We start from the raw sequence: 124,196 nt of genomic DNA, 5'->3' as shown, positions 1-124,196 counted from the left end.
CCTTCTATTTTCCACCTATACCATTTAAATCTTGGACGTCCATGATTATTTGAATGTCACTTCCCCATTAGATGTGAGCTACGTGGATGGTATTGTAATTTTTTTGGCCGTGTGGTAGGGTATAGGCATTTAGCACACAGCCTGGTGTGTGGTCAGCTCTCAATTAATGCTTACTGACTTGATTGTTGTACCTGTATGAATCTATTAATTTTCACCTCCATGTATTTACTTGCCCTCTTTGCTGGGCTGGCCATCAATCCTGCCTTGTAAGGAGAGGGAGCAATCTTTATCCATTTTAAGACCAAGCCTCAGACCCTCCAAAAAGCCTTCCTAACCCTACTGCACACCAAACAGTATGTTAGTTTTTGTTTTGTTTCTGTACAATTAGCACTCTGCCATGCTTTTTTCATTCCCTGGTAGGGACATGGTGATGGAGATCATGACACAGCACAGATACCATCCATTAGGTATTTGCTACAGTATCTTTAACTGGAGTCTTACTGCTTTTCAGCCATCCTTTATGTGCTTACCAACTCCCTTCTGTTCAATGAATGTCCCATTCTTGAACTGACAAGCCCCACCTCCTCATCTTCAACTCCCTCTACTACAGCTCCTTCACCCAGTTGTTCGCACTCAATTGAGTCTCCTGAGGGAAAGATGTCTTTCCCTTGAGCCAAGGCTGGCCCCTCTGCTTTAGCACTCAGTCTCCTTTCCCTCTCAGCACCTTTTGCTTTCCAGCCAGTTACACATTCTCCATCTTCTGGTTTCAATATCTCCCTCTCACAAACTCTGCTTCTCTGCATATGATGCTTAGGTCTCATCTACTCTAAAAAGCAAAAAAAAATTTAACTCGTTAGTAATCCCCACAAGGTACCATACTGTGTGTCATCTCTTTTCTCCTTTTGTACACAATTTAACCCTTAGCCTCTACTTCCTTCTCCTTCTGGATTCCTCATGCAGCCTGGCTTCCATCTTCACCTCTGAACTGAAAGTGGACTCTCAAAGAACCCCAACGATCTCATCTAAAACATACCAGCTTTTTCTCAATCCACGTGTTCCATGATCTCTCCAGTATTTGACCCTTCTGGCCCTTTGGTTTGTGGTGGTACTATTGTTGCTACCTTATACCTTCCTGCCTCATTTTCTCACTCCTACAATATAAACATACGCCAAAGGCTGAACTTGCCTCCCTTGCCTTCTCATCCAGCAATCTCACCCACGTCCCCTGCCTTAGCTATTATCTGAGAAGACAACTCACAAGCCAACATTCCTGGGCCTGACCTCTCCAAGTTGAAGACCGCCATTTCCATCTTCATGCCCCACGAGACCCTCAAGCTCAGCATGTCTAATATCCCATTCTTCCTCTTCACTTTGCTACCGTTTAATCAACTGAACCAAGCCCGTCACCTCAGACATCTGACGCTTCATTTTCCTCCCAACCAGTCCAGTCCCGTTCTCACCATACTCACTGCCCCCAACCTGTGATCTAGGCTAACAGGTTCCTACTGTTTTCATGCCTTTCCCCTTTTCCACCTCCCATCTACATACCAACGCTAGAACGGTGTTTCTTCCACACAGGCATCTTCAGCTATTCTATCGCACTCCAAAACCTACCAAAGTCCACAGTCCTTATATTTTGGTTTTCAAGGCCCTCCTCAATCTAGTTCCAACCTACCTTTCCAGCGTTCTCACCACTCCTCAAACATATTCCACATGCTATCTGCCACCTCACAAACATATCCCGTGTATTTCTACCTTCAAGCCTTTGATGAACCTGTTCTTTAGGCCTGGGATGTCCTCCCATCAACCATTCCTCATCTTTATTTACTGATATTCTGTCCATCTTTTAAAGCTTAATGCCACATACTCCATGTAGCCTCCTCTAATCCCTCACTTGGGAAGTTCCTAAGCTGAGTTCACACATCACTCATGTGCTTACATTAAAAGTGCATGTAACAGAGGCTTATCTTGCCTACTCTAAGGGCAGAAACCCTCTCTTATGTGCGCTTATATCTCTCAGATGCTTCATAGAGCACACTGCAGATGTCTGTGAAATGAATGAACTTGTGCTTTCTGTTTCCTTCACATATTTGTTTTATACCTTCAATCAGAGTCATAATGGGGCTGAGTACACTGTACCCACCTCCATCGTGGAGTAAGCATTCAATAAATAATTGAATGAATAAAACCAGCCCCTCGTGAGAGGCAGATGGTTCAGAATTCATTGCCACGTTCATTCTACCCCAACTCCCAAATTCCTTCCCTGTCCTTCTTCTGTGGACCCCCAGCCCCAGACTTAATACAAGGGAGTAAGATTGGTGGGAAGACACAACTTCATTTGCACCATGGTTTCTTTTTTTTTCTCCTTTTTTTGGGTTCATTTTAATAAAAACATCATATAAAAGGCATTGAAGCCTCTTTTCCCCTCCTGGGGGTGATCCGTCAGGTCTGTCTGGGTTGAGGGATGCTCCAGTGAGTCACAGCTCATCATGAGAAATGTGCAGGGCGTGGTCACACAAGTCTGCGGGCATAAACACAAAATCAGCCACAACAAAATCCTGCAGACAAATACTACCATCATGCTGACATACTCCAATGAATATATATATGTATATCCATGTATACATACACATGTATAAAAACAGAAATAAAATCAGAATAGTTACTAGCATCATGCTGGCATATGCATCCCCAAACATTCTCTGGAGTATGTGTTTACATATTAAACCTTCTCAAAATAACATCCCATTTCTACTCTTCATCTCTTTACCCCACATGGGGACATGCCACTGAGCCTTGGGGGAAGCAAATAAGAGCTAGTAGTTGGGGAGAGTGGGAAGTAAAGGGCAGAGAGGCAATTATGAAGCCCAGGTCTCCAAGGGAGGAAGGAAAAAACACAGGCCATAGTCAAGAGTATGTAGAGGTGAAGACAGGGAAAGCTTACCTGTACGTTTGCTACAGAGCCGGTCTTTGACATTGTCAGTCTCTCGGGAAAAGAACTCAATGAGTTCATCCTCATATTCTTCTACAATGCTCTCACACTGTAAGCCCAAAGCACAAGTCAAAGTGAGGGGTGCTAACACGAAGGCCTTTGCCCCAACCTCCACAAGGGTAACTAAGGCAATACCCTAACTCTGCCTCAGCAACCCCAGAACACTTGAAATCTCACTCTGCCATTGGCTTCTTAGCCCTCACCGCAAATTTGAGGCTGGCTCTGATGTCTCCATCAATTCGAATGCCTTCCATGTCCGGCTCATTAGCTCTCTTGTCCCGGCTCACTACCCGTACATAATTCTTTCGATGAGTGGTGGGGTCAGCCTGTTCCCCATATTCCTTCATTTGCTCACAAACCCGTTCCAGCAGTTCTGTCAAGTGGGCTTCTGAGCGGGCATAGGGCACCTAGGAGGGCAACACACAAAAATCCTCACCCTGGCTTAATCCTCCCCATCCCTTTGAATCCACAGAGGTCATTTCACCAAATTTACATCCTTCCTTTCCTTCTGAATGTAATTTGAAACTAATGTGCTCCAGAAAGCCTTCCCTGGTTAACTAACAAGTCTGTTACCTATATTCCATAAGCGCTGATGAACCAAGTTTATGCAATATTCATTTCTGTTTACTGCTCTAACAAATAGAGATAATTCGGCAAATACTTATTCATCTCCTAGAGTATTTATAATATACTTTACTGCTCACAGTGGATACTGTCTGTCTGCTGGCAGCAAAGACACAGGGTGGTCAAGGTCCCCAACCTGGCCATTAGGGATCAACACTTACTCATCTTCTTCCTTATTAGGTATAGCCCAATCTTTCCTATTACTCTCTGAGCTAATGACTCATTACTCCTAACGAGATCAAAGCCCCTTCTGCCAGGCTAGGTATCCAGGCCCTGCCCAGAGCCAACAGGGCTATTTAATTTCAGAGAAAGTATGAATTACCTCCACAAATGACTGGCTGCCGTCAGGGTTGATGCGAAAGGAACCCATCTGGATGGTCTTCTTGGGGTCTACTTGGGCAATTTCCCACTCTAGTTCATCCACAAGAGCCCTGCAGGCTGGAGGAATGGGAGCAGCAGAGGAGCATAAAGGATTGCTTTAGAGATCATTTTAATCGGGGCTTTTTAACCTGGGCTTCACAGACTCCCAAAGGTCTGTGGATAGACTTCAGGAGGTCCCTGAACTTGGATGGAAAACATATTTTGATAACTGTATTTTGATATGATTGGTTTCCTGTGTAATTCTATGTATTAAAACTATGATTAACTATAGGAACACAACTATAAAATGTTTTTCATACAAATAAAGTCAGATCTAAACAACTGGAAAAATATTAATTGCTCATGGGTAGGCCAAGCCAATATAAAATCAGTGCCATACCAATAAAACTACCAAAAAATTATTTCACAGAGCTGAAAAAAGTAATAAAAAAGGGGCAGCTAGGTGGCAGAGTGAGTAAAGCACCCGCCCTGCAGTCAAGAGGACCTGAGTTCAAATCTGGCCTCAGACACTTGACACATTTACTAGCTGTGGGACCTTGGGCAAGTCACTTAACCCCAATTGTCCTGCCTTCCCCCCTCCAAAACAAACAAAAAAAAACAAACGAAAAAACTACTTCTAAAAAAGTAATAAAAAAAATTCATCTGGAAGAACAAAAGCCCAAGGATATCAAGGGAATCAAAGAAAAATGTGAAAGATGGTGGTCTAGCCATACCAGACCTCCAACTGTATTATAAAGCGGTAATTATCAAAACAATCTGGTACTGGCTAAGATGTAGAGTGGTGGATCAGTGGAACAGATTAGGTATAAATTACATTATAGTAACTGACCATAGTAATCTAGTAAATGATAAACCCAAAGATCCAACCTTTTGGGACAAAAACTCATTATCTGACAAAAACTGCGGGGAAAACTGGAAAGTAGTATGGCAGAAACTAGGTGTCTCACACTGTCTACCAAGATAAGGTCAAAATGGGTACGTAATATACACATAAAGGGTGATACCATGAACAAATTAAGAGAGCGTGGAATAGTTAGGTTTATGGATAAGGGAAGAATTTAGGACCAAAGAAGACATAAAGAACATTACAAAATGTAAAAGATAATTTTGATCACATAAATTTGATCACAAAATTATAAGAAAAACAAAAAAATTGGGAAAAAATATTTGCAACAAGTATCTCTGATAAAGGGCTCATTTCTCAAATATATGGAGAATTGAGTCAAATTTATAAAAATACAATTCATTCCCCAATTGATAAATGGTCAAAGGATATGAACAGGTGGTTTTCAGACAAAGAAATCAAAACTATAGTGATATGAAAAAATATGACTATGGATCACTATTATTACTATTGATCTGAGAAACACAAATTAAAACAACTCTGAGGTATTTCCTCATACCTATCAGAGTGGCTGATAAGACAAAGAAAGGAAAATGTTGGATGTTGGAGGGGAGATGGGAAAACCGGGACACTAAAGCACTGTTGGTAGAGTTGTGAACTGATCCAACCCTTTTGGAAAGCCATTTGGAACTATGCCCAAAAGGCTATAAAACTGTATAACCTTTGATCCAGCAATACCACTGCTAGGTCTATATCGAAAAGACATCCCCCCAAAAGGGAAAAGGACCTATTTGTACAAAAATATTTATAGCAGCTCTTTTTATTTTGTGGCTAAGAATTGGAAATCAAAGGGAGGCCCATCAATTGGGGAACATGCTGTGGTATGTAATTGTAATGGAATATCATTGTGCAGTAAGAAATGAGAAGCAGGATGATTTCAGAAAAACCTGGAAGGGCTTGTACGAACTGATGCACAGGGAAGTGAACAGAACCAGAAGAACTTTGTACACAGTAACACTGTAACCCTGTACGAAGAAGAATTGTGAATGACTTAGCCATTCCCAGCAATACAATGATCCAAGAAAACCCCAAAGGGCTAATGATGAAGCATACTTTGAAGAATACAGACTGAAGCATGCTATTTTTCACTTTCTTTCTCTCACCTTTCTTTTCGATCAATATGAAAACGTTTTACATAATTGCACGTGCATAACCTATATCTGCTTACCATCTCAGGGAGGTGGGAGAGGAGGGAGAGACTGAGTCTGGAACTCAAAACTTTAAATAAATATATTAAAAAATTTAAAGAAAAGAAAATATGATTCTGAGTAGGGGTCCACAGGCTTCCCCAGACGGCCAGAGGGGTCCGGGAGGTTAGCTGGACTGCGCGGGGGCGGAAGCCCCGGGCCCCCTGACTCGGGTCACCCCCTCCCCCACCCCTTCCTCCGGCCGGCCTGGGCCTTTACCTCCACAGTGCAGGTCCTGGCTCTTCCGCGCCCACGCGCTGCCCAGCAGGACGGCCAGGAGCAGGACCAGGCCCCCGCCGCCAGCCATGGTCCGCGCGGCGCCGGGGCAGCTCCGCCTGCCTGCGAGGGAGAGGAGCGGCCGGGGATGAACAGCGACCCAGGCCCCCGCCGCCTGTGCCTGCCTCCCGCCCCCCGGCCCGGCCCGCGCCGTTCCCACCTCAGCCCCCGGGGCCCCGCAGCTCGAGAGCAGCAGCCGGTCGGGCGGCCCCACGTCAGCCCAGCACCCCCTACACAGGAGCCGAGAGCGGCAGATCTGGCTGTTCCGGGGCTCTTCGGCGCCGCGCACCGCCGGGGCCGCCGGACTCCGTGCCCGTAGCCTCGCGGCCCGTCCGCCCGCCCGGCGGGGCCCAGCCTCCCGGCGCAAACAGACGCCGCAGCCCCGCGGCTCGCAGCACAGGCTCGTCGGGTCCCGCGGCGGCAGCAGCAGCAGCTAGGACGCCGGCGCCGGGTGGCAGGACCTGCGTGGCAAGGAGAGGAGGCGTGGCCCGAAGGGGCGAGCCGGAGGGGCGAGGCCGAGGCCGAAGGAGCGGGACGAGCAGGTGAAGGGAGGGTCCTAGGTGCAGCGGAGCGGAGAACTACAATTCCCGAGAAGCTTTGCGCCAAACGGGAGCTCTCGCCATCTGGCACTCGGCTTCCTGCGAACCCTCCTACCCTCCCCTGAGAAAAGGTGACGGCGGAACCCAGGCCCGGGGGAGGCCAGTTGCTGGCTCCGCCCAGCTCTGCCCCGGGCGCCCTCACCGCCGCTCCAAAATTTTAAATGACACTTAAGCATCCAGTGCAAGGAGGTGCGAGAAGGCAAGAATAAGGAATTCGATGCCCTTTTCCCACAAAGATGGGGCCGTGACACTCCACCACTGGATTTTTTGCTTTTATTTTATAAAACATTCCATTGCAGACAAAGCTTAGGAAAAGGGTATCAGCAGAAGCAACCCTGCTGAGCTTTGTAGCCAAATGGTCACAGGCCTGGGACACGGAGGCCCTTTGGCAATGCCCTTGTGTGTTTTGCTCTGGCCCCAAAGCGGTACCTTCTGGATCCTCCATCACTTAAGTACAGAGCTACTGACCCATTTGTCATCGCCCCGCACTATCGTCCCTAGCCAGCTAGGGAGTGTTCTGTGTTAACTAACGGTACTGCTGCTTCCTTTCTGGGCCAGTTTCCAGGTTTTGTTTTCCATGCTGCCACAAGGGTAGAAGGGAGCTCAGCTCCTGCATATTTTGTAACATCCTAGCTGCACCGGGAAAATTCCAACAGTTCTAATAATAGCACCATCAGCAGAGTCCCTATAGGTCTGAGTTGGGGCCTGGGGCCTAGGCCCTGTCCCCAGGGCAGTGCTGGAGAGGGGGAGGCAGAGGACCAGCAACTGGAGAAGCCACCTCTCCCTGATGCTGCTTCTGTGGTGTAGCCACTGAGCACTCAAGAAGGGGGGACTGGAAGGATGTGGCTGGAAAAGAGCAGTCAGAGCGCCAGCACAGTGGAGAAGACGGCTGAATCTGTTAGACACAAAAATGAGAACATGAGCCTTCGAGTGAATGAAGAGGTAGCACTTGGAATACTTCATGCAGACAAAATAAGTTAGAAAGAATAAATGACATAGTTTGGGCCAGGGCAGCATGGGAAAAACAGGGCTTGCAGGGGAATAAGGTAGTAGTGAATCCATTCACAATCGTGCACAATATACACACCCCAAAACAAAGCCAGCTTTTCCCCGATCTCAAATCTTACTCTTGGGGCTTGCCTGGCCATCAGGCTCAGGAACCTTCCAATCCATTTTTCGGCCCTTCTCGTAAAGCCCCTTGAGCACTTTGTGGAAGGACTCTGGTTCGCTGCCATTTTTGCTTAACTCCAGATACTTTCGGTAAAGTTGAAGAGCTGTTCGGGCATCCTCAATGCTATCATGGGTCTCCCCTTGGATCTTGAGATCTGAGGAAAGTAAAGTGGTTTGAGGTCGAAGTAGAAGGGAGAAAGATTACCACTATCAGCCCCACCTTTTCCCTGTCATTTCCTTAGGGAAGGAGCAAATCACTCCCCTACAACAGACATGGAGTGGTTCTTGGGCCTCTTAATCATTATTACATGAAGAAGAAAAAGCCCTAATTTGGAGAATCTGGAGGACCTGGGTTTAAATCCCAACATTACTATTTATTACCTGTGACTTTGGGCCAATCATTTAACTTTTCTATACTTCGTTCCTTATCTGTAATGTAAGAACTTGATTTTTCTAAAGTGCTTTTCAGCTTTCAATCCTCTGCGCCTATTATATGCCACAATTATACTTTACCACCACTAAACAAATTAACATTGGTAACTAAAGTTGTCCTCCTTCCTTTCTCTCTCCCACCTCCATTCATTTTCCTCCAACAATTTCACCCTGAGGAACTGAGAAACATGGCACCTCACCCAAGAAATACCAAGCAAGGAAGCGCAAGGAGATCATTCGTTTTCGGGGCATGTGGAAGAGGTAGACAGTATCGATGACCTGGTCTTTGGGCACCTAGCAAAGATAAAAGTGATAAGTTAAGGGCTGAGACGCTCAATTCTCATCTTTAGTACCACAAGGAGGGCCCAAACTCCAGAAACATACCCCGTTCTCTCCCTGCCTCTACCCCCTTCTCCCACAAATACTTGGGGAAAGTATATTCCGAACCATGAGATTGATGACCCGGAAGTCCTTCTGCAGTCCATGACCCACAAACTTGACACCAATGTCTATAAGGAAGCGAAGTTTCAGATAGGTAGACTTGAGAGTGGTAAGGTGCTTCGAGGAAATCTTAGCATCCAGGTCTCCAGGCTTTATCCCTGAGTACTGGGTCAAGTAATCCACCACCTAGGAGGGCAAAGAACAGAAAAAGTCATCCCAGGAGAGGGAGCCCATCAGCAGCATAGGTTTTCCTCTGTCCAAGCTCTCAAGTCTCCTGGTACCTGCTCCTGTGTAGAGATGTAGTCATCAATGAAGGGGACACCTTCATTTGGCCCTTGGCCCCGGACACAGGTGATTCTAGCCACTGACATCTGGCTTGGTTTGATGGTGGACTTGGTGCCATCACTACGCAGCTCTGCCTCCTCCTATGGGAGTAGGGTACAGAAGGTTCTTATAGACTTGTCTCTCCCTCCTGGGTTCCTTAGGGTTCTTGCTCCAAGTCCCCACAGATGTTTTGGACCCAGTTACCTCATTAAGGGTGACAAATTCAGCATCCAGGCCCACCAGGTCCCCGGCCTGTGGCATCTCACTCAGCATCAGTGGGATGAAGGTAGCATGGGTCTTGCGCTGCTTCCGGGCCAGTGAGGCCTCGGCCAGCAGCACGCTTGCTTCAATAGGGTTCTTGACTGGAGGGCAGAGGGGCAGACAGCCAGGGCAAGGATGGGGAGTGGTGAGGGGAAGGAGGCTCAGGGTGACTGGGGACTCTGAGTCTGCATCGTGGCCCCTCAGTAATCAAAGCACATAAGTAGAGGGAATGAAGCCTGGTGGACAGGCTGATGGAGAGGTCAAGCCAGGGAGTTATCAGGAAATACACAAAGTAGAGGCTGAAGAAGGGGCTGAGGGATGAAATAAGAATTTCAAAGTCAGGGTCCTAGTTCAGTTAGCTCAGGGCCAAAAAGAGAGAAGAAGAGAGGGTATGAGGGTGTTCACAGCTTGTGGACAGACAGGAAGTCAAATACTGAGACTATTCAAAGGAAGTGGAGATGGTGGGAAAGCAATGGGGCCAGGCAAAAGGAGCAGAACAGCTGCATGATTGGTGAAAAGGGAAAATCACTTGGCTAACTGTGGGATGAGGACATCTGGTAACAATTTGGGCCCAAATTTTTGGATCTACTTCCAAAGTAAAATCTCTGCCCTGGCATTTTTAACTTTAGTTACGTTGATAAGCAAGAATTTCTACATTGTCTTCTAACATTAAACACTAATCCAAAAACTATTAAGAAATTTCCTTGATCCTTAGCTGCCAGAGGGCCCAGTTCAAACTACCCATATCCTTTGCCCACCCTGTACCACTCACTGCTCAGGTTGTATTTGGTGTTGAGATTCCTCTTGACATAATACAAGATGGCGGGCACCTTCCAGCTCATGTCAAATTGCACAGCCTCACACTGTAGAATGGAAGAATCATTGACTGTCTCTGGCCCAACCCTCTGCCTTTTTCTCAATGCAAGTCATGAATTTTTAGCTTTGCTAAATCTTTGTTGTACAACTAGGAACCCATCCCTCCCTCCTGGGTGTGGCTGGGGTTTTTCTAAGTGCCTTGAGATGAAAAGACTAACCTTATCCACAGGTTCAATAAGGAAGTCATTGAAGAGGTACCACTGCTGATGAGTAACACCCTTTAAAGGAAAAAGGGACAGCACATGTCTGACCACAGTGGGTCCACCCTGGGATGAGGAAAGCCACTACAGCCACCATTTTAAGAACCTCCTTTCAATGCCATAGAACTCACCTCTTTTCGCTGGTGGTAGGTCTCCCCAACTTTGATGTGACCCACCAGGCTGCCCCCTGTTCTTGAATCCAGAATGTGGACCACAGTAGCCATAAGGTCATACACATAGACGTTATCCTCCTCTTCCCTGAGTGGGTTCTGCTGTGAGGGGAATACCTAAGTTGTTAAATCAGGTATAAAAATAGGGATGGAAGGAGAGTTAAGGACAGAGGGCATGGTAAGGAGCCCTCTGTCTCTGGGACGTTGAAGTGGCTCCTTTGAGAATCCCTCCTCCTCCCACCCAGTTCTGCCAGCATCAGTACCTCATCCCCATCAGTCCAGTTGCTGACATCCAATCCCTTGTTCTTCGTCAGCTTCATTTGAATGGAGTATGGAAGCCAGACATTCTTCAGCTCCTCAATGGAAGTGCACAAAGGCCGCCCTTTTGGACTTCCTAGTTCTTTCCTGCCAGACAAGCATCATGGAATGGAGTTAGAATTTTGCCTGAGATAATAGGAGTTATCAATATTTCAGCACTCCAGCCACCAGTATGTGGTAGGTCAGTACGTACCAATCAGCCAGAGCACTCTCTTTGCTTTTAGGGATCTCCCCACCTGCCTTCTTTACTGCCATCTTGAAGGCAAACTAGACAGAAAAGAGATCAGGTTCCTCAAAAAGGTCCAGGGATGGGTCCCAGTGTTAGGAAGAAAGCAGAAAGTACCCTGGCATCCCTGACTCCTAGCCCAGCTCCAGACCTCACCTCTGCCTGCAACTTCCAGAAATCAGCCTCTTTAGAGCTGTTGACCTCACAGTTGATAACTAGAACATCTGGGAGACGGCGAATGTTGCGGGTCTGGACCTAGGGAGGGAAAGTGGGACATGAAGCAATCTAAAAGGTATAAAGTTTGGGCTGGGATACAAAAATCAAGATCTGTACCCTTGGACTAGGACTTTTCCCTGCCCTGAAACCTGAGGACAATACCTATAGGTGCTATCCTGCTTGGTCCTAGAGTGGATGGAATCACCAATGTTGGCGAGGGGGAGGATGTAATCCAACCCTGGACAAGACAAAAGGTAGTCTAAAATCCATGTGCTACTCACTGTGGGCTGGTACTTTTCACAGTTCTCACACCAAGCCTGTGTGTTCTGTTCCAGGCAGATGCTTCTCTTCAACACCTGAGCAAAGTCATAGTTCTTCATATTCATACTCTTATCTGAAGAAAGATGAGGCCAGTCACTCTGGTTGCTTCTCCAACTCTACACACCTTTGGCAATGATTACCAACTGTCTCTCCTAGTGCATCCCCTCCCCTGCCCACCAGCTCTGTGAAGTCAGGAAGCAGCTTCCCCAAGCCACTTGTCTAGGGCTATACCATTACTGTGGCTCTCAGGATAGGAGAGTGTGAAGAGCAGGGTAGATGACACACGCACTGTTTCTTTGCCACATCGGCATAGGCTACAGTTCTCCATCTCACAACTGAAGAGCTGCCCAATGACTGAGTCTCCTGATGAACAAAAGCTGTTAGGGGCAAAGAGGAAGCACAAAGCTATCAGAGAAAGGCACTCCTATACATCAAGGGGCTGAGAGGAGCATACACCTAAGGGACCCCCATGTTCCTGTCCTGTACCTGCCTCCTGCACCCCTGTAAGCCTGAGGACCTTCCTGTTCCTGCATGTCTTGGTGCAGCTGTGTCAGAATAAAACGATTCCACCTCTGGATGAGCCTGGCCAGATTGCCCTTGCCTGAAACCTCATCTGAATCAGCCAGGATTAGTCCTAGGGCTGAGGCTTCAGGGATGGTGCGGAATGCCCTCAGGAAGTTACTGCCCTGTAAGAAAAGAAGAGAATAAGAGGTAATGGAGATGGTTTCTCAATCCTAAGAATTTGGCACAGAGAAGCTGTATGTCTCCACTAGGTGGGTGGCCTCTAACCTGGCAGGGATCACCACGAGACAGGTCTAACATGTGGAACAAGAAGCCCAGCTCACAGCCCAGGCAGAACTCCTTCTGGCACAGGTGGTTCTGGATTAGACAGCGAACAGGCTCAAGGAAGTACAAGACCTAGAAGGAAGGGAAGAAGAGCTCCAGAGTGAGGAAAGGCCAATGGTACAGAATCATAGAAGTAGGAGACTCAGACACATCCTAAGACAGGGGCTCTTAACCTTTTTGTGTGTCCTGGACCTCTATGCCAGTCTGGTGAAGTCTCTGGACTCCTTTTCAGAAACATAATTGAAGGAAATGCTACATTTCAGTTAGAGGTTAATGAAAATAAAGATATAATTTTTTCCCATCTAAGTTAGATACTTCTTGAAATCTATCCATGGGCCCCAGGTTAAGAACTCTTGTCTTAGGAAAAGGGGCGGTAGAAGTTAGGGGGAAATGAGCCTAGTTGACAGAGCTTCAGAATGCGTAGTAGGCATATTCAGTCAGTGGGTCCTCAGCCCTTACCTGGATCATGCAGTTACAATAGGCATTGGGAATGTGGGGTTCCAGCCCAGCAAACAATGTCTTATTGTAGTGCTTAAAGTCAAAATCCTCTAACCCTAGCTTTGAGTATTTGATGGTCACCTGGAATGAAGAAAATAACCCAGGTGAGAGGTGGGGATAAGTAGGCAGTTCCCCAATCCCTAAATAACCTTTACATTCCTTGGAATGTCTTCCTTACATTCAGGGTGGAAGATTGGGGGTGGGATGGGGGGAATCCTACCACTCCGGCCCAGTTAACTAATATCTACTTCAGCCTCTCCAATCCTTTCCTATTATAAGACTTCTCTCTGCAAGGGATACCAGCACATGTATCCCTCCCTTTCCCTGACCCTCAGTACCTTTCTGTATTTTTTGGAGACCATATAGAGATGTGGTTCCTCTTCCCGCCCTATAGGTGACTCAGGAACCTGGTTGAAGTTGTCAAACTCACTATCCAGCTCCTTGAGGCGGTAAGGGATCTAAAGGAAAGGAAAAGCATGCAGGAAGGAAATATCTGACATCATCTTTCTTACCCCATATGACCACTTAACCAAATCTTGTCAGTCATCCCTAACATTTCTTAACCCAGATGCTTCCTTTCTATTTCTATAATCCAGGTTCAGGCCTTTTATCAACTCACAATTATATTATTCAGTAATTTCCCAACAGGTCCCTTAATGCCACTTCATCCTGTATCCTGACATCTAAATTAGATCCATCTCCCTAAAACACTGCTTTTATAGTCACTTCCTTATTCTATAGCTGCCTACTACTTAGAGGATAAAGTCTAAAATCTTTACCTTGGCATTCAAGGTCTTCCCATTCATTTCTATAATCTTTGTACACATACATAGTAAGCATTCAAAAAAACATGCTGGTTTACTAAAAACAGCAGTTACAAGGGTGTCAGAGAAGTAGAACAGAAGAGGAATGAGGTAGCACAAAATAAAGAGATAAAGAAAGCTGGAGGTGAGGCCTCCCCCTTTTATCTCCTCTCATACACACCTGGTTACGAAGCCTGGTTCGGGGGTTGGGTGCATAGCCAATGAAGCCCACCTTCTTCATGGTGCGCAGAATCTCTGCATCCACTGGTGGTGCCCGCCTACAATGCAGCATGGCTCTGGGGCTTAAGGGGTCAAGGGGTCCACGACTGCCCAATTCCCAAGTCCCAGAGAAAGAGGAAAACTGAGGTCAAAGTAAAGGGGAACACTAGCTAATCGATGGGACAGTGACAGAACAAGAAAGAGAAAATACCAGCGTCTTGGTCCCTCCTTCCACCTGGCCCAGAGGTAAGCAATTACCTGGGAGCAGGAGCAGAGTTGGCAGCTGGCCAGTCAGACAGAAGAGTGTCAGTGGTGAGTGGAACTGGGATGAGAGAGAGAGGCAATAGGTCCTGGTTCCAGTCCAGGGGTGGCAGTGAGTCAACAAGGCAAGGTAGGGCAAATTCAGTTTCACGGGAATAGGGGTTGAAAGATGCCTCAGGAGAATCAGCCCAGAGGTGTACACAGCCCTCTGAGTCCCCAAAGGCTAGGGCTTGCTTGCTAGCTGACACATCAAACGTCATCAGCAAAGGCCCCACAGGATTAACATGGAAGATGTCTGCTGGGTTGGCCAGGCCTGTGGGCTCACAAAACTGACACTGCCCTGGAAAGAGAAAATGAAGACTTTGAGCCCACGTGAAAAATACTGAAGTACTACCCACACCTAGCCATGGGCAAAATTAAGAAGGGCTACATCCTCATTCCAGTAACAGGCAGAAATTTCCCCACCTATAGAGAGCTATCCATTAGCAAGTAGCAGCCTGATCTGTAATCTCTAAACAACACCATCTTTTCTCTTTTCTTGTGTTCTTGGGGAAAGGGGAGAAAGTAAGGGATTATGGCTTCAATTTAGATCCTACAACCCTGTAAAGAGGTTCCTTCTCTTGTCCCAGGGTCAGGTTTAGCTCTGCTCTACCCCACCCCCTCCCCTCTCCACTGTTGCCATCCAGTTCATCTCTCTATAGAAATTCCCCTTCTCCTGTCACTGTGCACCTGTCTGGGAGATGATGGCAAGGCGGGAGGTATAAGTGGGGATGAAGCGCAGGAAGGCAGGGTCAACGTGCACTTGTAGTGGTGTAATGGCTCGCATCATTCGCAAATCATAGACCTTGAGGAATCGGTCACAGGCCAAACCACTCAAGCGGCTAGAGAAGCCACAGGCTGCCAGCAGGTTGCCATGCACATCAAAGTCTGACAAACTCCCTGAGAAGGCATCAAATTCATGCTCCACCTTGAAAGTACGAAGATCCCGAAGAGATACCTATAAGAGGAATAATGCAATCACCCAGGTCATAAAGAACCAGAATGAATGAGGCAGACCTCAAGATCTGGGGAACCAGCTAGGGAAGAGAATAAAAGAAGCTGAGAAAGAGAGGGAGTCAAAGAGACAATATGACTGCTCAATTGCCTCTATGGCACCTGGCATACTGAAAGTAAAAAAGCAGCCAAAATCTGGGAGAAAATGATCTAGTAAGACAGTAGTAGATGGGGGCGGGGGTTGGGCCCAATTAATCACCTGGTTAGATAAAAGCCAGGATTGGAGGGGCTGGGGGAAAATAAACATATGAAAGCACTGTTGCTGAAGTTGTGAACTGGTCTAGTCATTCTGGAAACCAATTTGGAACTACGTTCCCAAAGTTACTAAACTGCGCTTTATACCTTTGCTATACCCCAAGGAGACTGAGAAAAGGACCCACATGTACAAAAATACTTATAGCAGCAACTTTTGTGATAGCAAAGAACTAGAAATTAAAGGGGTGCCCATCATATGGGGAATGGCTGAACAAACTGTAGTATATGGATATAATGGAATATTATTGTGCCATAGGCAATTATGAAAGAGATGGTGTCAGAGAAACCAGGAGAAAACATATGAATTGATACAGAGTGAAGTAAACAGAGCAAGGAGAACAATTTATACAATCATAACACTGTAAAGATAAACACCTTTGAAAGACTTAAGAACTCTGAAACAAACAAAGTTAAGAGCCAGGCCAGAGGGTGGCCCGGGCACCAAAATGAGAGAGAACAGGCACCTTGCCAGATGTGTGACCACAGAAGAAAAAGCGACTCGACTGCCTCATGATGGTGATGCCTGGTACCTCCACAGCATACTGGGGAAGGAAGCAGAAGGGAATGTCTAGGAATAGAATGACCCCTCCCATCATCCACTCTCTCTCCCAGAAGTGGGGCAGAACCCCCACCTTAGGCAAGGTCCCAGCCCAGGAATTTTTTTCCCTGTCAGGCCTCTGAGCTTGGGAAGAGAAGATCCCAGGCTTCCCCCACAGCTCCTTCTTGCCCAGGCCTGCACCTTCTGTGTTTCCTGGACAGTGTTGAGGTCAATCTCCAGCACATGGTTTTGTAGTCCACCTACAAGCAGGGTGCTGCTCTCAGTCAGGAGGAGGCTGTGCATGTCCTCACTCTCATCCAGGCTGTGGAGGCAGGGAAAGGGTGAGGACCCAGACACCTTGGATTTCTAGCCCACAGTCCCCAACCTTGGGCCTGAGCCATCTCACAGTGAAGGTTGACTAGGGAAAAAGCTTCAGGTTTTCCTTATCAGTTCAGGGCTAGGGAGCCACTTACAGGTAATCAAAGATAATGAGTCCCCCACGGGCCATGTACTTTAAGTTGTTCTTAGTAAGAAAAAGAACACCATTCTCCAGGCTCTGGATCTGCCGAATGTCATCACTGCCATTGACTTGGAAGGATGAATAGCGCTCCAGGGCTGGGCCAAAGAATGAGGTGGCATGGCCCTAGAAGAAGGAAAAAGGCAAAGAGAGAGACATACACTGAGTCAAAATACAAGAACATGACAGCCAGCTCCCCCTTCTTCCCTTCTTTATAAAGCAGACTGTAGCAGAAAAAGGGCTTGGACAGAAGAGCAATCTAGCAAACAATTAACAATTATTTATTAAAAGCTTACCCATACACTGGGAAGACAAAGACAAAATAAAAGTTTCTGTCCTCAAGGACCTATATGCTATTAGGGGAGGCAATGCATATACAAATAGAATGTAAATTTCTGACGGGGAGAGGACTAACAGCTAGGAGCAAGGCTTCATATCAAAGGTGGTGCCTGAGCAGAATTATTCTAAGAGGTAGAGGGGTAGGAGTGCAGAGTAAAGAGATGGAGTGATATGTGGAGAGTAGAACAAGAAGGCTAGTTTAGCTGATCCATTCTGTGTATGTGCGGGCGGAGGAGGTTATATAACAAGGCTGGGAGGCTGGGCTGGGGCCAGGGTGTGAAGGGCTTTAAAAGTAAAACAGAGGGGCTTAGATTTTAGTCTTAAGGGAACAGAAACTACTGGAGTTTATTGGGTAGGAGAGTGACACCATCAGACCTGCACTTTAGGAAAATCATTTTGGCAGTTGCTCAGAAGATGGACTAGAAACAGACTTGAAGTGGAAAGACCAATTAGAAGGCTTTTACAGTAAATTCAGGTGAAAGGTGATGGAGGCCTAAACTTGGATGGTGGTAGTCATTTAAATAGAGAGGAAAGGGATAGGAAAGATAGTATGGAGACAGAAATATGGATGTGAGAGAGAATGAGGAGGTAAGGATGAAAATGTGTGAACCAGGGTGATTAGAAGGACAGTGCTACCCCTCAAGAGACATAGGGAAGCTCGGAAGGGAGATGAGTTTTAAGGAAAGATCACAAGTTCTGTTTTGGACATATTGAATTTGAGATGCTTAAAGGACTTCCAGTTAGAAACAGCTGTTGGAGATGCACAAATGGAGCTCAGGAGACAGACTGGATTAGATACATAGATCTGGGAGTCTTCTGAACAGAGATGATAATTAAACCTATGGGAGCTGAGGTCACTAAGTGAGGGTGTAGAAAGAAAAGAGAAGACGGTCTAGTCTAGACAGTGAACCAGAAAAGGAGACTAAGGAGATGTCAGATAGGTAGGAGGAAAACTAAGGAGAGCTGTAGCATGAAAACCCAGAAGTAGGTAGTCAGCCATGCCAAATGGTGCTCTGAACAAGAGGGACGAGGACTGAGGAGAGGTGAAAAGATCAGACAATTATGAGATCACTGGTAACAAGAAGGGGGGTGGAGGAGAGAGAGGGAGATAAAGAGAGGATGGGGGGAGGGAAGAGAGAGAGGGGGAGGGAAAGAGGAAGAGGGAGAGAATATGGTTTCAGTTAAATGATTAGTTCTGAAGTCAGAGGATAACCATTGCAAAAGATTGAGGAGTCTGGCTGGGAAGGAGGGGAGAGATCTAGGTCTCTAGCTGTAGGGTCTTGTGTTTGTTTTTTCAAGATGGGAGAGACAGGGATGTTAACAGTGATGATCCAGGAGGTGTGTGGAGGTAGGGGTGGGGAATTACAAGGGCAATCTATTTGAGAAAAAAGGAAAGGCTAGGATCAAGGGTAGATGTAGAGGTGTTGGCCTTGAGAAGAACCACTTCTTAATCAGAGACTGGAGTAAAGGAAGAGCATGGGGGATGTCCAAGGGTTTTGAGATGTGGAGAAGAAATCAGGGAGTTCACAAGTTCTCTCTGTCTCTGTCTCTATCCCTCCTTCTCTGTAAAAGTATGACGTGAGGTCCTCTGCTAAGGGTGAAGCTTGAAAAGAGAAGAGGAGATTTAGACAATCTCTGTGGGGAGTGGGCTGGAGAATTAGGAAGAAGCAAAAGGATAGTTTGTCGAGTTAAGGGCCTAGCTCAGATTACATCAATCTGTAATGGACCTAGTCAGTTCAGGATCATGATTTCTTCAATTCTGTTCAACAGAAGTTGAAGAGGAGCAAAGGAGGTGGATGGTGGTAGTCATCCAAGGTTGAGCTTTGGCAAGGAGTGAGCACTGATGAAGGTAGGGGTCAAGGAACTGTCAAGGAGGGGAAAGTTTAGAGTTAAACTGGTTAACTGTAGGGTCATTACTGGGAAGGGAGGAAAGTGAAGCCAAATCAAGGTGACAGCTTGGAAGAGTACTAAGGAATGAAGAAATCAGAGGCACCTGTAAGGAGACAGAGGAGGCTTAAGAAAGTAAAGCATAGGACTAAAGATGGAATAACAGGAAGTCAGAAAAAGGAATTATAGAGTTTTTGATCATTGAGGTAGACCACTTTTGAGTGGTGCTAGATTTGGTGTTAGATTTTCCTCATGTATATGTAACATATACATATGGGGTGGAGGGAAGAACTAGGTCATGGCAGGCGGTAGACAGCCAGAGTTATAAAAATACAAACAACCTGTTACTTAATAATCCATTATTAGCAATATGACTTAAGAAAATTTTTTGTTTGTTTGTTTTTGGAGGAGGGAGGGCAGGGCAATCAGGGTTAAGTGACTAGCCCAAGGTCACACAGCTAGTAAGTGTGTCAAGTGTCAGAAGCTGCATTTGAACTCAGGTCCTCTTGACTCCAGGGTCGGTGCTCTACTCACTGTGCCACCTAGCTGCCCCCCCACCCCAAATTGTTTTACAAAATCTTTTTGCTCAAAGATATTTATGGCAATATCATTTTTTATTGGTAAAAAAAAAACAAAACCAAAAAAACTGAAACTAAAGTCCAAAGATTAGGGAATGGAGGAACAAACTGTAAAGTTAATCACATTAAGAACAAGTATGAAAACCATAAAGAAATATGGAAAGACATCTGAAAATACTGTTAAGCAAAGAAAGCAGAAATATTTTAGCATATACATAGACTGTGACAATGTAACAGGAAAATATACAATGAGGTGAATGAAGATTGATAGACGATGAAACACAAAATAGGGAGTAACTGACAAGTTGTTACAAATAACTATATACTGAAGGTTTTTAAAAAATAAGTTTAAATAAAAACTTAACTGGTTTTGTTATGATTTGAAGCAAACAGCAAATTACTTATTTAAAAAAAAAAAAAAGCTCTGAACTAGAAAACCAGAAGACCTCAGTTTCAGTTCCAACTCTACCTTAGGCAAAATCTCAACTTCTCTGAGCCTCAGTTTCTTCATCTTTAAAATAAGATGATTGGACCAGATCAGGGTTGGGGAATCTGTGGCCTCCAGGTTATCAAATGTGGCCCTATTACCGAATCCAAACATCAGAGAACAAATCCCCCTTAATAAAAGGATTTGTTCTGTAAAACTTGGACCCAGTCAAAAGGCCAAACCCAAGGACCTAGAAGGCCACACGTGGCCTCGAGACCGAAGGTTCCCCATCCCTTGACTAGATGATCTCTAAGGATTCTTCTTCTAAATTCTGAGTCTATTGGCAACTAAGGTATGAAGTCATGTACCAATCAGTCTACCAGTATTTCTTATCTTTAGCTAATTATGTGAGTTGGTTAGAAAAGTGACAAGGAGACCTAAGTCATGGGTTTTATCCAATATTGACTAGTTAGTTTTTGTTCCATCCCCCTGAAACTCCCATCTTGGAAATTTTTCATCAGTCATAGGGGGATTGGGTAAGAGTGGATAGATCAGCATAAATATATTTTTGAAAAAACAAACTCCAAAGCTCCATTGGCAGCTCAGTAGTTTTATTTTCATATACAAGAAACGACACATTATTCTTTACTGAGCTTTAAGAATAATACAGAAATATAGTGGGCACTGAAGACACATAAAAATTCTGTTGAAATCAACAAATATTTACTAAGCACCTACTATATGGAAGGTATTGTGCTAGAAACTTTGGGCGTTTCAGAAGGTTAGAGCCATTACCCTAGCACAAGATATCTGACCTCAGAGGTTCGAATCTAAAATATGTAGAGATATGTACAAAAAGCAGCTTAGGTGGCACAGTCCATAGAGCATCAGGCCTGGATTCAAATCTGGCCTGGGACAATTACTGACCCTGGGCAGGTCACTTAACCCTGTTTGCCTCAGTTTCCTCATCTGCAAAATGAGCTGGGGAAGGAAATGGCAAACCCCTCCAGTATCTTTACCAAGAAAACCCCAAATAGGATCACAAAGAGTCAGACATGACTGAATGAAAATATGTACAAAAATCCTATAATTATACAAGTACATATGTGAGAGGGGAAATAAATAAGATTTAAATGGCTGTAAAACTAAACTGGTGGAGTGGTTGGGGAGTCTGACCAGAACCTGAGGTAGATCTTGGCAGAAAGAAAAAGACCCACTGGGAAAGGATACCAACTCACTTCCAAACTCTGACCTCAACTGGCCCCTTACCGGCTCAACAGAACTAGAATCTTTGTCATACTCCACCAACGCAGCCCCTACCACCAATTAATTCTAGCTCTCTGCAAGGTCCTGGAACCTCAGATCAGAGAGTCTACTCCAGTCCCCACAAAGCAGAATGTATCTTACCCCATGACTCCCCACCCACAGCATCTCCTCGTGGAGGTCGAAGTGGGAGACGGACACCGGCACGCCCACCTCGGCTGCCACACTGTGCAGCTCCGAGTAGACGCCTTCCATGATGTGCACAGATTCTGGGACGGACAGTGCCTCCAGGGCCACTCCCTCGGGGTCCAGCTCCACATTCTGCAGCAGACTAGGGTTCAGGTGGGCATCCAGGGCAGGGTCCAGGGTGGGATGCAGGGCTGGGGCATACTCCGTCAGTCCAGGATCCAGGCCCTCAAAGTTCATGACGACAGTCGAAGCAGGCAAGGTCCCCCCACCCTCCCGCCCCAACCCCTTCTACTGGCTGGTCCCGAACCTTTAGTAGGGCAGCCCCTGAGGGGACATCCTGGTCTGCTGGGGGAGAGGAAGAGTTGTACGTGGCGGGGAGGAAAGGGGGAGGCAGGCCCAGCTACGGATGCCTACCCAGAGCCCCCTGTGCCTTTCCTGGGTACCTGAGTCAGGTAACCCGGGAATCAGGCCACCTCCATTACCAAGGGGGTCTTCCACCCTCTCTCTACAGACCCTCACCTCCTACCGTCCCATTTCTTCCCTGTACCTCTTCCCCACACACTGTCTTGCCTTACCGCCCACACCATCCCACCCCCTTACCTGCCTGGCTTAGCCCTGATGCACCTGGGGTAGGGGGAGGACGTGGGAAAGGTGGGGGTGGGGGTGGGGAGGGGGAGGAAAAGCTACCCAGAATCCTCTGGGAGAAAGGGGGCCAAGGGACATAAAATTTTCCCAGAGTCTGGGGCCTACTTGTTACCCAGAACCCTCTGGGTGGAAAAACAGGAAGGGGCGGAGATAGGAAAGGCCATACCCATAATTCTCTGGGAAGGGAGTGGGCGGGGGCAAACGATTAGCTTCCGAGAAACCACTGGGGAATAGGAAGGGGCGGTTACCCAGAATGCCCCGGGGGTGGGGGGAGGGGAGAGGAGGAGGGGGTGGAGCATCAGGATCCCAGGAGCTGCGTGGGTTCCCGAGATTCTTGACGCGCTGACTGTCGTCCCCAAGTCTCGAGTGACGGACGCTTTCGGTCGAGGGGACGAGCTAAGATTAGGCCAGGGAAAAAGCCAGTTCAAGGAAAATGCCTCCGCGGGAAACCCCAAATCTTCCCGGCGTTTCTTGGCCCGCCTAACTAGAAAATTTTCGGACTCGGCCAGGGCCAATCAACGAGTGGCCTTTGGGGTTTCCAGCCAATCAGGCTAGGCCGGAAGCGCCGGGCTCAGTGAGGGCGGCAGTTGGCGCTTTAGTGTCGTCCCTGCGGAGCCGGACAGGGGAGGAGGGGCGAGGAGGGTTACGGGACGCCGCTAGGGACCTGTCGGGTGGTCCTCGGCCCTTTAGTCAAGGGCAGAAAATAAGTTTGAGTCTTATGTCCAGAGGGTTGGGAATTAGGAAAGGGCGTCCCGGGAAGAGCCCCGAATTTGGTATCAGAAATTCTAAACCGACTTTTTTGAGCAAGTCACTTCATCTCTTGCGATCTCAGTCATCTGCAAAATAAAGAGGTTGGACTAGACCAGGAGGTTCTTAACCCGGGGTGCTGCAAACTTTAAATTTTTAAAATAACCATTTGAATATAATTGGTTTCTGCTGTAATCTTGTGTTTTATTCATTTAAAACCATGCTTTTGAGAAGTTTCATAGTTGACATTCTCATCTCTCTGTCCTGACGTGCTTCCTGTCCTCAGTTCTCACTGTTGACCTCCTTTTCTTCCTTTAAATCCCGACTAAAACCCCACCTTCCTCAGGAAGCTTGCCCCAACCCTTCTTACTTCTAGTGCCTTCTCTCTGTTAATTATTTCCTACTTATCCTGTATATACCTTATCAGGTATATTTGTTTGCATGTTGTCTTCCCGCATTAGATTGTAAGCGCCTGGAGGGCAGGATTTATCGTTTGCCTCTTTATCCCCTGAGCCTCGAGTGTCTGGCACTTTGTAGGTGTGTAATGAATGGTTATTGAATAGATAGTCAAAAGCGATTGACAAAAAAGTTAAGAACCTCTGAACTCTGGACTAGATTTTGCCCCTGGTTCCTTTCAGCTCCACATTTAATGATCCTGTGATTAATGAGTCCTCAGCTGCACTGGATCCCACACATCCTGCAGTCCTGCACAGCATACAGCCCCCAGGCCATACGTTGTGCAGGGCTGTTTCACATCCTCCACATTTTTCTAAGGCCACCTGCCATAAGTGGTACAGGCAGGATGTTGTGCAGGCCTGAATCCTGTCATTCCTATTCCCCCATTCTCAAGTTGGGACAGTGGAAGGATAGATGGACTGCCATAAAACTCTGACCTACTGTTCTTTGATCTCCTGGCCCTAAAACTTCATTAGCACTTCCTGTGGTGTCCAGATACATGAAAGAAAAAAAGGAAGTGGGAGCTAAACCGCTGCCCAACCCAAGTGACTGCATCCTCCACATCTCCCTCCCAAGGGACCTCTTTCCTGGAACTTCTGTCTGGCTGATTGCTCCTTCCCCAAAGGCCCTGGAAACATTCCCAGGGGACAGGGTTATGCAGCTGGGAAAATTCCCTCAGCGTCAGGAGCTGAGTAGCATCTCCTAGGAGATAGGGATGGAATAGGGCTTCTCCCCTTCAGAAAGACATTAGCTGAGATGTTCCCTTGTTACCCCCACTAAAATAATCCAGTAGATTGAAGGGCAACACCACAGAGAACATCACTTACGAAAAGGCTCCAGACAAAGCCCCAAAGATGCACCCCTCTGTTATGATTATTACAATAACTTAAGTATAAAAGTTATTACTACTGTTAATTTTTAACCTTTTATTTAGTATTTTATTTTTTCCCCAGTTACATGTAAAAACAATTTTTAACGTTCATTTTTAGAACTTTGAGTTCCAAATTCTCTCCTTTCCTCCCTCCCCACCTCCCCCCATTGAGAAGGCAAGCAATTCCATAAAAGTTATACATGTGCTGTCATGCAAAATATTCATAATAGTAATAATTGTGAAAGAAAACATAGACGAGAAGAAAAAACTCAAGAAAAAGTTTTAAAAAAAGTATGCTTCAGTTCGTATTCAGACACCAACAGTTCTTTCTCTGGAGTGGATAGCATTTTTCATCATAAGCCCTTCAGAGTTGTCTTGGCTGAGAATAGCTAAGTCATTTATGGCTGATTGTCTTACAATATTGCTGGTACTTTGTACACAGCACATTTCACTTTGCATAAGTTCACACAAGTCTTTTCAGGTTTTTCTGAGAGCACCCTGCTCATCATTTCTTATAGTAAAATAGTATTCCATCATAATCACATGCCACAACTTGTTCAGCCATTATCCAATTGATGGGCATCCCTTCAACTTTTGATTCTTTACCTCCAGAAAAGAGCTGCTATAAATATTTTTGTACATATAGGTCCTTTTCCTTTTTGTTTTTATCTCTCTTGAGATACAGACCTAGTAGTGATATTGCTACGTCAAAGGGTCATTGTTTTATATCCCTCAGGGCATAGTTCCAAATTGCTCTACAAAATGGTTGAATCAATTCACAACTCCACCAACAAGTCTTCTTTTTCCATATCCCCTCTAACTTTTGTCATCTACCTTTTCTTTCCTATTAGCCAATCTAATAGGTATGAAGTAGTATCTCAGAATTGTTTTAATTTACATTTCTCCAATCCATAGTGAGAGTATTTTTTCATATGGATATAGATAGCTTTGATTACTTCATCTGAAAACTGATCATATCATTTGATCATTTATTAATTGGGGAATGGCTCTTAAGTTTGTAAATTTGACTTAGTTCTCTATATGTTTGAGAAATGAGATCTTTATCAGAAAAACTTGCTTCAAAGTTTTTTTTTCACAGTTACTATTGCTATTTCCCTCCATCCTATCCTCCCATTTATTTATTCTCTCTCTCCTTTCACCCTGTCCCTCCTCAGAAGTATTTTGCTTCTGACTAGTCCCTCCCTCAATCTGTCCCCCCTTCTATCAACCTTCCCCCCCTCCCCTTTCTCTCATCCTCTTCCTCTCCTACTTTCCTGTAGGGGAAGTAAGATAAATTTCTATACCCAACTGAGTGTGTATGTTATTCCCTCTTTGAGCCAATTCTGATGAGAGTAAGGTTCACTCACTCCTCCTCATCTCCCCCCCTTTCCCCTACATTGTAAATATTACTACTGTTATTAAAGAGCACACAGAGACAGTGATGAAAAGACACCTCTACATACACATGGATCCACACTGAAATTATCCTCTTCCCAGCTATGGTGACCTGAAGATAGACTGCATCATGAAGTGGATTTAAAATTTAAACTCCATAGAAGGGTTTGGATTGGAAAGGTCCCAAACAGAGAAAACACCTTGATTTAGAGAGTCAGTCAATAGTCAATATAACATTGTGTCTATTATCTTCCAGGCTCTGTGCTAAGCCCCAGGGATACAAGAAGAGGCAAAAGACAGTTCCTGCCTTCAAGGAGCACAATCTAATGGGTGTTCCCCAAACTCAGAAATGCCACTGCCCCTCAGCCTCTGCCCAGGGGCTGCATGCAGCTACCACCCTCCCAGTGATACTCTTGAGTATTTCTGAACCAGGTTAAAATATAACTGGGAAATATTTAAATAAAAATACAATAAATTATAGATAAACATTACATTTTAAAAGTTAAGTTTGTAGCCAGGGAGATCCTCATGCCAGATTAGTGCCCCACCCTTTCTATTTCAATTTAACACCGCTGCTCTAGAAGATTCTAGACAAAGACCATAGACCGCCCCCCACACACAATTTTGAGACTGTGTCTAATGAAGTTTCAAATTAAGAAAGACAAAAGCTCTCAGAATTAAAGGGATAACTTCTTTCCTCCCACCCTTAACCAGAGTAGGTTCTGGAATGAGGGAGACTATTGTAATAGAACCCTAGACTAAAATACTATCAGGCTCCCCAGGCACCCTTTTAAAGGGTTCAGACAGAGGTCTGGACTCCAGAGGTCCTAGATGATCAAGTCTTAGCTCTCACATGCTTTAGTCTTAATCTCTAGATGAAGGAAGGGTCAGCTGGATCAGTAGCCCTGGGACTGAGGTGGAAAGGCCAGATGAGGGGTGTCCTGGTGATTTGCATAGTGGTCAAGGCCTAGCTGACGTCAGGGGACCATGGCAGCTCCAGGGCGGGTGAAGCCCTGGGAGAAGCTCTTGCCCTAGAATAGTCCCACAGCTGCCCCAGCAATCCTGCTTCCTATCCTGCTCCCACAGTACCAGGAAGTGAAACAAGGTTGCTGAGCCTTGTGCTTGCAATTCATCCTGGTGCCTGTCATACCAAGGCAAACCCCATCCCACCCCACTCCCATGGCTAGACTCCTTCCTAACCTTCAAAGTCCCACTTCCAGGGGCTTGTAGACCATACCTCCTAGAGCTGGAAGTGTGGAGGAAAAGCAAGGACATTTTATAGCAGTGGAAAAAAGCTTCTCTAAAAGGAAGAGAAAGGCCTTTTTCTCATCTCTCTCTAAAACCGATCTACCCTCTGCAGTTGAGAATGTGTCCCACCCAACACAAGGCTGGATCACAGAGTCAACTTGCTCAAATTAGTTCTAACTCTATCCTATAATTTTTTCTTTGTTCTCAGGGGAGGGGAGGGAAGGGAAAGGAAGAGAAGGGGAAACCCCAAATCCCCATCCTAAGATGATAAGAGTCAGCCTCTTGGGGAGGCCCTGAGGGCCAGCAGATCATCTCCCAAAGCCATGGTGGTCAAACATTGCTTCATTTCATGACGTCCAGAGATGTCCTGGGCCCTTCAGACTCTTGGCATTGCCTGGGTGTAGCTGGAGGGGTCGGGGAAGCCCCAGCTTCCCACCATGCTCTACCCTCCACCCCCACACCCAATCTTGTACTCTCTGTTGCTTTATGTTACATCATGGTAGGTGATGAAATCAATAGTCAGGCAGGTTTTCCACATGGATGTAACTGGCTACAGGGCCCTAGTGCACAGGGTATGGATCTCCATAGATACCAGTGGGGGTGGGTGGGTTTCAGGGTGATGCCTCTATACTGCTCCTTTTGCTGTCAAATGCCCAGATGTACCTGGGCTTGCCTGGAACTAATGCCAAGAATTCAAGGCCCTGACCTGGCAATCCATCTGCTGATGGGACATGTGGTGAGTGGCATCACCTGGCAGGAGACAGGCTCCTCCTCACACTAAAGAGAGGAAGAGGGAAGGGATTAAATATTTACATAGGGCCTACTGTGCCAGGCACTGTGCTAATCACTTTTTACAAATATCTCATTTCATCAATCAGACTGAGATGGCAGTTCAGAAGTCTGGAAAGGTCTGGGGTTGTCCATAGACCAACCAGGGGCACTATCGGGAAACCTCTTTAAGCCCCACATACCTTAGTTTCTGGTCGACCCCGGGGTCAGAAGGCTAGGAAATAGTATGCCTGCATTCTATGTCCTACCTAAACTAACCTCAACAATCAGCGTTCCTTCTGCACCTTACAGAAACTATGGAACACATTGTAGACCTCAGGAATAGAATGTCCTTAACTACCCATACCTCTCAAGAGAAAAACAAACAAGGGACAGGTAGGTGGCCAAGTGGAAAGAGCCAGGAGGACTGGAGTTCAAATCCAGCCTCAGACACTTACTAGCTGTGTGACCCTGGGCAAGTAGCTTAACCCTGATTGCCTCCCCTCCGAAAAATAAATAAAATCAACAAGTATCTGTTAAAAAAGAAAAAAAAACACAGTTAACCTGGGGAACTGTCTGGGAGCTCTGAGTTGAGAAAACTGAAGCTCCCATCCCAGATAGGGAATCCAGGAATGTCTGATTCCAGCTTCAAAGACGCACAAAGCAGGGGTTGGACCTGGGTCTCCAACTGAGCTATCTGCTGTTCAGAGGGGAGTAGATGCTTCTCCATCTCAATTTCCCTTGAGACAAAAGGAATAAAGTCATTATGTTTTGAGAGCCTTAGTTTTGGGGACTAAAGAGAACAGAGAGAGGACTAGCAAGGGGGAAGGGCTGTGGCCAAGATTTGCCTCAATGGGACAACCCTTGCCTTTTCTTCCCTTTCCACAGAGGCTTTGATTCCTGGAGAGCATTACATGTCCCATTGCTAGTCTTTAGCCACAGTAACCACATGACTTACTTCCCCTGGAACTAGGGCTAGATACCTGGGCTCCCCAAGAAGGTGGTGGTAGTGGGTGTGTGAGAAAAAAGCAGGAGGGAAATCCCACCTGCTGTGAGTCACCTGCCCAGCATAAAAGGGAGGTACAGAGTAGAGAGCTTAAAAAGACACAAGAAGCAACCCAGAGAGAGAGAGAGGAGAAAGAGCCAGAGAAATAACAGGGAAAGCAAAGAATAAAACAGAAAGTCACAACTGGTCACACATCAGTGTTAGCTATAGAACCAGCTTGCCAGGGAAATGAAGTCTGAGCTCACAGTGATGCTGCTGTTGCTGCTGCGGCTGTGGACTGCTGAAGGCCGGGCAGTGCTGGGTAGAAGAAGCGTTGCCTGGGACCGGTGCCAGGAGCTATCTCAGAATGTTACTGCCTTGGCGTGGGGCATTCTCCCGAAGATGGGAAACCTGGTAAGTAGCCCCCTTCCTGGTATAAGGTACAGGGTGATAACCAGGCACTAGGGCAGGAGGAATAATACATGATGGGTCTTGAGTCAAGGAAAGGTAGAAAAGTCTGGTCTGAAGCCTACACTTACCAGTGGGCTGGAGATCCACTTTAACTCTGCAAACATTTAAGTACTCACCACTTACTGGGTGGATAAGGTATTCTATAAGGGACAGAGATTTGCAGGCAAAAAAATAACTCCACCACCTCCCCTCCCCTCCAAACAAAACCTGGTCCTTAAGGAATCTAAAAGTTGTGGGGAAACTCGGTGATATTGTTTGAACCTAGCCCTACATGGCTGAGAAATCAGACCTGTTGCTTACAGACCAGATTTATTTAATGCTTAACTCAGAACCTAAGTTGCACTGACCAGAAACCCAGACAGATCCAGAGATTGATACAGAGAATGTGAGGAGTTAACTCCTGTTATACGTCTCAAGCAACCCATGTGTCTTAAGCTGGAAACTGTCTCCATGCAGGCTAATTGGCTACTGTTTCCTTGTTTCTTTGTTTGGATCTTAGGGAGTGGGCCAACCCTTTTTTGGCTCTCTCCTGTCTGATGACTTAATAAACATTTCTAAATTATTTCAGTTCTGGGTTTTGTTCTCTGCCACATCACAGTTTACTAGATTACATTAGCTATGTAAAGAATGATGCAAGGAGGGAAAGAAAGAGCTCTAGCTAGCAACTATGAATCAGCAAAGTGGAATCGGAGAAGTAAACCTTGAAGAGAAGAGGAGCTAGGTGGATATGTTCTGGGGGAAGACTCTAGGGCCAGGCAGGGTCAGGAATGGGAAGGCCCAGGTGGATTCAAAACTTTGTGTTGCTTCCCACTTAACCCCAACTCCAGGAGCTGCCAAGAGAGGAAATCACCGGAGAGGCTGTAGATGATGTGCCCCACATCCAGTGTGGTGATGGCTGTGATCATCAGAGTCTCACTGTCAACAGCCAGGTACTTGGGACACAATCGGGCCAAGCAGAGGAATGGAGGGGACTGTGAAGAGGGCTGGGGAGTCGGGGTAAGTGAAGTACCTATTATCCCCATTCTCATCATCTCTCTTCCCGTTAGCTCTGTTTGCAGCAGATCCATCGGGGCTTGATCTTCTATGGTCACTTGCTGAACTCGGACATTTTCACTGGGGAACCTTCTCTACTTCATGACGGTCCTGTGGGGCAACTCCATTCCTCCCTGTTGGGCCTCAGCCAGCTCCTACAGGTATGGAGGTGGAGGATGGGTCTGGGGCTGTGGATTCAGGAAAGAGTCAAGTGGGGGCCATTAGAGTTGTAGATAGAAGCTGGGTGGCTGAGAGTTGAGGGTCAGGTTTCTCTGTATCCCAACAGCCCAAAGACCAAGCCTGGAAGAAACAGCAGGTTCCTAGGCCCAAAGAGCCGTGGCAGCGCCTTCTCCTTCGCCCCAAGATCTTACAAAGACTAAGAGCCTTTGCCGCCATTGCTGCACGAGTTTTCACCCATGGAGCAGCCACTCTGAGCCCCTAGGGAATGGACGAATACTACCTCAAACATCAGAGGGCTAACATGGATGAGACAGACCTTACTACATGGAAGAAACCAAGTAATGCTGAGTTGCATGCTTCAGATACTGATAAAGCATCATAAATGTTGACAGGTACCAACACTGACAGCAGCCTGAATGGCTAAGCCGGCAGATATTTATTTAGGGAAAATTATTTATCCTCACAGGAGAGTTGTGGGGGAGGTATTTATGATATTTATACTAATGTATGAATTTTCTCCAATAAAAACTTATTTATGTACAAATTGTATCTGACTTTTCAGGTGTAAGGGCTAATGTAGGAAGGGAAAGATGGGACGATAAATGGAAAGCAATGTGTATGTCGCTTCTTCAATTCATCCTCCCAACTTTTAAGTGGGTAGGGAGGGACAAAGTACTAATTAGTTTTCTGAGGTCTTTCAGGCTTCAAGATAAATCCTATCATTCCTTTTAGTAATATTACCCACTAGATGCTAACAGGATATAGATCAAGGAGCTGAAAATAAAGAAGATGGGGCTCCTTTATGGTATGCCCTGCAATGGTCTCTACCCCTAGTTTCTCAGCCTAAAGTTTAGTGATTGAAAATCACTAAACGAAAGGAGCCCGAATCATTAAGGGAATGAATATTAAGATTTCGGCTTGGAACCTATAGGGGGTTCTGAGGACATGAGGGTAAATTCCCCTAAAAACCAATGGGATTCTCCCTTAAAGGACACTGAGGCCCCCACTGAAGGGGATTTTATCACTCCAGGGAAGCTGAAATCTCAGGGATATGGGAAGGGTTAGTGGGTGCTTTCTTCCTTCTGTTTCATTGCTGTTCCCAGCTCTTTCCTTCCCCTCCTCAGCCCAGCCCTCCTCCTCACCCCACCCCCGACCCCAACCATTGCCCAGGGATGGGACAGAAGGAAAATGACAGATGGCTGTTAGAGAACACCGTTTATTGTACTGGCTTTGCTCTTGTCCAGTTATACTGGTTAACTATCAGAATACCAGGATCTGCTTGGCCCCCAGCATTATTTGTTATCAGAGCTTTAGACAGTCAGCTGCCCCTCACTAAGTGGTTCCAGCTATCAAAGTGCATATGTGAGACTTTGCCAGGGGTAATGAGGGCAAAGGCAGGACAGGAAAGCAGCACAGGAAGAGCACAGAACAGGGATAGGAGTTCTGGGGCTGAGGTCACATAGCTGCATGACCATGGATAAGTCCCTATTTGTAAAATGGATACAGTAGGACTTGTACTTGCTTCACAGGGTAGCTACTGTTAGAAAAGTGCTTTGTAAACTTCACGTGACTAGAGAACCAAGTTATTATTGGGTCTATCCACTCAACTCCCACTTTTGGAGAGAGCCTCACAAAGTAAAATGAGGCAGACATTGCTTATCCCTTACAAGGAAAAAGTGGATACACAGGATTTCACAAAGTGCAAGGGGAGAAAGAAGAAACAATTTGGCACTGGGCTTGGGAGAACAGGAAGCTGTGAAATTCTGTTTCTTCCTTTTCCTAATTCCACCTCCCCCCCCCCCCCCCCCCCCCCAACAAACAAACACCAGGCTCTTGATCTCCACCAAACTTCGATGTCACAATGGAGAGGGGTAGGGGGGAAGAAAGGAAAGAGGGAGGAATTTAATTCCTAGTAATTAGGGAAATCAAAAGTAAGGGTGCCATCCATGAAGAAGTGGCTCACGGAGGAGGGGGTCTCATCGCTCCCAGACAGGATAGGTAACACTGGGTCATCTTTCAGCAGGAAAGCATCACGGGTCAGCTCGTCGTTTTCCAGAGCTAGGCAGTACAGAAGGGTGAATCAGATCAAAGGTCCAGACAGAAAGCTGCCTCTCTAACTGCTGGGAAGCACTGGAAAGGCTGAAACGGTTACTTCGAGAGGGAGAGGGCTTGAGATGATAGGAGAGGAATGTGCTGTACAAATGAACCTTTTGCAAATGGCCTTTCTCAGTACGGAGTCAAAAATTTATGCTCTTTCAGCAACAGGCTCTGGTACAGTTTAGTTAGATTTTTGGCAGCCTTTGCAGAGCTCATGGACAGAATTCGAGCCCTCACTCACCTTCAATATCAGTCACATTCAGAGTTAGCAGGTCCTTCCCTAGGCTCTGCAGGTCCAATGGAAGCTCAGGCTCCTGCTCCCACTCTGGATGGGGCTCCAGTTTCAAGTCTGGCTCTTCTGGCTGCTGCAAGTGACACGGTGACTGTACATCTTCAATTTGCCTAAATACACAAACCAAGAAAAAGATAAAATGATGAGGCTCACAGTGTTAGTGTGTGTTTGTACTGTCAATAAATCAACATGCACTTATTAAGTGCTTATAATAGACCAGGCATTGTTCTAAGTTCAGGAAATCCAAAGAAAAAGGAAAAAAAAGCAGTCCCAGCCTTCAAGAAGCTTATATTCTAAGAGGTATGTAAATCTATAAATATAAGATAAATACAGAATAGCTAGAAGGTAGCCTTATAGAGAAAGATATCAGCAGTTGTAGGGACCAGGAAAGTCTTCCTGGGGGATGCAGGGTTTAAGGTGAGCCTTGAAGGAAGCCAAGGAATCTAGGAGCTGGGGGCTGAGGAAAACAATCCAGGTATGGGGGACAGACAAAATCATATTAAGAAGAACAATTAAAGCAGTATGGCTGGACCACAGAGTGCATGGAGGGGGCCCTGTGTTAGAAGACTAGAAAGAAAGCAAAGGGCTAAGTTGTGAAGAGCTTTAAATGCCAAACAGAGGAGTTTCTACTTGCTCCTGAGGCAACAAGGAATCACTGGCAGTTATTGAGGAGGTGACATGATGAGACCTAGGCTTTAGGAAAATCGTTCTGACAACAGCGTGGGGGACATGTCTGAGTGAGGAGAGGATTGAGGCAGAGAGACCAATGAGATGGCTTCTGCAACAGTCCAGACCAAGGTGAGAAGGGGCCGGATTTGGAGAGTGCTTATATAAGCAGATGTAAGGGGATTCCTTTAAGAGATTTGTAGAGAAAAGTATGAGGAATAGGGAAGAGGTATAGGGTTGAATTTCTCTTGTTCCAAAGGTTTCCAAATAGTTTAGTCATAGGAAGGGAAAGAAGGTTAACAGAGAAGAAAGAATAGAGGAGCAACTGAAGAACAAGAAGACTAGGAAGAAAGAGGAAGTATCTGAGGGAGGCTGAGAGAGCTTGACATGGGCTGGTGAAGAAAGTATGGCAGCTTAGGAAAGGGCCTAAAGAGGTCCCATCTCACCTGTTGGACACTACAATGAGTTCCCGGCTTAAGTATTTCCTGTGTTTCGCAAGATCTACTGTGGTAGGAAGAGAGAAGTGATTAGCAGGGAAGAATGATAGAGAAGGTTAATGAATACAAATCAAAGCCCAGGTGCCCTCCTTCTGCCCTCAACCCCGTATCACCCAGTCTAGTCACTAATAGGAGGCCCCAAGCTTTCCTGAATCAGTGTTCCCACCAAAGAGATGCTGCTGGGGTTGGATTCTACAATCTCTAACAGGATTCCTTGAGCCCTAAGGTTCCATGTTCTACCTTTCTCACGATAATAGGGTCCAAAAGCTTCATCCCGGGGAATGCCAGGGTAAAGGAAGCACAGTGGGTTCTCAGGCACATTCTCCTCTGCCAGTAACTGGTAATTACGTATGATCTCTGTAATAGGGAGTAACTGCAGAATTTCTTTAGTGTATGGCTCCACTGATCGGAGGATCACCTTGTCTGGGAGAGAAGACATCAGAAGGGATAAGGCTTGAGGGAAAAGAGTAGAAGTCTGCCTCTGGCTACTCTCCCACTCCTCAACCCCAGTCCAGTAATCAAAGTGGTCAGAGATGAAATGGTCAGAAGTCAAAAGGTCAAACCAAGTAGGAATCAAAACTAAGGGAGAGGACTCAGGAATGGTATGTCTTTCAGTCTTACCATCATCCTGATGTTCCACCCATGAACAGGTGATGCCCCCCTCTAGTGAGGTCTCACTGAATCGCAGCAAAAAGGTACCTGGCAAATTCTTCTTCAACAACTTCAGTGCCTGGGCACGGGTCACAAAGCCCTTAATGAGCCTGTAATATGGAATGGACAGAAGGAAGTGGGAAATAGCCGGCGAATGAGCCCCTTTCCTTCTTTCCTACGAGAAGCAGCATTAGTGGAAAAAAGGCTGCTTTTGAGAGTTAGAAGAGACCCACGTATGAATCTGCTCTCTGAGGGTCCGGGATCAACTCATTTTACCTCTCTAATCTTTACTGTAAAACAAGGGATACTACATTTGTATGTCACGGCACCGCTGTGATGCTCAAATCAAATACTGTCTGAAAAGTGCTTTATAAACATTAAAGGGGCATTGAGATATCAGTCATTACCATACTATCTCCACTCTTGGGTCTATAGTTGCAGGGCCCACTGGGCCCACAAGGGGGAGCCTCAAACCCACCCTCAGTAAAGCCAACCAGGTGGTGTGCAGGCAAGGCCAGAGCATCCTCATCATACCCATCTTTCCAGATATCTTTCAGGTGGCTGTGTACCAGGTCCAGAATCTTGTCCAACCACGTCCAGAAAGGCATCTTCCCAGGAGGGCTGTCCTGCTAAAGGAGAGGAAAGGAAGGGGAACTAACTCAGAGAACGCAGAAGGAGCCTGAAGAATGGAGGAGGTCTGCTGTCAGAGAGCATTCATTACCTTGGAGAAGGCAGGCCAGGACAATGACAACTGTGACTCTTTCTTATGTTCTTGCTCTAAATGACAGAAGGACATAGGTTTCAAACAGAGGGATGGATGGAGCGCTGTGTTCGTGTCTGGGAACTCCGACATTTTAAAGAGAACGCTGACAAGCTACTGTGACACCAACAGAGAGTAACCAGAACAGTGCTGTGGGTGGGGTGACATGACAAGTGAAGAACGTGCCCTACAAAAAGGGCATCTACAGTGAGGTATTGGGCAACGGGCACAGAGAAGACTTATAACGATGTCCTCAAATTTGTGAAGGAGTGTTATGTACAATTAGCTTTGCTCTGCTTGGCCCCAGAGGGCTGAACTAGGAACAGCAGGTAGAAGGCAGAGAAAGACTTCCCAACAGCTAACTATCCAAGAACGGCATGGAATAGGTGGCAGGAGAGCTGGCAAGCTTCCCATCGCTGGAATCTTCAAGCCAAAAGCTGGACGGCCGCTTGTTCGGAACAACATCAAGGTACAAGTTGGACTAGGCGATCTGTTGCCCCTTACCACCCCGAGATTCTACGGCTGGGGCTGGGGTGGAGAGGTGTACGGGACAGCGACATAGGGACAGATGGTGACGGGGAGCCAAAGAAGAAGGGAAACCAAGGGGATGGGAATTTATTGAGGGAATGGAAATCACCTGTGCCAAACAGCTTTTTCTTCAACATGTTAAGCTGCTCTTCGTCGAGGCCTCGGCCAGTACAGGAAGAGAACTGCCAGCTGAGGGCTGGGCGCAACACTACCCACGGAGCCTTGGGGGGACTGCAAAAGAACTGCTGGTTCTAGAGACAAGATGGGAAGGACAGCCCAGTTGAGAGGCGTCTAGGGCACACCTGCCATGATGCATCCCTAGACCTCACCTAACCCTCCCTCCTCTCCCCTACACTCTGGAGAGTCACTTTCCAACCTCTCACCTGGGGATCAGAGCTGAGCAGATTAAACCAGAGTATGGAGGCCCAAGCACTAGAAACCTGGTTCATGTTGGAGATGATCACCACAGGAAGACTATTGGTCTAAGAGAAAGATATTGCGGGTGGTCGGGTGGGGGGACAGGGAAGGGAGAGGATGTTCTGTGATGGTAATGAGCAGGAAGCAAGGGCTTGGTGCTCCATCCCCTCTCTCCCTCTTCCGTCCCTTCTCTTCTCTTCCTAACATCCTCTTTTACCTTCAACTCTAGCTTCAGCCCCTGGTAGGAGTATTTGACAGTGAAGTTAATGATGTGAAGTTCCTCAGTCACAATGAGCAGCCCCTAAAGAATCAAGTTCATGGTCAGCAGGCCCTGCTGGCTGCCTGCCAACAGTTCCATCCCCTTCCTGCCCACTCTGCCCTGACCTCACCTCGCTGCAGCCCTTCCCAGAGCCACTTGTCTTCTGCTCCTTCAGTGTCTGTGAACAAAAAGGGAAGAGGAGGGGAAGGGGTTAGAATAGGGTCCCCTCACACCTCTAATATATGAAGCAATTTATGATTTGCAAAGAGTTGTATAGACATTATCTCTTCTGAGCTTCACAGCAAGCCTGAGAGGTAGATATTATGATCCCATTTTACAGATGAGGAAACAGCTGCAGAAAAATTAAGTGACTTGTTCAGGGTCACCTGGCTAGTAAGTGTCTAAGGTGGATTCACACCCAAGTCTCTCGGGTTCTTGGTCCAGCCACTACGCTATGCTGCCACCTCTTACAGCGCCGCTGCCCCCGTCCCCACGTTTCTCCCCTTCACCCGTGTTAAAGAGACTTCACAATTCTAGGGACGACCTACCAGGCAGCGGAAGTCCCAGATCAAGCCTTGGCTCTTTCCCTTCTCCGGGGTCAAAGTTTTCTGTTCTGAGGTCAGGATGTTGAACATTCGGAAGCTGCTCCAATTGAAACAATAATAAAACCAACAGTGTTCATAATTGGCATTTATGCCATCCTTTTTTCAGGTTTACAAAATGCTTTCCTCACAATAACCTAAACTGGAAGATCAGACAGCATCAAGGACACAGCTGAACTTGCCTCTGGGCTCCCATTTCTGAAGTAAAGCTCTAGGAGGGAGGGGACTCACAGGAAATCTGACAAGTGGCCAGGATCTGACCAAAGCCCAGCCCCCCTCTGGAGTCTCAAGGGATAGGAGATAAAATGATTCTCTTTTGTCCCTGTCACATCCCATTCCACCATGAGTCCCCAGGCTCTTACCCTTTAATTTGGGGAGCATTCCTGTGAAACAAGACAAGAGAGTTAATGGGGCAGCCCCGAGAGCTGGAGCCTCTTCTTGGAAAGAGATGATCCTCCTTCCAGGGCCCAGATTCCCATCCTCCCTCCTCTAAGTACTCTCCACCCCAGGCCTCCTCATACACATGCTCCTCACCACCGACTCACTTGTCAATGGTGACGTGTACAGTCAGGGGCTCATTTGCATCCTGCAGCCTCACCAAAAGCCTACAGAAGGAAAGGAGAAGGCTGATCAGCCTTGGCCTCTGGGCCTGGTCAGATGCTTGAAGCATCAGTGGGGAGTAGGGGGAGTTTGAAGATAAAGTGGTAAGGAGGGATTACTTTGGATTTGAATCCTAGCATCACTATTTTCTATCTTTGTGGCCTAGGGCAAATCCTTCATATCTCTGCAAGGGCCTTACTCTCCTCACCTGTAAAATAAGGGAGTTTAACTAGACGACCTCTTAGGAACCACCCAGCTCTATGTTTATGATCCTGTTTTTTCCCAAGTCTGTGCTCTGCTCTCATTATTCCCTATACTTAGAATGGGCTTCATATCCCAGCCTGAGCTCCACCTATTACTTTTCTTCAAGGCCCATCAGACGGCACCTTCTCTATAAAGCCCTGCTTTACCCACCCAGGTGAAAGTGACCTCTCTCTTCTCAAATTTCTCACAGCTCTCCACCTGGACCTTTCCTTCCCACTCCACTCCCCTTATATTTGGGAATTTGCCCTTCTCCCTGTTTTAGATTATAAGCTCCTTGAAGGCAGGACCCATGTCATATCTATACATATCCTCAGCATCTAGGACAAACTTTGCATATAGTGCTCTCTTAAATATATGTTAAATTGAAACTGAGAGGAAAGGAATGAGGGAGAGGAGGAAGGGGAGGGGGAGAATAGAAACTTCTCCTTAACCACAAAGTAAGACATCCATTCAATACAAGAGAAAGAAGATTACATGCGAGGTGGGAGGAAGAGGGAGTCATGAGTTCAGAGAGATTGTCACCATGATACCAACCGTGTTTGGACAGAAAACTTATTCCCGGTCTTGAGGATAAGAGGTCGTTTGAGAGGCGGAAGCATGTGAGGCTGAGATTCCACTATAAAGGCACTGAGGACAGGGGAAGGATGGGCACTGCTAAGTATATGACACAGAGCAGCTCCCGAGTCTCCCAAGGCCCAAGCTTTCCCTGCTCTTCCTCCCCAAAGGCCTCCTCCTTTCTCCCCAGGACTGAATGCTCTCCATGGTGGTACCTGTGAAGCAGAAGCTGCAGCAATTCGGTGACCCCCTGTAAAGGCAGCTTGGTTTTCAGGGGATCACCCTCATAGCTGACTTCAGTGCTCAAATTCTTAAGTGCCTTCAATTGCTGCTTTAGCTGGAACAGTATCTTTGCTCCAGCTGTGAACCTGGTGGGGGAGATGGAGAAAGAGGGAATGGAAGTGATGACAACACCCATGGGGGTCCCTACCTCACCCCATCCCTAAAGAACTCTCCTTCAGTAGCCTGGAAGATCTAAAGATAAGACTAGTCGGAGAAAAGCAACTAGGCTGTGGATAAATCTATTACTCCCAACAGAAAAGGGTAGGCACTGGGGATACAGAGGGCTGAGTCCAAAGGATGTGAAGAAGCCATTTCCCTAAACAAGAAATACCAATCAGAGAAATGCACATTTAAGCAACTCTGAGTTACCCAATGATGTCCACTAAATTAACAAGCAGTTAAAAATAGCAAAATTCAGCACTGTGTGGGCTATTGTGAGATGCATATATTACTGATGATGCAGGCTTCTTGCAAAGAAACACAGCAGTTAAGAGTTAGAACAATGTTGACTATACCCTAAAGATGTTACCCATGGATCTTTTCCCAATTTATGCCAAACAAAACAAAACAAAAACCTTATAGTTTCTTTATGTTCAAATTAGTAAAACACAAAAACCAAAACCCTAGAATCAATGATTGCAAAATGGGTTCACAAATTTTGTTATTTAAATGTATGGAGTACTATTGTACCATAGAAATAACAAAATATGAATAACAGAAATTCTAGAGAGACTAGATGAGGCTGCTGGGAGGGACTGGAGTGGGTGGGGAGTTGGGGTCACTTTTGGAAGGTGGGCCTGCCAAGCATCACTAGAGGAAGAGAGGCAGAAAAGGTCACCTTACCAACTCTCTAACTGATCCAAGCTGAGGTCCAGAGAGGCCCCAATGCAGGCCTTTCGCTGCTGATCTTTCCACTCCTCTAGCTCCTGCAGCAGGAGCTTAATCAGAGTGGCACATCGGCCCAGTAGTGCTCTGGAGGTATCCAACACCTCCTAAAGCCAAAAAGAGTGTAAGTCTTAACCTTAGCCAATAGCCACTGTCCCACCTCCCTTTACAGCCTGCCCAGGTTACAGTTATCATGACATGGTTCAAGAAATCAGGGTCAAGGAGCATAGGCCACACTTTGCCTCCACCACCAATATCCAGACTGCTCCCCCACACCCCCACTCCACCTCTCCCTCCTAGCTTCCATGACACCCTCTCCCTTCACTCGCTTCCCACCTTCCTTTTTAGGTCCAGATTATTGAGTGTTTCCTGCAGGAGCTGTTGTTGCTTGGTCTGCTTAGAGTCTGTGGAAGAAGATGTCTTTGCTGGACAGCAGAGGCAAGAAGCAGGGATCAGAAGCAAGGCTCAGACACCTTTGTTTCTTCCCTGACTCGTCCTGGCCTTGGGAGAGGGCTGATGACCCAGTGAGTTAGGCAAAATAACAGGCAGCACAGAGGTTTTGGAGGAATAGTGAGGGAAGACCAGCCAAAACCCATTCCACAGGTCCCCTTTAGCCTACCTTGTCCCCGAAGAGATTTTTCCAGCATCCTCTCCCTAGGAAATTTCCTGGGTGGCTGGCCATCTCTGACATCTCAATCTACTACTAAGTGATCCCCTGCTACCTCGTTCTTCCTACACTGCCTCCACCCCCCTCGGGAGCCTCCAAGCAAATGCCCCTTCCCCCAGAATCGCTCAGTATGAGCTATACCTGAGGGATTCTGTGTCTTGTAACGAAAAGAAAAGATGTCTTGTAGGTCACTCAGGCTGTAAACATCCTTAATCAGTTTCTGCAGAGTAGGAGTGGTGAACAAAGCTGAGCAAGAGAAGGTAGTGACAGACATGGAGGCTCAGTGGGGAGCCCTGCCCACCCCTCTTTTGGCCCCTACTACCTGCATCATATCCTTCAATTCCTGGATCCGAGACTCAATCTCCTGCTGCTGCCTTGTCTCCATGGGAACCTCAGGGTCTGCGCTCACCTGGTCCTGATAAAAGGGACTATGAGGACTTCTGGCCACAGACCTAGTGCTTGTAGTCCCATTACTACCCGGTGTGCTTGAGGGACATGTGATGGATATGCTTTTTCCATGGGCAGCATGAAAGGCCTTCCTAGTCTCCCCACCCCACCCCACACAGGTCCACTACAACCAAGAGAACTTTCCTTACCTGCTGGGTCCTTTGAGCCTGGTTCAGAATATTTTTTTCTTCTTGCAGCAGATTATAAATTAGCCCGGCCAGCTGGATGGGATTATCCTGGTACAAAGCCTAAATAGGGATGAGAGGAACACAATGACTCCTTCACAGCCACTCTTAATGCCTCCTGCCTCCAGCCTGTCTCCTACTGTCATCCTTCAGTGTTTCCTAAAGCCTGGATCTATACCCCACCCCTTGCCCTTTTCTGCTCAGTGCCCCCTCCAATCCTTCCACACCCCCACATTCAGGACCTGAATATCCCTGCAGAACTTCCTTAAGTTATGCTGTAGTAGCAGGTCAGAATCCTGACTATAGCCATTAGATTGGGAGCCCAGTTGGTCCAGGAGATGATGGAAGAGCAAGTAAGCATGAGACGTATCAGGGCCTGTGACTGCTTGGTACCTAGGCAGCCAAGAGAGAGAAGGAGGTTAAAATCTTTGTAGGGTCACATCTAGGGGCCCCTGAGTGTGGGGTTTTTTTTCCCTGCCGTCCTAAGACTTCCCTCATGTCCCATGTGACTTGAGTTCTGGAAACCCTGGGAGCACAGGGACCACTCATGAACCTCACCAGTTTTGGTCCTCAATCCAAGCAGCTAGGTGGCTCCGTACATCCATGGGCAAGAGACTGTTTGAATAAAGCACATGTAGCCGCTCTTGGAAAGGCCGGTCTAGCCCCTGCAGAAGCTCCCACTTGGCCATCCAGGGCTAGACACCACAGGCCACAGCAAGAAGAAGGATATCCAACTATGAATTCTTCCAGGCAGGGTCAGCCCCAGGCACACTGTGAATTTTTACAGGTCAGATGGATCTGACTCAAACTCAGCAGAACAGTAAGGTCCCTTCTGGCCAAGTATATTCCTGTTACAGAAATAATAATAATATCAGTCCACATCTACATAGTGTTTTATGGTTTACAGAATTCTTTCTTTATAACAGTCTTGAGTGGTGGATGTGAGAGAATTCCCCATTTTACAGATGAGGTAACAGAGGCTCAAGGAAATAATGTGGTATTGTAGAAAGTACCCTGGACTTGAGGTCAGGGAATCTGAGTTCAAGTCCTTGTTGTATGACTTACGAGCTATGACCATGGACAAGCCATTTCTGAACTTGGCACCTCTCAGTTTTTTCATTTGCAAAACTAGTAGGTTGGACTAGATCAAACTGAAATACAAACAGGCCACTAAAACGTGCATAAGGATTCTTGCCAGATGTAGAAAGCCACATATTAACATTATTCACCTTCTCCTGTATTTTTATGTTTTATTAAATATTTCCCAATGACATTTTTATCTGGTTCCCACAACACTCAGGAGTTGATGAGTGCCAAGGTCCCTAACATTCTACAATCGGTCCTCTTCACACAACTGGAACCAGAAGCTGGACCTAGAACTAACCCTACCTATTCTGAAAGTTCAGAGCTCTTCCTACTTGGCCCCTCTTGGCAGGCAACTGAAAAGCACCACTTTCTAAATCGACCCCAAAACACGGCTCTAGTTTTACAACATGTCTAACTACAATACGTAAGGTCAGTGAGATGTTCACTTTGTCATGCTTCAGTCCCACCTGGCTATAGTAGTCTCTTGGTCAGGGCATAGACTTCTGAATTTCTAATTGCTTTTATAAAAATACCAATAGGTGCCTTGCCTGGCAATTTAACTGGCACTTCCTACGGGGATGTAGTGCTATAGATAGTGCCCTGATCTGGGAGTGGAGACCAGAGTTACAGTGTGCTATGTGACCTTGAGTATGGCTCTTGATATAACCCTCCTGAGCCTTATTTTCCTGAGTTCTCAATGTAGGATATGTACTCCAAGGAGATCAAAGATAGAAAAGAAAAAAAAAGTTTATGTAGGAACCAAAATATCCACTTTTTTTTTTAGTAGTAGCAAAGAACTGGAAACAAAGTGTGTACCTGAATGTAATGGATTATCATTACACCATCAGAAATGAATATGAGAAATTCAGAGAAACATTACAAGAATTATAGGAATCGATGTAAAGTAAAGTAAGCAGAATCAGGGAAACGATATATACAAGGAGTAAAGTAACATAAAGGAAAAGAAATGAAGCCCACACTGTGTAAACTGTAATGGCCCTAGAAAAGAAACGAGGACATGTTTCTCCCTCTCTTCCTTGAAGAGATGGGGGTAGGGGATGGGAAGTGGGAACAACTGATGGAGAATATTGCACATGCTATCATATGTGGTCATTATGAAAATCAGTTCTGCTTAATGCTTGGGGGCTGGGGGTGGGGTATGGAGAAAGGCTAGAGACAGCAATGTCTGGAAATGACTGTGATGCAAATATAATACGCCTCATGGAGGCCTTCAATCTACTCAATCCTGGGCCACTTTTGCAAACCCAGAACTGAAGGCCTTGGTGCTTTGGGATGACAGAGAAAACCCTAGGTGGTCCGTGTCCCTCTCCTTGCCCTCAAAAAGGATGGACATCAGTTTTAAAAAGGAGATTAAAAAGGAAAGATAACTTCTGCCCTCTTTTTCCATCTGCCCCAAATCTCTCCTGTTCTTTCCCTCCCATTCCAAGCAACATGGGAGCCCTGGCCAGAGGACTGCCTAGGCGAGCCTGAGCACGAACTTGGGGCTGTCTCTTTTATTTTATTTCCTTACTGAGAATAGGTGATTGAGCAATGATTCTGAGAAGGATGTTTCCAGCCTCGGAATCAACCTTGTGAATCTGAGGGTTCACAATCAATTCCAGGTATGTTTCGGGAGGAAACCTGACAACTACCACAAGGTTTCTTGGGAAGATGATCACAGGCAGGAGGACGAGTACAATCCCTGGACTGACTTGCCAGAAGAGAGGGTCTTGGAGGCAAATGTTTGGACAGTGACTAGGTGAGGTAAAAGTAAAATGCTGATTCAGTAGTTCCATTCTTCAGGTTTTGGTATTTTAACTCTCAACCTCCAGGGAAAGCATAATAGTAATTATAAAATGCTGCTATGTCTTGTTTAAATTTTTATTAATATAAACTTTTATGAACCTTCTGTATTTTCAGCCATTTATTTTGTGTGGAAGAAATAAATATCTGTCCTATATCTGATTTACATTGTACACTGAGTCCCTTTCTATTCCCTGCTTTGAGTAGATCTTAGATGTGAGCAAACCTAAGCTTTAAGTGATTTTCCTTGGAGTTTTGAGGTGAAGGTATAAAGAGCCAGAGATAAGGAGACAAAAGAGCCTGACTCTTCCCTTTGAAGGTCAGGCACTCCTAGGGCTCAAATGGATCTATGTGAGCATGGGTCCAAAATAATATGAAATTATCCCCCAAATTTACAAAAGTGTTCATAACCTTTGATGTAGTACTCTCACTATTAGATTACTGACAGCAAGAAAAAGGTTATCTTTACAAAAATATCTATAGTGCCACTATTTTAATGACAGAAAGTTACAAACTATACTCAACAAATAGGCAATGGCTTAATAAACTGTGGCACGGCAGTATGATGGAATATTATTGTACTGTAAAAAAAAAGGAATATGAAGAGTTTTAAAAATATGGGAAGACAGATGAAAGAAAAGGGTGGAAAAAAGCAGATATGTCAGTTTTTGAGGGGCTATGGGAATATAAGTATACTAATACACAACATGTTGGTGGATCTAGGAATTAGCCTAACTACTAGGTATCGATTTAGAATTATTTAAGAACAATTACTCAGTTGTTCATATGCTTTGACCCAGCAGCCTCACTATGGAGCATATACCCCAAGGTCAAAGATAGAAACAAAGATCCAATACATGCCAAAATATTCCTGGCAGCATTTTTTTAATAGTAGCAAAGAAATGGACACAAAGTAGGTGCTCACCAACTACAGAATGACTGAAGAAACTCGTGGCACAGGGCAGCCAGGGGTGGAGAGAGTGCTGGATTTGGAACCAAGAAGACCTGAGTTTCAATGCCAATTCAGACATTTCTTAGCCGTGTGACTCTGGGCAAGTCACTGCACTACTTCTATGTGCCACTATATCAGTTTCCTGATCCAGCTGGAGTCAATGACCTCTAAGATCCCTTCTGACTATAAATCTATGAATATAATGGGACAGTACTGTGCAGAAAATGATGAACGAGGAATTCAGATAAACATAGAAAAATTTACATGAACCGTTGACACAATGGAATAAGCTGAGCCGTGAACACAACAAAAAAGTAGGAAGTTGAATTCTGTGTAACTGAAAAGTGAACAATGATGATGGAATGAAAGATACTTCCATTCTCTGGCAGAGAGGAAGGGAATGTTGTAAATACTGTCAGATGGGGTCACTTGGGGGGATGCTTTTGCTTATTTTTCTTTGTTGTAATATAAATGGTTTATGTAAGAGTAAAACGCATTAATGAAACATTTTAATAAAAAGCATATGGGGGCATGTGCTAAAGTACTATTCCATTTAAACAATCTGACAAATTTCTTTGTTGAAATTTATTAAGCATCAGCTAAATGCAAGGTATGGCGCTAGGTGTTGGAGACTCAAAGACAAAAAACAGAACAGTTCCTGACCTCAAGAAGCTTATATTCTACTGGAGCAATACTACACATATACAAGGAAGTATCTACAAAGTGTTGTGCTTTAACTCTTTGGGGAAGTATATTTTGGTTTCAGTTTGCATTTTTAGGTTTGTAGTGTTAAAATGAAATTTACCACTAAAAGAAGATAAAAAGTCACACAATTGAATGTAATTTTAAAAAATGGGTATAGACTCTGCCTTCAATGAGTTTATAATTTCATGTAACACTTCCCTCCACAGCCTCCTGCTGTGCCACAAGTGTTTCTCCTATATGGTCTGCATATTGAAGGTGGCAAAGAGGAAGTCTGGGGTTGAGAAGCCTTTTGGGATTAGAGTAAATGGAGTGAAAGAGGTCACAGGAGATGTGCAACAGAATCACTCTTAAGAGGAAAAAGCAGTGCTTGGTAGCACTTTCTATCTGGGGCACTCTGCATGGCAGTCTGTAATACTGGAGTGGTCACTGGGGCAGACCCTTTGAATGAGAACCCTCAGAGAAGGCCCAACCCAATGGAGGAGGCTGAGGTCACCTGCAGCCCAGCCTTGGGCATCTCCAGGCAGAAAGTAAGAGGCCAAAGAGTGCCACTGATGGAGAATACAAGCAAAAGGTTCAAAAAATAGCAAGAGAAAAGCCTCAATAAAAGCCTGGCATACACTCCTAAACCCAACAGAGAGATCCTCAAAGGCATAAAGAAGAAACTGAGAGGCTGAGGGTGGGGGGGGGAAAGGGTCAAAAGAAGAGGAGGAACAAATAAATGAATAGAAAGAAAGATAAGATATTTAAGTGAATTCAAACAACTCAGGATAGGAGAGGTAAAGGGAGGGAATAGTGTGTGGTAAAAAAGACTAGCATCAAAATAGTATAAATAAGGAAAAGTAATCACAAAAGAGAAAATGGATAAAAATCAATTAAAAATAAATAAATGGAGGAAAACACAAATGACCCTAAACATGAAGGGGCTAACAAATCCAATGAAACAAGTGTAACAATCTTGATAAGACAAAGTCCAATAATTTGTACATGTAAGAAGCACATTAAAAAAAAACATGCAGAATGAAAATGAGACAAATAAAACATGAATAATAATACAGTAATACCTAATATTTATATAGAAGCTATTATGTGCCAAACACTATGCTAAATGCAACTGCTTTATGAACATTATCTTATTAGATCCTCACAGCAACAGGGGTGTGGGGGGACTGGGGGGCGTAGGTGCTATTTTATACTTTAGTAAACTGAGTTGACAGACATTAATTAAGTGACTTGTCCAGGGTTATACAGCAGGCGTGTGTCTGAGGCTGGATTTTTACTCAGGTCTTCCTGATTCCAGGGATTGTGCTCTATCCGTACTGTGCCAACAAGCTGTCTATGCTTCAGATGATTTTTTTTTAAAAAGCAGATGCTGCAATTCTGTTATCAAATAGAACAAAAATAAAAATTCGCAACGTCAAAAGAGATTAGAAGTTTACTAGATGTGTAACCCTGGGCAAGTTACTTAACCGTGATTGCCTCAAAAAAAGAAAGAGATAAGTTAAAAAAAAAACCTACAATACACTTAAAGTAAACTTCAATTAACTAATATGAGCATTTAATGTATATATACCAAATATACATCTAAATTCCCAAGGGAAAAAAGTTAACTAAATTGCAAAAAGGCCTAGATAGTTACATGATAATTATAGGAGATTTTAATGTTCCTTTCTCTGAGCTGAACAAATTTAATTGAAAAAGATACGAAATGGAAAATGTGAAACTGAACAAACCTCCGGAAAAAATAGATTTGAAAGACTTACAGCATCTTCAGAATAGCAATATTAATGAATATGCATATGGATACACAGTTCTCAATACCACATGGGACCTTTAGAAAAACAGACCATGTGCTAGGACATAGAGAAGTTACGAACATGAAGAAGTTGAAATACTGAACACATCCTTTACATAACATAATAAAAACAGTAATCAATACAGCAAAAGATAGAGACATAAATGGAGACTTAATAATGACATTCTGACTACTGAATATTTACTAGAAATGATAATTATGTGAAACAAAATGATAACAATGAAACAACATTAACAACATTTCTGGGATGCAGCTAAAATAGTCCTCCGAGGAAAAAGTATCTCAAAACATACATCAGCAAAATAAAAAAGAGAAGCTTTGAGTATTCAATTTAAAAATTACAAAATAAATAAATCCAAAAAAAGCACAAAGGAAGAAATTTTAAAAACTAGAGAAATAGATAAAATTAAAATAAAAAGGCTACTGAAGTGAGAAACAAAGCTAAGAGCTAATTCTTTGAAAACATTAAAATCAATAAATTCTTTTTTTTTTTTTAGAGGGGGAAGGCAGGGCAATTGGGGTTAAGTGACTTGCCCAAGGTCACACAGCTAGTAAGTGTGTCAAGTGTCTGAGGTGGGATTTGAATTTAGCTCCTCCTGACTCCAGGGCCTGTGCTCTACTCACTGCGCCACCTAGCTGCCCCCAAATCAATAAATTCTTAACATAAATCCTCCCAAAAGAGGAAAATAATCAATGAACAAGGTGAAATTTAAATACAGAAGAAAAAAATAATTATCGGAATCTACTATCCACATCACATGCTCACAAAACTACATATACAAAGGAAATAATTAGCTACAAAATGTAATGTAACATAAATATTAAAAAACCAAATAACTATTCCCCATTGGGTATATGGTCAAAGGATATGGACAAACAGTTCTTAAAAGAAATGCGAACTATTAGCTGAAAATTAATTGCTCCAAATCACTAATAATAAAAGAAATAAAAATTTAAAATTCTGCAATTTTACACCACACTCTGCAAACTGGCAAAAAAAAAAAACCAAAGTATGAAACTAGTCTACGTTTTTGAGTGGCTGGAGAAAGACAGACACACTAATACACAAGAGGTTGGGCTGTGAATCAGTCCAACTGTTCAGAAAACAATTGGGAATTGTTTTTTAAAAAAGTGAAAAATATCCATATTCTTCAACCCAGGGATCTCTCTTCTAGATATATACCCCAAGGAGGTAAAAAACAGGAATGTCATAAGCCAAAAGACTTATTGTAACAGTTTCTGTGATGGCAAAGAATTTAAAACAAAGTAGATGCTCTTTAATTGCAGAATGGTTAAGCAAATTGTGGTAAATTAAAATAATGGAAAATTATTGTGTAATAAGAAAAAATTAACATTAAACAAGTCATAGATGCACAAGAAGGCATATGAATTGATAAAAAATGACATGAGTGGAATGATTCCCACAATGTCAATGAAAAGAAAGAGAAAACCAGAACTGAACACTGGTTAATTATAAGGACCAAGTTTGACTTTAAGAGAAATACAGGATAATAATCTGGTCCAACTCTATAATTTTACAGTTGAAAAAATGTTCTTCCCTCCTTTTTGCAGAGATGGGGGGCTACACTTGTGGAACATTGTACATACTGTCAAATTCCACTTGATGTATTGGTTAGTTTGGGGGAACTACGCTTTTTCCTCACTCTCTTTTATCTTTGTTACAAAGAATGGCCTGCTTTTGTAAGGGGGTAAGAGAGAGAAATTCAGAAATAAACGTTATGCAAATGCAAAAGATATCAATAATTTTTTTTTAAAGAAAAGCTAAAATCATTGGAGAGCTACTCATTTTTCCATGCTTGGGCTACACCAATATCATAAAAAATGAGGATGCTACTGCCTAAATTTATTGTCCTATACCAAACTACCAAGGATATATTTTAAAGAGCTAGTCAAAATAATAACCAAAATCATTTGGAGAAGCAAAGATCTGGAATTTCAAGGGAGATAACCAAAAAAGGAGACTAAAGTTAGGATAACACTTCCAGACTTCAAAGTGTATCATAAAATAGCAAATAGTTAAAATATAGCAAAGTAAATCAGTGGAAAAGACTAGTGAAGCAAGAATCAAAGGCCATCAAACTCAATAACTTGGTGTTCAACGAATTGAGAACATAAAATTCATGGAAGAAGAACTCTCTATCTGACAAAAACACTGGGAAAACTGGTAAGCAATTTGGCAAAAATATAGGTTTAGATCGACATCATCATCGTCATCAACAAAATAATAGCTAGCATTTACACAGTGTTTTAAGGTTGCAAAGGATTTTACATATATGATCTCATTCTAACCTCACAACAAACCTGCAAAGTAGGTACTATAATTACCCCTATTTTACAGAGTAAGACTGAGGATTAGACAGTTTAAGTGACTCAGCTAGGGTTACCCAGCAAGTATTTGCATTCGAATTTGAATTCCGGTCTTTCTCACTTCAGGCCCAGCACTCCATCCACTGTACCAGATAGCTGCCTGGCATCTATATACCACAATGAATCACAAATGCATCCTTGAAAAATGTAAAAAATCATATTGTTAAAACAAAATTTGGAGGAAAAAGGATGGAGAATCTTTCACAACTATGACTAGAGGGGAAATTCTTAAACACGGTAAAGAGATGAAACAGCTAATTCTGATTACATGAAATTGAAAAGCTTTTGCATAAATGAAATCAATGCAGCTAGGATAAGATGGGAAACACGCTTGGGGAAAACAATCCTTGCATTACACAGAACACAATGACTGAAAAATAAAAGGACAATTTAAAAAAAGGGAATGCTATGTAACTATAATGACCAAGCTTGGCCTATGAAAAGAACTGAGAAAGTTGAGCCCTATCCCTTTGTTGAAGAGGTGGCGTACCATGGTGCTAGAATACTGTATAGTCTCTGTGTTGACTGGCTTTGATGAACTTTTTAATCTTGGTCATAAGAGGAGTTTTAATTGGTAGGGGAAGGGAAACTAATGTGATGTAAAGACAAAGAGGAAGCAGAACACAGGAACAGACTTACCCAAAAGATTAATCAGGTGCAGAGGGAATACCTGGCTGAAGACTGAGAGCCCAGAAATACTCAGTTCTTAGGCATTTTGTCTATCTTTCTATCCACACACACATGCATATGTAAACACACGAAAATAGACACACATGAACATACACGCTGCGTGTATATGCATGTTTGTATTATGCAATACAAAACATAAAGCACACATGTACACACGTGTATATATGAACTGTGCATAGAGATTTAAAGCTCCTATGTAAACACCTATACAATATATCCATGTACATATGTGTGCGCATGTATGTAGATAAATATAGACCTATTTGTATTACATATATATAAAAGTATATATTTTCCTCCATTTAGTAAACGCGCTCTAGAGGGTACTTTCCTTTTGGTCATGAAAAGTTGGAAAGGAGACAAGAATTTTAATGGGAAAGGGGACACAAACTGATCAAGAAATCTGTGAAAATACTGAATGACCTTGATTTTATAAGTCCAATCCTAGACTGAACAGAATGGAATCCAACCCCGGTATTCGAAGGAGGTTGACAGTACATTGCCAGAGATCTAGGTTAGGTGCCTACATTAGTGAATGGGTCAAAGCCCCGGCTCCAGCTATCGGCTGGCAGTAGCTTACGCTGAGCCTGCACTTTGAATACCTAGAAATATTTGAATACTTCCTATGTGCAAAATACTGGGGATTGATGTTTACCCGCCTCTCTTTCTTCCTTCTGTGACTTTTATGCTTCAGTAAAGAGAAAAAAATTATCCTATTATCTCCGTAATACTGCAAAATTAGCTGTTAAAAGCCTCATATACTTAGGAGGGGGAAGAGGGCGGGAAGATGTACAACCTTCTACAGCTGGGTTTAATTGTGAGGAGCAGAGGTGGCAGATTAAGTCATACCCAGAATGTATCCTCTGGACGTCTGGCTCTGAACAGCAACAACTCCCGCCCCCCGCCCCTACTAAAATGTTATTTTAATAAATTATATACTGCATTTTTTAAACCACCCTCCACCACCACCTAATGAGAACAGGGTGCCAAGACTGGAATATCATAGGGAAAAAAAGATGGGGGGGGGGAGGAAATTGGGGAAGACCGTGGGGGGTGATTAAATCAGAATATATAACGGGGTTATGGGATGGGGGTCAGAGGCCGGAGGGGGAGGGGGGTAGTCGAGTTATGCATCTAAATTCAGAAGCCGTGGGTAAGTCTGGGACCCCTGCGCTCGCATGTGGAGTTTCGGGCTCCTGGAGGCCTGCCCGCTCCTGAGAATCTACGACTGCATGCCCGGGGCCCACACTTCACCCTCCCAGAGGAGCTCCCAGCCCCCTTACCTTGCAGGGGTCGCCCTCCCCAGCTAGCTGCTCAGGCGTCCAGCACTTGCCTGCCTGCTCGACCCCAAACACTGGAAGCCCCTCCCCCTCACTACCAGGCTCCTCCCGCTGCCTGGCTATTCCGGACTCGCACACTCCTCCCTCCGGCCGCGCGCGGTGCTCTGCGTTAACCCAGAGCCTCTGTGGGCTCTTCGAAGGCTTCCGCAAGACTCCAAACCTCGCCCTGACCCAGAGGGTGGGGCGTAAGAGGAGAGCCCCACCTTCCGCCTGTCCCAATTGGACGGAAGGCCAGGCAAACCCCACCTACTTTCTACGGCGGGAGGGAGCTCCAGTAGAAGAATAGCTCAATGAAAAGTCGAAGTTTGAGCCCGGGAGGGTGATAGTTTCCGGGAATTGAGGCGGAGCTACAGGGGAAAACAAGCAAATCTCAAACTAGGGGTGAAACTAAGGGATGTCAGTCAATCAGAGGAGGGGCTTAGGACCCATCACCCCTCCACCCCCGCCGTGGCGTAATAACTAGAGCGCCAGGGGAGGCTTGTGTTCATGAGTTCCAATCGGTACTTAGACGTTTTGTCCGAGGGTCACTAACCCGCTTGCCTCAGTTTTCTCATCTGTAGAATGATGTGGATATTGGCTGAGTTGGATTCATTTGTATTCAAGCATTTATTAAGCGCAAACAGATGCAAAGAATAATCAAGCGGCATTTATTAAGCACTTGCCCATGACGATAAGGATGTCAGTTTATGTGCCGTTGGCATCCACAGCCCTCTGACTTCCTTTCATGCCCCTTTCCCCCAGCTTCAATGCTCGCTTGCAGGTAGTCTCTGTTTTCTCCATTATCCCCAGATCTTGAATGACCCCCAGTTCCACAGGGAGGTGGCCTGTGTCACCTCATCAGCGTTGCCACTGCCCGTTGTTGGAGACACCCCGTGGCCTTTCTCCCAGCTGCTGCTCATTTCTGTGGTGGTTCTCCAGTCCTGCCAGCTTTGATCTGTGGCTGGGAGTGGGCTTCCTGACCCCTGCTTATTACTGTAATAATATTCTATCAGTCTCTGAACTCCAGATTTGACTGCTGGCTTAAGTGCCAAACCGGCCATTACCCCTGCAGGCCCCACCGTTGTCCCCATCAGCCCAACAAGGAAATCATAGCTTAGGTCCAGCGCAGCTTCCTGTCCTCGCTCCCAGGCCTGAGCTGTGCAATCCTGGGCAGCATAATAGAAAGCTGTACCGAGGTTATAGTAGCTTCCCACTTGTGGCAGGAACTGCATTACACTGTGCACTTGTCGCTCCTTCTCATAGACACAATCTGCTGTGGACAGTGAACGAGAGGCCCTTCCCGACCTCTTGGCTCTCCTGCCCAGGAGCTGTAGAATGGAGAATAGCACCCCATCCGACTTCCTTTTTCTTCTGTTCCCTTGGAGGCCTTGGAGCTGTTGGATGAGGGTCTCTGTGGCTTTCACCCCACCCAGTCTATAGAGCTGCTGCCGAAGGGCATGTGCATCACTGGGACAGCCAGCCTGCTCCAGGGTTATGTACAATGCCAGGCTAGTCAGGTACCTAGGCAGAGGGTCTAGGTGGTTGAAATTGGGAAGAGACTCAGGCGTCAGGTTCCGACAGGAAAGGGGGCTGAGAATGGGCAGCTGGGACTCCCAGGACAAAGGAGGAACGGGTAGGGCCTTTGGCTGTGATCCAGCTGGGAGGGCAGCTACTGGGTATAGCAGGAAGCCAAACAGAAGCACCATTACAGGCATTTTGGAGGGTAGTAGATACCACCTTGCTAGAGAGGAATATAAAGGAGACACAAAGCTATTCCTTTCTGGCTGAAGTCTAGAAGTATTCAGATCCCAACAGGGGAACAATTCTACCCACATTACATCCTCCACATCAATTAACTTGGTACCAAAGGCCAAGGTTGGAATTTTGGGACTGACTATTCAAGAATTTGTGCTCTCCTTCTTCCCCTGCCACTTCTGTCCTCTTCATCTTTTTCTTTGACTATGCAAAGCTAAAGAATCATTTCTCATCGAACAAAAGCCAGAAGGAAACCCACCTGCTTGAGAGCGACACTCGGTCTCTTCTTTGTAGGTCTCACTGCCTTGTGGCTCTCCTATTGTGGACTTCTCCACATGACCCTCATCCGCCTATTCTATCCCAAAGATTGGCAAGAGATGTGGTCACTGCAAATATTTGTCCATCTTGCACCAGATCAGACTTTGTCCCCTCATGATGTAGGAAAGTGAACAGCACCACACGAAGTTAGAGGTTTTGAGTTCAAGTCTTGTTCCTTACTGAGTTCTATGACATCTCATAAGAAAAACAACTGATCTGGAGAACAGATCATGAAGAGAAAACCAGAATAAATGGGAACACTATATATTGAAGCGCAAAAGAACTGGAGTTCCGGTAGAAAACATCATACCCAGCAAAGCTAAGCATAATCCTGAATGCATTTAATGAATCACCAGACTTTTGGGATTTTGTTAAGAAAAACAAAACAAAACACAACACCTGAACCTAATAGAAGATTTGACATACAAGAGCCAAAAGAAATATAAGGTACACACCAAAGACTAATCACAAGGGACTCAATAAGGACAGACTGTTTACCTTTTATATGAGGAAATGTAAAATGTATGTCTAAGATTGTTATTAGTAACTGGGTAGTTCACAAGAAAGATTTGGGGTAGACCTGAGTATGGTGTGATTTTAAAAAGTAAAACTCTAGGAAGAAGAAATGATACGGAATGAACTCTAGAGGAAGAAATGATACAGAAGAATTGGGGGAGGAGGGCTGGTAGCTCTGGAAACCTACTTTCATCAGGAATGGTTTCAAGAGGGAACAATACACAAATATCTGGAAGAGTATAAAAGACTTCTAAATTCAGAAAGAAATAAAATTCTAAGATGATAGGGAGGGAGGAGAGGATAAAGGAGGGATCTTTAGAGGGGAGGGTGAGGGAATAGGTTAATGGGGGGTATAGAAGAATATTTAGACAAATGGGAATGGGAGGATAAGGGAGGGACCCTGGGGGTTGGTGTCGGTAAGTTAAGTAATAAGAAGGCAACGTAGTGGGTAGAAGTAAAGTACAAGAGTCTGGTGAGCTAGGAAACAACAGAGAAACACACAAACATAAAATAAAGATTAAAAGTAGAATTTGTTAGGGAAAAAGGAGCAGGGGCGGTGACCATAATCTTGGACAAAGTTAAGGCTAAAACAGATCTAATCAAAAGAGAAACATAGGGAAACTACACTATGTGTCAGCCACATTCATCAACGTTGTTTGGGGCTATTTAAAATAATTGGACAGTGTGAGGTTGGACTATTTCTGAGTTGGTGAACTAGGAAAAATATGGAAAGACTTGGACTTACAAAGGAAGAGGTTATTCACCCTCAGAGAAACAGAGGACAAATTAATACAGTCTTATATTTTTATGTGTACAGGTCTATATATATATGTATGCACATATATATGTATGAGTGTGTATGTGTGTGTGTGTGTGTGTGTGTGTACGGATCCAAACTTAATTGTAGGTTTCTGGGGCGGTGGAGGTGGGGGTGCGGAGTAAGGGGGATAAAAAGAACAGTAAAGAGTGCACGGCAGAGAACAAAAGAAAACTCACAAGGAAGCAAAGAAAAGATGGACAGCTCTCAACACAATGTTTAGTATTTGCTACATAGGCTTTCTTAAAATGTGAATTTATGGCTGTATATTCTGAATCCTCTCTTACGTTCTGCTGTGCACATGGCAGTGCTTTTTTTTCTTTTCTTATTTTGTATTTAAGTTTCAATATTTAAGTTTGTAATGTTTTGTCTTTTTTTCCTACTGTATATTCAAGTTTAAAATAAATTAAAAAAAAAACAAAGTGTGGTCAACATACTCTTAAAAAGTAAGAGAAAGGAGGGGAGGTCAGTCTCTATTCTGGCTCTCCTTGTGGTGATAATCACTTGGTACGGTGAGCTGAATTTGGGCCATGATGATGGTAAGTACAGTTCTGCTGGAGAGAAATACAAGGTAGGGGGTGGGGTGGGGTGTTGCCGGGTCATAGCTAGGGACTGTTCTTAGCCCATCTCTTGTGGCACTTGAATCTAAGATTTGTCCCACTCACTGTACCACCCCTGAGGGTCTGTGAGGAAATCTAAATTGTCTCTGCCTATTTTTCTGCACTCCTAGCAGCTAGAATAGCTGAAGTCAGTAGGAAGTGGAAACAGTTCAAGAGGTCCAAAAAAGACAGGGCCTATCTCCCTCCCTGCAGGCTGGATTTTGACGTCTTTGCCCTTGCTGCCAACAGTCACAAAAGCCTTCCCTCTTTCTCCGTCACTCTGCCCTGTAACGTCATTCCCTTCCTTCCAGCAGCCATGGTAAGTGCCACTGGACTCAGGGTCCCCGGACCCAGAATCACTCCCTGGAAGCAGAAAGACAATGTCACTGTCACTTCAAGCGAGGCATACGTGGAGGCCTTGGGCAAAAGCAAAATGTGTTGAGATTCAGGCCAACGGAAGCAGGTTTTTTATTTGCTGCTTTAATTTCATAACAAAGCATAAAACAAGAAGCACCTGTGAGTTGCCCCCTCATCCCCACCCCAAAGCTCCAAAGCTGGGGGACAAGGCAGGTAACCAAGGGCTAGAGAAGGGCAGGGTCTGTTACCCCAGGAAACTGGAACAAAGTCCACTCAAATGCAAACCTCAGTGAGGAAGCACCCACTGCCCCTTTGCCGGGCTGCCCCAGCACCTCGGAGTTGCTCCTGGGAGGCAGGTGTAGGGACCATGCTGGGGCATCCTCTCATGCCACTCCAAAGCCCACCAGAATCAGCTCCTTAGTCATCTTCATCCTCAATCAGAAACCTCCTCTTCTTGTGGATCCTGCGGGGCTCAGGGGAGCCTGGCTCAGAATCTATGAGATCTGAAGGGAGGGTAAATGGTCAGGGTCTTAGGAGAGGGGTGACAGAGAGGAAGAATAGGAGGAAGGTTGTTATACACAGGCACACAGACACACACATACAGGGTGATGGAGAGAATAGGAGGGAGGTATTACACATACACACACACACACACACACAATGGAGAAGGAAGACAGGAGGAAGGTATTATACAAAGGTACAGACACACATACAACGTAACAGAGAGAAAGGACAGGAAGAAAGCATCACACACAGTCAGACAGACAGATGCACACCCCACCTTTGTTTTTGCTTTCACTCTCTTCCTGCTCCCCATCACTGTCTAGTAGTTGTAGCTTCTGGGGCCCAGAACTTGATGGCTCCTTACCAGCTTCTCCCTCTGCAATGGCCCAATGAGGCACATCAGTAAGGGCCCGAGGGCCTGCCCACCACTTCAGTGTCCCTCGCCAGTCCCTAATCCCAGACCTGTTACCTGCTGCCTCTAGATCAATCTTCCGTTTTTTGGCTGCCACGGGGGACCCTGGCACCTTCTCCTTCCTGGATGCCTGCTCTGGATGGTCTGCAGACTGTGGCTCAGGCCCTGCCTGACCCAAAGAAGCTGCTGCCCTCCGCAGCAATGCAGGGCTCAGCTTCGCTGGAACTCGCCAGAAAGTTTCCTAAGTGGTCAGGTAAGTCAGGGCCGATGGTCTAAATGGGGAAGAGGGTAAGAAAAGCACCAGCCCCCAGTCTGGTCCCTCACCAAGCCAAGGCGCTCACCTGTTCTGACGCTGGCGGCCGAATCCCCAGCTTTCTCAACAGCTTCTGGAAGTCCTGGTTCTCCATTGCATCCTCATTCTCCTCTGTCAGAGGCACCAAGGGCACTGCCTGGGAGCAGCCTAGGAACAGAAGGGACAGACCTACATGAGGGAGAAAGGCTGTCCCCTCCATGCCTCGACTCAAGTCCCCAGTAGGCTTCCATGCCCTATTTCTCAAATATTCCCTGACCTTTCCTACTCACCATCTTCTTCCCGGTCATCAGCTATTCGAATCAGGTAGTTCTGGAGCCAGAGGATGGGGGCAGAGAAGTCTGAGGAAGTAAAGGGAAAATGATATGCCTAGTGGCCCTCCACCCCAGTCTCTCTAGCCTCGAGCCCTTGCCCCCCAGTCTTATCACCTTCCTCCTGCAGGATTTGCCTAAGGCTTTGGGGTATGTGGACCGAGGTGCCTTGGTCTGCTTCTGCCCCTGGGCCCTCTTCATCCTCCTCACTATTTTCCTCCAGCAGTTGATCCTCCTCCTCTTCTTCCTCCAGATCCTCCTGGTCAGGGTCCTTCAGAGGATCCTTTCTATTCAGCTGGAAGGAAGTAGGCATAAGCTGGGTTAGAACATGGAGAAAAATACTGAGTGGGACCTTCTGATTCCTGCCCTCTTCACTAGAAGACATGAGAATAGCCAAGAAGCAATGAGATGAAAAGTGCTCAGTATGGAAGCAGTACCAAGATGCTGCTTACAAGATTGGGAGTCACAGCCTTCCTCCGGCGCTTCTTGTACAGCTCCCGTCGATCTGCGACCAGCCCCAGGGACAGAAGTTTCTCTACTATCCGGGCCCGTGAGCGCTTAGCTGTGATGTTCTTCATGATGTGACCCAGGATATCTGCAGAAAGGGACAGATAGGGAGGAGGTCCAGATGCAGGAGATGGAGAACGAGGGACCAGAGAATTGCAGGAGGAGGCTGACCCTACCTCACTACTCCCCCAAATGCTACTGAAAAATCCTTCTATAATCAATGTCTATCACATTTCTCACACTGACCGTTCCAGACCTTTTCTTCTCTCCTCAAAAGACCACCTGCACTTCCACCACACACACTCAGACCAGGTGACTTACCCCTCTACTTCACAGAGAAGGCTGAAGCCATCTAAGGTGACTCCCCCCCAGCCCCTAATGCCCCTACTCCATTCTTAGCCTTTTCCCAGTATCATCACCTACTCTTCCTCTGGTATGTGCACTCCCTGATGAGGCTAATTCCTCTTCTCTACCTGTGGCCCTCAGCCCATCCCCTCTAGCTTCTTCCAGCACCCCAAAAGCCTTCTATACCAGATGCTTCTTTGTTCCTCACCACATGCCTTCTCCTCAACCCCCTGCAACCTGGTTTCTCCTTCCACTACTCTATTGCTTTCTCAAACATCACGAATGACTTCCACATCACCAAATCCAAATGGCCTTTTTTTCATCCTTAATCCTTCCTGACCTTTCTTCGGCATCTGACACTGATGACTACCCTTTCTCCTTCCAGATCTCCTCTCCTTCCTTAGTGTAAGAGACATAAATTCTCTGGTTTTTCTTTCATATTCTCTTCTCTACTCAGCTTCTGATCCCTTAAGCTGGCTGTTCCTCAAGGTTTTTCCCTTGGCCCTGTTTTCTTCTCTCTCTGCATTCTTTTCCTCGGCAATTTCATTAATTTCCATGGCTTCGACTACCCCCATATGTAGATTACTCACAAAACTATGTATTCAACTCTGACCTCTTCTCCAGTCTACAGATGACCAATTCCAACTGACTCCAAGCATCCCTCTACCTCAATGTTCCAATGGATCACAAATTCTATTAATCCCCAAATGAGCTTTCTGTCACAAGTCTTTCCTCTAAATCCCCCTTTCTGACTTCACACTTCCTACCAGTAGTATTTACCCAATCTCCCACATCTGAAAATTTGGTGTTTTCTTTAGCTCTTTCCTTTTCCTCATTTCTCATATCCAACGATTAGCAAATTCTACAACTGCCGTGTCCCCCCAGTCTTCTCCTCCTGACTACATCTCTCTTTTCTTGTTGCCAAGAACTCATCACAAGCCTCCATTACTACCCTTCTGGATGACTGAAATAGCCTCTGTTAGATAATTCTAGTCTCTAGTCTCCTCCATCTTCCATCCATCCTTCATCCTGCTACTAGATTTCCTAATGTGTATATTTGGCGGAGGGGGGGGGGAGGGGAATTTTAAAAGCACCTACTATGTGCCAGGCACTGTGTTAAGCACTTTTTACAAATAATACCTGATTTGATCCTCAGAACAAGCCTGCAAGGTAGGTGCAGTTCTTATCCCCATTTCACAACTGAGGAAACTGAGGAAAGCAGAGACTGACTGACTCGTCCAGGCTCACACAGCCAGTAGGTGCCAGAGGCTCAATTTGAACTCAAGTGTTCCCGACTCTAGGCCCAGTGCTTCATCCACTATCCGGTCATATCACTCCTCTATTCCAAAAGTTCATAGTTCCTTACTGCCTAAACAAAGTTCGAACTCCTTGACCTGGTTTTCAAGGCCCTCCACAATCTAGTACTACCTGCTTTATGGATTAACCTCACACTATTCACCACATGCCAAAGTGGACCGCTCTCTATTTCCCAAACGTGACTTGCATTGTTCCATGGTTCTGTTCATCTTGTTCTACACACCCTGTCTGTATTCACTCATCAGATTCTTGCCCATCCTTTAAAGCTCAAATCAAATGCTACCTCTTCCATGAGCCCTTTCCGATCCCCTGTAAGTAACAGGCAACTTGGCCTTGTGGAAAGATCACGGAACTTGGCATCAGGAAGAGTAAGATGCAGATTCCCTATTAGACACTTACTGTTTCTCAACCTCAACTTCGCCATCTGAAAAATAGGGATAATGGCAGCATCTGCCTCACCAGGGTGGTCGCGGAGATCAAATGAAACAATGCACTGAAAGCATCTTGCCAACCTTACAATGCTACATCGATGTTAGCAATTAGGACCATGATTAGTAACAATTTTCCCCTCACACTTCATAAAGAATGTTGTTTTGAATCTATTTGATGTATTTAACATGCATTATTCTGTATTATGGTTACATGTGTAGGATATTCTCTTACTAGACCGTAGGCCCTTTGAGGCCAGGGCTGGGCTTTAACTAAGCTTTAGTTCTCCCCCAACAGTTAGAAAAGTAGCCTGAATGTAGTAAGCATTGAATACATTTTGCTGAAATTAATTATCTTACCTTTTAATTTGTATCCCCAGAACTTGCCTATCACCAGTGCTTAAGAAATGCTGGGTTTTTCAATTTGTTTATTCAAATGATAGATGGGAAGATTTCATGCTTTATTCATAGAATCCAAAGCTGGAAACAATCTTTATGTCTAATAATTAAGGAATAACTGAATAAACTATGTGTCAACATAGTTTAACAGAATTCATATGTTTATAGCTAAAAGAGACCTTAGAGATCATTTAGTTCAAGCCCCTCTTTTTATAGATGAGAAGAATGACTTGCCCAAGGTCTTACAGGAAGGAAGGAACAGAGTAGAGATTCTCACTCCAAAGCCAGAGTGCTTTCCACTGTGTCATGAATGCTACTATGCCATTAAAAGTGGTAAAAATGATAAATATAAATAGAAAAATACTTATTACAGAAATAGAAGAAAGTAGAATTAGAAAGAGAACATACACATTGACTGAGAGTATAATGAAACTTTCAAGGTACAAAGATGGAAGGAGATCAAGAGGACACAACGTAGATAACTAGTGTTGTCTTGAAAATGGAATTCATTCAGATTTTATCATTTTATTGCTTATACATTTGTATTGGTTGAGATAATTACCTTATAATACTATTTTTTAGGGAGCAACGAGCTCAGCGTGGAGGATGTGGTAGAAGGAATCAGATTATGTGGCCCACCCCTTCCAGAAACCCTTCTCCAGCCATCACCTCACCATCGGAATCCTGGAACTCTTCAAAGAGTCGCTGCAATTCTAACTCCTGATCTTCTGTCCACAAAACCAAGTTTGTCCCCTTCCTGTTTGGAGTAAAATCAAGGTTGGTGGAGGAAAGGAGCACTAGAGAAGGGAAAGTGAATCCCTAATTCCCCAAGGATGCCTGCCTTTGTCTTTTGAAATCCTTGACACTGTCAGCCAGTCCAAGTCGAACCAACTGGTGGATGACTTGTTTTCGAGAATGAGTTGTAGTGTTCAGGCGTGCCAAGATGGCATCTATCACATCCTCACCTGGGAAGAAAGGAGGAATAAGTGGGCAAAGGGAGGTCTACAGCTCATTGGCCTCCATTCCAAGCCCTTCTGGGCTTAAAGCCTTATTGGGATCATATATGTCACAGGACTGTAGACTTAAAACTGGAAAAGAATGTGTAGGTCATTTAGTTCAGCTCCTTTCTTGGCCAACTGAAACCTAGTGAGGTCAAGTGAGTTGCCCAAAGTTAGAGGTACTAAGTGGCAGGGCTAGGATTTCACAATTGGGTCTTTTGACTCCATAGTGAGCATTCTTTCTACTATGCTAAGCTGCCTCATGACTTTCAATGATATTCTTGGACCACTTCTCAGTCCTGTTTGCTGGATCATCATTAATATCTCATTCCCACTGAGTATAACCTAAGGCTCTGCCCTGGGCCCGCTTCCCCACTCTATCACTTTTGATGAATTGATTAGCTCCCATGGGCTTAATTGTCATCTCCATGCAGATGACTTCCAGAACTATATTTCCAGCCCCCGCCTCTCCTAAGCTTCGAGTCTTGCATCCCCAATTGCCTCCTGGACACTTCGAAATGGGTATCCCACAAGCATTTTAAATTCAGTATGTCCAAAAGAGAACTCACTATTCCCCTCCCCCCTCCACCAGCTTCCCAGGTGTATAACGGTGGACTCAACCTGGACTTGTCACTCCCCCTGCCATCCCACATATCCAATCAGTTTCCAAGCTCTGTGATGTACATCTACAAATCTCTCATAGTTTTCCCCTTCTCTTTACTCATGCAGTAACCACTTTTGTCTAGGCCATCCTCCACAGAGTTGCTAGAGGGATCTTCCCAAAGCACCTCACTCTGACCATGTCACTCTCTTGCTCAATAAACTCCAGTGGTTCTCTTTTACCTCTGGGGTCACATACACAACTGCTGTTTAGTATTAACAGCTCTTCCCAAGCCTAACTCCAAGCTACCTTTCCAGACTTATTATACATTACTGCCCTTTGTGTATTCAATGGTCTATCCAAACCAGCCTTCCTGCTAAATTTTACAGGTATCTTTGTGCCCTTGTACAGTCCTGGAATTCATTCTGTTCTCACCATCACCTCTTAGAATGGCTACTTTTCTCCCAAGCTCAGCTCAAGCATCTTCTATGTAAGGCCTTTCCTGATCTCTCCACCCCAGCTATCACGTCCTCTTCAAAATTACTCTGTATTGATTTTGTACACACACACACACACACACACACACACACACACACACACACACACACACAGAGTCTCCCCCTATTGTTTCATTTTTGTCTTTGCATGCCCAGTGACTGGCATTTGGTACACACACAAAAGATGACAGTTGGTTGATTACACCCAGGCTCTCACATTACCTTCTATGTCTTTATGGGACAGATACAGCTCCTGTAGCTGTTTCTCTTCCTCTGGGTTCCACTTGGCAGGTTTTTGGTTAGAAGACCTACAAGAGGTTGGGTGGGGAAGGAATGAAACTGCTGGCCTCAGTGGGAGGAGCAAAAGGCATGGAGGTCCCCTACCAGACTCAGAAAGGAGATCTTTAAGTACAAAAGAAAATGAGCCAAATAAGACTTGAGGGGAGTGGGCATGGGTATGCATGCCTTTCCTCCCTTCCCTAGATGCAGTTAAGGATATAAGCAGCATTTTTCTATGCCATGCCCACATCCGGAGCTGGAGGTATTTCAGGTTGAGGGCAAATGGATCAAGAGAACACTGGGGAGCAGAGGGCAACGAAAACCATGAAAAGAAAACAGTCCACCAAGACGGTTCTGGGGCCAAGGGGGTACAGGCTTTGCCTCTCATTTTCATAGTGACAGTCACATTCAATGTTAATTCTTGAGGTTTCTCCCAATTATCTGGAGGTTGAGTGGCAATACTGTCTCCCTAGGAGCCCAGCTCCCCCTCTAGAACAGCCTTTTCAAGCTTCCCTGGACTATCTGTCCTCCCTCAACAGTCTCCCCTGCCTACACTTACTGGGCATCCAGAGAACCATAGCCCTCAGTCATCTCCCGCACAACAGCTGTGTTCTTCCAGAAGAGAAGTTCCACAAAGGCTTTGTGGTTGACTTCAGTCAATGCGAAGAACTTGGCCAGCACATATCTGGCAAAAGTGACCAGTTCCTGGGGGAAGAGGGGAATTAGAGCAGGAAAGGATCAGGTACTTGTTGTAAGGACCCCCCCTCCCCCAGACCCCACCTCACTACATCCCTGGCCCTCTCCTAATAGCCTTCCCAACAATTAGCTCTCTGTACCCTCGGTTCAATTCTGGAAACTGTTTCCCTTACCTTCTTAGATCTCACCCCCACCCAGCCCATGTCCCTTCATTCCTCTTGTTCCTCCAGTTCTCCACATCCTTTCATTCTCCTTTTTCTCCACTGACATCTCCATCCCTCTGTCTTTCACCTAGTCTAGGGATCCCTCCATTTCCACCCCCTTCAGTTTCCCCTCACTTTATAGGCTCCAGAAGCAGGGTCATTAAATAGCCGATTAAAGAGATAGAAGAGGGAGATCTGGAAGAGCAAGGCTTCCATTTTGAGATCATGGGCCAGTCGGTGTAGCATCTTAACCACACAGTGATTGGTATGGGGGCTGTTCTTCTGGTAGTTCTGCAGTAAAAGTACATAGGCTTTGACAACAGCTGAGCATGCAAATCTAGAGTTAAATGTAAAGAAGGAGAAAGAGGATTTCAGAAGTCAGATACTCTCCTTTCCTCTCCCTGTCCCCAGAGACAACTTCCCCCATCTCCCATTTCTCTCTCACCGTCTCAGATAGTCTAGGAAGTTAAACTCCTTCTCCAAAACCTGGACAGCTTGCAACTCCTCTTCTTCCTCTTCTTCCTCTTCTCCTTCTTCTTCCTCTCCACCTTGTTCTTCAGGTTCCTGCTGCCCTATAAACAGTGAGGGGAAACAGCAGGGGGTGATTTAAGAAGTCACCAGCTCTTAACACTTTTCCATCCATTCACTCCCTCTGTACCTAGATAAGAGGACATGAAGAAGCCAGATACTCACGAGGAAGTGGGGCACAGAAGATCTGTCTCAGCAGCTCAATTTCTTCCTCCAAGGAAAAATCTGGGGAGCCAAATATATCCCCTTCTGGCCATACTTCTCTGGAAAACAAGAGGAAAGGCATAGATCCTGTTTAGGCCAGATATGGCGTCTGCAAGGATTTAGCAGTAACAGAATTACTCTTTTTGCTGGCCATGAACGTAGTAAGGCTTAGATACCTTAAAGAATTAAAATAAAAATGCTAGGGGCCCCTGTACTCAGGACCCAGTTTCAGAGAATCTGACTTGGTTTCTGGCCTGCAGCAGACCCAAAAAGACTAATAAAGCTACCACCATGATAGCTGTGAGGGTGTCTCTCCACGGAGGCCTCACAAAAGATGAAGCATCTGCACTGCAGGCCCAGGATGATGAAGAGGTAGAGCTCTAACCTGGCTGACCGAAGGAGGGTTAGGGCCTCAGGGGCCTGTCCAGCCAGCAGACTGTCCTGGATCCGCACCATAGCTTCTGTCCGCTGTTCTTCCACTGGCACCTCCGAAGCAGCATCAAAGGGAACCACAGAGTCCAGAGTGAGTTCAGAATTCTAGGGAAGGACAGGCTTGTGAAGGCAAGAAGGAGAATGTTTTCTAACCCTACCCTCTTCATAGTCTCTGTAGACACCCACCTGGGCACAGAGCTTCAGCTGCTCAGCAAGGGCTGGCCACACGCCCTCTGGATCCTCTGGGGGCTGGGGAACATTACCAGCAGAGGCTGGGGACTGAGTGTGCACCTTCTTCTTCTTCCTTCTCCTTCTTTTGTTCTGTTGAGGAGCATAAAGTTGGTGTCAGAAGTGGGGGTATTAGTTCTACCACAGTTGGCAGGACACCCAGGGTGGCCAATCCTCTCCTCTCACGGCAATGGGTAAAATTCCCTCCTGATCATTAGTCCCCCATCCCTCTGTGGAGTGAGGAGCTTCCATTGTCCATGCACCAGAACAGCCCTTCTCATTGGTGGATCGGTTGTATTGCATACAAATGGCACATAATATGTACTAATTGCCTAGAGGAAGCATGATGCAGAGGATAGCTTGCTGGACTGGAGTCAGGAAGACAAGGTTCCAAATGTCATCTCTGACACCTGTTAGCTATGTGATCCTGGGCAAGTCACATAACCTGAGACCCAGCTTCCTCATGAGGATAATATTAGTACCTACCTTAACTGGGTTGATATGATGAGCAAATCAAATACTTATGCAAAGTGCTTTGCAAACCTAAAGTGCTAGATACATTTTGTTTATTTATTATAATATCAAGAGATAATGTGGCACAGTGGATTGATGACCAGGCTTGGAGTCAGGAAGACCTGGGTTCAAGTCTCACCTCTGCCACATACTCATGCTGTTTGTGTGACCCTGGGCAAGTCATGTTCCTCTCTGGACAGCTCTACAACTAAGCTGTGGGGAAGGTGCCAATCTGCACAAGTGAAGTGAACTCCCTTAATGGGAGTTCCATATATCAACACAACCACAGGGTCATTCCAAAAAGAAGTCTCTGCTCTCTAGGTGAGTAACTGACAACCAGCCTGGAGCCCTATTGGGAAAGCCACCTTGTATGGAGGCTCCTTTGGCTCTTCAGTCACGATAACCCTTTTAATGAGGTCTTTCTGTGCCTCCTCACTCTTCCTTCAAACATCTCTATTCCTGTTATTGGCATCATTAGTCTCTGTCACATGTGCTTCAAACCATGGGGTCCTCCTTGTTACTTCTTTTTTGCAACCCTACTTACCCATCCAACCAATTTTGAAATCCAATGGATTTAACATCCCAACCTAGCTATCCATTTCCTCTTTTCCATTTGAGGGGGAAGAACTGCATCATGACTCGAGGGTCAAGCTCAGTCAGGAAGGCCTAGATGTGAATCCTGCTTCTGATACTTACTAGTTGGGTGACACTGGCAAGACACTCAAACCTGCCAAATCTCAGGGTCTTAATCTATAAAATGGATATAAGACCACCTCTGTCCTACCTAAGTCAATGAATGAGATGATAGGCATACAGCACATTTCAAACCTTAAAATGCTACATAAATGGTTATATTATTGTTATTACTGGAATTCCACTCCTACTGCCAACATCTTAATCCAGGTACTCAATACTTCTCACCCTAAAACACTGTAATGTCTCCCAGGCTCCCCCTCCAGTCTCTTTCTGTCTCAATCTACCTTATTCACTACTGCCAGCATCATCTTCCTAACAAATTGACTGTATCACTCACATATTCAAGACTCTTTGGTAGCTTTCTCATTACTTAGTGAAGCAAATCCAAACTCCTTAACCTTGGCTTTCAAAATCCCCCATAATCTCACTTCAACACCCCCCTTGATAGAGCATACTCTTCAGCTAAATTGGTCTGTGCACATGGAGGCCTTTTCTGACTCCACACCCTTTTCCCATTTGTACCTGATGAAACCCTGACAGCCCCTCAAGACCAAGGTGACTCAAGTTCTGTCTTCTCCATGAAGCTTTTCTTTGATCCCCCAGATGGAAAATTAGTTCTCTCTCTTCAGAGCTCTGTAGGGAATCCCATACCTTCCTTCTATGATGACCATGCTTCATTTTATATTATATTCATAGAGGCAGTATGGCATGGTAGAAAGTGTGGGGATATTAGAAAGACTTCAATTCAAATCCTGTCTCTGACCCTTAGTAGTTGTAGATGGCACAGTGGATACCGTGCTGAGCCTCCTCTTCCTGAGTTCAAATCTGGTCTCAGAAACTTAACTAGCTGTGTGACCCTGGTCAAATCAGAGCTACTGCACCATGCGACCAAATCCGTATTTGCCCCAAGCATGCGTTATGTAGTTCATTATGATAAACATACACACAGACTTTCTGTAGATTAAATACATATGTGTCTCATGTATATATGTTGTTCATTTAAAAAAATGTCTTTGGAGACACTGTTGTGATTAATAACATACACATTCATTTGGACGCATTACTGAATACGTAGCAGCTTTCTGTCAATCCAGGACACTCATTATAACTACTATGATGGGAAAATTCACAAAAATTTTTTACATTAAAAAGGTTTTTCAGGCTCAACAAAGTTGGGAACAACACACTTCCTCCACTAGACCATAATGCCTCCCAAGGGACCAATCACAGAAATATTGGAATCTAACTCCAAACTTTCAGTAGTATGTTTAGACTGGGTAGGCCAGAATTATGCTGGCAGAGCAGGAGGGCATGGCAGGTTGGGTGTGATTAGAAATGCTAACAAGTCCATGCCACATTCACTCAGAGAGAAAAGGTTCAGAGCTTTGGATTAGTTGTAGAGAAGGTAAGAAGAAAGAGCTCCCTATGTAAGATATAGATTCAGAGAAATCTGAGAAGACTTGTATGAACTAACAGAGTAAAAAGAAAGTAGAACCAAGAGAACTAACTATATAATAACCACAACATTTTAAAGGAGAACAACTCTGAAAGATAAGAATTTTGATTAATTAATCACAACTCCAGAAGACTGATGAAGCACCTTTAGCTGCAGAGGTGATGGCTTGTGGTGTAGGTGCAGAACGAGACATATATTTCCATTACAACACAAATTTGTTTTGCTTGACTATACTTTTGTTACAAGGAAAGGTGGAGGAGAAAAAGGTGAGGGGTAGAGGACAGTGAGAGTTGTGCAAAAAAAAGAACAGAGGGAAAAAAGAACACCAATGAAACACTGAAAAAGTACAGAGGAGACCAAAGTCAGGTTCCCAAACAAGCAGGTACTACTAATGTTGGGACTGCCATTCAATTTATAATATATTAAAAAGAACAAGCTACATGTATTAGATTCACGGTTTCATAAATAATCCCTATTTTCTAGTTTTCTTCATATGTGGAACTGTTCATATTTGCTGATGATTTTCTACTTTGTAATTTAAAAACTTTTTTTGAAGGAAAAAAATGTGAAAAAGGATGATCTCCTACCTCCAAACCACTGCCCTCCCAGTCTCTGATACCTGCACCATTAGATTTCCACGGCTTCGGCAGAAACGCTCTAGCATCTTAAGGAAGAGATGAGTTGTCTCCACCAGGTCACGAAGATAGGAGCGGGGCTGGCGTGTCTCATCAAATTTCCGAAAGAGAGTCAGGAATAGTTCTCTGTACTCCATTATGTAGAAGACATTGTCTAGAAAGAATAAGAGACCAGGAGGACTGGCCTTAAGGCTTCTACAGAGCTGAAGAAGGAAGGGTAAAAGATAGAGATGACAGAGTAAGATGCTGCTGAAGTGACAGAGAGAGGGCTCAGAGCATAAAGCCTGCCTTACTCTTGATAATGCGGCTACTCTCCCTCACTGCTTCATCTTCAGACGTGTCCATCTTGTTCACTGTGGCCAGAAGTTCCTGATAGGCCTTTAAGGCTAGGTGCATTCTGCAAGGTTTGAGAGGAAGGGCACAAAATGAAAAGGAGAAGATGTGGGAATTTGGCAACAAACTTCTGACAACTAGAGGCTAGAAGACCAGCAGCAGACTGCCCCCACTCCACCCCAACCTCCTTATTCTGATGACCAGAATCCTGAGCAAAGACAGAGTGCTGTCCAAAAGGTCACGCAGCCAGAACTTAGGAATCCAAAATGATCAGAAAGGAATTCTTGCTATATAACTCACCGGCGACCCCAAGAGACAGCTTCCTTCTTGTCAGTTAGCATCATCTCATAGTAATTGGTGAGGTTCTGTTCAATGAAGTGGAAAGTTCGGACACTAAGAGTCTCAGAAACCAAGCCAGGCCGAAAATTGGAGGCACGGTTGAAAGTCATGAAGAAGGCCAATGCCCACAGATAGTATGTCTCATCGTGTTGCTGTGCCTTCTCCCGGAGCAGGTGGTCCTAATGCCAGGGAAAAGGACACCCCATCGTGAGAAAGTATCAGGCACTCCACCTAGCCTGTTTTTCAGTATCCTACTGATAACCGAGGGCCCCAGGGATCCTGACTCTCTTGGTCTTCCAAGGTCTTTTCATACCTCCTTATACATCCTCTAGAGTTGCCCTTTCAAATGTTCTTCCTGTCTTTTCCTCAGTGCTCCTTCCTACTAGTCATTTCTTCTTTTGATGTCCCATCACCTACCACCCCCTCTCCCACATGTCAGGGATGCTCTCAGGGCTCTTCCTCATCTAGATCTATATCCTTGAAGCCAATTCCCGAGTTCCTAATTTTGTTGTTGTTGCTCAGTTGTTTCAGCCATGTCTGACTCTTCATGTCCCCATTTGGGGTTTTCTTGGCAGAGACACTGAACTGGTTTGCCATTTCCTTCTCCAGCTCATTTTACAAATGAAGAAACTAAGGCAAACAGGGTTAAGTGACTTGCCCAAGGTCACACAGCCAGTAGTCTCTGAGGCCAGATTTGAACTCATGAAGGTGAATCTTCCTGATTCCAGGCCCAGCACTCTAACCATTGCACTGACTAGCTGCCCAAGTTCTTAATTTTCATTCCCATCTTCTTTCTTTCCCCCATCTCTTTTCTTTACCTCTCTCCCTATGTTTTCATTCCATCCCTCCTCTTTAACCCCCCTACAGAGTCTTCCCAAAGTTCACCTTGACCAGGCCCATGAGGCGGTTATAACAGTTCTCCAGGAACTCAGAGCAAAAGTCCCGGAGGAAAAGGCGCACATTAAGGGCTGAACGGCGCTGGAGGGAGGGCTCCTGAGCAAGCTGACGGCGCCGGGGCACGTAGCGAGTAGCTTTCCCCACGTCTGGGCTGTAGGTTTGAAACTAGAGAAGGAGTTAGGAGACAGATATAAGATCATCAATGTAGACCTGGGAGAGACCTCAGTGTCATTCATGGTGCCTCACTCCCCAGCTCCTTCCATGTATAACCCTGCTCCTTCCTCTGCGTTCCCAGGGCATTTTTCTCTCCCTGGGGCTGGGCTATTAGATGAGCAGGACACAACACCGTAGTTCCTGTGTCTGAGGAGAGGTCCTGGCAAAGCTTTCTCCTTGCCTCTTGGTCCCCTCTAGTGAGACCACACACCAGCTGCGGCTGCAAACAGAACTTACCACACCTCTACTCACATTGTGTAGACTTTTGTGAAAGACAACATCCCTGTCTCCAATGGACTTCAGCCCCTGGATAACGTAGGATCCCCCAAAACGAGAATGTCTATGGAAAGCAGACAGTTCAGCATGACTTTTCTTTTTCTCTGAAGTCTTTCCTACCATCTCATACCTCCCAAATGTTTTATCTTCCAAATATTACTCTGTCTCCACCATCTTGAAAAATGTGGCTCTGGCGGTATGCAGCATACTCTGTCTGACCAAGAGCTTCCTCAGCAAATGCTCCCAGCCTATGAGGCCGAGCCTGAATCCACTGCCAAATCCCATGATAGACAAGAGAAGCCAGCTCACCTGCTGCTCCGCTGAAGGGCCCGGCTCTTCTTCTCTGCCGTCTCCCTCTGTCGCAGAATTTCCAGCTCTGCCACGTCGGCACCCTGCTCGCGTGCTGAGCGTGCCTGCCCTGCCACAGCCAACTGCTCAGGATTCTGCAGGGAATCAAAGGGGTTTCTGAGGTTGTTACCCTCTCTCACCATTTCTCTTGGGGCAGCCAGTGAGACAGACAAATGAGATCACAGTGCCAGAGCCGTCCAGACCACTGGACAGGGCTAGGACCTCACCTGGTCCCGAAACATGAGGGAAACAATTTCCAGCACATGTAAACTCCACTGCTGTTCAGCTGTAGAACTGGCCAAGAAAAGCATCAGGTCGTCAAGGCCACTGAGGTGCACGGCCCAGAGCAGTCGGTCATGGATGCTGGCTTCATCATCGACACTCTGCACAAGAGAAGGTGTGCAGGGTCATGAGAGAGCCCCTCAGCCCTGCTCCTATGCTCCTCCATCCCAAGACCTGCTTACACCTTTGCTCCAGCCTTGGCAGGCACAGGAGAAGCAGGGCCAAAACCTGGGTTTGCATCTTTACCTGAATGCCTTATCTCCCAGGGCAGGGGGTGAGGTAGGGGGGCATCTTTTATCTCTCACACCTAGACACTCACCTTTTCTTGATCATGGTCAGCTGGGACATGGAGAATGTTTCTAACCAGTAGAAGAATCCGCTCAATTAGCAAGTTATCTTCTTCCTGACGCTCCTCCCAGCCCTGTAAACATACAGGGAAGGTGACTGGATACTTTGTGGAACTCACTGTGTTTGGCAGGTTGGGAAGGAGAGCACTGAAATCAGCTTGGGAGGGCAGGAGAAGGCCTGCATGTGAATCCCACCTCTGACACCTACTAGCTGTATGACCATGGACAAGTCATTTTTTTCTCTGAGCTTCAGGTTCCTCATCTGTAAAATAGGGGTAATCATACCAGTAGAGGAGGGTTTTTTGAGGCTCAAATGAGAAAACATGTAAAGTCCTTGGCAAGTCTTAAAACACTGCATAAATGTCAGCTGTTATCATAAGGGTTAGGGAGATGGGAAAGGATTCTAGGAGCAGCTAAGTGATGCAATGGAGGAAGACTCATTTTCCTGAGTTCAAATCCAACCTCAGACAATTACTAGCTGTGTGACCTTGGGTAGGTCACTTAACCCACTTTCCTTAAGTTTCCTCATCTGTAAAAGGAGCTGGAGAAGGAAATGGCAAACTACTCCAGTATCTCTGCCAAGAAAACCCCAAATGGCGTCACAAAGAGTCAGACATGACCGAACAAAGATTCCAAGAAGCACAAGACTTGGAATTGCTAAATTTAGGGGGTTAGACTATAATATCCCTGAGGGCGAGGATCATACCTCTAGTCCTTATATCTTCTGCCGATGCCCAGCTTGGGACTCTGAGCACAGCAGAGATTCAGGATGCACGGCTGGCTCACTTACCAGCTGCAACAGCTCATAGAGTGTCTCACTGAGGACCCCAAAGATCTTCTCATTGGCAAAGGCCTAGGGCAAGAAGGGAAGAGATACAGATAAAACATACATTATATAGAACAAACCCTTTATCCTACCCACATTAAGCACAATCCAACAATTCTCATGAGTCCCTGAAGAACAGCCTCACTTCTTTGTAGGCTTGCAGGTGGCTTAACACTTGCAGGAAATGATGCCGGAAGCTGGGATCCTGAGGAACTTTGCCAAAGCAGAGCAGGGCAGGTTGTGTCAGGTTCACCATTAGCCTGATGAGGGAAGTGAAAGAATATCTATAAGGCTCCCTCATTCACCAAAACAGGGACCCACTAGTTTACATCCGTGCTAACCCTCCCAAGGGGAAGCCATAGGCTGGGGACAAAAGGGTCACGGGGAACCAACCTGATAACAGCATCAAAGAGTGGCTTGTCCTGGCGGTGCTGGATGAGGATGGGCAGAAGGTCCCCTTGGAGGATTTGGGCTGCCCCCAGTTGCTGCCGAACATCACGTGTCTCATCCTCATACTTCAGGTAGCGGATCAAATCCTTCACACTCTCTGCAGGGGTAATAAAAGAACTCTCTGGGAGCTGGGGGTAAGGTTTCTACTTAGGCCTACACTCAATTCCCATCTCAGACAAGCTGAAGAATTAAAAAGTCTTCCAACTTATTTAATACCTAAGGGTCCTTACCTAAGCAATCTGGCTCTTTGTGGTAGATGTCTCCTTCAAGGTACCCAAGGGCACTGCACGTAGCTAGAAGTTCACTGTTCATCATGTACAAGTCATGTCAACATGATCAGCCAGGAGAGAGAGGAGGCCAGTTGACAAAGAAACAGCCGAAAAGGGGAAGCCTGAATAGAGAGAAAAATGATAGCCTCTACAGACTCCTTTTCATCTAAGGGGGACAGATACCTGGTACTCAGACACTCAGTCTTCTCAGTGGCACTACAATAACAGCAGCTCATATTAATATTTTATTATTAAAATCATTAATATTTCATATTAAAGTTTTCAAAGAGCTTTACTCACAACAACCTTATGAGCTAAGTAATACAGGCATCATTATTCCTATTTTAAAGAGATTAGGAAACGGAGGCTCAGAGAAAGGTTAAGAAAAGGACCCAAATCTGAGCCTTAAAATCCTTATCCTTTTAGCATGATCCTTAAAGAGCTTTAGAGTCAGAAGGCCCGTGCTCAAACTTCAGGAGGATTTTTAGGCCAAGGCTCTCTCTCTTTGCAGTCCAATTCAAAGAGGCTCCCCAGTGAAGAACTAAGAAGAGCCAGCCTCCCCTGTCATTGGCAACCCAAGATCTGAAGAGGTGAGTAAGAGGTGCAGGAGCCACCACAACCTAATGGAGAGAAAAGCTCTCTGGGTTGAGAGACACATCATGTAACCACAACATAGCTGTGAGACAAAGATGGGTAGTCATCAATTGTATATATCACAAGAAGTTTCCTTTCCCCATAAGAAATACTAGTTCACTCTCACACCTGGAAAATCCAATCTGTCCTCCGCCAGTTGCCGTCCAATGCTAAGGAGGCTCAGCTTTGATACTCCACCATGTTCTGGTTGGGGCCTAGTGGACCAAGGGCACAGTTATAGAGTGCTGGGGGGGGGGGGGGGTGAGCCAGATAAAATGGCAAGATACATGGGGAAAGGGTCCTTCAGCCTTACTTTGAAAAGAGCAAATTCAGACATCTTTTTAGTCTCCCAGACCTTGGGAATCACAACTCTAAGACTATACGGTTATAAACTAATTTGGAAAACAACTAAATGATTAGACAATCTTAGATCATCTACGGTAATGGAGGAAAGTGTCAGGGAAAACTTCAACGGTTTTGCTTCTCCACCCCCAGTCTACTAAACTTTTATTAGGATTATTTACAACTAGCAAAGGACACACAGGAGTTAGGGCAGGGGGAGGATGGGGAATAGGAGACAGACAATATCCCCTTTCAGAAGGATTCCTCTTATAACTAAGATCCCCCAAATCTCATCAGCTATCCACAGGTACCCATTAGGACTTGTATATATTTCAGAACTTGTAACCAGCCCCATAAACACATCCATATACACAGCGTGTTCCCTACCTTGCCTGTGTAGGTAGTTAGAAATATTTGTAGCTTGTCTCCCCCTCAGCACCTTCAGTCACTGTTCCCAGCCTCTAGCGGCTTCTCCTAAAGACTTTTTCACCCTTTGCTGTCCCCTTCAGCCTCAGCCTCTACCTACTTCCTTAGGGAATAGCAGAGGGACCTAGGTTAAGCCTGATGCTATCTCCCTGCATTTATATAATTGGTCTGCTTTCCTAGGCTCCCCCCTGTCCCCCTCTAAAGGTAACCTACTTACTTTTTGGCTCTGTTCCACCGGGTTGTATAACTAGCAAAGAGGATCACTTGCTGGATAGGATGAGTTCCTCTGTTCTCCTGACTCTCATCTCACATGTGTCCCACACCCCACAGCCCTGGGGCAGAGGTGTCTACAAGTACAGGGGGCACTGGGACCCACTAACGTTCCTCACATACATACACAGAGTAGTTTCTTTCCCTACTCTGCTCTCTCCCCCCAAAGCAGCTACCTCAGATACAATCAGAGCCGGCTGAATGGTTGCTTAGGCAGTCCATTTCCCTTAGAACAAGACTTGGGATACCAAGGTATTCAGGGGATAGAAAATAAGGAAGAGGGAAAAGGAAGAGAGCCAACATTTATTAAGCTACTCTGTGCCAGGGCAAATATCTCATTTGATCCTTCAAACAACACTGGGATGCAGATGCTATTATTATCCCCATTTTACAGCTAAGGAAACTGAGGCTAACAGGTTAAGTGACTTGCCCAGGGTCACACAGCTAATAAAAGCCTGAGGTCAAAACTGAACTCAGGTCAGTGCTCTCTATCCAGTGGGCTGGGCAGAACGTTTACCAGGCTAGTGGTACCATCTAGGGATAACTCTTAACAGTAAGACCCTTCTCTAGAAGTGTCTTTCTGTTTTTTTACCCTTCAGGCTGCTGCATAACTCAATGTCTCAAGCAGACGTGGGTTCAGAATAAACCCCACTTCAACGCTTAATTCTCTGGTGCCCAACACCTCTTCCCACCCATCCTTGTGAAAGCCCCATTTCAAACAGCAGCCCTAGATGTACTTTGAAAGATTGGGGGGCGGGGTAAAGAGGAGCAAAAAGAAACACCACAGAAAGGATGTTCTGGTAGCCCTTATATAAGAAAGCCAGAACATGCACACTTGACCTGCTGCAGTGCTTTCCAATCCAGAATGTGGAATAGATGATATGGGAAGAAATGGGTCAGGAGGCCTACTGTGTAGCTTCCAGACCATAGAGTCTGATGCCAGTAAAACATCTGGGCCTCAGTCATTAGAAGTGGCAGAAAAGGATTCTGTGATGACTAACTGAAAGACTTGGTTCTCCTCAGCAATACAAAGCTCAAAGACATCTCCAAAGGACTCATGATAGAAAAAGTGAACTATATCCAGAGAAACAACTGTGGAGTCTGAATGCAGATTGAGGCAAACTATTCGCTCTCTCTCTCTTTTTTTTTTTTTTGGTTTTATTTCTTTTCTCTCATGATTCACTCCATTGGTCATAATTCTTTGCAACTTGACTATTGTGTAAATAAGTTTAACGTGAAGGTCTATGTAGAATCTATATCGGACTGCATGCTGTCTTGGGAGGCAGGGGGTAGGGAGGGAAGGAAAGAAAATTTGAAACTCAAGAACTTGTAAAACTGAGTGTTGCAAACTAAAAATAAAAAAAAATCTAATTTTTTTTTTTAAAAAGAAGTGGCAGAAAAGCACTCCCGAGGGAGCAACAGCTTCCCCCCCTGGCAGGAGCATGCTGCCAAAGAACTAGTTATTCATGACAGGGGACCCCTCCTCCATAAGCACAACCTCCCTCCTGCCCCCAATCAGTGACTGCTGCCCCTCCTGCCTTTTGGCCTTCATCTCATCCATAGTTGTCTGATCACCTACATCTTGTCTACTCACTTGGGCCCGGCCAAGTCCCCTGTGACCACTGCACCGGGAGTCAGAATACCTAGCTTTGGGCCTGGCTCTGCCATTTATTAGCTGAGTAACATGAACAAGTCACTGAGTCTCACTTTCCTCACTGGCAAAATAGGGATAATACTACTTGTACTATTCTACCTTGTGTTTTGGTAACCACAATACACTATATAAAGGCGAGCTATTGTAGAGATAGCTAGGTGGAGCAGTGGATAGAGGGTCAGGCCTGGAGTCACAAAGACCTGAGGTCAAATCTGGCCTCAGATACTATCTGGGTGACCCTGGGCAAGTCACTTAACTTGTTTGACTCAGTTTCTTCAACTGGATAATAGGTGGAGAAAACGTGGATGATAATAGCACTTATTTCCTAGGGTTGTTGTGGGGATCAAACGAGATAATGTGTATAAAGCGCTCTGCACAGTGCCTGTCATTCAATGAATGCCATGTAAGTACCAGCTAGTAGTAATTTTAGGGGTGGAAAGGACCTTAAGAAGTCCAGCTCCCTCATTTCACAGACAAGGAAACTGAGAGCCAGAGTGAATAAGTGACTTGTCCAGGGCCACACAGTTAGGAAGTAGCTGAGGTAGGATTTGAACCCAAGTCCTCCTGATTCCCAAGTGCAGAGTTCTATCCACTATGCAATAATTCCTTGAACTCACCCTCATGCAAAGCCCCATCCTGCAATATTACCATCAACCAATCAACAAGCATTTATTAAGCGCCTACTATATGCTACGCACTGGGGGAGAGGGTTTTATTTTATTTTTTAATGAAGCAATCTCTCCTCTCAGGCTTACATTCTGATTCAGTGAATGGATCATAGACATAGAAAGGGGAGGAGGAAGGAGAAGGGATAAACATTTACACAGCACAAAAACAAACCAAAAAATCCCCACCACAAATATTATTGCATTTGATCCTCACAATGACCCTGTGAGGTAGGTGCTCTTATTTATCCCCATTTTACAGTTGAGGAAACTGAGGCATACAGAAGTTATGTGACTTGCCCAGGGTCACATAGCTAGTAAGTGTGTGAGGCTGGATTTGACTTCAGGTCTTCCTGATTCGAGGCCTGGCATTTTATCTCCTGTGCCACCAACTGCCTTTCACTGAATATCATTAAAATTTCCCATTGCTTTAAGTCTCTGGACATCCCCACTTTCTGGGTCAAACATTTAGTCTTCTACAAATCCATCTATGCAAGAACAGTAAGGATACAGCAGGACGCATGAGGAGCAAGGTGTAATCAGACAGGCAGGCACAATTACTCTTCCCATAACTCTACCAATTCAGGTGTGGATGAGTCCTCATCATCCCTCATCCCTCCCTTTAAAAGCCCGGGATCTATGCTTCTGTCTTTTACCAGACTCTAGCCCTTTCATCTTGAGTGTCTCTTTTATCATCCAATGTAAATGAAAGCTTTTGAAATAACCCAAGCCTTCCATGTTTTTGTGAATATCAGAGGTTCCCTTTGGTGTTTAGATATTAGATGCCAGAAGCCAATGGGGTTTCTCCTGTGAGACTCCCTCATCATGTACCTTTGCCTCTCCAGCACTCACAAAGGTTGAGAGGACAGAAGAGAGATGCACACATCTGCAGTTCCAGCCTGTTTCTTCCACATTGATCTCCACATCTGGAGCTTCACAATTGAACCTTTCCTCACCTCTAGGGAGGTTTTGATCTCCCAGCTTCCTTCTCAGTGGTTGTGCCAAAGTCCGGTAGGGTTACCGTTTGTTAGAGGGGCTATTTTCAATCCGTCTCTAACCTTTAGTGGCTACTTACTGTCTTTAGAATAAAACACTGACGACTTAGCCTGATATTGAAAGATCTCTGTTCTCCGACCTCAATCCACCCTTTTCAGTCTAATATTACCTTCCTCCCCTTTCTACATTCTAGTAACACTGCCTTTATAGCTGTTTCCTGGATTTGCCACACCACCTCCCCTTATTTACATGGGCTGTCCTCCCAAATTGAGAATCTGACACCCCTCCACCCTACCTTTCAGAATTTTCACTTTCCTTCAAGGTTTAACTCAATCACAGCCTCTTTGGTTCAGCCTTCTCTCACAACTCTCTTCATCTCTGACCAGGCCAACTGCAATAAAAGCCTCTTAACTGCTCAGCTAGCAACTCCCCTCACCAACTAACTCATCCTCCACACAACTGCCAAAGTGACTACTGCAAAGCATAAGAATGAACAGGTCACTTCTCTGCTCAAAAAATCCCACTGACTTCCCTATTACCTCCAGAATCAAATGCAAACTCTTTTATTACACACTGATTCTCAACCAGGCTCCAGATTTGTTACACGACTCCCCTCTGCTGGCTTTCTTGCCATTCACCTATCTTCTGTTCGTGCTTTTGGAAGGCAGTCCCCCATGCCTGAAACGCACTCTCTTCAACTTCTCAGAATACCTTTCTTTCAAAGCTCAGCTCATACACCACCTCCTACATTAGACTTCTCGTGATCCCTCGTGATCCCTCCCCTTATTAAATTACTTTGTGTCTACTTTCTATGGAGATTTATAAGCATACATGTTACCCCCTCCATGGAATGTAAGCTCCTTGAGACCAGGGACTATTTCATTTTTGGTTCCTGAATACTCAAGAGACATAATAGGTGTTTAATAAATGCTTGATGACTGCTTGATGTTTGCCCCAATAATAAGCGTTCTTTGCCTCTATCATTCCTCTCTGGTCGTATGCTGTGTACATATCATATCCACACACACTTCTGCCCTCCGCCTGCAACAGAACGTTCCTTGAGGGCAGGCGCTTGCTTCCCCCCCCCCCCCCATCCTCCTTTCTTCTGAACTTCCCAATTACTGTTGAGGGTGCCACCATACTTGAGGTTTGGACTCAGGTCTTCCTGACTTCCAGGCCAGTGTTCTATCCACTGTGCTACCAAGCTGCCCCTGGTGTCATTTTTCACTTCCTCACTCTCTCTTATCTGCTACATCCAGTCTGTGCACATGCCATGTCAGACTAGCTGCTATTCAATAAACTCCAGTGGCCCTCTGGGTTCAAAGCCCTTCATAACCCAGCCTTTCAACTACCTTTCCAGTCCCCTTACATCTTACTCGCCCCCATAAATTCTTTGATCCAGTGACCTCCTAACTGTTCCTCAAACAAGACACTGCATTCCCCAACTCTGGGCATTTTTATGGACTACCCTCCATCCTTGAAATTTTCACCCTCCTCATCTCTGCCTCCTGGCTTCCTTTAAGTCCCAACTAAAATTCTTCATACATCAAGAAGTCTTTCCTGATCGCCTTAATGCTAGTGCCTTCCCTCTTTTGGTTATCTCCAACTTACCTTCTAAATATCCTGTTTGTACATAGTTGTTTCTATGTTGTCTACTGCATTGGATAGTCAGCTCCTTAAGGGCAGGGACTGTCTTCCTTTGCCTTTCTTTGTGTCCCAGTGCCTAGCACATAACAGGCATTGACTAAATGCTTATTGACTGGTTTTATATTTGAATCCTTTAAACCTAGAATAGGGCCTGCCACACGATAAGTGATTATTGAATCTGTGCTGAACTGAATCCTTGTTACACCTACAGCTGGAAGTTCCATATAAGACACCAGAAACAATGTAGCTTGCCAACCCCTCTTTCTGCATGTTTGATGCCATCCTTTCCCACCTTCTCCAGTAGAATGTCCTCTCTATCCTCCATTTCTCCCCACTTATTGGCTCCTTTCTTGTAGCCCAGAAACTTGCTTAAGTCTCCCTGACCATAAAAAACCCTCATTAGGAGATATTTCCTGATTTCTGCAGCTACAGCTGTCTCTTCTCCCCCTCTCCTGAAATTATCCTGTAATTTACCTGATAAATATTTTGTATAGTGTGTACATATTGTATTGCCTATAAGATGTAAGTTCCTTGATGACAGAGACCTCAAGAATTGCACAGCAACTTTATCTCATTGGACAAATCAAAGGCACTTATCAAATGATGGTTGATTAAAAAAAAAACCCCTATATCGCCCCTGCAGGCTATCATTTTGTATTTCTCTTCCCTTTTTCAGCCAAACACCTAGAGAAAAACCTCTACTTTTCCTTTCACTTTCTTCTTAACCCTATGCAGTTTGGTTTCCAACCTCACCAAGCAACTGAAACTGTCCTCAAACTACCAAAAAGCTCCTAATTGCCAACTCAATTAACCTTTTCATTGTTGACTTCTTGATAGCATTTAACACCACTGGGCACCCTCTTCCTTGATACGCTTTCCTCTCGGGGTTTCCATGACACCACTCCCTCCGGGCTCTCCTCATACCTGTCCCTCCACTTTGTCTCAGTCTCCTTTGCCGGATCCTTGTCTCTATACTCTCCGTGACCTCACTGGCTCTCAAAGATTCCATTATCTCTTTGCAAACAGCTTCCAAATCTCTGTTTCTCATTAAATATTTCAAACTAGATGCCTTGTAGACATCTCAAACTCAAAATGAGCTCACCATCTTACCCCCAAAGCCCACCCTGATTCTGCATTTGCATATTACTTTTGAGGGCACCACCATCCTTCTAGTCTCCCAGGTTCACAAGCTTGGCACCATCTGACTTCTCACTTTCACTCACCCCACATATCCATCAGTTGCCAAATCTCATTTCTACCTCCATAACATCTCTGGGATACAACCCTCTCTCTCCATTCACCTAGCCACTGCCCTAGTTCTGGCCCTAATCATGTATGCCTGAATTACCACAGTAGCCTCTTTGACTCCCCATTCTGATCCATTCTTCAGTGGTTCTCAAAGTAGGTGACACTGCCCCTCAGGGAGGGGCTGGAATGATCCAGGAGGACAGTAGTAGCCTTGGGTGCAAGTCACTTAATCGGAGACTTTTTTCCTAGCGGGGTGCTGAGTAATTGTTTTTAAATGGGCAGTAAGCCAAATAAATTTGGGAACCTCTGCTCACCATTCCCACAGTGACTTCCTAAAACACAGATCTGACTTCATAATCATGCTCCTCCCTCTCCCCCAACTCAATAAACTCCAGTGTTTCTCTCTAGGATCAAATATAAACTCCTCTCTTTGGCATTTAAAGTACTTCAAGACCTGGCCCCTCCCTACTTTTCCAGTCTACTTAAACATTACTCCTCTCTGCCATTTCTATAGATACCCAGGTCCTATCGCCTAACAGGGGTATTTAAGATTCCTAAGCAACACAACCAATGTCTCTGATAAAGGCCTCTTATCTACAATATACGGGCAACTGAGTCAAATTTATAGGAATAAAAGTCATTCCCCAATTGAGAAATGGTCAAAGGATATGAACAGGCAGTTTTCAGAGGAGGAATTAAAGATATCTATAGGCATATGAAAAAATGCTCTAAATCACCATTGATTAGAGAAATGCAAATCAAAACAACTCTTAGGTACCACATCTCTCCTGTCGGATTGGCTAACATGATAAAACAGGAAAATGGTAAACACTGGAGAGGATGTGGGAAAATTGGAACATTAATACATTGTTAGTGGAGCTGTGAACAGATCCAGCCATTTTGGAGAGCAATTTGGAACTATGCCCAAAGGGCTATAAAAATGTGCATACCCTCTGACCCAGCAATACCACTCCTAGGGCTATATCCCAGAGATCACACAAGTAGGAAAGGGACCTGTATGTACAAAAATATTTATAGCTGCTCTTTTTGGGGTGGCAAAAAATTGGAAATTAAGGGGATGCCCGTCAATTGGGGAATGGCTGAACAAGTTGTGGTATATAAATGTAATGGAATACTATTGTGCTATAAGAAATGGAGAAGATATGGACTTCATAATAACCTGGAAAGACCTACATGATACGATGCTGTGCGAGAGGAGCAGAACCAGGAGAACACTATACATAACCACAGACATATGGATTCTGTGATGACTAACTTTGATAGACTTGGCTCTCCTTAGAAATACAAGGCTCAAAGGCAGCTCCAAAGGACTCATGATAGAAAAAGCGAGCTACATCCAGAAAAAGAACTGTGGAGTCTGAATATAGATTGAGGCAAACTATTCGCTCTTTTTTTTCCTCTTTTTTTTGGTTTTATTTCTTCTCTCTCATGATTCACTCCATTGGTCATAATTCTTCTTTGCAACTAGACTATTGTGTAAATAAGTTTAATGTGAAGGTCTATGTAGAATCCATATCGGAATGCCTGCTGTCTTGGGGGGCAGGGGAGAGGGAGGGAAGGAAAGAAAATTTGAAACTCAAGAACATGTAACACTAAGTGTTGTACACTAAAAATAAAAAATCTAATTAAAAAAAAAGATTCCTAAGCAACAATTTTCATGAGAGAAGGACCTCCTGCACCTTAGCCTCCCAACTCTTCAAGACAGAAGTCAGGAAAACCAAATTTACAGCAATGAGAAAAAGTTATCCTCTTCCATTGATCCTGGCTGGTATTATAATATAATCCATTTCCAAGACTATGGGAACTCCACTGTTAAGAGGTAATGAAGATATATTTCTTTTTTGCCTAGTTGGAAGGATAAGATATATACAACCCTGAAAAGATAACTAAGGCAATTAAAAAGGCAAAAATGAGTGGTTTTGACAATAATTGCTATAAGAATTCGGAAGAGAGGTCACTTCTGATTGAAATGACCAAGGAAGCCTTTACCTAGGAAGTAGGTTTTCAGTAGGGCCAAATCTGGACAGCTGAAGAGGATTTTAAATGGTAAAGTTAGTACAAAAAAAAAGTCACTAATTTAGAGCTGGAAGAGATGTTAGAGGTCATTTAGTCTAATCCAAACACTTTACAGGTGAGGACATAAAGACAGAGAGGGATTAAGTTACTAGTTCCAGGTCATACAGGGAGTAAATGGCACAGTCAGGAGGCAAATCGAGGTTTTCTGACTGTAAATTCAGCACCCTTTCCACTCTGCAATGTTTCACCCTTGAAAGCTGGGTTAAGGAGTTTGGAATGTGGACCCACTGAAAATGTTTAAGCAGGAGAATGGCATAATCAAGGCTAGGTTATACTTATACAATATTAAACAGCAATGCCATGGGGAGAGCAGGAGAGTTTAGAAGAGGGATGAGAACTGAAACAGAAAGGAGTCTGACTGAGTGGTAGGAGACCCAAAATAATGGTCAATTCTTAAAGGAGACAGAGAATTTCTGATAATGATGAGAAAACAGGAAGTCTGCTCACTATTCTAGCCCTAATTACTCTGAAGATCCAGTTTTACATACGGACAAAAATTGCTTTTGGGAGGGAGACCTGTTTGGCGCTTTTGTCTACACAGCTGAAGTGTATACACCAGCAAAGGGTAGAAACATTTAAGAAATTGACAACTCCTCCATTTTTATTTTTATTTTTATTTTTTTACCCAGGAGTAATTTGAATGATCTGTTGGTTAGGGCAAAGGGAAAGGATGTATTTGGAAATCAATGTGAAAAAAAGCATCAATTAAAAAGAGAATAATCGATATAGAAACCTGTTGGTTGGGGCACACACACATTCAGTGTTTAGAAAAGGTATTCTTTATAAGGACCTGTCAACTGGAGTAACAATTTCATCCATGGGGGTCACCTCAAATCTGAAATAGGGGCGGTAATGGGGGGGCAGGACAATTAAGTGACTATCTTAAGTCACACTGATATAGCTGTTTTAAAGTTTAAACACGCTGATTTAATATACTTTCCTCAACATCTCCATAGATGATAACAATGATGATAATATTAATAATTCTCCTAGCTCTGTTCACTTTACTTTGTATCGGTTCCTACAAATTTTGCAGATTTTTCTGAATCCATCCCTTTTGGTCATTTCTTACAGCATAATCATATTCCCTTGTATTCATATAATAGCCAACATTTATGTAGCATTTTGAGGTTTACAAAGCACTTCACAATCCTCAGTTTATCCTTACAACAACCCTGGCACATAAAAAAAAAATATGCCGTCATTAAACCCATTTTACAGATGAGGAAAATGAGGCTGAGAAAGGGTCAGTGACTTGCCCAGGGTCACATAGTTAACGAATGTCTGAAGCCGGATTCCGGACTCCAACTCAGGTCTCCCTGACTCCAGCAGCACTCTATCCACCATTCCACCTAGTTACATACACAGTTTATATATAGATTTATATACACACGAATAGATACACTCCCTCTTTTGGTCTTGGCAACAACCCTCTGGGGTTTTATTAGCCCCATCTTACAGATGAGGACACTGAGGCACCGAGTTGAAAATTATTTGCCAAAGGTCACACAGCTAGGAAGGGTCTGGGGCAGAGTTCAAATCTCTCCATTCAGAATTCTGTCCACTAAACCAAGGAAAGTCCAGGGCTCCAAACCACATTCCTCCTTCTCTGCGGGAGAAAATGTACTGGACTGGAGTGAGCAGGCTGACCTTAGAGTAACTCATTTAATCTCAGGGCTTGGACCAGGCGATCTCTGAAGTTCCTCCACAGCGTCTATGAATCCTTAATCTGAATGTGGATGAAGTGAGCCAAATCGAGGCAACAAGCATTTATTAAACTAAAATCCCACCTACAACAAGAAGTCTTTCTTAAATCGCCTCTTCCCGCCCCGTTGATTATCTCCAATTTATCCAGCTTAGATCTTGTTAGTACAGGGGTTTTGGCATGCTGTCTTCCCCCCATAGACGGCGGGCTCCTGGAGGGCCTTTCTTTGTATTCCCAAGGTTTAGTACACTGCGTGGCACATAGTAGGCGCTTATTAGGCTAGGAGACCTCTCTGCCCCAGGGCCCGATCTGGCACATAGCAGGCACTTTAACAGCCCCTGGGACGTGAGAAAACAGGCTCTGGCTTTCTGGGGCTCATCTCTGCTCTTCCAAACCTTTTCCCACCAAGACCAAGAGTCAACTCATTCGTCCTTCTCCCTCACCCCTCCCTCTCCTCCGAGATTTCCCCCAGCCCTCACCATACAAGCAGGAAAGACACTAGTGCGCTGGCAGGATGGAGCACAGGCTACTGCGCAAGCGCGAATCTCCCCCTCCCATCAGTAGAGCGCTAGCTGGATCTATCACGCGCCACCACGCATGCGCGAACCCCCCCTTCCCCCGCCCCCTCGGCCAAGTAGAGAAATAGTAGCAAAGTGGTAGTTTAGGGCGAGAGTTCCCACCCCCCGCACCCCCAATCTCAGCAAGGGCATCGAGAAGACCAGGGGCTAAGCCCGACTCTGCGGAGTGCCTGCCGCCTCCGCCTCACGTACTCACCACTTCGCCTCAGGTCCTCCGACTCCTGAGGAATTGCCGGCTCCCAGAGCCGGCGGGGCAGATACTCTTTCCCGCCACTGGACTAGGTGGGACCATCCATTTACTGGAGGGGGGGAAGGGGCGGGGCCAGACTAGTCTATGGCGTCGGAAGAATGGTACGACCCTTACTCTGTGGCCTGGCGCAAGCGCCTGCTGCCCCTGTGTGCGGCCTGAAACTGATTCCTGAAGCTGACACTTGGTCCTCAGAGGTCTCCCTACGTAGAGTGAAGTTTCCTAGAATCTATTATTTACTCTTGATTTTTTTAGTGGGGGGGCGCAGTTGTTTCGGGGGGATAGGGGTGGCGGGGCGGGACAAGTAGAGTCATTGGCTTAAATGGAGGCTGGTTGTGGGCGTGGATTCAAGTGCTAACTGGGACCCTTGGGACTCAGTTTCCTCAAGTTGTAAAATGAGAGATTATACGAGCTGTCGTTAGATGGCGTACTGGATAGAGCCCTGGACTTGTGGTCTGGAAGACTTGAATGCGAATGTTGCCTTGGGAGGTTACATTGTATATGTGACACTCAGCAAGTCATTTAACCTTTAGGTTTCTTAGACCTTACTCTCTCATCATCTCTCTCCTTACCTCCCATCCCCCAGGGCAGCGATCCAGTGACACTGGTCTCTCCTTGCTGTTAAGAAACTCTCTCCTGACTCAGTGGATTTTCACAGGCTGTCCCCCATGCATGGAATTCTCTCCCTCCTCATTACCGGCCTCCTGACTTCCCTGGCTTTCTTCAAGTCCCAGCTAAAATTCCACTCCGTAAGAAGTCTTTCCCCGTCTCTTTTAGTTCTAGCGCTTTTCCTCTGCTGATTATGCCCAGTTTTTCTTGTCTTGTTTGTGTATAGTTGTTTTCATGTTGTTTTCTCCTTGAGAGGAGAGACTGTCTTTTTACCTTTCTTTGTGTTCCCATTGCTCAGCACAGTTCCTGAAACATAATAGTTGCTTAATAAACGTTTATTGACTGACTCACCTTGGGACCCTGGGCAAGTCACTTAACCTCTCTGGTGTGGAAAAAAAAAAAAAAACAAAAAAACCCTAGTCTCTGTTCCTTATCTTCCCCATCTGTAAATTGAGTTTGGAGTCCATAGTCCCAGATCTAAATCTATGCATGTGGCTGTGACAAGGCTCATAAAAGAAGGAATAAATAAGATTTTTTTAATGGACCTATCTCTGTTGAGTTTATTTTGCAAAATAATGAGGAGTAAGGTGGAAGAAGACTTTTTTTTTTTAAGTCTGGCTTGAATTCTTGACTCTTAGGAAATAGTTTTCATGTTTTCCTAAGAACCCTGAATTTGAACATAGAAGAGTTTTGGGTTCTAGCTTAGCCACTTGCTAGCTCTATGTAATTTCATCTCTCTGAGACTCACTTTCCTCACCTGTAAAAGGGGGATTATGACTCCAGGACTGTTGTGAGGATTTGTTGAAATAAATTTCGTTTATCTTAGGGTATAAATGTCAGCCATAATTAAGACATTTTAGTAGAGGGGATGAGAGGTTGGTGTTGGAGTCAGGAGGCAAAAAAAAGATAAGATTTATTGACAGAACAGAGGGGAAGAAAGTAGAAAAGAGTTATAGAAGTGAGAGTGGGAAACCAAAGGGAGAGAAAGGTGCCATTTGAAGGATGATTTGATGTAACTTAGCTCACAGAGGCTCCTCTAACTTGGGTAGACCGAACCCCTAGAACAGTTCCTCCTCCTGCTCCTGTTCCACTGACTGTCTCCTCTCTTGATCAGGACCTAGGCTTTCTGTGTTGGTATATATAGATGCCATTTGCCACAGGATGGGGGAGGGGGTGTTGGAGTTGTTGAAGTTCCTATGATCAAAGTGGAGAACTAGCCCTGGGATCCACCCACCCCTGTCCCAGAATGAAAACGCAACCCAGCCATTTTGTGTAGAGGGGTTTATGCTGCTTTACAAAATAGCCCAAACCTGAGGAGTATGCCCTCATCCCAAGCAGCCAGCCTACCCACCAGGCAAGTAGCTCTGAGTTGGGGAGAATTCATTGTCTTCACGTATCATGTCTCTCTCTAGCTCTACATGGTCCAGCTACAACTTGGTCTGAAGCTTCTGTTCCATCCTCTACCTGGAATCCCTCTCATCAGCAAAGTCTCAGCCTCACCCCCATAGAGATGCTGAGCTTCTCCACCCCAAAATCCCTGCTAGACTAAACAGCTGTCTCCCCCTTGGAATGCACTGGTCCTTTGCCTCTCTGAAGTTGTCTCTCACTTTTGGGAGCAGCCCCCACCACCCCTGTAGTTGGAAATCAAGGGTCACACACAGCTGGCAGTACAATGAAGAGGGGAAATTTAGGGTGCTAGGTCTGCCCTTACCCTTTGCAAACCCTGAGTGGGTTGTGGGGAGAGGCAGGAGAAGCATAGGGTGACACACAAACCCCTTTTCCTTCCCCCAACTTTCATGCCCCTAAACACAAGCAGATACATGGCCACACACATCCACATACATATGCACAAGCATGTAACCATGGCATGGTGGGGGGTGGTATCTGCACTAACCAGATCTCACACAGCAAAAAAACAAACACCTTGCCCCCACAAATAAATAAAAAAATAAAGAGGTACATGCCCCCCATTCCCCTGGGGACTGGCTTTCCCCCTGCCACCAAAACAAAACAGCCTTTGTCCACCTCAGTCCTATTGAGGCCCCTATAGGGCTTGGGTCTTTAGCTCAACAGGCTCCCCAGTGACCTCTGGTTGCCCCTCAGAGTCATTGGGCCTGATACCCTTGAGGATAGTTAGTCTCTCTGAGACACTCTTGATCCGGGGAAAGAGGAGGAAGTCATAGAGGAGGCCACCTAGAGTTCCTCCGATGATCGGGCCTACCCAGTACACCTGTAAGCAGAGGAAAGGAGGTTTGAGCTAGGAAAGGGGAGGACAGTGCAGAAGAGAGGCCATTCTCTCGGTTCAACCCCCAACCCGACAGATGTTCTAGAATGTAGGCAGTCTGGAATTAGGGTGTGGAACTGGACATGACCTAAGTGGAACCACTTCTTTCCCTAGACAGAACTTCTCCTTTCTCTTTCAAAACCCAGCTTAAGATGCTTCAGCAGTACTGCCCCCTCAAATTGTCCCATTCTCCCTGGGGAGAAAAGCAGAAGATATGAGCAAGCTGATAGTTGTACCTGTTGTCTCACTTCATATTCAAGAGATTGTGGTGGGGGGGAGAATAGAGGTGACTATATTCACTTATAGGGAAACTGAGGCCAGGGAGGCTATGTTTCCTGATGACTTTCCCACTTTCATTAATTCTTTAAGCCACATCATCTCAGCACCTATGTATGTTTGTAAATTCATATTTTCATGTTATTTTTAAAAGTATCTTTTGTTAAGTTTGTGTGCACTATATTCCCAACAAAGCTATTAATTCGTTGAAGATAAGGGAACATTTTCTTCACCTTCAGTTCTATCTCTGTCATAGTTTCTCAGCACACAGTGGTTCACATAGTGGTCTGAGAGGCAGCTTGAGTAAAAAGACTCTATATTCATTTCCTTGACTTTGCACTTAATACCTATGTAACTTTGGGTACGGCGTGTGTGTGTCCTCTCTGCTTTAGAAAACTTTGTTTTGAAATCAAAATTAGATTTGTACTATTTGCAAATGGACAGCCCCTCTCAGAGGCCCATTCAGGTGAGGCCGCTGGAGGGCAGCTAAGAGCTCCTGATGGATCCCTGGATCCCACCCATCTCCGTGTCCTTCCCTTGTCTGTCCCTCTCCCTTACCCAGTGGTTGCTGAAGTTCCTGGTGAGGATAGCTGGAGCAAAGGATCGAGCAGGGTTCATGCCTGCACCTGTATAATACATCTGCAAGAGACACGGCTGTAATAGAAATCTCCACAATCTCCCCCTCCACACCCCCACCACGTCCCCACTCTGAGATGACCCAGTTTCCCTGCAGTTGGCAAAATAAAGGTGAGGTATTTGGGCAAGGCAGCTGTTCAGAGGGAATTGATAGGGCTGGGGTGTGGGTCATTGGAGCCAAACCCGGTGACTTGTAACCTGAAAGCAAGCATACCTCCATTGCCCCTGGTTAATGGACCCTCTACCTTAGATGTAAGATGAGGTGGCCATATAGACACCTGTTCCCTGCCCTCCCTGCTGCCCCCACCTCCAACAAAGGGAAAGAAATCACTATGGATTCTAGGAGATTTCAGATTTCAGTAAGTTCTTCTGGGGATTGGGAAAGGTTTCAGGGCCCTGGCATCCCTTCAGCATGGGGTTTCCCTTACCCCACCCACAGCTTACCCCAAACAGGTGCCCCAAGGTGAGAGAGACACCAATAGCTAATGCCACTGAACCCAAGCGTCCATTCCTCCTCTCATCAAACGTGGCAAAGATGCAGAGCACAAACTGAAGGGTCAAGAAGATCTCCACGATAGTGGCCTGACCCACGCTCACCCCAGGGTGGAGCTGGGCAGGGAGAAGAGAGGAGATCCGCTGTGAAGGGCCCAGCAGCACTGCCCAACCCCCACCCCGCCCCCAGCCCCTCCTTTGAAAGAACATTAATAATAGTTTGCATCCTCCCGGGGGAGATGGAGGCTATGAACCACTCGGATACTGGTATTTATTATTTTATTTTATCTTCAACAGTACTCCAGAGGGGATGTTTGGGTATAATCATGCCCACTCATAACTGAAGTCCAGAGGTGTTAAATTCTCCAAAGCTACACAACAAGCTACGAATAACATTGACCCCAAATGTCTTGACTTTCAGTCCAGGGTTCCTATATCCTCTGCCCTAGCTGCTGGTGAAGAAACATTCCCTTTTCTCTCCACAACCCCCTCCAGACTCCCCCACCATGATGCCCCTCTCCCCTAGGCATCCCCACTCCCCCAGCCAATAGCAAGGAATGTAGCTTTCTAGGTTCCCTTCCAGCTCCTTGTGGCCATTACCGTGTTGAGCGCCAGGTTCCCACGGATAGCTGGGGGGGTAACACTATACAGCACAGCAGCCCCAGCAACGGCCCCCAGCAACTGGGCTACAATGTAGCAGAGGGCCCGGAGCAGGGACATCTGGGAGCCCACGAGGAAAGCGAAGGTGACAGCGGGGTTGACATGGGCTCCGCTGACATGGCCTACTGCCTGCACCAACGTGGCCAGGGCTAGTCCAAAGGCCACAGCCACCTGCAGGACATGTATGGGGCCAGGTGCCCATCGTAGCGAGGCCCCCAGGCCAAAGAAGACATAAAAAAGGGTGGCAAAAAACTCAGCAAAAATGGCCCTCCAGAAGGAGGCTGAGCGAAGTTCCCACATTGCAAGGGGGGAGTGGGGGGAACAGGGGAGATGGACACAGTTCCTGGGTCCCTGCTACCCCCCTGGCCTGGCCCCACTGGACAGCTTCCTTTATAGAAGAGCTCTTAATCCATGGGGAGGGGCAGACAAAAGGCTGCTGGCCCAGCCCCTTAACCCCATCACTGCTGAGGAGGGATGGGCCCACTCTCCACACCTTATAAAGCTGCTTCCCTCCCTCCCCCCTCCCCCCTCCCTTCTCCCAGTTGAGAGATGAGCAGAATGAGAACTGGGGAGATTCTGGGAAGGGGAGGGAAGAGGTGAGCTTCGCATCTGGAATTGGAAGTCCAGGGTGCTGAACTGATGTCATAGACAGATGAACATTGCTAAATTCTGCTTGTGATATGAAAGTCAGGCTCAGAGAAAGTCCTCGGGGTCAAAGGCAGTGTTCTTGGGGGCCTCAGGGCTACTCTGAGTCAGCCAGCTTCAGGAATTGGGGGTGGGAATTGGGGGATGGCAGGGAGGGTGTGTAAAGGAGTGAATTCCCCCATCCAGGAGGATTAGAGGCTCCACTGTTATTGGCCGGCCAGGGCTGGAATCTGTGAACCCTGCAGGCCTGGGACAGAATGATTTTTGCTGTGTCTGGTCTTTCTCTGAGCCCTGGTCTCCCTTTGCCCCCCTCCATTCCAAGCCCCAGCTTGGCCTCTAGCATCATGGGGTGCTTTTCATGGGGAGGAAGCAGAACCAGGGCAGGGTTCTTCATGGAGGTGCTAGAGGTGAGATGTTGGTAATTTTACCTTAAAATCAACACACACTTTCCTCTATCCTAACTCAAGACTTCAATAACATTGGGTGGAGGAGGGAGGGAAACAGAGTCACAGGGCTGTAGAAGGATCTAGAAGTCACCTTAGAAAGATGCAAAATTCTGAACACTAGATCCAGGCAGTGCCATACTACCTACATCCCAGGGAAGGGCTTTAGGGGTGGTTTGGGGGACCAGGTTGGTCAAGGGGAGAGATGGAATAGGGAGAGACTAATGGAAAGGGGGCTGAGTTGTGTTCAGGCTTGGGGTGGGACATAGGGCGAGGCAGTGGGTGCTGTGTGGCAGTGGACATAGAGGAGTGGGGCATATTGGCAGCCTCCACCATTTCCACATCACGACAGGTTACACAGATGACAAGCTTTTTCTGAGAAGCTCCTGACGAGAAGAGAAACTCGAAGGAGAGGCCTGCAAGAATGGCACCAAGGGTGGGCCCCATCCAGTACACCTGCCAGGAAGAGAGAAGAGATGGGAGTCAGGACCTGGTTGTGATTGACACAATCATGTTGACTTGTGGGCTCCTTGAGGGCAAGAATGGTTTGCATCCCCACACTTAGTTCAGTGCCTGACACAAGGAGGCATCCTCCTTGTCTTGATATAGGGAGGTTAGGACCAATCTAATCTAATCCACTGTGGATGAAGGGGGGGAGTCGGGAATGATCCAGGAATGATATACAAGGGCACTAAGGTAAGTCAATACACTCAGAGGGGGATAGGGAATTCTCAGAGAAAGAGCTCATGGAATCATTCTATGAGATGAAAAGGATTATTTAGAAAATGAAAAAAGTGTGAGTTTAGACATCAGAAAGGGAAGGAGGGGGAGAGAATAAACATTGATATAGTACCTACTATGTATCAGGCACTGTGCTAAGCGCTTTACAAATATCTCATCTGATCCTTACAACAACCTTGTGAGTAGACGCTATTACTATCTCTATTTTACAGTTGAGGAAACTGAGGCAGAGATTAAATGATTTGCCTAAAGGTCACGTAGCTAGTGAATGTTTGGGACAACATTTGAACTTGGGTCTTCCTCATTACCCAATGTTCTATCCACTGTGTTAATACCTTAAAAAAGTGACTTGACTTATCGAGGCCTCATCTGTAAAATGGGGAAGACAGATGAGACGATATCTAAAGTCTCTGCCAGCTCTAAGTCTATGATCCTACGGTCCTATAGGAGGCAAAGTGACCTTGTGAAGGTCACACAACTCCTTGGGACCTATCCAAGGGACAGGGACCCCAAGCCTGATTTTGTACTCCACTGCTCAGCTTTAAGCACTCATCCTCTTAGGTCTCACCCAGTGATGGTCCCAGATCCCAGTCACCACAGCAGGCCCCAGGGACCTGGCAGGATTCATACTGCCTCCAGAGAGAGTCCCCTGCACAAAACAGGTAACAGGAAGATATAAGTCTTTGCCCCCAAACCTATCTAAATTACATCCTGCCATGACAAAGAGGAGGGGGCTGGCGACTCAAGTCTTTCTGGCCCCAAAGTAAAATGGCTCAGTTTTTACTTTGGGAATCATCAGCCCCTCCCTTTTTATTCCCTGTCAAGCATTAGAAAGAACCCTAGAGTTGGCTCACTGAACCCTAACGCTACTCCTTCTCACATCAGCCTCTCTGCTCAGCTATATGTTCTCCTTTTCAAAAGGTATCAGATAAATAATCAAGCTTGGACTTAAAAAGAAATGGAAAAAAAGGGAACAAACAAAAAAAGCAAAAAGCTTCCCTCTCCTTTTTATTGAGGTGAAGGAGCAGGTGTGTGTAATATTGCATATATTCTCAGACATGGTTGATGTGTTGGCTAGTTTTACTGAAATGCTTTTTTTTCCTTTTAACTCTGTTACAAGGAATGGCTTACTGGAGAGGGGGATGGGGTGGAATGAGGGTGATATAGATCAGTAAAACAATAGATCAAATAAAAATAAGATCTAAAAAACATCAGAACTGCCGATTCAAAAGCTCACACAGGTGTTCATTTGAAATTATTGCATATATTTGCATATTATTTGCATTTTTATTGTTTTCAAGGTTAACTCAGTCTTGTTAAGAATAAAACCAACTTTCTGTCACTTTGAGTTGTGGTCAGACTCCTCTAAAGGTCCTAAAGGTAAGAGGGAGTAGGATGGAGGGTAGGTATCCTCTTACCGCAGCCAATGTCCCCGCAGTCACTGAAAAGCCCACAGCCAGACTGCCCAGCCCACCTGTCTCTCTCTGTTGCTGCTGGTCAGTAATGGCAAATACAGTGAAAATTAGCTGGAAGGTGGAGAAAAATTCCATACCCAGGGCTTGGCCTGCATGACTTCCACTGCTTACCTGGAGGAGACCAAGAATGCTTAGGGTTAGGAGACTGGGACATATATGTGAGTGAGTGAGTGTGAGTGTGTGTGTGTGTGTGTGTGTGTGTGTGTGTATGTCTGTGTCTGTGTCTGTGTCTGTGTCTAGCTTCTTCATCCTTCTAAATCTGGTGCTCTACGGAGCCCTGGGCAGAGGACCTGAAGCTAATTTGTCAAAGATGTTGACTCCATAAATGATTCATTTAGATAAATATTTATTTACACATTAACATGCTGTTTAACAACAATAAAAGGGATCTTTTCTTATTTCTTTCTCTCTTTCCTTTTCCCCATCCAGATCTCTCAGGCCCTGCCTATCCCTTCTACCTTGCTTGTTACTAGCTAATGGGGAACAGGGCAAGGAAGAGACTATTACTCACCCTGGTTACAAGCTGAACCACAGCAGTCTGGGGCAGCACCAGGTAGAAAATGGAAGAGGCCAGAATGGCACCTGTGCTTTGTGCCAGGATGAAGGCAGCTCCCCGAAGTAGATCAAGCCGGTGGGCACAAAGCAGTGCCAAGGTCAGAGCTGGGTTAGTTTGGGCTCCACTGACCTCCCCCAAAACCTGTACCAGGGCCACTACTACCAACCCTCCTGCAAGGGCTGGCTGTAGGGGATCTGGGGTTATGCCTGGAACAGAGCCCCTGCTAGGGCAAGAGGCCCCAAGCACCACCCCTACAAAGATCAGGGTGCCCAGGCCCTCAGCCAACACTGCCTTCCAGAACTGCCAGCTCCTCAGGTCCTGGGAAAGAGATGATTAGAGGCTCAGTATACAGCTGGTGCCTTATAGTGGAGGGCCAGAGAAAGTAACATCACCATGCTGGACCCAGACTTAGAAATGGAAAAGACCAGATGTTTGGGCTCTCTAAAGCAAGGCTTTTATGTTTGGCAGTCTAGTGAAATCAATGGATCACTACCCAGAATAATGTTTTTAGATATATAAAACACATATAATTACAAAGGAAACCAACTCTATTAAAATATAGTTATCAAAATATTAAAACAACAAGTTTACAGATCCCAGGTTAAGAACCTTTGCTCTATGAGAAGGATAGAAGCACTAAGAAAAGGCTGGAAGTCACATCTCTCCCATCTCACTCCTCCAACACACTCATCTTACCTCCCAGATTACCATTTTGCCCTTGTGATCTAGGGTCTCTGTTGATCTCTCTTCTCCAGATCAAAGTATCTCCTTTTAGGTCTAGATGGACCAGGGATCAGTGGATTGGTGAAGCTGGAAGCCAAGCAGTTCAAATATCACAGAGGGAGAGGAGTAGACAAGTCTGAGCTATGCATCTCCTCTGACACAAATTTATCCTCCTTCCTTCAGCCAATGGAAAACAGCCTCATTCTTCCCCTTCATTACCACCTCCTAGCCCCCTTCCATTTGCCCCTGGCTTCAATTTTCTCATTCCCCAAGAAAACTATTGCTCCTTTCTCCACAAACCTTACTCCTTCCCTCCTTCTTAGCCCTCCCAGTCCCAGACTCTCCTGGGGGAGTTTGAGGTAGGGTCTCTATGGAAGAATTGGAAATGGACCTCTACCTAATCCTCTCTTTCCCTTTAAGTGCAACAAACTTTTATTATGAGTAAGGCTTCTGGCTTCTAGTAACTTAGAGACCTTGGAGATGGGGACAAAGTCATCTCCTCTCTGGGTTTGTATTTCAGGAGAATAGATCTCAACCCAAACATCAGAAAAAAGGACTCAGTTATATTCCCAGTGTCCTACAATCTAAGGCCCTGGAAAGGAACATGAAGACTATTGTCCTTGGTGGGCCGGGGAGGGGGGAGCATCCATTCTCACCAACTGAGCAACCTGGACCTGAGTTGGTCCCAGGGCCACGCTGGCAACTGAACTAGACACCTGATTCTAAAAGTGAAAATTTTTAAAAAGCGATACAGGTCATAAGTGTATGGTAGCCTACAAAGGATGCCAAAGTAATTTCTTTTCCATCCCATAAAAGACTGAAAAACCATTGCAGAAGTAGGGAATAGTGTCTGTCTGTGTGAACTTCCCAATGCCCAGTGTTAACACTTTAAAGTTTCCAAAGAACTTTATTTCATTAGGTAGGCTGTACAAGTATTATCATCCCTTTTTTCGTTGTATGCAATCAGGGTTAAGTGACTTGTCCAGGATCACACAGCTAGTAAGTATCTGAGTCCACATTTGAACTCAGGTCCTCCTGACTTCAGGGCAGGTGCTCTATCCACTGTACCACCTGACTGCCCCATCATTCCTTTTTTATAGTTAAAAATACTGAGGTTCAGGAAGGTAAAGGTGATGGTATTAAGTGGAAGAGGCAAGATCTGAACCTAGATCTTTTGATTCCATGATCCCATTATCCTCCCTAGCAGACTTTGACTGAGGCAGGGCAAACATGAACTGATACTGTCATGGCAAGAGTGCTGGACTTGGAGTCAAAAGACTTGAATTTGAATTCTGTTTCTGTCACTTCAGAGAGGGACAACCTTGGGCCTCTCTGGCCATTGGTTTCTTCATCTCTAAGATAATAGGATTAAACAAAATACTCTATAAAAACCCCTTTTAAAAAATCTCTAATAGCCTATTCATTTGTGTTTTAGGAGTTAGTATGGGGGTACAAGAATGTGAGACTGAATGTGTAAGTTGGCCAGACTACATCCTCCAAGTTGATTAGGAAAATTTCCATTAGGTTGCTTGATAAGGTGGTTCAGGATATCCCCCAAAATACAGGTTATCCCACTTTATGCAAATGACCCACTGGCTTCGAAAGGTAGGATAGTCTATCTGAAGCTTCTGCCTCTAATGATCCAATTTACAGCAAGGACAATTTACATCTTTCAGAGAAGCTAGAGATGGGAAGGATAGGAGCCAGTGGGATATTGCTCTTGAGTGTAGGGACACTCTGCCCATACCAGGTTCCCTCCCCTGTGATCTGCAGCTCAGCTCTGGGCCTGTGGGATGCCTACTCAGCATAGCAACATAACCCCATTGTGTCAATGGCTTTAGTGGGACAAAGGCCCCAATTTATTATCTGTCCAACCAGGATCAACCCCGGCCTTCCTAGTAACTCCGGGTCACCTCCTTTCTCTTTTCCCTTTCTCTGATGATGCTTTGCTGACTGCTGGCAAAGTCCAGAACAATCTCCAGGCTACATGTTGTGAGAGAACAACTCGGCCTGGAAGGGAACAACATTTACAGATGTTCTGCAGCTTTTGCTACCCCGAGTTTTTATATCTCTAGTATCTCCCAGTGCCCCAGATTTGTTTGGGGAGGTTCGAGTGTTGTTTCTCTCTCCCTAGAGTATTTCTTCACAATATTCCCCTACTTTTAAATCCCCACAGCTTAAAGTCCTATTTGCTGTACTACCAGTACCAAATGTTTAAATAAATGCTTTACTTGTATGCAGAGAATTATGATGGGCACCGTGGGGAAATTCCACCTGCTAATCTTTTAGTAGTGGGATATTCTGGACCAGACCTTACTCAGGCTGGTCCAGTGTCTTAGACTCAGGATTACAAGGAATATTCAGTGAGGGCACAGCATTGGTACAAACAGACACAGCTATCTACATTTGCCACAAGTGATATGTTTAGGCAGAAAATTATGTTCGATATGTTGACTTGCATGACAATGGAAAGTCTGTCAAGTCAAGTGTCCAACTCTTTGTGTGCTGGGCTTTTAGAGATAGGCCACCAGGAAGCTACACCAAGGTACACTAAGCTACACCTTAGTTCCCAGAACCAATTAAGTGTGAAAGATAATTTCATTGGCTCCTTAGGGAAAAAACTAGCCTAGCCTATGTAGAATAGACATTGCTCCTATCATATCCCACCCCCTTGGTGACAAGAGGTTAAAATTCTTCTAGGGAATTTTCCATCACATAAATGGCATTACTAATCAACCCTGATCTGGGGGATGTGAGAAGCCTGACATAGGCAGCACTGGCAGAGGAGCTTAGTGTAGGTAAAAGAATAATAAAACCAGAAAGATAGCAAAAAAGACAATGAATAATGTAACGATCTCCTGATGGAGCATGGTAATGAACTGACCAAATATGGAAGAGAATGAAGACCAGAAATCTTAGGTTTTGCCTCCCTCTTTTGGGATCTGAGTGCTAAGTTGGTGAAATTAGTAATAACATCACCAGGAATATCTAATGCTCAGAACTGCCAATAACAAGAATACTTTTTTTTTGGCCTGTTTTGAGAATTTATAATTGATGGCACTTCTGACACAATCACCAATCCTCACCACAAGTAAGAAACTTCTGTAATGAGGTAACTCGGAGATTATTTTCTTCTGTCCCACGGCAAAGGTTGATACTGCCATTCATCCTTCTACTCAGGTGGATATTCCCCAGCCCACCAGCCTAAAGGGAGTATGATGACAGGGAAACACAGGAGGGTGAAATAGTAATAAAGCATCAACAACAGTAAGATTGCTGGATTTGGGGCAGCTAGGGGGCACAGTGCCAACCCTGGGTCAGGAAGACTCATCTTCCTGCGTTCAAATCTGGCCTCAGACACTTACTAGCTGTGTGACCCTGGGTAAGTCACTTAACCCTGCTTGCCTCAATTTCCTCATCTGTAAAATGGTCTGGAGAAGGAAATGGCAAACCACTCCAAGAAAACCCCAAATGGAGTCATGAAGGGTCGGGTACAACTGAAAGAAAATGGCTGAACAACGATAAACTATCATTTGGACAGCGCTTTAAGGTTTACAGAGAACTTTACAAATATTATCTCATTTTATTCTCACACCAAGCTTGAGAGGTAGGTGCTAGTTTTATCCCCATTTTATGGATATGGAAACTGAGGCTGACAGAGGTTAAGTGACTTGCCCACAATCTCAGAGCTAGTAAAGTGTCCCCGAGGCTGCGTTTGAACTCAACGCACTCATTGAACTCGCAGTTAGAATAGAGACAGATTTACTACTCCTGTCTTTAGAAAGGAAGGCACCAGTACCAACAGGACAGCTTTGAAAGCTACAAGTTGAACTCATCATAGACTTAAAAAATAAACGTAAACTAACTATATATAACAGAGACCTGCTGCTTCATGTATAATCTTTTTCCGTTTTGTTCTACATATGAAAATGCCCATTTGATTGGGTGTTTGTTAACTTCGGAATAAAAACAAATTTGAAGAAGAAAAAGAAAGCATCCCACTTCTAAACAATTCTCCCCCTTGGTCCCCCAAGCCCTTTCTGGGGAGTTTTCAAAAACATCCTGGGAAAAGAAGACATGTCACTAGAGGGGGATCTGAGCAGTTTCTCTGGGGTCTATGGAGCCCTTTGACGGGGCAGGGACCTCAAGACTCAGGAGACTCCACTCAGGGGACAGAATAAGGAAGGGCTGGGAAGAGTCAACTGGAATTATGTCTGAAAGGAGCCTGTTAGAACTTCTGGTGAAACTGGATCTGTGAAAGGTTGCAGAGAGGCCTAGCTCTTCCAAATGTACTCCACAAGAGATCTAAAAAGGGCACTAGACTAAATGATCAGGAAATCCAAAGAGGAACATCAGGATACTTCTTTACCCAGCCCAGGACTACATAAAAAGACAGCCGGAAATACTGGCAGTAGAGGAGAGGCCTTATTAGGAAAGCCAGTGGGAGCTTGGGTAAACCTACCTGAAGCCTGAAGGAATGCTCTGACTAGGGACATTGGACAGGTGGTAGAGAACCATAATACCTCGACCCTGGAGGGGCTGGAGACCAACAGCAATCTGCCTGTGCCTGCCCATGTGAGGTTAAGATCTCGGTACACTGATGGGGTAGACCCCAAGGAGTGGGAAGATCTAGCTTTTCTAAAACCATTAACCAACAGTAACTAGATAGAATGTACAGTCCTCTTCTACTTGGTATCTGGAAATGTTAATTTGATTTGATATTAAGTTTACAATGGAAAAACAAAAACAAAAAACAACAGCAAAAATCAAGGAACTCTCCTTCAGTTAGTCAGTCAGCTAGCATTTATTAATCACATGCTATGTGCCAGGCACTGTGCTAAGAGTAAGGTATCTTTATCCTCTATGTCAGAGGTCTTCAACCTTTTTTTGCGTCATGGGCACCTTTGACAATCTGGTGAAACCTATGGATGCCTTTTCAGAGTAATGTTTTTAAATGCATAAAATAAAACACAAAGGAAAGCAATCATATTAAAACACAGTTTTCAAAATATTAAAAAAAAAACAAGTTTACAAACTCCCAGTCAAGAATCCCTGCTCTGTCTAGAGTAACCCCACTGGACTAATCCCATTGGATCAGTGGGACCTGCTTTCCATCCCAGGGGAAGGATGCTCGAAAAGGATAGGGCACTAGTTCAGATAGAGCTCGTCCCCCTCATCTCCATCAGACGGAAATGTATCTGATCATAGGGGTGCCTTGGCTCACACGGTAGTGGGAAATCTATAAGTGTGAAGGGTACTGATTCCTCATTGGCTGGCCTTTTTATGCTTTGAAGCCCATTGATGGCTCAATCCTTAGCCCCTTGGGCCAATCAAGTCTTAAGGACAAATTTCTTTCCTTAAAAGTATAATATGTGACTAATGTGCCAACATATTTTGCATGATTGAACATGTATAACCTATCTCAAATTGCTTGCCTTCTCAGGGAGGGGGGAAGTAATAGAAGGACGGAGAAAATTTGGAACTCAAAATTTAAAAAAAAGAATATTAAAAATTGTCTTTACATGTAATTGAGGAAAAAAATATCATTTTTTAAAAGTGTAACATGTATGCTCCGATCCTTTTTTCCAGAGCCAGGCTGCTTCTTCTTCCCCCTTAAGGTTCCTGAGTTAGGGTATCTCTTTTCTATCACCATCAGCTCAAGATCTCACCAGCTGCATTCCCCCTCATAACCACTCAACATCAATTGGGTTTTACAAAGAGATATTTACTTCCAAAGCATAACAAGAACATAGTACAGATATTTTCCCCAAGACCTCAGTTTCTGGGGGAGTAGGCTCCAAATATTCCTATCTAGCATCAGTCCTACCAAGTTCATGTTCAAATGTGACATAACTACTGGGTGGGTCCTTCTGTTGGGCTGGGGTCCTAAAGGCCACTCTTTGACCCTCCAGGTATTGGTGCTATGCTGGCTGCAAAACCCACACTGAATTCCAACTCGTAGATTCCTGTGACATTAAAACTCCCAATGTTCTACTCCCTTCACATTAAATAGAAAGGAATAAGCTATGAGGACAAAGGCCAAGGACTGTTCCTTGGGACCCTATGTTCTCAGAGGAGACAAGGCCCTAAGGCCTTTCTCCTTGTCACTTGGTCTCTAGCTAGACAGCATGAGTAAAAGACTTATTGAGCTGCTCAATACTCAAATGAAACAAAGGGCAGGGGGCTGATGTTGATAGGCTCTTTTTGAATGCTTCAAAGCCAGTCAGAGCCTTTCCCCGACCCAGTGGTTAGCAACTGGAATCAGCTAAAGAATGCATTTACATGATCTTGACTTTCCAAGGTACTCACCTAACATATCGTCATGATTTTCCCAGAATGAAACCCTCCATTGTCTTCCATTCAGTGAGGCTGAATGGCCAAGCAAACTGATGGGGCCTATGAATGCACCAGCCGCTGATGACAAAGGAAAAACAAGCTTATGTGGCAGGGACCCTAACAGATGTCCTTTTTATCATCGTCTTACGCCACTTTGTGCCTCCCTAGCTTGGAAGAGCAGTTGGATGGCCAAAACCCAACATCTCTGAGCTTTGCCCCAACAAAACACCCTTTTGAGCCTGAACAATAAAATTCCGCCTATCCTTCTGGTTAAGATGACCACATGCAGGGATGTAGAGGAACCCACTCTCTCACATACACATTGCAACAGAGACCTGAAGAGGATTCCAGATGAAACAATAAAATAAGGAGGAAAAATATAGAAATGAGTGACAACATGCAATCCAGAACTGGAAAAAAAATAACAATAAAAAGACTCCCAGCAGTGATTAGGAACAGTTACAACAAGGAAGCCATGTCAAACCCTGGCAATGGATGTTAAGTCTGAGAACTTGGGGATGGGGGTGTAAAGGCAATCAGTGAATGGGAAGATCTTCCCCACCCATTTGAGTGGGCTTTGGGGGTGGGGCTCTCAGGGTCCTGGGGGAGTGGCTAGGACTGGAGCCAATGGTAGTTCTGGTCCACATGATGACATGAAGCCTGCGGTGGGAGGAGATTGCTGAACTGTTGGAGCAGAGCTAAGAGGCAGTTGGTGAGGCAGTTGGTGAGAGCAGTTAAGAGCTGAAGGAGAGAGGAAGCAGTCAGCTAGCTGGAACACAGCTTGGAGGTTGCGGCAGAAGTGGTGGCGGCGGTAGTGGCAGGCACTACAAAAAAAGCAGGACTGACCCTCGTGGAGACCAGAGAGTGCTGAGCAGGGGCTTGAGGCCAGTGGGTGGTCTTCTTGCTGGAGGGCCCTGGCATTGGGGGGGGGGAAGCACCAGTATGGCTTGGCTTGCTGACATAATGTTTTTCTGTGGCCTCCTGGTCACTACTGTGAGATGGGCATACTGGTTTTGGAAGGTTCTTGCCAGGATGTCGAACTGGGGACACTGGTCCGTGGGTCTGCTATTTCTGAGTTTCAATAAATACTTTAACTATTCTGCCTTCTACTTAGAGAATTCCTTATATCCTGTGATTCTGGACCATTCAGGCATATTCATGGTTATTTTTGAAGTCATGAATTCTGCCTTAATGATATATCTGGTGACGAGGTAGATGGGATCGCTAGGTATAAGATCTCTAGAAGCAGAAGAGCTTCAGAGGAAGAGATGAATGTCCCAGGGTGGGAGGATCCATTTTATTTCTCCCTACCAAAGGAATGGGCTAAAAGAGCTGGACTCTGTGAAAACTGGGAACCAAGGCTACAGAGAGGAGATCCCAGGGATTTGGAAAGATGTTTACAAAAGGTTAGAATTCAGTCAGGGGTATCACTATCTAGACAAAGCTGGATAGTGTTATCAACCTATCGGCTAGTATATGAAAGATTGAGATTAAATGAAAGAAGTGGGGGCACTTCAACACCACAGCAAGATGGGGAATATCAGATAGCAGGAGAACAAACTGTTGCTCAACAGTCTACTGACTCAAATGAGAATTTTTCTGTTAACGTGGCTAGAAGCAATAGGAGGCTAAATAAGCCAAGAGTACATTTCAACCCAGCCCAGGTCGAGCCTGACTGCCTGCTTTGTCCTTGCCATGGTGGCAGGGGAAAGGAGTGGAGAGAAAATGAGACAATGTCAGGGGCTGAGGCACAAAACGCTACTAGGGTTCAGGATGTCCCTGGCATAGAGAATGAGAGATGGTCAAATACTCAGACAGACGTTTGTCCCATACAAAGGAGGAGGACAGAAACCCAAGGTGACAATTCAGTTACGAGGGAAATTCAGGAAGATTTTTTACAGCAAGAGATCACAGACATTTTGAATAGATCCACCCAAAGAATGGGAGAACCGTTAATATCTTGCGGTAAGACTCAGTGATCAAGGGACCGGTGGAATATCAGTAGATAGGGTGGATTGTATGAGATTCATAGGTATCAGCCATGATCCTCTAGTTCAGCAAGCATTTAGGGAACATCATCAGCAAAGAGATGGTGATAGCAAGACTAATCTGTTGGTGTTAGCTGCTGAGGGATGTAATAAGAGATATGCTACTGATTCTATGTGGCCCGTTGAGAATAAACCTTGGTATTCAGTTAGAGATTGTATCATAAAACTAAAGGAGGAGGTAATGAAGACTGCTATCATGACAGGAGCTGCAGACAGATATTATGATGATCCCTTGGGAGTCCCTCATAGGAATTTAATAGTCAGGACAGCTCCTCCTGCTTATGAACACCTAATTTTGACTCTGTTACTTGGGGAAATAGGGAGCTGTCTTTTGGTGGTGATAGATAAGATTTTACAGTTGAGTGACTTAGGAGACTGGGGAAGGGATAGATCTCCCTGAGAGAGGAGAGTGAATAGCCAGCGAATTTGGCACCAAAATAGAGTGACTGGAAAAGAAATGTTCACTGCTCCATTGAGAGCAGGGGTAGACTTTGAAATGATAGATGGCATTCCAACCAATGAACTGTACAGAATGTACCGAGATAAAGGACTTGATAACAGACAAAATAGGGAAATAAGAACTGCTCCTGTAGGGGCTACAGACCCTGAACCCTCACACCCAAGTGAGTCACATGTTAGGGAATACTAGGAAACAGGCCAAGCTCCAGTCCAAATTAAGGAAATACACAGGCTGGATTGCAGACCCCACATTAACTTGACCATATATTGGAAAAATGGGTCAAGTACAGTAACTTGGGCATTAACAGATACTGGGGCAGAGGCCACCCTTATATATGGAAATCCAGACAAGTTCAGCCATGGAACTCCTATTACCATCACAGGATTAGAAGGGGTTGAAATATCAGCCAGACAAGTTAAATTGATGGTGAAAATTGGACAGTTGCCCAAGAAAGAATATGCTGTGGTTATTGTGCCGATTCCTGAATATATCATTGGGATAGATGTATTGAACAGTATGACCTTGAATTTACCTGAAGGGAAATACCAATTTGCTGTGAGGAAAATAGGTGTTAATATAGTCTTATTGGGGAAAATAAAGATGGATCCAATCACTTTGCCCGAACCTTCTGAAGTAATTACTTTGAGGCAATATCATGTGCCAGGTGGGCAAGATGAAATTTCCAGTACTATAAAAGAATGTGTTGAAGCGGGAGTGTTAGTCCCTACAACTACTCAATGGAACAACCCTGTCTGGCCAGTTCAAAAGTCAGATGGAACGTGGAGGATTACAGTAGATTATAGACAGTTGAACAAAGTGACTCCTCCCCTATATGCTGCTGTTCCAGACCCTGTTACTTTAATAGAGAGAATACAGAAACATGAAGGGACTTGGTATGCAGTTATTGATTTGGCCAATGCCTTCTTTACAATCCCAATAGACCTCAAGCAATGAGAATAGTTTGCTTTTACTTGGCAAGGCTGACAGTATACATTTACACACCTGCCACAAGGATATCTTCATAGCCCAACTATTTGCCACAGGATTGTAGCTGAGCATTTAGATGAATTAAAGTTAACCGGTGTACAGCTTACCCACTACATAGATGACATCATAATACAGGGAGAAAATATAAAAGAAGTGGAGAAGAGTTTGACACTATTAATTGACCATATGAAAAGCAAAGGATGGGAAATTAACCCCTCAAAGGTTCAAGGGTCAGCTCAAACTGTGAATTTTGGGGGGATACAGTGGAATAAAGGACTGCAAGAAATTCTTCCACAAGTTTGACAAAAAATCCAAGATTTTCCTACCCCTACTAACAAGAAAGAGGCCCAAAAGTTTGTAGGGCTATTTGGTTATTGGAGACACCACATCCCGTACTTGGGACAGATTTTGAAACCCTTGTATAAAGTCACCAGGAAGAAATACGAATTTGATTGGGGACTTGAACAAAGTAGAGCTTTTGAGGAAGCAAAGGCTGCTATACAATTAGCCCTGGATTTATGGCCTATGCAAAATGGGCCAGTGGAATTACAAGTAACTGTGCAAGATGACTATGTGAACTGGAGTTTGTGGCAAAAGCAACAAAGCCGAAGTGTACCTTTAGGATTTTGGTCAAGGAAACTACCTTCGTCTGGAATGCAAAATACACCTTTTGAAAAGCAGCTATTAGCTGCATATTGGGCTTTGGTAGAAACTGAGCAACTAACTCTGGGTCATGAAGTGGTATTAAGGCCTGGAATTCCAATTATGACTTGGGTAATGAGTAACCCAGCTTCCCACAGAATTGGACATGTGCAAGAGGCGAGCATAATCAAATGGAAGTGGTATATTCAGAATAGGTTGAGAGCAGGCAAAAGTTGAGTTTCTGCTCTACATGAATCTGTAACAAACATTGACACTGAGGGGAATGAAAAAGCCCCTGAACCTAAGCAACAGTTGGTACAATCCTTGGTGAAATGGAATAATGGATATGATGGACTAACTGAGGAACAGAAGAAACATGCTTGGTTTACTGATGGGACAGCAAAATATTTGGGACACAAGAGACGTTGGAAAGCAGTAGCCTATAACCCCTGTACTAGGTGAACTCTGGAAAGTTCTGAGATAGGTGGAAGCAGCCAATATGCCAAACTGATGGCAGTGCATCAAGCCATCAAAACAGAGAAAGGAGGACAGTGTCATATATTTACTGACTCATGGGCGGTAGCTAATGGGTTAGCTACACGGATGCCTATGTGGAGGAATCAGAATTGGGAGATTCATGGCAAACAAGTTTGGGGTAAAGAGTTATGGGAAGATATATGCGATATGTCTCTGGTTACGAGTTTGTCAGTTTTTCACATTGATGCTCACAAGACCCTGACCACACCAGAACATGAGTACAATGCACATGCAGATTGGCTAGCAAAGATTGTTACTGAACGTATTGTCCCTACTCCACCTCCAACTGATGACCCAGCCTTAGCAAAATGGGTCCACCAGACCGCCGGCCATTTAGGGGTCCAGGCCACCCATCGATGGGCACAGGATCAAGGTATTAGTATCGCTTATGCATTGTTAAAACAAATAAGAGAGGAGTGTTGTATATGCCAATTAGAAAAAGAATGAACTGTTCCTAGGATAGTAACTGGAGAAATAGCAAGGGAAAAAGTTCCAGCCCAAATTTGGCAGATAGATTATATTGGACCAGCACCCCAAGATAAGGGATGTAAATATATATATGTACATGTGTTGACACCTATTCAGGTGTACTAGTGGCTCGTCCTTATAAGAATGCGAAAAACACCTGTAAAACCCTAGATATTGTAAGTTTATACTATGGAACCCTGATGCAGATTCAAAGTGACAATGGGTCACATTTCAAGGGTAATGAAATGAAAAGATATTGTGTATTGAATAATATGCAGTGGATATATCATATTCCATATTACCCACAAGCATCTGGGCTAATTGAAAGAATGAATGGATTGTTGAAAGAACAGCTAAGAAAATTAAGCTCTAATAATTCATATCGACATTGGAAGGATAATTTGTCTATTGCCTTATGTAATTTGAATAGTAGGCCCTTAGGAGGGAGTATACCTCTAGCCAGAATGATGACTCCAAATCTGCAGATTAGAAAACAGCAAACATGTGAGATCCAAAACTTTGAATTTTGGACTGTGAGGGAAGATGTCCTACCACTGTGCCCAGGAACACCTGGTTCAGCAGGACATGATTTACATTGTATAGAGAATTTTAGTTGAATAGGAAAGAGATAAGGAAAACCTCCACTGGGATATGTATGAGAATCCCCAGGAATCATTTTGGATGGATATTACCTAAACCAGGATTAGCAGCTCAAGGAGTACATGTATTGGCTGGAGTGATAGATTCTAACTATCAAAGAGAAATTGTTGTGACACTCCAGAATTTGGGTAAAAAACCTGTACAATTTTGTAGAAATGATAGGATAGTCCAAGTGATTATTATCCCCTGTGAAAAAATACCCTTTGTGAAAACTGACCCTCCTTCCAAAATAACTCTCAGAGGAAGGGAAGGCTTTGGTTGTACTGATGGAATAAAATTGGGAGCTAAGGTATGGGTGAAATGGAAGCTGGATGATATTCCAAAGGCTGCAGAAGTCATAGCCCATGGGAAGGACAACACTGTAACAGTTGTCTATTCAGGGGAAGATATTACCAAATCGTACCCCTGAACCATATATTTTACGTGAATAGGGCTATAATAGATTCATGGACTCCAGAAGTACAGCTGATGCAGATAAATGCCACAAGCTACTCAGAGGGAAGGTGATCTTGTGTGATTAACAAATGAAAATTTGTATCTGGGGAAAAGGCCTGGAGGGCAATCTTAGTGTCCATCCAGGATGGGACTCTTCTGAATTAGTTTCCTTATTGCGTTCCCTTTGAAAAGAAACATTTCCTACTTGAGTTAGGCTATGAGATCGAATTTTTGTATAATTGGAGTCTCAACCAGAACGGGGAAGATTTTATTGGAAGTATAACAGCCCAAACTTGCCTACTCTTTTGTACTTTGTTTTGGTTAACCTGGTTGCTAGTTCTGTCTCCTTTAGGCTTAAGTACCCTACACTTTCAGATGACTGCCTAAGCACCTAGCATTCCTGGAATTCCTGCCAGCTTGCTAAAGAACTGACCTCTGGAATGAGACTCTTGGGGCAGGGACAGCTCTACGTCCAATTTCAGCAAGAAGCTATGGAAAATGAGACCTTCATTCCTTACCCCAAGATTTTTATTGTTATGGTATTATTGACACCAGTTTTTCATTGACCTGTGTAATGGACGTGAAAGATCTTGGGGCCAAAAATAAAGGCAATCAGTGAATGGGAAGATCTTCCCCACCCATTTGAGTGGGCTTTGGGGGCGGGGCTCTCAGGGTCCTGGGGGGAGTGGCTAGGACTGGAGCCAATGGTAGGCGCCTGAGTTCTGGTCCATGTGATGACATGAAGCCTGTGGTGGGAGGAGCTTGCTGAACAGTTGGAGCAGAGCTAAGAGGCAGTTGGTGAGGCAGTTGGTGAGAGAAGTTAAGAACTGAAGGAGAGAGGAGGCAGTCAGCTAGCTGGAACACAGCTTGGAGATTGCAGCTGGAGGCGATGGTGGCAGGTGCTACAAAAAAGCAGGACTGACCCTCGTGGAAACTGGAGAGTGCTGAGCAGGGGCTTGAGGCCAGTGGGTGGTCTTCTTGCTGGAAAGCCCTGGCATTGGGTGGGGGTGGGAAGTACCAGTGTGGCTTGGCTTGCTGACATAATGTTTTTCTGTGGCCTTCTGGTCACTATGGTGAGATGGGCATACTGGTCTTGTAAGGTTCTTGCCAGGATGTCGAACTGGGGACACTGGTCTGTGGGTCTGCTACTTTTGAGTTTCAATAAATGCTTTAACTCCTCTGCCTTCTACTTACAGAATTCATTATATCCTGCAATTCTGGACCATTCAGGCATATTCATGGTTATTTTTGAAGTCATGAATTCTGCCTTAATGATATAGGGGGTCAAATGATGGAAAAGGCTATTAAACAGGAAAAAGAGAGAGAGAGAGGAAATACAATGAAGAAGTGCCACGGATGAGGAGAAGCACATGAAGAGAGGCAGGTGAATGTCTAAACAAGTCATGATGGTGGTAAGCAGCCTTGATGGGCTACTGGATGCACTCAAGGCCTCTAATATCTGCCTGAGGCTTCTGAGGACTTCCCAGGGACTCTGTGCCTTAAGGAGAAGGCAAGCCTAGGGACAAGCATCTTAGGTCCAAGCCCCTCATGGAGAGGCTGTTCTACAGGGTGACCATGACTAACCCTACCTACAAGTTACTACCCTACCAGTGGGCCTGAAAGCCAACCAGATCCCAGAGCAGCCTTGACATCTGGGAGACCTGAAGGAAATGGTCAAGGCACTGAAAAGGAAAACTGAACCTGAAAAAGGGATGTATATCTTCCCAGTAGTAGGCCAAAAAATTAATTTAGGCAGGCAAAATCCTCAACAATGATCTTGCTCTCAAGAATACAAAGTTGATGAGAAGAACTTGGGGGGGGGGTGGGGAGCAACGGCCACTTCAGTCCTATCATCAGCTCCAGCTCCAGCTCCATAATCAAACCCTGCTACTACCCCCTGGAATTATTTCATCTATGGCAGCAGCTAAGTTCAAGCCCCAACCTTTTCCTCAGCCTTGGGCTGAGCCTCCAAACACATTTGCAGTAGCTCAGGAATTTGTACCTACTAGATCTCCAAAGGAAGAGAAAAAAGTGTGAAAGCCAATGAAGCAAGGATTCTTAGGCTTTTTGCATATCCTGGACCTCTCTGGCAATCTGTTGAAGCCTATAGACCTCTACTCCAAACAATGCTTTTAAATATATAAAATAAAACACATAGGCATACAAAGGAAACCATTGATTTTTGTTATCAGTCTGACATCATTTGATAAACTTTAAGGATCAGTCAGTCAGTCAACTAGTATTTAAGTGCCTACTACATGTTAGGCACTGTGCTAAATGTTAGGGATACAAAGAAAGGCAAATAGTTCCTGTTCACAAGGAACTCAATCTAGTGGGAGAAGACAACATGCCAACAACTTTGTATACAAGCTATATAAGAGGATAGATTGGGGGTGATCTCAGAAGGAAAGGAAGAAGATTAAGGGGGACTGGGAAAGACTTCTTGCAGAAGGTGGGACTTTAGGTAACCCTTGAAAGAAGGTAGAGAAGCCAGGAGGCAGAGGCAAGAGGAGAGAGTGTTCTAGACATGTAGGGAGCCAGTGAAAACTCTAGGAGTTGGGAGCACACAGAACCTCAATTTAGTGGATACCATTAGATTGGGAGCTCCTTGAGGGTAGGGACTGTTTTTTGTCTGTCTTTGTATATCCAATACATTTTAGGTGTTTAATAAGTGTTTATTGTCTCTGACTCTGACCATCATAATGTACACTTCTAAATAGTGAGCAGGTAGGGCAGCTAGATGGCTCAGTGGACAGAGTGTTGAGTCTGGAGTCAGGAAGACCTGGGTTCTAATCTGGCCTCAGATACTTACTAGCTGTACAACCCTAAGCAAATCATTTAACCTCCCCTTGCCTTAATCCACTGCAAAAGGAAATGGCAAAGCCCTCCACTATCTTTGACAAGAAAATCCCATAAATAGTATGGTGCATGGCAGGGGTGGGGAACCTGTGGCCTCAAGGCCATGTGGCTTTCTAGGTCCTTGGGTGTGGTCTTTTGACTGAATCCAAACTTCACAGAACAAATCCCCTTAATAAAAGGATTTGTTCTGTAAAACCTGGACTCAGTCAAAAGGCAGCACCTGGTCTGTGGAGTCACAAAGAGTTGGACATGACTGAAGAAGAAGAACAATATATAATAAGGATATTTCCACATCCTGGCCAGCTAATGTTGCTTTGTCCATGTGGATATAATAACAACTCTCCTATTTGAAGACTGATTGCTTATGTGACAAACTCAACAACCTGAAACACTGACAACCTGCTAGTAAGCCAGAAAAAGGGGTGGGGGTGGAGGGTGGGGGAAGCTTTTGAGAAGGCAAAATAGGTGTAAGATCCATAGGGTTTACGCACTTCATTCATTGGAAAGGTGCTTCATCCCTCACTAATAACACTTACTTATTTGGGATGCAGTTTTAACCACCTTGGTGATGTGGGCATGCATGTGTGCGTGCGTGCATGCGTGTGTGTATTTTATGTATGTATTTTCAGTCTTGAACAGATTGGAAAGGAAGGAAAGGGGGTCTTGGTGGTAGGAACCCTAAAAACAGCATAAAGTGACAACAAAGGAAAATATACATATACTATAAGAAGCGGATAGAAGAAATGAAAAAGCATTTTTTGTATAGAGACAAATAACCTTATATATCTTGGAAATGTTCCTGTTATTATCCCTATATTATTGTAGCATAGTATAATCACTGAGGTTTACCATGATTATTATTCTGAGTCATGAAGAAAAGTTCAGGTATATTCTGTTCAATAAATCAAGGAAGTAAACAATATATTTGTAGAAAGATTTCCATCTAAAATGGTTAAAATTTTTAAAAATTAGTACTTGAAATGGTAAGCTTTAATTATGCAGAAAATTTGAATATTTGAAATATTTCCATTTTCCTAAGGCTATGTAAATCTAATCTGATCTGATAAACATTTATTAAGCATCTATTGTGCTAAATTCTGGTGATAAAACTAATAAAAAGAAACATAGTCCCTACTCTCAAAGATCTTACAATTTAATGTGTGTGTGGGGGGAAATGACATACAAAGGGAAGCAGGAAAACAAGGATGAGGAGAGACACCAGGACTCAGCACAGGGGAATCTTTTTCTTTAAAGAAGATGCAGAGTGGAGTGAGCCAAAAGGTCCAGTTTCTACCCTCTATAAAGGAAGGCACTGGGAGGAGTTTGGTACTCTACCCTCCAGCCCTCCAGTCAGAGGGCAGAGGAAGCTGAGGGAGGTGGAGTCACCAGTTTGGCAGCAAAAATGACCTGGGGGAAAAAGGAACTAAGAGATAAAAAAAAAAAGAAATTGAAATCAAAACAAAAGGAAACAATCATGAGGAGAACAAATAACTTAGAAAAGAAGATGGAGGGGCAGCTAGGAGGTGCAGTGAGTAGAGCACTGCCCCTAGAGTCAGGAGGATCTGAGTTCAAATCTGGCCTCAGACACTTGACACACTTACTAGCTGTGTGACCTTGGGCAAGTCACTTAACCCCAATTGCCCTGCCTTCCCCCCTCTAAAAAAACACTTAACCTCTGTTGCCCTGACTTCCCCCCTCTTAAAAAAAAAAAGAAAAGAAGATGAAAAACCTTACCTAAATAATGAAGTCTTGCTTTTAAAAATTTACTTGAAACATCATTGTAGACACTGTGTGAATCTTTACATTTCAGGTGTGTTTCTTGTGAAAAGATATTGTTTGGTTCTTTTTTTTTATCCTTTGCTACCCTCCTGCATTTTATGGGTAAATTAATTCTGTTTAAGTTCAGGATTATGATTGTTATTTGTATATTTTCCCTACCCTCATGTCCTTTTATGTTTTTCTCTATCTCACCCCTCTAGTAAAGAAGAAGGGGATAGAGAAAAAGAAAGGATCTCTATCAACACTAATAGTCTATAACTGAAATAGTCTGACAGTTAGGTGGTGAAGTAGATGTTGCAGTGGGCCAGTAGTCAATAAGATCTGAGATCAAATCTGGCCTCAGATACTTGGTAGCTGTGTAGCCCTGGATAAGTCACAAACAGAGGTTTTCTTCAGTTTCCTCAACTATAAAATGGGGATAATAATAGTACCTACCTGGCAGGGCTGTTGTAAAGATCACATGAGATAATATTTATAAAGCACTTACACAGTAGGCTGGCACATAGCAGGGGCCATATAAATACTTATTCTCTTCCCCTGCCCCTTTTCACTAAGTCTAATCTACAATCTCTAGTTCTTATACTTTTTTTCTATTTTAATCCCTACTTTATTATCAGTCCTCTAAAGTTTATTTTGTTCATAACTATTCTTTCTCTGATCTGAAGGAAGATGCAACAAAGTAGACAGAGAAGGAGCAGTCAGATAGGTAGGAGGAGAACAAGGAGATAATGGTGTCCCAAAAATGTAGAGAATAGAGTATCAAGGAGGAAAGGGTGATCAACAGTGACAAAGGCTTCAGAGAGGTCAGAGATAACAAGGATTGAGAAAAGGTCACTGGATTTGTAAACTAAGAGATCATTGGTAACTTTGGAGAAAGCAGTTTCAATGGAATGATCAGGTGAGAAGCCAGATTGTAAGGGGTTAAGGAGAAAGTGAGAAGAGAGAAAGTGGAAGCAACTATTATAGATGGTCTTTTCAGGGAGTTTAGCTATAAAGGGTGGAAGAAATCTAGGACTAATAGTGAGGGGATAGAAGGATCAAGTGAGGGTTTTTTTTCAGGATGGAGAAGACATGGGCATGTTTGTGGGCAGTAGGAAAGGAGCGGGGGAAGGAGAGAGAGAGAGAAAATAAATGAAAGAAAGAATAGGGATGAAAGAGGAAGCCATCTATTGGAAGAGACTAGATGGAATGGGATTAGCCCTGGTAAGGAGTAAGGCCACTTCACCATGTAAGACAGGTGATGGGGAAAATGGCAGAAGGTACTTGAATGATAGGAGTTGGGAAAGAGGGGAGAGGAGGGAATTCACAACAAATGACTTCAATAGTTTCTATAAAATATGAAGCAAGGTTCTCAAATGAGAGAGTGGGGGGAGGAAGAACCAAGGGAGGCTTGAGGAGGGATGAAAAGGTTTGGAAGAACCACTGAGGAGAGTGGGACAGTGAATTGATAAGGGAGGTCTAGTAGGATTGCAATGAGGGCCCAGTTGCTTTATGAAACATGAATCTGTAGTGGACCTAATCAGAACAATTGCATGGATTCTCTCTATCTTCATTCATGATCCTTTTTTATTCTTTTTCTTTTTTTTTGAATGGGGAAGGCAGGGCAATTGGGGTTTAGTGACTTGCTCAAGGTCACACAGCTAGTAAGTGTGTCAAGTGTCTGAGGCCGGATTTGAACTCAGGTTCTCCTGACTCCAGGGCTGGTGCCCTACTCACTGCGCCACCTAGCTGCCCCTCTACCTTCATTCATATGTATGTACATGTGTATGAACATTGATGCAAAAGTATTAAATAAAATATTAGCAAAGAGACTACCGCAGCATATTAAAAAGATTATACACTATGACCAAGTTAGATTTGTACCAAGAATGCAGAGCTAGTTCAATATTATTAGGAAAATTATGATATAATGGAACATATTAATAACAAAACAACACAAATTAAATGATTATGTCAATAGATACAGAAAAGGCTTTTTACAAAATACAACATCTTTTTGTATTTAAAAGCATAGGAATAAATGAACCGGTTTTAATATGATAAGTAGTAGATACAAGTCTCCAACTTGTATAACTACACTATAAATGTATAACATTGTTAGTGCATATCGCAATTTTAGCCCACTAAAATCTCTAGGTCTCTTTCATTAGAATTTTTTCTTGTTTTATTTATCAAAATGCTCTTTATTATATGTAACCAGTGCCCGTGCATCGCCTCTTATCTGTTTGAATTATTTCCCCAGTGGTTAGCATTTCCTCTTTGTACATGGCGTCACTTAATAGATGTATATTGATGGGTCATCCCTTAGTTTAGATTCAGAATCTAGCCACTGTGGGTTTTAACCTGATAGCTAAAGCCCCGGAGCTTGGCGGGTTGCTAGGCTGGCATGTAGAGCGGAAGACTTATTTCTATTTACTGAGACACAGCTGATGAAGCCATTTGGCTGGTGATAAATTGCTTAACTTGGCCTTTTGGTAAGTATAGCTCCATCTGGTGGACAAACCAAATATTATATTCCTTTACCGAGTAATTAATAAAGCCATACACTACCTTCCTGTGTTAAAGGAGCCACATGGGCTGCTGTTGCTGTTGCAACAGTCCAGGTGTCACTTGAGATACATACTAAGTGCAAATACAACCTCCCTCTTGCCTGATATATTTTGGTTTTGGTTTTGAGTAGGTTATGAATGACATGACCAACATAATGTTATTTTTAATTTTTGTTAATTTTTCTGGAAACTTTGTTTTCTCTTCAGATTTTTAATATATTTTTAGGAAAAAAAGTTCTCTTTTTGGGACTTCCTCTGTAATACAAGGAAAATTAGGAACCCCTGAGTAACCCCTAGCTACTGACAAGCCCCCCCAGAAAGAATGGACTCAGATATCTTTGGCATTTAGCAAACCCTCTGGGACTCCATGACTCCACCAAGGAATCTCAATAGATAGGACCATCCCACTGAGAGATAACTTGACAGATCCTTCCTGGGAGATATCCCTGGGACTCCGTGACTCCACCAAGGAATGTAAATGAGATTATCCCGCTAGTACGATAACCTGACTGAATCTTTTGATCAGCCAGGACCTTTGTTCCTGTTTTTCCCCCCACTCTGTACCCCCATATCCTATATAAGCCAAGCCATCACCCTAACACATTTGCCATTGATTTGTGGTGCTGTACCCCAATGGCCGCCGGCTAATAAATTCTCCACTTAAAACTTATACTCTGTGGTATGTCTCGCTCGCTTCTGGTACAACACCTCTATCAGGTTGACTATACTTTATAGGATGACAAATATATTGTGCTTTTGAATGTTCTTGGTTAGTAATCCAGTAAGCTACATACAGTTTGTAATGGTGCTGCTGATTTGCATGTAGAATAGACTTCCTGGATAGTATTTGATTTTTTTGTGTGCTCATTATTGGTGTGTACTGCGCAGTTATTGATATTTGCATTTACATGGCTCTGAGTATGTTACTTTGATATAGTAGCTATATAGCTACTGCATAGTGCTGATTATATACAAATATCTGTTTTACCATTGTTATTTGTTACACATTAGAGCATGTTTTATTGTTTTTGAGTTATTGATTTGCTGAATGCAATTACAATTAAAATTTGAATTAAATGGTTGTCAAAACTCAAGAAATAAATGAATGAATGAAGCATTTATTAAGCACTTACTAGGTACAAAGCACTGTACTAAAAGCTGGAGATACAAATAGAGAAGTAAGACATCCCTTCCCTCAAGGAGCTTACACTCTAATGGGGAAGACAATACATACTGAAGGTTTCAGCTACAAGTCAAATGGAAAGATTTCCTGGTCCATAGGGTACAACAGCAAAGCAGATGGTAATGAGGAACACTGCTATTCCCAAATCTCTTGTGTTCATGATACTGGGCTCTCTCCATCAGTGTCCAAGAAAAGATGTAGTCAAAGTGGTGGTGGTCTTTTAACTTGCTTGACACATGCTGCCTCCTGTCTTTTCCTCAGGGTGCCCTGCTACTTCAACTAGGCTGACTTGCCTGCCTTGAGAGTGGCAGTTGATTGGTAGTTGGTGGGAATAGCAAACCCCTTCTCCACAAGAATTGCTTCCCCAGATGATGGTCGCGAAGGCTGGTGAGGTAAAGAATAAGTATAGAAATAGGAAGTTTTTTCATCCTAGGAATAAGAACATTTTAACAATATCATGTGATCTGTATGTACACTGTGAATGCACTTGGCGGGGCTGCCAATGTGATAATTGGGATATTATAGGAGCACAAGCAGCCTACCCCATTTGGAGTACTTCCTTCTGTAAGCTTATAGAAAGGTTTGGTATCACTTTAGCTATTAAGATAGTGTAATAAAAAAGTTTCTCACCAGGTGGCACCATTCTCCATCCACCATCCCACTGATGTCAGTTTTTTTGACATATGTGTAGGAAGTCCTCTCACAAGCATATGTTTTTTTCTACCCACCAAAGCCACATGGCTTCAAATGTCTGAACAAAAACCCTTCAAACTTTTGCTGAGCTACAAATTCTAGACTAATCTTTTTGCTCAGAATTATAAAAAACAGGAAAACCTGTAGCTCTAGGGTCCCCATTCCCTGATCTGAGAAATTTCTTAGCTCAATTTTCATAAAGTAACAGAAATTGGCATAAACTACCACCATTTCCTATTGATATAATCCCCTCAAGGTAATCCCCTATTCTGACAAGGTTAGCCATAAGAGTTTAGAAACTGCCTCAGGCAGCAAACTCTTAGGAGGCAGCCTGGTACCTGGAAATGATGCTGTACTTGGAGTCAGAAGGCCTAGCTTTAAATACTGGCTGTGCTGTTTGACCTTGGGCAAATAGCTATTACCTCTCTGGGCCACAGTTCTTCATTTGCTAAAGATTAAATGGTTTTTAAGGTCCCTTTCAGACATATAGATACAGCTAGCCTTTATATAGCACTTTTAAAGCTAATAAAGTGATTTATGTATGTTAACTCATTTGATTTTCACAACTCTGTGAGGTAGATGCCATTGTTTTATTTCCATCATTTTACAAATGAGGAAACTGAGGCACAGAGAAGTTGATTGATTTGCCCAGGGTGGCACAGCTAGTGAGTATCTGAAGCCAGTTTGAATTTAGGTCTTCCTGACTTCAAGTCCCCCACTCTAAGTCCACTGCACCACCTAGCTGCCTAACACCACAAAACCATATATTCCTCTCTATCGGGGATTGATCTGCAAATTATGGTCTATAGGCCAAATACTCTGCTGCCTATTTTTGTAGGTCTTGAAACCTAAAAATGCTTTTTTACATTTTTTTAATTTAAATTTATTTATTTAACATATTTGGTTTTCAGCATTGATTTTCACAACAGTTTGAATTACAAATTTTCTCCCCATTTCTACCCTCCCCCCCCACTCCAAGATGGCTTATATTCTGGTTGCCCTGTTCCCCAGTCAGCCCTCCCCTCTATCACCCCCCTCCCCTCTCATCCCCTTTTCCCTTCCTTTCTTGTAGGGCAAGATAAATTTCTACGCCCCATTGCCTGTGTATCTTATTTTTTAGTTGCATGTGTGGAAAATATTATACTATTTTATATCATTTTTGTAATTTCAATAAGACTCAGGGCCTGACCTACTTAACCAGAAGAAAAGCCTGATCCTAACAGTCTCTTTGTTCTCTGAGTAAGCTCAGAGATATCTCTATCTTGTATCAACAAATCCAGATGGAGCATTTCTTGCTCTGTCCATGGCCATTAAGGGTGAAAACCTTGACCCCAGACACTATCTTGAATTATGTGACTTTTCCTTATCTTAATATTTTATGGGCATATACTATGTTGTGGAATGTTAATGGCCAATTAAACACAGAGATCCTGGGGTTGCAAATCCAATTGACACTTTGACAACTATCTAATTTGTTGTATTTACAATCTATTTCATTAAGGAAAATCCTCTTCTTGTATCATGGTTAAATATACATGGGGGTCATAAAAATGAGGTCATACAGGCTTGCTAGCTCTGCTAAAATAACGTATATAAGTTTTCTCATTGCTTTGTTCAGGCAGCCAGAGTTTATACTCTGACTCCTTGTACGTACAAGTAAGCTAGCTCCGCTATGCTTTAAGGGGAAATAATAAACAACATGGATTTTCTATCACCTAGCTCTGTTGTTTCCTTCAACCAAATTTTCAGGTTTAACAGTTATGGTGCCGTGACTCGGATGGAAATGATGGAAACGGGACAACGCAGCCCAACCTTGCCAACGCTTTTGGGCGCCATAGGATTAATTTTTCCTGGAATTTTGGCCTTGACAAGGTGGGGTAAGTTGTCTCTCTTCCCAGCTTCCAAAAAGAACTCCCACAAAATTAGTTGAAGTCTGGAAATTCCCTTTAAGCTAGCTCTGGGGGCAGGGATCAAATCTGTGGTAAAACACAGATCTGCGGTCAAACGCACATAGATCCCCTGGAAACACTGATTGATCTAGAAAATTAACTATGGATCAGTCAAAAACTAGAATTAGAAGTCCAACTGTTCCTCCACTCCCTCCCTTCCTTCCCTTGGAGGCTCTGGTCCTGGGGAGAAAAACTGCACTTTGCTTTTTCCCTCCCCTTCTGCCTCCCAGGAAGGGCTCTGATCCTGAGGGAGGTAACTCTGTTCTGCTACCGTTGCCTCCTCTCTCTCTTCCCCCCCCCTTTCCCCCTTTCCTTTAAGGGCTCTGTATTTGCCTTCTGCCCTATTCCTGCTTCCTTCCCTTGAAGGCTCTGATTATGGGGAGGATAAATGCATTTTATCCTTACTCCTCGCCTTCCTTTACCTGTCCTAGTCCTCCTCCATCTCCCCTTTCCCCCTTCCTGAGGGATAGGATATGGAGAGTCAGAAAAATCAGGAACGCCAAGGCTTCCCCAAAGACCATAGGGGTGCTAATAGCTAACTCATGAAAGCTTCTAATTCTCTGTTGTTTGAACTCTGAGCTCAGTCTGTATTTGTTCTGTATTTGTTTTGTTAATCGTCTGTTAACTAGTCTGTGTGAGAGCGTGTGCTGTGAAATGTCTATACCGGGTAAAATCTGAAACGCAGGTAGACAGAGAATTCTAAGGCTGCAGTTAGGGAAACAGAGACTCTATTTCCTTTTTCAATGTTTGGCCTGGCCAGCCGAACTTGAAGAAAAAAATAGAGCTGAAACATTTTAGCAGATTCTGGGATTGATTATGCATTAAAAGTTTGGAAATTGGTTAGTTGGATTTTGGGACAGAACTCCTGAGACTGTAAAATCCCTCCAGGAGCTCACTCTTGCTGATCACTTAGGTGAAGTTACTTGAGTTACAATCATTGAGATCTTTCACCATTGTCCTGTCTCTGACCGAGCCAGAGCTGCCGTAAAAGTTAGAGCAGCTAAACAAACTCCTTTCCTCCCAAATCAGATTAGGAGAAGAGAATGCAGGAGAACTGTAGGGAAAACTTAAATCACCTTTCCCCACCTGGCAAAAGGAGGAGAAGGACAGAAATTCACAGACTGACAGTATTCTGACAGTCCTGTGCCCCTGGGTACCTTTGTAGCCCATTCTTTTTGGCAAAGTTTGGAATTGTCACCCAGGTCCTATGCATTCTGCCCACTCTGTCCCCAGCAGCTGCAAACTGCCCTAGGCTCAGTAACTTCTGCAGTTGTGGGGGAAGGGCAAGGTAGATGGATTTGGACTTTCTGACTCCCAGAATTGTCACCACTGGGATACTAGCTTCTGCTCTAGGTAACTTCTCTAGGTAACTTTACACTTCTTGTTCCAACTGCAAAACTGTATTTTAATCTCTGTTTGACCTGTTTCCTGAGTTTTAAAGGGAAAGTAATAATGATGGTTGTTACGGGATCAAAATGATAATGATTGTAAAATGCGTAACATAAAGTCTGGTATATGTTAGATACAATGTTATTATTATCTCTCTCTGATTTAATGTAATTGTTAACTTTTGAAGTGGTTTTTAAATACCAAAAGTAATAAGCTGAATAATTTCTATATGTGGTAATCTGGAAATGCAATAGACGTCATCTGAAAATTATTGTTTCTGTGTTTCTAAACTTTCATTGTGTTCCCAAAATTCTCTTAGATTGTGGAATATGAGAAGACTATTGTGTGGTAAGAAATGATATTATAGCAATTTTAAGCTGATTTTGATTTTGATATATGTGAATTGGGTTTTTAAAGGGATGTGATAAAATTTGGAACTGTTATATGTGGTTATAACAAGTAAATAATTAATAATACTGATATTTAACCATGAGAACAGAGTTTCTGTGTGAAAAAGTTTTCTATTATGAGAATATATCTGGTGATTTAAAGTTATAGTTTCAAATGATGAGATGAAAGATTCTCTGTGCATGCAGATTTAGAAATATGTTCACCTAACTGATAAATGGGTTGTTTCAAGTTTTAAAATGCATAATTATGTTTAGGGCGCTGTTACATTTCTAAATTGTGTAATTTGACAAACAGATGTAACAGCAATATTGAAAAATGTGGTAATCTTTTACAATGCTAAGAGTATTGGGCCTTAGAAATTAAAATGTTACCACCAGTGGTTAGGAATCAGATTTGATTTGCTTATCCAACTCAGTTATGATCACTAGATTGGTAATTAATTGGAATCTGTTTCAAGTCTTAGATACATGATAATTGCTTGTGGTATACTTATTTCTAAGTTAGTTATTATATACAAATTGGTTAACATCGCATTACCTGTGCTGTTAGAGAATAATTCCTCTTATAATCTGGATGTTGTTAGATTAAGAATCGTAGTTAATTAAGAAATTGAGATTATTAACTGGAACAAGAACTTTTGAAACCATCTAGTCATGAATTCTTATCAATCTTGTGTGGTTTTCTGTGTAGAGGAATTCTTATGGAGAAAGTTTTTAAAGTCCTGGTAAAAGTTATTATTGTGATAAGGCTAATTAATTGGCTATGTAATTTTTACAAACTAAGTGTCTTCCACATTATAACACTTTTTGACTAAGGAACTTGTAATATCCAGGAATTCTGTGCAATATTTGAGAATGAGGACATTTGGTACCAACTTAGTTAATGAATTCCAGCATTTAAGGGTTAATTTGCTTTAAGGAAAATATTTTTGGAAAATGTTCTGTAAAATCTTTTTGTATAATTTTAGAAGGCCCGCTGGATTTCCACATGTAAGCCAATTTGTTGCAGTCCAAACCTATTGTGAGTTCTCGGAGTTTCTGGGTGAGAACCTAATTAGAATTATTAGAATTAATGCTCATCTATAGAAGCGCCCATTCAATGTCTTATTCAAGGTTCTTTTTTGAGTAAGGAGGTTGGAAACGACAGTTTGAATTCCTTACTCCCCCCCCCCCCCCCCCCCCGCCCTTAGTTTAGATAAGAAGATTCACCTTAGCCCACCTGTCAGAAGGGAAGGAAAGGGGAGGGGCAAAAATTACTGGGATTTGAGTTTTTACTGAAAGAAAGAACAGTAGGGGTCAGAAGCCTAAAAAAAAACAACCTGGCTTTTTAAAGTCAGCAAAAGTGATGCGTTTTTAGGATAAGACTGGGTTTTGAGGAGGATGTAGGTCTTAAGGATACAGTTCTTGTTAGTGAAGCTTGCCATCTGATGGGAAAGAACCCACCCTCAGTGGGAGATGATGTGGCAGATCTCTTTAATCAGAAATAAGCAGGTAGTGACAAAAGGGAAGTTATCTGCCAGAATCTGTTACCATTGTGAAAGAAGTTGTTTTTTTTTTTTAAAAAAAATGGGAAATTGGATAAATGCAAATATGTAAAATCTTGTTGTTTTAATCAAATGACTGGTTATATTGGTACTCTTGTATAGCCAAATGAAAGAAAATATGGTTTCTAAAGTGTTAATGAGAATAATTAGAAAGGGAAGAGAAGTTTTATGATGTAGGGTTGAATCATTATCCCGTGGACTAAGACTGGGATTTTAAAGTTGTACTGTATTTATGTGAAATAGAGTTCTTAGATGTTGTGAAGTGATATAAGAGCAATTGGGTATTGACACAAATAGTGTAATTAATTACTGCGACTAAATCAGAGACATCTTCAGTTTAGGCAAACAATTCTAGAAGTATTTTGGAAAATGTTTTTGTGATTTTAAGCGAGAGTTATTGCTTAAAAATGTGTATAAGACTCAATTCCTGAAGTGTTCCTTTTTTTCCTCCAGAAGGAATTAACAGGGACAAATCCATCCACTTGTGAGGTCAGTCATTAACCTCTTTTGTTTGTTTAAGCAAGCTGGAATGGGATTCCAGTATACACAGTTATGTCAGTAGAAGTATTAACTTATGAGTTGTTTTGTCTTATGGTTGAAATGTAAAGAAGACTGATTTGGAAAGTAAAATAAGGTTGAGGGAAAATAGGAAAATAGGATAAGAAAGTTTGGGGACAAATGGGAGTTAGCTAAGCCTCTCCTGTCCCGAGAATGATAGTTTCAAATGGTTTAAGTTAAGTTGAAAGTGTGAGAAAGTATTTTAGAAGACAGAAAAGTTATGCAGCTTGATTCGATTTGATAATTATTAGCTCAATGAAATTTGAGACAGTCCTATCTGAAGGATATTTATTTGCTATTTAAGATTTCATGGGACTGCAATTTAATATTGTTTTAAGCTCTGATTACAGATATAGGTCACATGAAGCCAGTAGTGGAATGGCAGGCATTACAGACTGAGAATTCTTAAAGGTGGATATCTATGCCTGGGAGAAAGTCTTGAAGATGACCTTGGACACAACCTAGGTAGGATCTTCCTGACTCTATTTCCCAATTCTGCGATTTCCTTTCTGAAAAGGAAAATCCCCACCTGGTTACTCCTAAGCCCTGCTTTCAGCCTCTAATGGCTATATGATTGGCTAACAGATATGACTCATGCCTGGAATCAAACAGAACTAAGGAAATTCTTTCCTTCTGTTAAGATATATGATATTGTCTCTCTTTCCTTTCATAGCAAATTTATATTATCAAGAAAGTTTTGTAAGCACAATGCTAAATCTATTAGGTAATAGATGAATATTGGAATATCTCTGAGTTATTATAATAGGATACAGGAATGAATAGCTTACAATTTTAACCTATGTTCATGACCAAATAAAGATCAGAAGGATATAGAGATAACATCCTCCAAAAGGAGGAAATGATTAGACAAAGTAATAAAGCAAAGATGTAATGTGATAAATGTCTAATTAAATAGGATAGCAAATTTTGAGAGGAAAAGGCAATAGGACCAAATTGATTCCTCTAAGAATTATATACAGATGTGTATGATTGGCTCCAAAATTTATCAGTCATGGAAATTCAAGTTAATTAGTGTGTTTTGGTAGTAAGATCTTAAATGTGGATTTTTGTACAAGAAAATTGTATAAGATAGTGGTACAGGTGAAATTGTATCTCCTTTATTAAGGTATCTGTCTGATGATTTTAAAAGGAAGATGAATTCAATTTATGCTTGGACATATATATATATATATATATATATATATATATTTTTTTTTTTTTTTGCTATTACCATCCCAATCTTTTATTTATTTATTTAACATATTTGGTTTTCAGCATTGATTTTCACAACAGTTTGAATTACAAATTTTCTCCCCATTTCTACCCTCCCCCCCACTCCAAGATGGCTTATATTCTGGTTGCCCTGTTCCCCAGTCAGCCCTCCCCTCTATCACCCCCCTCCCCTCTCATCCCCTTTTCCCT

The 124,196-nt window shown here is 44.3% G+C and overlaps 8 protein-coding genes across 16 annotated transcripts; 1 reads left to right on the top strand and 7 right to left on the bottom strand.

Annotated features, from left to right (window-relative positions):
- Positions 1-2,318: 2,318 nt before the first annotated feature.
- On the bottom strand, positions 2,319-6,840 carry CNPY2 (canopy FGF signaling regulator 2). Its single transcript, XM_036760268.1, has 6 exons — positions 6,525-6,840; positions 6,308-6,427; positions 3,939-4,054; positions 3,196-3,399; positions 2,945-3,041; positions 2,319-2,521 (listed from the first exon to the last, which is right to left on the bottom strand). Exons 2-6 carry the CDS (start codon positions 6,393-6,395, stop codon positions 2,478-2,480), a joined length of 549 nt encoding a protein of 182 aa, XP_036616163.1. The 5' UTR covers positions 6,396-6,427; positions 6,525-6,840; the 3' UTR covers positions 2,319-2,477.
- Positions 6,841-7,222: 382 nt separating this feature from the next.
- PAN2 (poly(A) specific ribonuclease subunit PAN2) lies at positions 7,223-22,252 on the bottom strand. 4 transcript variants are annotated; one of them, XM_036759804.1, is made up of 26 exons: positions 22,192-22,252; positions 21,547-21,816; positions 16,865-17,034; positions 16,593-16,713; positions 16,318-16,395; positions 15,275-15,542; positions 14,543-14,885; positions 14,247-14,343; positions 13,601-13,720; positions 13,224-13,343; positions 12,708-12,836; positions 12,405-12,604; positions 12,150-12,295; positions 11,879-11,991; positions 11,538-11,636; positions 11,349-11,422; positions 11,101-11,242; positions 10,799-10,954; positions 10,626-10,685; positions 10,364-10,454; positions 9,535-9,692; positions 9,288-9,431; positions 9,013-9,192; positions 8,766-8,859; positions 8,091-8,288; positions 7,223-7,858 (listed from the first exon to the last, which is right to left on the bottom strand). In XM_036759804.1, exons 2-26 carry the CDS (start codon positions 21,655-21,657, stop codon positions 7,824-7,826), a joined length of 3,447 nt encoding a protein of 1,148 aa, XP_036615699.1. In that variant the 5' UTR covers positions 21,658-21,816; positions 22,192-22,252; the 3' UTR covers positions 7,223-7,823. The 4 variants fall into 4 exon arrangements, with proteins under 4 accessions (XP_036615699.1, XP_036615696.1, XP_036615697.1 ...); XM_036759801.1 differs by having other exon boundaries at positions 21,547-22,241; XM_036759802.1 differs by having other exon boundaries at positions 10,799-10,939; positions 21,547-22,241.
- Positions 22,253-28,955: 6,703 nt separating this feature from the next.
- Positions 28,956-30,651, top strand: IL23A (interleukin 23 subunit alpha). Its single transcript, XM_036758415.1, has 4 exons — positions 28,956-29,120; positions 30,005-30,106; positions 30,224-30,370; positions 30,496-30,651. The coding sequence occupies exons 1-4, from the start codon at positions 28,956-28,958 to the stop codon at positions 30,649-30,651; spliced, it is 570 nt and encodes a 189-aa protein (XP_036614310.1).
- Positions 30,652-31,587: 936 nt separating this feature from the next.
- Positions 31,588-53,879, bottom strand: STAT2 (signal transducer and activator of transcription 2). 4 transcript variants are annotated; one of them, XM_036759076.1, is made up of 24 exons: positions 53,814-53,879; positions 41,602-41,891; positions 41,286-41,436; positions 41,008-41,106; positions 40,734-40,826; positions 40,553-40,631; positions 40,081-40,169; positions 39,703-39,851; positions 38,793-38,945; positions 38,557-38,649; positions 37,704-37,763; positions 37,521-37,541; positions 37,105-37,198; positions 36,687-36,734; positions 36,515-36,598; positions 36,264-36,362; positions 35,990-36,131; positions 35,314-35,369; positions 35,127-35,221; positions 34,563-34,702; positions 34,182-34,364; positions 33,891-33,948; positions 32,728-32,888; positions 31,588-32,447 (listed from the first exon to the last, which is right to left on the bottom strand). In XM_036759076.1, exons 2-24 carry the CDS (start codon positions 41,730-41,732, stop codon positions 32,299-32,301), a joined length of 2,427 nt encoding a protein of 808 aa, XP_036614971.1. In that variant the 5' UTR covers positions 41,733-41,891; positions 53,814-53,879; the 3' UTR covers positions 31,588-32,298. The 4 variants fall into 4 exon arrangements, with proteins under 4 accessions (XP_036614971.1, XP_036614972.1, XP_036614973.1 ...); XM_036759077.1 differs by lacking the exon at positions 53,814-53,879 and adding an exon at positions 51,764-51,874 and having other exon boundaries at positions 35,127-35,218; XM_036759078.1 differs by lacking the exon at positions 53,814-53,879 and adding an exon at positions 51,764-51,874 and having other exon boundaries at positions 40,081-40,148.
- On the bottom strand, positions 52,408-53,900 carry APOF (apolipoprotein F). Of its 2 annotated transcripts, none has more exons than XM_036759079.1 (2): positions 53,814-53,900; positions 52,408-53,540 (listed from the first exon to the last, which is right to left on the bottom strand). In XM_036759079.1, exon 2 carries the CDS (start codon positions 53,512-53,514, stop codon positions 52,600-52,602), a length of 915 nt encoding a protein of 304 aa, XP_036614974.1. In that variant the 5' UTR covers positions 53,515-53,540; positions 53,814-53,900; the 3' UTR covers positions 52,408-52,599. The 2 variants fall into 2 exon arrangements, with proteins under 2 accessions (XP_036614974.1, XP_036614975.1); XM_036759080.1 differs by having other exon boundaries at positions 52,408-53,536; positions 53,814-53,899.
- A 2,354-nt stretch (positions 53,901-56,254) lies between these two features.
- TIMELESS (timeless circadian regulator) lies at positions 56,255-85,802 on the bottom strand. Of its 2 annotated transcripts, none has more exons than XM_036760024.1 (29): positions 85,698-85,802; positions 73,202-73,362; positions 72,915-73,068; positions 72,667-72,781; positions 72,486-72,548; positions 71,668-71,769; positions 71,294-71,449; positions 71,028-71,161; positions 70,695-70,782; positions 70,218-70,394; positions 69,294-69,511; positions 68,954-69,057; positions 68,645-68,814; positions 65,319-65,453; positions 65,086-65,237; positions 64,662-64,759; positions 64,414-64,540; positions 64,104-64,305; positions 63,629-63,774; positions 63,013-63,098; positions 61,536-61,659; positions 61,369-61,451; positions 58,151-58,293; positions 57,816-57,993; positions 57,660-57,728; positions 57,419-57,537; positions 57,135-57,318; positions 56,943-57,041; positions 56,255-56,664 (listed from the first exon to the last, which is right to left on the bottom strand). In XM_036760024.1, the coding sequence occupies exons 2-29, from the start codon at positions 73,284-73,286 to the stop codon at positions 56,579-56,581; spliced, it is 3,597 nt and encodes a 1,198-aa protein (XP_036615919.1). In that variant the 5' UTR covers positions 73,287-73,362; positions 85,698-85,802; the 3' UTR covers positions 56,255-56,578. The 2 variants fall into 2 exon arrangements, with proteins under 2 accessions (XP_036615919.1, XP_036615920.1); XM_036760025.1 differs by lacking the exon at positions 85,698-85,802 and adding an exon at positions 85,403-85,456.
- Positions 85,803-88,401: 2,599 nt separating this feature from the next.
- LOC118852065 (lens fiber major intrinsic protein) lies at positions 88,402-91,112 on the bottom strand. The gene is made up of 4 exons (XM_036761705.1): positions 90,646-91,112; positions 89,998-90,162; positions 89,476-89,556; positions 88,402-88,587 (listed from the first exon to the last, which is right to left on the bottom strand). Exons 1-4 carry the CDS (start codon positions 91,003-91,005, stop codon positions 88,402-88,404), a joined length of 792 nt encoding a protein of 263 aa, XP_036617600.1. The 5' UTR covers positions 91,006-91,112.
- Positions 91,113-91,263: 151 nt separating this feature from the next.
- Positions 91,264-94,960, bottom strand: LOC118851285 (aquaporin-2-like). The gene is made up of 5 exons (XM_036760749.1): positions 94,925-94,960; positions 94,521-94,883; positions 93,953-94,120; positions 93,103-93,183; positions 91,264-92,249 (listed from the first exon to the last, which is right to left on the bottom strand). Exons 1-5 carry the CDS (start codon positions 94,958-94,960, stop codon positions 91,959-91,961), a joined length of 939 nt encoding a protein of 312 aa, XP_036616644.1. The 3' UTR covers positions 91,264-91,958.
- Between the last annotated feature and the right edge of the window lie 29,236 nt (positions 94,961-124,196).

Source organism: Trichosurus vulpecula, chromosome 5, assembly GCF_011100635.1.
Source record: "Trichosurus vulpecula isolate mTriVul1 chromosome 5, mTriVul1.pri, whole genome shotgun sequence".
NCBI lineage: Eukaryota > Metazoa > Chordata > Mammalia > Diprotodontia > Phalangeridae > Trichosurus > Trichosurus vulpecula.
The sequence above is the reverse complement of the archived record's forward strand: the minus strand, read 5'-3'. Positions and strand labels throughout refer to the sequence as shown.

Excerpts from the sequence above, each read along its gene's own strand:
- IL23A (XM_036758415.1), top strand. The coding sequence starts at position 28,956 with ATGAAGTCTGAGCTCACAGTGATGCTGCTGTTGCTGCTGCGGCTGTGG. Across the intron at positions 30,107-30,223 it reads GTCTCACTGTCAACAGCCAG|CTCTGTTTGCAGCAGATCCA; the intron begins GTACTTGGGACA and ends TCTTCCCGTTAG. Across the intron at positions 30,371-30,495 it reads GCCTCAGCCAGCTCCTACAG|CCCAAAGACCAAGCCTGGAA; the intron begins GTATGGAGGTGG and ends GTATCCCAACAG.
- PAN2 (XM_036759801.1), bottom strand. The coding sequence starts at position 21,828 with ATGAACTTTGAGGGCCTGGATCCTGGACTGACGGAGTATGCCCCAGCC. Across the intron at positions 12,605-12,707 it reads CTCGTGGTGATCCCTGCCAG|GGCAGTAACTTCCTGAGGGC; the intron begins GTTAGAGGCCAC and ends CTTTTCTTACAG. Across the intron at positions 9,693-10,363 it reads CACCAAATACAACCTGAGCA|TCAAGAACCCTATTGAAGCA; the intron begins GTGAGTGGTACA and ends TCTGCCCTCCAG.
- TIMELESS (XM_036760024.1), bottom strand. The coding sequence starts at position 73,286 with ATGATGAACAGTGAACTTCTAGCTACGTGCAGTGCCCTTGGGTACCTT. Across the intron at positions 72,549-72,666 it reads ACCTGCAAGCCTACAAAGAA|GCCTTTGCCAATGAGAAGAT; the intron begins GTGAGGCTGTTC and ends TTCTTGCCCTAG. Across the intron at positions 69,512-70,217 it reads GCCTCATGGGCCTGGTCAAG|GACCACCTGCTCCGGGAGAA; the intron begins GTGAACTTTGGG and ends CCCTGGCATTAG.
- APOF (XM_036759079.1), bottom strand. The coding sequence starts at position 53,514 with ATGCCTGTAATGGTGCTTCTGTTTGGCTTCCTGCTATACCCAGTAGCT.
- CNPY2 (XM_036760268.1), bottom strand. The coding sequence starts at position 6,395 with ATGGCTGGCGGCGGGGGCCTGGTCCTGCTCCTGGCCGTCCTGCTGGGC. Across the intron at positions 3,400-3,938 it reads GCAGCCAGTCATTTGTGGAG|GTGCCCTATGCCCGCTCAGA; the intron begins GTAATTCATACT and ends TTGCCCTCCTAG. Across the intron at positions 2,522-2,944 it reads GCTCTGTAGCAAACGTACAG|ACTTGTGTGACCACGCCCTG; the intron begins GTAAGCTTTCCC and ends TTATGCCCGCAG.
- LOC118852065 (XM_036761705.1), bottom strand. The coding sequence starts at position 91,005 with ATGTGGGAACTTCGCTCAGCCTCCTTCTGGAGGGCCATTTTTGCTGAG. Across the intron at positions 90,163-90,645 it reads GGAACCTGGCGCTCAACACG|CTCCACCCTGGGGTGAGCGT; the intron begins GTAATGGCCACA and ends CTCCCTGCCCAG. Across the intron at positions 88,588-89,475 it reads GGAACTTCAGCAACCACTGG|GTGTACTGGGTAGGCCCGAT; the intron begins GTAAGGGAGAGG and ends CTCTGCTTACAG.
- LOC118851285 (XM_036760749.1), bottom strand. The coding sequence starts at position 94,960 with ATGGTGATGTTACTTTCTCTGGCCCTCCACTATAAG. Across the intron at positions 94,121-94,520 it reads TGGTTCAGCTTGTAACCAGG|GTAAGCAGTGGAAGTCATGC; the intron begins GTGAGTAATAGT and ends GGTCTCCTCCAG. Across the intron at positions 92,250-93,102 it reads GGATCTGGGACCATCACTGG|GTGTACTGGATGGGGCCCAC; the intron begins GTGAGACCTAAG and ends TCTTCCTGGCAG.
- STAT2 (XM_036759076.1), bottom strand. The coding sequence starts at position 41,732 with ATGGCCAAGTGGGAGCTTCTGCAGGGGCTAGACCGGCCTTTCCAAGAG. Across the intron at positions 38,946-39,702 it reads TTGGATCAGTTAGAGAGTTG|GTTCACAGCTGGAGCAAAGA; the intron begins GTAAGGTGACCT and ends CTCCCCCACCAG. Across the intron at positions 37,542-37,703 it reads GTACACGTCACCATTGACAA|GAATGCTCCCCAAATTAAAG; the intron begins GTGAGTCGGTGG and ends CTTGTTTCACAG.